General features: G+C 37.1%; 1 protein-coding gene and 1 long non-coding RNA gene across 3 annotated transcripts; one reads left to right on the top strand and one right to left on the bottom strand.

The window, feature by feature from the left end:
- Positions 1-63,119: 63,119 nt before the first annotated feature.
- On the bottom strand, positions 63,120-105,271 carry LOC306661965. 2 transcript variants are annotated; one of them, XR_013764018.1, is made up of 3 exons: positions 105,202-105,271; positions 64,528-64,695; positions 63,120-63,852 (listed from the first exon to the last, which is right to left on the bottom strand). It is a non-coding gene; the product is annotated as an uncharacterized lncRNA (long non-coding RNA). The 2 variants fall into 2 exon arrangements; XR_013764019.1 differs by having other exon boundaries at positions 64,629-64,695.
- A 293-nt stretch (positions 105,272-105,564) lies between these two features.
- On the top strand, positions 105,565-141,644 carry TSPAN8 (tetraspanin 8). Its single transcript, XM_079141331.1, has 8 exons — positions 105,565-106,003; positions 116,695-116,757; positions 120,543-120,680; positions 128,879-128,953; positions 129,051-129,158; positions 133,129-133,260; positions 136,732-136,815; positions 141,124-141,644. The coding sequence occupies exons 1-8, from the start codon at positions 105,944-105,946 to the stop codon at positions 141,175-141,177; spliced, it is 714 nt and encodes a 237-aa protein (XP_078997457.1). The 5' UTR covers positions 105,565-105,943; the 3' UTR covers positions 141,178-141,644.
- Positions 141,645-144,179: the final 2,535 nt, after the last annotated feature.

Below are 144,179 nucleotides of genomic sequence, written 5' to 3'. Positions count from 1 at the left end.
GCTCCTGAGTCCCACAAAGATCAGGTCTCTGGACATTCCATGCCAGGAAACTCAGAGCACACAGGAAACCTCTCTGGGTACAGCGTGACTGGTCAAGTCATCCTAAAGGATGCTTAACTGGAAACCCACCCAGAATATTCTTATTACACCCAAGTTAGTAGCAGCTGCTTGAGTTTCCATGTGAGAGCGGCAGTCACTTTGAAGCAGAGAAGCTCAGAACTTGTAAAGCTTTTAAAAAGAAGTGAACATTATTTGCATATTCAAATACTGTTTCAGAAACTACCATGAATGCAAAATATCAGTGATAAAAATTTTAAAAATTTATTATATAAAAATCCTAGATTGTGTACTCTCCAATGTTTAAAAGGAATATTGTAGTCTGTATAATTTACAGATGTCCAAAAAGACCCTCATAACACTATTCCCTTTAAAATAGTGCATATTAATATATATATGTCTATATACATGAATATACGTATACATATTTACATACATACATATTGTCCAGGCTGGTGCTGACTCGCCAGGTACTGTTCATGAACTAGGATGTGATGATAGGTGTGGTGAAGAATCTCCTTGCTCTCTTGGAGCTCATGTGTTAGTAGTTTTAGGATTTGATTAGAGTATAATTTAGGGAATTTGGCAATCTAGTCATTTCACATTCATAAATGGTGGATCTTCCTAGTATGAGAATATATGAGGGACAACTCACTGAGGACAAGGAACAAAAAGAAATGTCCAGAGTTAGTGAGGGAGTTGGCTGTGTGTTTTGCTACAAGATAATATGGAAACTCTATGACAGCATATGAGAACATGTAGGGGAAGTAACTTCGAATGATGAGCATTAATCAGATTTCACAAGCAGTTTTGATAACAAGCTAATAGACATGTTTCAGAAAACAGCACAACACTGGACCAGACTAAGACTTCCAGGGCTAAGAATCACAGAGAAATCCAGGGGTAAGGACAGGAGAGTTCAGGACATCTGACATAGGAGAAGAAGCTTAGATACCAGCTGAGAACTTCTTCCCTGTGGCTCAGGGAAGGCAGGTCATCTAAGGGACATAAAACCTTTCCAAACTAACAAAATAGAAGATTTGGCTCATAACTCCAGAAGCTCTTCTTTCTGTTTGAGCTTTGTATCATTGCAAAACAAAGAACAACTGGTAAGTAATTTGAATTCTTACTAAAAGCAAACATTATCAATGACAGAAATGATCAATGAAAGAAATCTCTTACAATGAAAAGTTTATTTTATGTGAAAATTATCCAAAATTGATAGGACTTGGAGGGATCATATGTGATTCCTTTTCCAATTCCCATTTAAGAAAAGGAAGTCTTTAGTCAAGTTGAATGGAATCAGAATAGGGCATGTAAACTCTATTTGGCTCCAGAAAAACTCAATTTAGTTGTAATAGTAATAGTCTTTCAAGTATGAGGATGAAGCCAATGAACCACCATTAGGAGGAATATTTTGAGGGTTTCCCCAATGCACCCTCAAGGGTGAGATAATTGGATTGATGCTCTCCTCTCAATTGTTGCTAAATATCTAACAGTGTGGTCTACCAGATACAAGAAGTATCTTGGCTCTAGAAACATAAAAAAGAGTCACATGATGTCAGGCTGTGGATGTGGCTCAGTTGGTAGAGGGCTTGCTTGCATGCACAAGGCCCTGGGTTCAATCCCCAGCACCACACACACAAAAATCATATTATGTGGTATATGGCCCCAAATTTTGTACAACTTACAGTCTTGGAAGAAGGGCACAAGAAAAAGCAGTACTAGTTAGAATACCATCAAGGCACAGGCTGACGACTTGGATCAGAGATTAGGTATGACACTCATGCAAACTCAGAATTTTCATAGCATGTATGAGCACCAGAGGCCAGATGTCTCTCCACAGGGAATCAGGATGATTCACTGAAAATCTCTTCCCAAAAGTTTAATTTGTCAATATTGATTAGTTATGGAAGATTTTCTTCAAGATTTTATTTCTCTATAGCCGTTTCACCTCTGCCATCTTAACTTAGGATTTTTTGGTTCAATTTTGTTGGATACTAATATCGTGCATGTTTTATAATTCAGATGCCTAGCATTCCTCAAATGCTTAATGCTTCATTTGTAAATGGTTGGTCTTTTTCTTAAAATCCTGTATATAACTTCTATCTTTATATGCTAGTGTTTCCCTGACTCTTCTGCTCTCCAACAATTGCAACAATGTTTCCTGTAATCTTAGGATATCAATCTGACATTTTCCTCTCTGTGGCTTTTGGGTGGGTTTGCCATGTGGTAAGATGACTTTAAATAATTGAACTTTTAGGAAATTAATTCACAGAAGTTCAAATCAACCTAGACCCTCCAAACCACCTCTTAATGATCTATTCCTTTAATTGAAGTCTTTGAATCTCTAAAGTATCAGAAACCTTATATTCTGACATATAATAATTTTCCATCATCTTTTCTTCCAGAATTGATGATAACATTTTTTAAAAAGCTTACCTTTTAATCTTCTTGGGAAAAAAGACTTAGATTTAGCATAGTTTGAATGCTGAATTGGTATCAAGAACTTAGATTCCAGTATCAAACTACCTAAGTAAATTCCTTATTGGCTTAATGCTCAAGTGCTTATTTCTATAAAATAGAAATGAAATAGCAGTTTATACCTTCCCTGTACATAACAGAAAAGGAACTTGAGTTGATAAAATAACTACTATGATCATTTAGGTAACAAAGAGGAGATTAATTAAGTCTCATTGGAAATAGTTGTCAATCTAGTATGTTTACCTAGCATCTCTGCTCAAGAAATGGTGGTATATTCTATGGGAAATTAAAAAGGTGGCCAAGGTACCATTCTGAGTACCAAAGACCAACCATTTTTGTCAGGTGAATATAATAAACAAACAAACAAAAAGCTATCATAGAGAGTAGTACACTAAATGCCAGAAGATAAAAGAAAATAAAATACATTGTTGGTTTAAAAAGATAAATTAACATTGGAGGCAAGGCTAGAAGACTGAAAAGGTTTGGAAAGATGGATAATAGGAAGAATTTTGTGAGAGGAACTGCTTAATTGAGGGCCTGGAGTTAAGAAACCATAGTACCCATTCTTAAACAGGAGTTTATGGAATGAATAGGAGGACAGAGGGGGGAATTATCTGAAGTAATACTGTGCAGAAGTCCTACTGCATTTGATAGTGACCCAAGGCTAAAAATTTTAAAATGGAGATGTGAGAGAGGAAATTCAAGTAAATAGTTAACCTGGCAGTGTTTGGGATCACTCTGAGTGGTAGATATGAGACTGAAGGTACAGTCTGAGATCAGAGGAGTTTCAGTGTTAGAAGGCAGAAACTTGATAAGTAGTCAGAACCTGTTACCATCTTCCCAGCATTAGTCATGAGTCTAGTGACTATAGTCACAGACAAGCAGGCGGGCAGGACAGAGGGCACGGTCCTCATCAGACCACCCTAGGACCCTTGTGATCTGGTTCTTACCCTCTTCTCTCATCATTTCCCCAGACTCTTTTCTACAGCCACGTGGAACCATGTGTATCAATCCAATCCTTCCACAGAAGTCTTATTTTCTCTGTTTTGTCTTTTGCCTGGAGCATGTTGTCCATCTTCTCTTTTGCCTAGTTGTATTCTACTTATCTTCTCTTTCCACTCCCTCCTTCCCCCACTCTCCTTTTGCACTGTTTTGGGGTTTTACTTTTATAATTTCATACCCTTTTGTCGATTCTATGTTGTAGCTACCTATGGTCTTTCCACCTCCCTCCCCGCCCACCAGACTACAATACAAACGGTTGGAAACTAGGACTGCTTGATTGATCTTTATAGCCAACAGCTAGCACAGCAAGGGACTCTGAGTAGGGATTAATATATGTTTGCTGAGTGGGTAAGTGACCAGTTCAATACAATACCACAAGTATTTATTTGTGAATGATTGGATTTTAGCATTTGAATAAATGGTAAATGAGATGCAAAAGAAGAACAAACCCTTTAGCTGACAAACCAAAATGACCATCTGCGCACACACCCATCTAGCAATATTTTACAGCAAGTATGCAGTGGCATGTTCTATGTTTTAGATGTAAACGTTAAAGGCTTTCAAGGCAGAAAGATGTTTTGTGGTGGCATTAGTCGGGGAAAGTTTCACATCATCTGAAACAATTCAGGAGAAGGGAAATAAATACTTGAAAAAAGAGAACTAAGAAAGAATAAAGTCAACCACAGGCAAAGAATACTATTTAAAGTGTTTATCTGTTTGGAGGCTATGAGGGTTTATTTTCCTTAAAGTCCTTCTTCATATCTCTAGAGGTCAACATAAAGAACAGGGAAGCCAAAGTGAAAAAGGGAAAACCTATTTGAAGCCATGAAATACAGACACACAGAACTGTTTCAGCAATGTTTTGTTGACAGAAAAAGATTCAAAAGATAAATCAATGTGGGCTGCCTGCAGATTATGCTATGGGGATTTTGATTATCAAATAACTAAGAATTACTCCAAGAAGCATATTTGTAGTCTGTCCTTGCTAGAGATGAAAGAGGGTGATGTAAGTCTCAAGAATAAAGTAATGTGTGATATATTTTGGAAGAAATAACTGGAAAAAATAACAAGAATCTCTGGCTTGATGTTCCAGAAATACAGTTAAGCTGGCCAAGATTTTATTAGAAGAAAAAAGTACATATTAGAGAAATGAGAAGACAATGTTGCATGGGTAAAGAGACACTGTGATGTTTTAAGCTGGCTGAATAAAATAGAATATGGCAATGGAAATGTGAATAAGAAGCATAGAAAAGGAGCTAGGGAAAAAAAAAAAACAGATATAGGAAATTCTTTTCTGGGAGCAAATAGAAGTTAATGCTGATAAATGAAGCCACCGAGAACCTGCCCTTGTAAGCAAATTTGTGAATGTTGAGGAATTGGTTGACTGGGGCATGGTTAGAATATTAGGAAAAATTATATTTAATACAGGGATAAAAATCTTAATCTTTAGGAGGAATGTAATTATTCTAGGCTTCCAATGTATTTAAATACAAAATATAAGATAAAGAGAAGATGGAAAAATCATATGTAGCCAAATTTGATTCTGCCTATATTTTGCAGAAACAGATAAAAAAATGTATTTTTAAAAAATTAATTACAGAGAGAACAATTACTTAGAGTGACTGGAGAACAAAAGGTATGGAACAAATTTCTGGGTATAATACATCAACTCATCTTATTTTGTAACCACTAACTTGCCAGGAAGTACTATCTATCGTAACATGATTTTTAAATTTAATTTTAGTTATTAGAATAACTAAAAGGACATGATATAATTAAATTCTGCTGGCAATATTATGTTGGGACATGGATTTCAAGACTTTTATTATAGCAAGGGCAAGATTTCATAAAAATAAGATAGGAAAGAAAGGAGAAATAGCTAATGAAAACAGATACCATAACCATGTTTGGAAGAGGACAACAGAAGGTAAATTGGGCATTGGGGGATGTTCTCTGGCTTGGGTCCAAAGTTTCAGAGAAAGACTTTAGAAACCTGGAAGAATGAAATGAAATGATGGGTCAAGTTCTCTCTCATATCCTAATGTGTATTGGTCCAGTGAGTTGTAGAAATTTCAAGCATCTTTGTATTTAGATTTTTCTATTTTTAATAGTAGAAAACCATTTTCTAGGGCCAAATTAGCATGAAATAACTATCCAAATAGGCAAGTTTTTTTTTTTTTTTTTACTTTCTTTCCTTAAGTTTTTGTCTTATTTTTACTTCCATATAACACAAAAGTAAAATATGTCTTTGGTGTGTTCAAATTAACATGTTAATTGTACTTGTCATATTAGCTAAAGTGTATTGAGTATGCTTTGTGTGCCACGGACCAGAGAGAGGTATACACTAGCTGATCCTCATAATAACTCTATAAGCGTAGTTCTAAAACATTCATCAGTTTAGAGTGAGAAAATGAGAAAACAGGGCAAAAAGTAATTTACTCAAGTCACCCAGATGGTAAGTGATGGAGTCAAGATTTAGATTCAGACAATTTCATTTAGAACTTATGGTCTAAAGCTGCGTTGAAGCCATATCATTGCTTTTTAAAATGTCAATCTTTACTGTATTGAATGCCCTGAAAAATTCTTTCCTAATAACAAAGAAATATTGCTCTATTAGGTCACATAAGCAAAAGATTTGCTCATGTTTTTAATCCTTTGGTCTGTTCATGTTGAAACAGCAGTAGGTCAGTAGAGGACAAGTAGGAACTACTCTGGGTAGAGCTAGCTCAATCAATTAATTGGAATCCAGATAAAATAAAAAACACATTTATGGCAAGAGAAATCAGAACAGTGGCTCCTCATAAAGGATAAGGGTGGCCTGGAAAGTGGCATAAAAGAACTTTCTGGGGTGAAGGAAATGTTCTGCATATTATGAATGTGGTTATGTGGTTGTAGAGATTTGCCAAAATTCATCAAATCTCACCCTCAAATTTTATGAATTTTACTGTATGCAAATTATGCCCAATAAAAATATATAAAACATCTATAGAACGTTTATTTTTGTCATTAAAAATCTGTGAAAGAGTAGTTATAGAGGTAGTTGTGGAAATTCTCGATAACTCTCATACCGAAGGTTTCCTTGTCAATATGGACACCGATCTTGAGGTGAAAGCAGTATGGGCCAAGGTACCCTGTAGCATTCTGTCTTAGAACTGGCTTTGTGTTGTAAACTCTTCCCACTTAGCTCTTCCATAGTTTTGGTTGGTGTCTTTCCCAGGATAGACATATAAAAAGATTAGTGACATGAACCTCAGTATTACCTTTGAAGGCAGTCTCAGAGTCACTAATGTTCTCTTGCTCTGACATCCATTCTAGATTCCTCTTTCCCTAGCTCAGATTTTGGAGGACCATAATTTGTTAACCCCTGCTCTATACCCTTGGAACCTAGAGTTCTGGTTACAAAGCCTAGATTCCTCAAGTACTTTCCTGAGACTAATGGTAATAGAACTATACATTTCACCCTGTGATTCGGAGACACCTAAATTCTGTCTAACAAGGACGGAGACCATGTAATTGTTATTGGTTTAGGACTTTCCATACTTGCAGGAAATTATCTTCAAGTTCTTGGCTTTGCTATGCCTTTGAAAGATGATTCTACATATCTGTCAGGCTGCCTGTAGATTTCCATATGTGATCAGATAAGAGGATTCCATGATCATGTGCCCACAACCTAATTTCTTTTGCTTTTCAGTGGGTGCTTTTGTCTCCTGTGATATTATTTGGGATCTCAAGTTGATAGGCCAAATATTCCATGAACTGTTGGAAATAGTGCTGATTGAGAACCTGCAATTAAGAAAGGCAAACTCATTTTGGGAATATGTGTTGGTTGCAGTTAAGGTAAATTGCTGAATTTTCAAAGGTGAAAGGATTGTAACATAATCCCACTGCCATCAACTTCGTTTCTTTGAGAACTGGTGCTATACTGGGGGCTCAGCATTGTTCTCTGTTGCTGTAGGTTTGATCATTAGGCAGAAGCGATATCTAGCTCAGCTTTGATGAATGGGATTCCATGTGGTCATGCTCATGTCTCTGTTGTGCCACCACAGCTTCTTACTCATGTGCACATTGTGTTCACACTGGAGTATCCAAAGGCAGAGGCTTACTTCTTTTGATAATTATCTTCTTTGTGGTAGTTGCTCTTGATGAGTAACATGCAATATTTGCAATTGTGACCACTCCCATGAGCCCATCCACATACCTCTTCTGAGACTTCCTTGCCGTCAGTCTTTTTATTTATTCTTTATGTCATGTTAATTCTTCTTTCAGCTCCTTCCCCTTCCATATGAGGTGATGGACCAGATGGAGTACCCAAAACCCTGGCCATTGGAGAGACTTCCCTCACCACTGTTTTTCTGGGCCACCCTGCAAAGGGATATAGAATTGCAGTCATTCAATTTTTATTACATTCACATACTGAGATCATTGCTCTGTGAATCAGACTTGGTCATTTTTCTCCTCATTGGATGGTCATAATGGACCCATCATGGAGCTATAGGTGTGAGCTGAGGGAGGGGTGTTTCCATGATAGTTGTGGGTAACTTGAGCTTCACAGCATCTATTGATCCCAGTATGACTCTTTGTATATACCTTGCTAAGCAATGCTACTAGGTCCACCCAACCTTGTGACTTGGTGGATCTGATGGAACTCAGTTTGTGATGGCCCTACAAGTTCTGTGAATCTCTCACATATTTTTTTGTAAGAGGAGGATCTTTTAATTCATTTAAGTTACTGTATAGTTGGGTCTATGTTATTAGTGACTAAATACGATTTCTGGAGCACATTTCTGGAGCAGAGAGGGAAGAAAAGACACATAGGGGAAGAAAAAGAGAAAGGGAGTGGAGAAGAAAGAGGGAAACAAGGGGTGAGGGAGAGAGGGATGGAGAAAGGAGGACAGGGAACTGCCTAATCTCTTACTTACTCCTCATCTTTGGTAGATCTGCTCTTGTATTTCTTTCCCTTGCCTAATTGTCTATACCCTCAACTATACTCAATGTTTTTTCCATTGTTTTCTTCAAATATTCACTTTCACATAATTAGTAAATGAAATGCCCTCAGTTTAGCTGTATTCTTAAGAAGAGAAGAATGCTTTAGTAAGATAATTAAAATCAAATCAGAAAATCAAACTGGGGGATCAAGTCAGTCTTAACTAAGTTGTGGGCTTGTTCATAATAACCTTTTTTTTTATCTCCTTCATTCTTTAGTTTTGGCAACCAACTTGTTACTGAAAAAGGTGGTGAGTAAAGACCTACTTCATTTGGGTGAGTCTTTCCTTAATTATTTAGGCCCGTCAACTTACAACTGTGATTCAACCTCATGTGTAGGAAGTGACTCACATGGAATTTGCCCTTTGCTGGACTTCCCCAAGAGTTTTCTTCCTGCCATATTGCTTGGTAAACATTCTTCTCTGACTTCCCTTGTTTAAGGTTTTGTCTTTCTCCTCCTTCCCTACCTGTGTTCTCTGTTGAATGTGAGCAAAGCTCCCACCTGTCTACACACCAGTCAGGTTGTCCTCTTCAGTAGAGGAAGGAGAGGAGTCTGACTTTTTAAAAGATGAAAGCCTTTTCCATAATGTAGTGGAAATAGAATGTTTTACTACCTAAGTATAAGTAGAGGTGTCTGGAGAAAACCAGCAATTGAAAGTTTTTTTTTTTTGTTTGTTTGTTTTGCATGAAGTCGGGCAGGATCAAGTGTACTCAAAACAATCAACTGTGTTATCAGAGACAAACTTATAAAATTGGATGTTTACAGCTAGAGGTCTTTAGAAAATTATTTGCTACTATGATCTCTTTTACTTCACAGATAAAACAGCTCAAGGAGAGTTTAAATGCATTGGTGTGGATCTAAAAAAATACACTCTCATATGCAGGATATCTAATATATGAAAGTTTGCATATTGATAAATGTTTCAACTTACTGATATATTTGACAGGGTACTTTTGCCAGCATCATGCCAATGAATTAATATTTTCTTTCCCTCAGGTGTTTTATCTATGAAGTAAGAAAGTAACTTTTAGTTCCTATGCTACGTATAGTAGTACATGCCTAATCCCAGTGACTCAGGAGGCTGAGGCAGGAGAATCACAGGTTTGAAGCCAGCCTCAGCAAGTTAGCAAGACTGTAAGCAACCTAGTGAGACTCTGTCTCAAAAAAAGAAAAAAAAAAGGGGCGTTGGGGGGCTAACTGGGGATGTGGCTCAGTGGTTAAGCATCCCTGTGTGGGTTCAATCCCTGGTGCCAAAAAAATACAAAAAACAAAAAAACAACAACAACCCAAAAAACAAAAACCAAGAAGGTACCTTTTAGTTGAAAATACGTAACTTGCCAAGACTTGTTGTCTTAGATACAATTTAAAATTATATTTATGTCAAAAAGAATGTGTAAGTTTACGCTAATCTTTTCAGGAATGCACTGACAGTAATGAAGCAGGACTAGACCAAATGTGGAAGATAAGTTGCAGGATTAAAAAAGGGAACTATGATGGAAATAAACAGAAGAGAGGAAGGAAATGGAGAATAAAGAGAGAAGAAAAAAGAAAGACTGCAGAAAGTAATCAGGAAACAGCATGATGTGTGCTTTTGTATCTGTTTTTCTAATAGTGGATCTGGAATCCATGTATTCTATTAATGAAATATGATGATTTAAGTCATTAGAAATAGAGAGTGGAAAAATTTTATATTTTCTCAGCCAAACTAAATCCACCCGTTAACTGTTATTCTCTGAGGTTGGCCCCCTATAGTCATTGCTTTTGCCAACTGCTAGTGTGACAGAAATCACCAAAACCTCAGGTAAAACAAAAAGGGAAGGAGGGATAGAAGAAGGGAGATGGAGAGAGAGACAGAGAGCAAGCTAGATTTTAAAGCAAGTTTGAATTTGAAACTAACAAATAACTATTACATGGGTTCACACTACTTGTATTTTCAATCTTTCTTTTACCATAGAAATTTAGGTTAATAGTATCATAATATTTACTGAACAAAATAAAATCTCCGTAAATGCTAGAAAGATTGATCAAAGTAAAATATCCTAAGATAAAAATTAGAAAATAAGCATATCCATTCATTTAATTTTGGGACTCAAAAGACCTTAGCAAGAGGTAGAAATAAGATCTGAGATATTTGTTCATGCCTGGCTCAGAAAATCTCAATGTAAGATTCTTCTGCATGAAGTTTTTAAAGAATAGGAATATTCATAAAATGGCTTATAAAAGTACTGTATAACTGATCCATGAACAATTTAGTTCCACTCAGGCATTTAGAAGGTAAATGTTATCCATTTCCATATATTTAAAGTTTTCAGCCAAAAATATTTTAACCATATAACTTTATAGCATACAGAAAAAATACACATAAAAGTGAAAAATGTGTTTTTCAATGAATCTGCCATTGATTTGATATGAGTGTGCAATTAAATGGGCCATGCTGGAAAGAGGAAAGATTGGCTACTGGGCAGCTGCCAGTGATGTCCTTTGACACTTCCCGGTCTCATATGTTACTGATCAGGCAGACAGGGCTCTGGCAAATCTGAGTCAGGAACACAGAAAACAGAACAGATCTTTCAATTGTGGGGTTCAGAGGGAATGGGACAAAGAACACACACTTGTTCTGTTGTCAGATATTTCATTTCAAAGCAGAACACTAAATTATAGCATAGAATTAGATTACTTTCAAAGAACTTTTCTTCTTATTTGCTATCTGAACTTTATAGGAACATTTTATGATCGTACAAGGGGTATTGAATGAAATACAAAAAATATGACCAGGTATGGATAGCTGTATGGCCAGGGGATGGTCACTCAACTACTCTAGGTGTCTGTTTCTGTGTCTAGAAAACGAAATGATTGATCTAGAAGATTAGAAGATTATAGGTTGTACAGTGTGACCCTTTGAATAAATCTGTCTTGTAGGTGTATTTTTGGCCTTTTCAGCATTATGTTTTAACTACTAACCAACTTGAAAAAGTAGAATATTTCACTAGAATATAAATTTCTGGCATCTCTTGAAAAATTGGAATGCCTGGCAACTGAAGGCCCAGAGTCCTGCAAAGCAACAATATACTGGTGTAGATTATAGGGGACCCCGTGAGGTCTAACTTGGAGTGTTCTCTTTAGGTTGTCCTGTTGTCAGCCATAGATCTCACCCAATTTGCTACATTTATTTACCTTATCTAAATAACTTTTAGATATTTAATTTTTCCACCTGTCCTCTAGAGCAGTGATTTCTATTAATTAGAGGAACTTCCTGGGAAATAAGAGACTATGGATAGAGGCCAGAATCTAGCTATTTACCAATATCCCTTCTGCAAAGAGTTCAGTTTTTGTTTGTTTTCTATATTAGGATCTAAAATGATCTCTGGGGCATGGACTTACGTTATCTTCTAAAATTTTCTTTCTTCCAGAATAATTGTACTGTAACAAGGCAATGACTGTTTGGAATAAACATTACAACTGCCAGCCTCCTTTGTGTATAGCTATGAGTTAAAAGTAGAAGTGATGTATGCAATAGTGAGGGTGTGCCTGACTTAGGAACAAGGTGATGAACAGTCTTGGATCATGTGAATAAAACTATCAGACTAGTGATGACTGAGCAATATAGTAGGATCCTGAGTCCCCGATGACCTCATGGAGCAGAGTATACCTATTAACAATGTTTGCCTACTTCTGCAGTGTTGCATGAGAGGAAACTTAACTTCCATCTTGCTTCAGCCAATATCAATTTGGATCTTTATTGTACACATCTAAGACTGTATCTGATTCTTTATTGTGCATATCTAAAACCATATCTGAATTAGGACAGCTTCCGGGGTGGGGCGGGGAATAGGAAAGACCATAGAATTAATTGGGCATAACTTTCCCAGCCTTGTATTTGAATACACGGTACTCTGCATCGTGTACAACAAGAAGAATAGGATCCTGATTAAAATAAGTTTTGCTCCATGTATGTATAATATGCCAAAATACATTCTATTATCATGTGTAACTAAAAACAACAACAACAACAAAAAGACAGCTTGTTAGGTTCTTTCAAATCCAAAGATTATTTGATTTTGAATTTGAGTGTTTTTAAATGATTTTGACTGAAAAAAGAAAAATCATTGTTTTAAACTATTTGAATTATTTCCTTGAATGCTTTTTTACTGAGTGAAACGTAAATTTATTTTCAGTCACGCACATGACTATGTTTTTATGAAGTCACCATACAAAAATGCCAGTGTTTATTGAACAGGGAGTGTATGTCATGTTTCCTTCTAAATGATCAAGTGTTACAGACACCCATTGCAATTCCATTTCATTCAGAGAATGAATATGCCCCAAGAGGTGGAGTCAAATGTGCAAAAGAAATGATGTGAGGCTTTTCTGCTAAACTATGTAGATGCTTAAGTAGAGAAGGTAAAGTTACTAAGCCACCCAAGAGAAGTCTTTGAGGTAGGCTGTTTCAAGCTTAATTAAAAATCCGATGATGATGGTCCCTAAGGCTTGGGCTGCTATAAATGTTGTTATAAATAAACAAAATTTCATTTTTCTAAGTCTGGGAAAACAGCAACTTTTATGGCAATACATTTTATTTTGTTTTACAAAAGTAAATGTATCTATCTCAGTGAAGATTACTGGTGTAGCTTATCATTTTGAATATATGTAGCTGCTAACAAAATTAATGGATTATTTAAGATAATAAAAAAATCCAAGACAAGTAAATCTTGGACATTATTCAAGGGATGTCTTAAAAATGTTTTTAGTGAGTTTAACATCCACTGCCTTCCTTCCCTAAAACATTATATAATATTTACAAGATCCTGGGAAATTTTCAATTCCCAAAGTCTGGAAACAAGAGCAGTCATCAGCAGAAATTACGAAGTTAGACTTGCTTCTGATGAGACTCTTAGGTTAGAACAGTCTTTGGTCTTTGGAAACTATAATTCTCCATATTATATGTATGATGTATTTGATACAATATAGACATCCATTGCTCCTCGAGCAGAAACAAGTTACTTTAGACCTATAGACCATCAGAAAGTAAATCATGGCTATTTTGCATTAATAATTCAGTTTTCAAATATTATCTATTTCTTGCTTCAAACACTGGCTCAATAAAGGGTCATTCTTGAAATGGTTGGACAGAACAAAACATGTATTTTAAAGATGCAAATTATCCACAAACACGTCATTGCATGTACAGAATTAAATAGAGGAAACAGTTTTCCATGAGTCAGGTGCTTCTATTTACCCCTTCCTCCCTTTCTCCCTCCTTCCTTCACAAGGGTTAAGCCCACATCTCTGAGCACTCTCCAAGCCTTTTCTGGCTCCTTCATTTTCTCTCACAGGTGTTTCCTCCATTAAATCTCTTGCACAACCAATCTCATCTTGATGTCTGCTTTTATATGGTCGGTGCCTTTGAAATTGAATTGTGAGATTTTCCTATGGTTTTGTAATTTGGTAGTTAAATTTCCTATCAATCTGTAATATTCATTTACTTGGGTAAAAGCAATAACCTATTTTATACCATCTAACAACACAGACACTTCCAGCTATGAATTTTTTTCTGTATGAATAATAGCAATGGTTTGTAAGAAACACATTTGATGCTTTTTATGATACTGACTATTCCAAAAGAACTTGCGTTAGTGTCCTCTTAGGACTCATAAAGATAACTTGCAAACAAAGGAAATATGCATACATTGCATGCATGGTTTCAATCATTGTGACTATGCCTTTCTTTAGTTCCTCCCAAAACACCTATCAAAACATCAAAGGCAAAGTCAATGGAAAGTATTTTTATTTCTTTATAACCAAAGTGAAATGATTAGACCAGCTCACTTAAACAAAGCAAAATGGAAATTTAAGGATAATTCAGGCACGAACTCTGTCTTCACACAATTATCTGAATAATTGTGACTGCTGGTTAAACAAAAATATTTTCAACCCTTTTTCCTACTTATAATTTTCATATACTTAATCACACTCTACTTAAAAAAAATTATTTCTTATTTTTTCTTATAAGCATATTTTCTTTTGCCTCTTAATCATCTTCATAAAAAACCATATAATAACCAGAGGACACATTATGTCTTTGCTAGTCTAGTCTACTGAATATTTAGGTGACTTCTATTTTTTTAATGCTGAAAATTGTTTCCTTGTGCAATTTAATAAATTTCCCATGTCTAGAGTTATTTGTTTAGGGTGAGTTCCTAAGGCTATAATCATTGAGATTGCACTAATTTGTTTTAAAAATATTTGGATCAATCTGCACTTCCACAGAAATAGTAAGAGTGTTCCTTTCAACACACCCTTGTAAGCTTCTAGCATTGGGGTTTGTTAGAAAACAAAATGAAAATCTCTAAGTTACTTTTCATGGAGAAGAATTTATTTGGCAAAGATGGGACCAAAATGTTGTCCATGTGCTATTAGTGAACCCTATCTCCACTTTTACGATCTACTTTTCTTTGTACATTTATCTATTGGATATTTTCCTTATTTATATGGGCCATTAAATAAGAAGGATCTACTATTAGTGCATTGTAGTGGCATCAAATCTATCCTACCAAGAAAAATCAGATTTTCCCTCTTTTAAACTTTTATTATTATTATTATTATTATTAGGTCTTATTCATTCATTCAACTAGCATCTGTAGGACTCTTAGTTTTCTCAAGCTTAGGACTGAGAGCTCAAGATATAGTTTTGAACAATGAAAATCTCAGCTTTCTTGCAGCTTCTATGGTGATGTGCAGAATCAAAACATGAAATAAGCAGTTGTAAAAAACCTGTGATATGTGTCCGGCATGGTGGTGCATGCCTGTAATCTCAGTTACTCAAGACACTGATGCTGGAAGTTCATAAGTCGGAGGTCAACCTGGGAAGCATAGTGGGACCCTGTCTCAAAATAAAAAAATAGAAAGGATGGTGGAGATAGCTCAGTGGTAGAGTACCCCTGGGTTCAATCTCTAGTACCACAGAACACAAAACCAAAACCAAAAACATATGATATGTGCTAGGTTAAGAAACTAGGTTTGAGAAGGTGGTGGTGTTATTTTAACTTTTAAAAATTTTAATGTAGTAAGACTTTTAACATGAGATCTACCTCCTTAATAAAATCTTAAGAGTACAGTAAATTATTGTTAACTATAGGTGCAATACTATACAACAGAACTTAGGAGCATTTTCAACTTGCTTAATTGAAACTGTGTGCCTGTTGATTAGTAAGTCCTTACTTCCCCTTCTTTCTCTCTCTTATTTACCTCATTCTATTTGATTCTAAGAATCCAATTATTTTGGATACATCACATAAGTGGAATAATGCACTATTCATCTTCTTGTGACTGGCTTACTTTAAATAAATACTACAGTATTTATCCATACTGTGGATATTTTGAAGAATTTTCTTCTTTTTTTGTGGCTGGATAATTAACAGTGCATATATATATATATATGAATTATACTTGTTTTATATATATATACACACACACACACATATATATACACATACACACATATGTATGTATATATATGTGTACATACATGTGTGTGTCTGTATATATATATATATATATCTTGAATATTTTCTTGATTCATTCATCTGTCGATGAATATTTAGTCATTTCCTCATTTTGGCTATGGTTAATAATGTTATTGTGAACAAGGAGTGCTAAAATCTCATCAAGATCCTGATTTCATTATTTTTGGAAAAATGCCCAAAAGTATAATTTCTGGTTCACATGGTAGTTCTATTTTTAAGTTTTGAGGAATATAAAACTATTTTTCACAGCATGTGCCCATTTGGCCTTCCACTTTATGCCATGAGGCTCTCATCAGAAGCCAAGCAGATGCTGGTTCCATGCTCTTGAACTTCCAGCACTATGAGTAAAAATAAAGATCTTTTCTTTATAAGTTATCCAGTCTCAGGTATTCTGTTACAGCAATAGAAAATGAACTAAGACACTGGTTTTACCAGTATCATTTGTTGAAGAGGATATCATTTCCCATTGCGTATTCTTGGCATCCTTGTTGAATATCATTTGACTATTGGTGTGTGAATGTATTTATGGGCACTCTATTTATTTCATTGATTTATATGACTGTTTTTGTGCCAGTGCCATACTGTTTTAATTACTACTATGACTTTGTACTATATTTCAAAATCAAAAAATATGATTCCTCTAGCTTTTTTCTTTTTCTTTTTTAAATGAAGTTTGCTTTGGCTATTTATAGTTTTTTTGTGGTTCCATATGAATTTTAGAATTTGTATCCACTTCTTCAAAAATTGCCATTGTTATTTTTGATAGAGATTCTATCGAATCTATAGATTATCATGGGCAATATGGACATCGATAAATCCATGAACATCAGATGTCTTTCTATAGTTTTGTATCTTGTTTTATTTCTTTGATCAATATTTTATAATTTTCAGTATACAAGTTTCTCACCTCCTTTTTAAATTTTAAATTAAAATAAGAAATGGGCTACACCAGTCCCAAGCATGCAGTGGCTTGGTTGGGGAGAGGAAGGTCCCCTCCAGTGAGTTGAAAGAAAAAAAATCTTGGCAATTTCAAATAGTGCAAACTCTACTATTAGGTAAATACACAATCTGAGAAGAAAGGAGGCCTGAATTCTGCATAGCAAGTCAGCACAGGGGAGAAGAGCTTCCCTGAAGTTCTCTGCTGATTCATTGAAAGCAGAGAAGGGAAGCCATATTAAAAGGAACTGTGATATCTAGGTTTTCTGTGTGGGGAATCAGAAATTCCTAATTTTTTTCTTCCTGTTCCTAAGGTCTAATGGCCACTCCCCCCCCCACACACCTTTTAACTAAGTTAGTGGGTAACCATCCTTAAACGCATTCAGGGCTCAAGAGTGAGACTGTGGCATAACCTTTTAGGAACCTCTGTGTGGTAGGAGGCAAGACTGCCTGTCTGCAAAGCAGAGGAATGTGGAACCTGAATCCTTTCACAATTGGCACTCTGAGCTTTGTGGTAGGCTGGCTGGGCTATGGGATGAAGTTGGGAATGGTAGTGCTATGACTGGGTCTGGTGGAAAGCATGATGCCCTCAACACTTCACCTCAGCTCAGGCCTTGCAGGCCACTCACCTCTGACAAGCTCAGAGGCATATGGAAGGTTCAGTGCCATGATTTGCACACTAGCCACATGCCCTTGGCAGATGAACTGAGGCTCTCAGAAGGTGGGGTGCAGTCCAATCTGGATCAATCTGCAGGCTCTGTGGCTGAGAGGCTTAACTGGTGGCTCCTACTATAACCTCACTCTCATTTTCCAGTACAAAAATTGGAACTATTTAGGGTGAATTTATCCCTGCAGTGGACAAAGTTTCCTCAGCACTTGCTGATGGGAAAGGAGGAGCAGAGCACGGCATATGAACACACCTAGGGGTTTTGGACTGTTCCAGTTAGAAATGAGAAGGAACACACTGAACTCTATGTCCAGTAAACCTCCCCATAGCTGGTGCATTCTAAAACTGAAGGCCTGGAAGTAGCCTCTTAATTGCATCATCATTACATTAATTTTAATTACATCATCAAGGAGACATTTTAATCTTTTTTTTGTTTTTGTGTTTATTCCCCCGAGCTATTTTGATATGTTTTCCCTCATTAGCTGTTTTGTTAATATTTCTATCAATTTTTTGTTTTTTTTTCAATTGATTGGATGTTTCTCAATATCTTTTCTTCTTTCTCATTTTTATTCCATTCACTTCTTTTTTCTGTCTCTCTTCATTTCTTCTGTCTTTCCTCTCCCATTTTTCCCTTTTTAAAAACATACTTTAGTATTAAGTATAGTAACATGGATGCCTAATTTTCTAGCCTATTCTACATTATTATTCACCTTTTTTTCTTTATGGTTAGTGGAGTTGTAAAAATGTATATAATACATTTTTATTATACATTGATATATAATTTACTCTTAAATTACTCCTGTTACTGATGCTGATTCTCTACTCTCAGAGAAGTGCTTTTGGCTGAATCAAGCACTTAGATCATGCTGAGTGGGCACTTGAATGCTTAGCTATACCACTGGCCTAACACACTGAATGCAATGACTGCTTACTAAAAAGACCTTCACATAATAGTGGAAGAAAAATCTATCCTGATGAATCCAAAAACCTCAACATAGAATCACAAAGAACATGAAAAAAGAAGCCAATAAGCTTCAAAACTTCAAAACTCCCCCAAAACTGAATCCATAGCTATTGAAGTGAATGAAATGCAGGACAAACCATTAAAAAAATTGATTGTTAAAATGATTAATGAATTCAAAGATACAAAAGATACAAATAAGCAACTGAATGAACTAATGAGGACAATACAGAATAAGAATGAGAAATGCAATAAACACAGTGATTCTGAAAAAGAACCAAAAAGAACTCTTCAAAATGAAAAGTTCAGGGGCTGGGGAGATAGCTCAGCTGGTAGAGTGCTTGCCTTGCAAGCACAAGGCCCTGAGTTCGATCCCCAGTACTGAAAAAAAAAAAAAAAAAAAAAAAAAAAAATTACACAAAATGAAAAGTTCAATAAGTCAAATTAAAAAACTGAGTTGAAAGTCTCATGAAGATCAAGCACAAGAAAAATATTCAGTGCTTTAAGACAGGGTGGATGAACTAGAACATTCAGAAAGTAATAAAGAAAAAATGTAAGGAACTAGGAACGGAATATATAAGAACTCTCGGACAACATTAAGAGAACTAGTTTAAGATTCAGGCCTTGAGGAAGAAAAAAGAAAGTCTAATAGCCGGTAATTTATTCAATGGAATGATTGAAGAAAATTCCCCAAACCTTGGAAATGAGAGGGATATTCAGGTACTAGAGGTACTTAGAACCCCAAATAGAGATGACCATAAAAGAACCACTCAACAATATATTATATTTAAAATGCTAAAATTTCAGAATAAAGAAAGAATTTTAAAATCTGCAAGAGAGAGAAGCCAAGTCAATTATGAAGGTCAATCCATCAAAATAATAGCAATTTCTCAATTTCTCAGATTTCTCAGTTCCAGGCCAGGAGGGCATAGACCAAAAGAAAATAATTGCCAACTTAGATTGCTATATCCAGCAAAGCTATCCTTCAGAATCTAAGAAGAAATAAATACCTTCCATGATAAACCTAAACTAAAGGAATTCATGACCACTCAGGTAGCATTGCAGAAGATACTTAAAGAAATACTCCCTACAGAAGATAAAAACAGCCAAGAGGACATGTGAAATAATGTATTTCATTAAAAGAGTAGATAAGCAAAAAAAAATTGAAACAAATTAACATTAGACATAAATAAAAATGACACAAAGTAATATATACCTCTCTGTAATAACACTGAGTGTACGTAATCTTAATGTTCCAATTAAGAGACAGAGACTGGCAGGTTGTGGTAAAACCAGGACCCCACTATATGTTGTCTGCAGGAACAACACCAATAAATCTATTCATAGACTGAAAGTGAAAGGATAAAAAATGATATTTCATGAAAATGGAATGTGAAAGCAAAGCATGAGTAGCTATTCTCATGTCTAATAAAATGTGCTTCAAACCAAAATTAGAAGAAACAAAGAAGATCACTACTTACTGATTTGCAATCCAATAAGAAGATATACCAATTATAAATGTTTATGCCCTGGACATTGGTGCCTCAATTTCATAAAAAAAAAATGTTATGACAAAGGCTCAGATAGTTCCAAGAACAATAATAGTGATGATTTTATTTGTTATTTATGTGTTTTTAGTTTTTAAGTGCATTATAATTATACATTCAGTGGGGTTCATTTTGACATATTTGTAAATGCATGTAGCACAGTTTGCTTCATTTCAATCACCAGTACTTCCTGTTTCCCTGCCCCTTCCCTCTCCCATTCCCTTTCCTCTATTTGTATTCCTTCTATTTATTTATTTATTTTTTTTAAATTGGTGCATTATGGTTACATATAAAAGTAAACTTCATTGTGATATATTTATACATACACAGCAAAATTGGGCCAACTTCATTCCCCATTTTTTATCCTTTCCCTTTTCTCCTCCCTCTCCATTGATCCACTGCCTCTCTCTCTATATATATGCAATATATATATATATATATATATGATAGGATATAGGTTTTTTTTCTTCTATATGTGGATATCTAGTTTTCCCAGCACCATTTGTTATGAAGACTATTCTTTCTCCAACATGTTTTTGGCACCTTTGTCAAGTATCAGATAATTGTAAATATGTGGGTTTGTCTCTGGGTCTTCTGTTCTGCTGATTTTCATATCTATTTTGATGCCAACACTATGCTTTTTTTGTTATTATATCTCTGTAGTATAATTTGAGATCAAGTATTGTTATACAAGTGGGTGATTTTAATACACTACTATCACTAATAGATAGGTCATCCAGACAAAAAAAATTAACAAAGATAATGGCAGAGTTGAACTACATTTTAGATCAGATAGACTTGACAGCTACAGAATAATTCATCCAACAAAAACTGAATACATTTTTCCCATCTTCTCATGGAATTGTCTTTAAAATTGATCATATGTCAGACCAGAAAATATGTCTTAGCAAATATATGAATATTTAAAATAATTTCTTGCATCATAATAGAATGAAACTAGAAATCAACAGCAAGAAAAACCACAGAAACTATACAAGCATATGGAGACTGAAAAACATACATTTACATGATGAGCGGGTCATCAAGGAAATCAAAGAAGAAATTAAAAAATTCTTAGACTCAAATGAAAAAAGAAACACAACATATCCAAATCAGTGAGATTCAATGAAGGCAGTCCTAAGAAGAAAGTTTATGAGTGCCTGTATAAGATACATTAAAAAGATCAGATACTCTAAAATCAAGTTGGTCGCATTCCAGGGATGCAAAGATGGCTTACCATTAACAAATCAACAAAGATAATATACCACATAAATGGAATCAAGGACAAAAATCACAAAATTACTTCGATAGATACAGAAAATAACTTTGATAAAATTCAACATTCCTTTATGGTTAAACTTTCAAGCAACTAGGTATAGAAGGAAATTTCTTCAACATAAAAGTCATGTATGGCAAACCCAAAGTTAGCATCATATGGGACGGGGAAAAACTGTAAACAAACATTTCCTCTAAAATCAGGAATAAGATGAGGATGTCCAATCTTGCCACTCCTATTTAATATAGTACTTGAAATTTTAGCCAGAACAATTAGGCAAGAGAAAGACATAAAAATGATGTAAATAGGAAAAGAAGAAATCAAATTATTCCTATTTTCAGATGAGATTATCCTATACTTAGAAGACCCAACACTCTGAAGGCCCCACCAGAAGACTTCTTGAGCTGATAAACAAATTCAACAAAGTAGCAGGATATAAAACCAACATATAAAACTCAGTATCTTTTCTATGTACCAATAATGAACCCTCTGAGAAAGAAATCAGGAAAATAATTTCATTCACAATAGCTTAAGAAAATACCTGGGAGTAAATCTAACCAAGGCGATGAAAGACTTCTACAAGGACAGTTTGAAAACACTGAAAAAAGAATTCAAAGAAGACACTAGAAGGTGTTCCTGGATTGGCAGAATTAATATTATTAAAATGGTTATATTACCAAAAGTAATCTACAGATTCACTGCCCCATCAAAATACCAATGATATTTTTTCAAAGAACTAGAAAAAAATTTCTAAAATTCATATTGAAAAACAAAAGACCTAGAATAGTCAAAGCAATCACGAGCTAAAGAGCATTGCTGAAGACATCACAAATACCCACTTTTCAAATCATACCACAGAGCCATAATAACAAAAATACCCCGATACTGGCATAAAGTCAGACTGTAGACCAATTACCTGAAATAGAAGACACAGAAACAAACCCACACAGATATAGTCATCTGATTTTTGAAAGAAGTACCAAAAACAAACACTAGAAAAAAGAATGTCTTCAACAAATATTGCTGAAAAAAAAAATGGATTCACATAGATCCTGATCTTTCACCCTGTACAAAAGTCAACTGGAAGTGGATAAAAGACCTATTTATAAGACCAGAAACTTAGCAATGACTAGAAGAAAACACAGGCGAAACACTTAAACATTTAGGCATAGGCAACTACTTCCTGAATAGAATTCCCGGAGCTTGGGAAGTGATAGCAAGAGTTGTTCAATTGGATAGCATCAAAATATAAAGCTTCTGCAGGGTGAAAGAAATAATTAACAGTATGAAGAGACAGACAGCTTACTGATTGGGAGAAAATCTTTACCAGCTACTCTTCTGACAGGGTTAATATCTAGAATATACGAAGAACTCAAAAAACTCAACACCATAAAAACAAAACCAAACACAACCAACCAACCAAATCACCCAATAGATAAATGGGCAGATGAATGGAATAGACACTTCTCAAAAGGAGAAGTATAAATGGTTAACAATTATATGAAAAAAATATTCAGCATCTTTAGCCATAGGGAACATGTAAATCAGGACTACATTTAGATTATATCTCATCAAAGTAAGAATGTCAATCATCAAGAATACAAAAAACAATATATATATGTGTGTGTACATGTATGTATATATACATATGGGCATAGAAGTCAGGTAAAAAGGTACTCTTATGCACTGTTGGCAGGAATGTTAAATGTACAGTCATTATGGAAATAAGTATCGAAGTTATTCAAATAAAACTACAATATGGTCCACCAATACTATTCCCTTTTATTTATCCAAAAGAATTAAAGTCAGCGTACTTTAGAAATACATGCATCCTCATGTTTATTGTAGTGCAATTCACAATGGCTAAATTATTAAATAAGCCTAGGTGTCCATCTATAGATAAATAATAAAGGAATTGTGGTATATATTTATTCAAACATAAAGAAGAATGAAATTATGTCATTTTCAGAAAAATGGAGAGAACTGGAGGGCACCATGGTAAGTGAAATACACCAGACACTGGAAGACAGGTATCATATGCTTCTTCTCATATATGGAAGCTAGAGGCAGGGAAATGAGAAAAATAAAGACATCATGAAAGTAGAAGCAAGAACCATTAGAATCGGTAGAGGAGGGGAGCTAGGGGGATGGAAGTGGGGAGGGTAAGGGGAGTTATTTGAGAGTGAAATTGATCAAATTGTTATATGCATGTACAAATAGGTCACAATGAAACCCACTATTCTACATGATTATTATGAATCCATAAAAATTGCAATAGGAAAAAAAGATACTTGTTATGATTTCAGTCTTAGATTTGTCAGGAGTTTGTGACCTATCATGTGATCTGTCCAGGAGGTATATCTGTGTTTACTTGAGAAGAATGTGCTCTTTTTGGGCATACTATTCTGTATATGTGTGTTAGGTTCATTTGATCTATATTGTTATTAAGGTCTGTTTCCTTATTGACCTTCTGTCTGGATGTTCTGTCCATTATTTAAAGTGGAATATTGAAGTCTTCTACTATTGTAATACTGCTTCTATTTCTCCCTTTAACTAAGTCAGTGTTTTCTTCATACACTTCGGTGCTCTGATGTTGGGTGCATATGTAATTATTACATCTTCTTGATGAATTGACTCTTCTATAATTATATCATTACATGGTGACCTTATTTGTCTCTTTTGACCATTTTTTAGTTAAAGTCTATTTTGTCTGATGTAAGTATATTCATTCACCTCTGTTCTCATTTAGTTATCATTTGTATAAGATATCTCTTTGTATTCCTTCACCTTGACCCTAGATCTGCCTTTAAATCTAAAATGTATTTTTGATAAATTTTTTATAGTTGGAATTTTAAAACATTCATTCATGTTTTTTGATTGGGGTATATAATATATTTATGTTTAAAGTAATTATTGATCAGGAAAGATTTATTAAAACCATTTTGCTAGTTGTTTTCTGTTAGTTTTATGGTTCTTCTTTGGCTTTTCCTTTGTTGCTGTTTTCCTTTGTGTTTTATTATTTTTTTTAATTTGATATGCTTTGATTCCTTTCTATTCCTTTGTGTAACTTTTATAAATATTGTGTGTGTGTCTGGTTATCATGAGACTTACATTATTTTATGGTGTTATAGTCTATTTTAAGTTGATAACAACTTACATTCAAATACATTCAAAATTACAAACTTCCACTTCTCTAAGTTATTGTTATGATTTAAATCTATTCATATTGGGTGTATTTTAAGTTTTTACTTATGGTGTTAATCAGCCTCCTGGTTATGGGATGAAACACCTAAGAGAACTTAAAAAAGGAAAGCTTTAAGCTCACAGTTTCAGAGTTTCAGTCCATGGTCAACCAGCTAGCTCCATTGCTTTGTGACTGAGACGGTGTAGAGCACTGTGGAAGGACCCGGAAAGGAGAGTTTCTCGTTTTATGGGCCTGGAGAGAGAGGGAGAGAGAGGAAGATGGGGGTGGCGGGGGGAGGGGAGGAGAGGAGAGGAAAGAGGAGGAAGGAGCTGGGGGCATGCCCCCAGTGACCTAATTCCTCCAACTAAGACTCACTTCTACAATTTCTACCACCTTACAACAGTTTATTCAATTATGAACAAATATGGAGATCAGAGCCCAATCACTTCCAATAAGCCCCACTTCTGAACATTACTGCACTGGGGAGCAAGCCTTCAACACATAAGCCTTTGAGGGACATTTTAGATCCAAACTATATCATTTATACTCACTGTGATATTTTGATATTATATTAAAAAATATATTTCGGTCTCTGTTCCTGGTTCATAGCTGATAGCTCCTAAAATTCTTGTAATTTTCTAAGTTATTAGAGTGATATTAACACCTTTTAAACTATTTGAATTCCAATGTCTTAGAGTTTCAGTTCCTGAAATTGCTCCAGAATGATAAAGGTAAAAGCAGTATCTTTTGTGCTTCATAATAAGCCCTTTAAACCACACTAAATTTATGTTAGTTAGGTTGTTTTTGGTCCTGGTTACCAGAGGAAGCAGGCTTGTCATTAAAGGATAGTAATTTTCACCCTTATCTCTGTTGAGGGGAGAAGTGATGGAGATTGATTTGATCACCTGTGGCCACTGATTTAATTAATCATGCCTATGTATTGAAACTTCATTATAAACTGGAAGGATGAGCTTCAGAAAGTTTCCAGGTTGGTAAGCATGAATATGTCCATGTGGCAGCAGGATGGTGCACCCTAAAATGCCACAGGAACAGAAGCTTCTGGAACCCTCTAAACGTTGCCCCATGTACCTTCTCACTTGGATGTTTGTATTCTTTTTAAAAAGTTTTTTTATTTGTTCTAATTTGTTTTACATGACAGTAGAATGCATTTTTACATTTTGATAGATCATACATAAATGGAGTGTAATTTCTCATTTTTCTGATTATACATATTGTCAGATAGTTCTTTAATATATTATTTATAGTATTAGTAATCCAGTAAGGAAACAGTTTTCCCTGAGTTCTGTGAACTGTTTTTAGCAAATGATCAGACATGAGGGAAGTCATGGAACCCTCTGATTCGTGGGTAAGTCAGACAGAAGTAGTGGATAACCTGGGACCACCACTTCTGATTTCCATTGGAAATGATTGGGTTGGTAGACAGTCTTGTGGGGCTAAACCCCTAACCTGTGGGTCTGTACTAACTGCAGTCAATTAGTGTCAGAATTATTGGTTCTGGAAACCCGCATCTGGTGTCAGGATTGTCCTGTGAGTAGCACAGAGAAGAAACAGGAGTTACCTCTTCAGTTATTTTTTAAAAAAATACTTTTGTCTTTTAACTCTACACTAAAAGCAACTTACTTATCACCATTACAGTGATAGTGTTCTGTATTTGTTTACACACACACACATACACACACTATCTTTACCAGTGAGTTTTGTACTATCATTTGCTTTTATGTTGTTCAATAGTCTTTTGTTTCCAATCAGAAAACTCTTTTTAGCACTTCTTATAAGGTATATATGGTGGTGATGAATTCTTTTAACTTCAGTTTGTCTAGAAAAGACTTTATTTATCCTTTATTTCTGAAGGACAGATTTTTTTTGGATATAATATTCTTGGTTAGCAGGCTTTTTCTTTTCAGCATTAGAAATACATCATTGTAATGGTTAATTTGAATTATCAACTTGATAGGATTAAAAGATGCTACTGATTAAGAGGTTTCTGTGTGTGTTTTGAGGGCCAGTCTAGGGATGACTGGAATGGGATAGGAACTGAAGTGGAGCCCCTCCCTAAGCATGGGCAGCACCACCTAATAGGATGGAATAAAAGTTGGAAGAACAAGGAAGCAGATGTAGATGCAAGCTCGACTCTTCTTGAACAGGTTCTTGATTGCTGCTTCAATTGTCTGAGGATATTGGACTCTCGCTTCTTCGCTTTTCCAAAGTGGACTCTGCCAGTGATTCTCCAAGTGGTTTCTAGAAGCCTTGGTCTCATATTAGAGTAGCACTGTTGATCCTTCTTGTTCTGGGACTTCCGCCTCTTGGACTGCACAGCTACTGGTTCTTCCAGCTCTCTAGCCTGCAGACAGCCATTGTGGACTATCCAGCTTCTGGTTGTGTAAGCCAATCTAATAATTCCCTTTTTGTAATCATACTTCCTATTGATTCTGTTCCTCTAGAGAACTAATACAATCACCTTACTTATGGCCTTCAATGTTTCTGGTGAAAATCCACTGATATTCTTATGAGAGTTCCTTTGTATGTGACAAGTCATTTTCTCTGACTGCTTTCAAAACCTGATTTTTGATAATTATAATGTGTCTGTGAATTTTGGTTTCATCTTAAAAAGACAGTAATTACTGTCTTTCTGGTTTCTTGGACCTAGATGTTCATTTCCTTTCACAGATTTGGCATTATTTCTTTGAACAAGCTTTCTCTTTTCTTCTTGAGATCTTTTTCCTTTTCTTTTCTCCTTCCTTCCTTTCTTCCTTCTTTTTCTTTTCTATTTCTTTCCAGTGCTGTAGATTGAGCCTAGGGTCTCATGTACGCTACTGCTACCACTGAGCTATATCCTAGCCCTCTCTTTCTTGAACACATAATGCATATATTGAACTGCTTGACAGTGTCTCATAAGTTAAGTTTTCTTCACTCTCTTTTATTCTTTTTATTCCTCCAACTTAATTATTTCTAATGCTCTTCAAGTTTATTGATACTCATATCTGTTTGATGTAGTCTGTTGTATCCATGTAGTAAATTTTTTTCAGTTGTTAGTGTTTTAGTTCCATGATCTCTGTCTTATACTTTAAAATCTTTATATATCTCTGTCAAAATTCTCAATTTTTCTTCATGTATTTTTATCTTCACTCAGTGAGCATTTTTATGAGTTATTTTAAATTATCTGAGGCAAATAATGTAATCACCTTTCATTAGAATTGTTTTTGGAGATTTGTTTCTTTGTTTGGAATTCCTGCCTGATTCTTTATTTCTTTGACTCTTTGTTTTGATGTCTATTCATTAAACAAACAGGGTACCTCTTTTGGTGTTTATGGACTGATTTGATACAGGAGAAGATGCTCACCAGTTAGCTTGGTCAGAGATTCTTGGAACTTATACCAAATACTTTTCTCCCCAGAAACATGCAGGTGAGAATTTTGTCTACTTATCAGCCTGAGCCAGGACAGACAGCTCTGGCATATGTCAGTCTAAACTGCTATCTTTTTTCTCCTCTGGGTGTCCAGACTGTATCAAACCCATTGGTGCTTCAAGTCAGGCAAGTCAAATGACAGTTCTGTGGGTAATCTTGAATAAAGTGGGGTGTTGGAAAACACATGTCAACTTCCTCTCCAGGGAGAAGCTGAGAGATTGTGTGTGTGTATTTGTGTGTGTGTGTGTGCATGTGTGTGTATGTGTGTGTAAACTCTGCTGAGCAGCATGTGGGGAGAGAATATATAGTGTCTCCCAGCTCAACCTGAAGTCTACATTTTCCCCTCAGTGCCTAGACTGTGCCAGACTCAAAAGAGAATCAAGACTCTGGCAAGTCAGTTGGGAAAATCCCTCTAAAATGTTGGAGTTTTGGATGTTTGAGCCAGTACCTCTCTCCCCTGGATGAAACTTTAATTTAGAGGGTCTCTTCCTGATCATTTGGTTCTATATTGGGGGAGGTCAGTAACTAGCAAGAAGGTGTCCCAAGTCTTCCAGTTGGCTTTAGTGAGTTTGTTTTTGCATTTTTATAGGTTATAGGAATCTTAGAATTCGTTTCTAAGCTTCTTATATAGGGAAATTTCCATGAGTTATTACTGAATCAGTGCATTTATAGGGGGAAGGAGAGCATAGGGCTTCCTACTCTGACATGTTGATGTTATCGCAGTTACAGTCCATCTAACCTGGTGTGGAGAGACTAAGGAGACCATTTGGATGAAAAAGTAGAAGGGGAAAAATTGAGCCAAGAGATGAAGTTGAAGGGGGTGGAAGGAGAGAGGGTTGAAGAGAGTTAGCCATATTTAGCAATTTGACTTTCATAACAAAGACTATCGGAGGTCATTTAAGGTTTTTCATGTTTAATAGGAGAGATGTTATAAGACTTTTTTTGAAAAATTATTCTGGCTGATTTGTGGAGAATAGCTATAGCAGTATTAAACCTAGAGGCAGAGGAGTAATGTAGGGGAGAGTCAATGACGGCCTGGATGCATATTGTGTTAGTGGACATAATGCAGAAGTATTTAGGGCTTAGAATGCATAGGACCTAGAGAAGGGATATGGACAACAAAGTGAGATGGCAGATTTCCAGTCTTCTGATTCAAGTAATTGGAACAAGGGTGCTTTTTCTGAAACAGTGAATAGAGAAGCATGTGGTAGTTGGCAGGAAGGTGTTAGGTCCAAATTTTTAAAGGCAGCTTTGTATGTAATAACATTCTGAAAAATTTGTTTTGTAAAACTAGTTAATTCTTTGTCATCTTCAAGTAAAAATTTTTGAAATTCTCTTGGCCTTAGTTACATGATGATTTGTGATTAAGAAGGGACTTTCCAGTCACTCTAAACAACAAATAATTAACAGTGTCCACTGGGATTCCCCAGACAGAGGGGCAAACATTGGATCAAATTACAAAGTTCTAACAATCTTAAGTGATGTCAAGATTTAATTTACAATAATGACAAAAATGTTTCAAAAGATTTGGCATGAATAAATGATTCAGAGATGACTTAAAATGTTGCCAGTTTGAAACATCCTTGTTTTCTTTTATACATAGTGACTTCCAGTAGGTAAATGAGTTTATGGTATATTTTTTTACTTCCTTAGAGTTAGGCGAAAGGGAATATATGGATGCATGAGATATTAGCCTCTTTCCTGGAAAGGGGAAAATAAACACACAAAGCAAAGAGCCTGAATAATCTCCAAAATTATGATTAATAAAATGTGATATAAATGACCTTGGCAAAACTTTATTATAATTATATACTAGGGTCTTTTGGGTTACCTATAAGTAGTAAAATTTTTGCTTGCTAAACAGTAGTTGGGAACATTTCTTTTTTAAAAATTTTTATTGGGAACATTTCTTTACAAATTTCTTAGTGAATCATTTGAAAACCAAAGAAATTGCTATTAAGAGTATCATGTTCTAAGTCTTCTAGATTCTTGTTCATGGTGTGTGCTTCTGAAAGGATATATAACCATCTTAAACCCAAATCATATTAAAATAGTGTGTTTCTCTCTCTCTCTCTCTCTTTCTCTCTCTCTCTCTCTCTCTCTCTCTCTCTCTCTCTCTCTCTCTCTCTCTCTCTCTCTCTCTCTCCAGGGTGTGTGTTGGGGGGAGTATGCAGTTGTATATTCTTATAGCATATCCATTTGGTTTAATTTTGTGTCTTGCAAACTTCTACACCAAACAATATTATAATATCCCTTGGGTTTAATAGCTACTTTGTGTGTTTGTAAAAAGCAAACAAATGGCTTTGAAAAGTGCATAGAGCACAAAAGTGAGTATAGGTGAAAGACAGGATCCTTATTGTCCAAGCAGATCACACATATCTAAACAACAAGAACAACAACAAAGAAACAATTATTTGACCTATTCTGTCAAGACTGGAAAAGTCTCACATAGAGAGCATATATTTTCCATCAGGAGGATGCTCAAAATGGCCAGACGGCTAAAATAGTTACATGACTTGTACATCCAGTTTGAAGGCTACTTGATCAAACCAGAAATCATCATGTCTCGAAGATAGGAAATTCAGAGTTGTATTTGATATTCTGAATTCTTATATTCATCTTAGTTCAAAGAGCCCTGAATTCAGAAAATTATCTGACATATATCTCACACAGCAAGAATGGATTTTCTCAATTTTTTTTTCAGTTCAGCTAAAATTAATAGGCAAAAAGCCATAGGCAAGGCATCCTGCAGGATTTAGTGGGATCATCTCATGTGGTTAAAAGTGGGCTTTTGATTTTTAGAAGAAAAAAAGTTTGTATTTAGATATTCCCTGGCATTAAGGCAAAACCCCAAATGATTTATTCAGTTATGCTTCAGAGGTGGGGATTGGGTGGGATAGTGGTACAATTGGCTTCTGTTAAATTAATTTGCAATTCAGCAATGCAGCTGATTTTAATCTTTCTTGGAATTTTGCAACTTTATTTTGCAACTTCAGAGTTGAAACTCAAAATATCACACTACTTTGGTAAACTTTTGGAAGGTGACAGAAAATTCATGGTGGAGCCCAGTCTCACCAAGTTTGGAGTTAGATATTTATTAGTAGAATCCTAATAGTTGCCACTGAAGGACTGAAGTTTCTAAATTTAAGTATGTACATCTAAACAACTAGTGTTTCTAGTCTCCATCTGTATAATTGCATAATCCTGTGAGCTGTAAATCCTGTGGAAAAGAAACTTTTTTGAATTTAAGGTAGTTTAGATAGGGAATAGGCATATAGTTGAGAAATAAAAGTTCAAGATGGTTGATTGATTTCTTGTCAGCTTACTCAACAAAGTCAGGCAAGACAATTTTTTCTTTTTTAAAAGAATACCAATCAGAGTTCTGGGTTCTAGGAGAAAGGGGTATGTGAAGAAGGACAAAAAAGTTTTCCTATTTTGGGATTAACAAAGCAAAATTTTGAAACACATTGTTTAATTTTGGTATTGCCTCACGTTGTTTTTTATACTTCTCTCCTGCCATCAGGCCTCAATCCTTAGACTATGATGTTGCCTTAACGTGTTATTAATATTTGATGCCCATGACTCCACATGTCACTATTACCTGCTTTCCCTAATCCAGTCGAAACTCCCAGTACTATTTGCATTTCACCTCAAACAGCACCAAGTGGAAAATGACCGAGTCAAACAAGTCATACCAATATATAATTATCAAACAGCCACACACCTCCAAAAATGGCAACTACATTTTAGAAAGAAGATTCTTTTTTGACCTAAATAAATCTAAGATTAATGTCATCCTGGTCAGAAAAACAGGGTCAGTTGCCCCAAGCTGTTTTTATTTTCCAAAGATTTTTTTCCCTCTCCACTTTTGACCTCTAAGTTATTTAAAAGCACCATATCTTTCTCATAATGACTCCCAAAGCAATAGGAGAGGGGTGATTCTGATTTAGAAGGGAGGCTTTTGTTGGATAGTCATTTTTAAGTGTTGGTAGATATATTTTTAAGTGTGTGGTAGGTCTTTGAAAGTATGAAAACTGATTATAATGAGCAGAAGGGAAAGTGATTTATCTAATCAGAAAATTCCACCAAGTATTTAAACGTATTGAATTATTACATAAGTTGTTTGTTTACTACAGTATGAATGATTTATATGAATGAGACTCAGACATAAAACTTGGCTCTTTGAAATTGCTTGAGTCATTCGTCATGTGTCAGTGGAAAGAAAAGATGCTAGGATTCCCTCTTTCCTGTACCTTTGTTTCTACTGTTGTAAACTGAACACATATTTAAAACTTTCCTTGGTTACTTTGGATGACCCAGACAGCATGTCACAACACTTCACAAGAGTCCCAAGTCAGTAAATATTACCTTATGATCAAAGAATTACTTACTTGACAAAGAATTTAGTTTACTGTCCCAACATTGTGTCCATAACCTGGGTTATAAGGAGAGAGGCTGGTGGCAGGTGGTTAATAGAAGATTTGGATAGGTACTATGTTTCTTTTCAAAACTTTCCACAATGTACCGACTTTTCTTGACTTGGAGGACACCTTGCATGCAGTAGCATCTAGTAATTTTTGATAATGATAATGGGAAAATCATGGGAGTATTTAAGATTACTGAAACCTTTTATGATTACTAATAATTTTTACCCTAAGATAAAAACTACATTTAAAAAATCATTTAGAATAAATGCACATAGAGTCTCATGTGTATTAGCTTCATTCAAGAGTAGTGTAGTAAGTTAAATGTTTTTCATCAAAGCATTTCTCTCTGTTTCTTTGGGGCCTGTAAAAATTTAGAATTTGGAGGTCAGCTTTCTGTCTGTTGTCTTCTTTAAAAGACAAATGCATTTAAGTGGAAAAATTATGAAGCATCATGCCTGTAAGAATCACATCTTCATTCATTCATTCATTCATTCATTCATTCATTCATTCACTCACTCAGCCTAAAGCTCTTCTATTAATACCTATTTTGTGTCAAGTACCTCCCTGACACTGAAGATAGAAAAATAAACTAGGTGGGGGTCCTGCCCTCAAGACACTTACTGTCTTTTAGTCCACAGCATTAGCGCACTCAGATCTATCTTCAGTTGTTAGAGATATGCATTTTCTTTGATGGTCTCTTAATCTCTTTGGCTCAGTATAGCCATGATAAAACATATCCTCTTTTCTTACAATTTTGCCTTACTTTCCAAATGTATCAGTTCCATCAATGGGATTAGCATTTTTCCAGGCAACAGAGCTCTTCCTAACAACTCGATTCCACATTGATCTTTCCCTTCTCAAAACTCCACCAAATTGAGGTCAAGGACACAGAAATTAGCACTCAATTGTTATTTAATTATTCAATGTGTGATCAGTTTTCTTCTTAGCTATATTATAAGGCACTTAATGGCAAAGATCCTGTTTGACTTGCTTAGCCTCTAGACCAGAGTTTCATCAAGTGTATGCTCCTAATAAACTTCACCCTAGACAAATCCTGTAAGATAAAGCTTGAGGTCTGGTATTGTGATACTTCCTGCTTCACACATCCTGCTCAGGATTGTTTTGGCTATTTGAGGTCTCTTATTCTTCCAGATGAAGTTCATAATTGCTTTTTCTATTTCTATGAGGAATGTCATTGGAATTTTAATTGGAATTTCATTGAATCTGTATAGTACCTTTGGTAGTATGACCATTTTGACAATATAAATTCTGCCTATCCAAGAACATGGGAGATCTTTCCATCTTCTAAGGTTTTCTTCAATTTCTTTCTTTAGTGTTCTGTAGTTTTCATTGTAAAGGTCTTTCACCTCTTTTGTTAGATTGATTCCCAAGTATTTTATTTTATTTTATTTTATTTTTTGAGGCTATTGTGAAAGGAGTAGTTTTCCTAATTTCTCTTTCAGAGAATTCATAGCTTATGAGTAGAAATGCATTAGATTTATGCATATTGATTTTATATCCTGGTACTTTGTTGAATTCATTTATTAGTTCTAGAAGTTTTCTAGTGGAGTTTTTGGATCCTCTAAATATAGAATCATGTCATCGGCAAATAGTGACAGCTTGAGTGCTTCTTTTCCTATTTGTATCCCTTTAATTTCTTTGGTCTGTCTAACTGCTTTGCAGGAGGTATCAGAATACCAGACCTTAAACTATACTACAGAGCAATAGTAACAAAAACGACATGGTATTGGCACCAAAATAGACAGGCAGACCAATGGTACAGAATAGAAGAACCAGAGACAAACCCACATAAATACAGTTACCTCATACTAGACAAAGGAGCCAAAAGCATACAATGGAAAAAAAATAGCTTGTTCAACAAATGGTACTGGGAAAACTGGATATCCATATGTAGTAAAATGAAATTAAACCTGTATCTCTCACCCTGCACAAAATGCAACTCAAAATAGATCAAGGACTTAGGAATTAACCAGAGACCTTGCACCAAATAGAAGACAAAGTAGGTCCAAATCTTCATCATGTTGGCTTAGGATCAGAATTCCTCAACAAGATTCCCATAGCACAAGAAATCAAAGAATCAATAAATGGGATCGACTCTAACTAAAAAGCTTTCTCTCAGCAGAGGATACAATCAATAAAGTGAAGAGAGAGCCTACAGAGTGGGAGGAAATCTTTTCCACACGCACTTCAAATAGAGCACTTATCTCCAAAATTTATAAAGAACTTACAAAATTTACACCAAAAATACAAAGAACCCAATCAATAAATGGGCCAAGGAACTAGACAGACTACTTTACAGAAGAAGATATACAGGCAATTAATAAATATATGAAAAAGTGGTCAACATCGCTAGTAATTAGAGAAATGCAAATTAAAACAACTCTAAGATTTCATCTTACTCCAATTAGAATGGCTATTATCAAGAATACAAACAATAATAGATGTTGGCATGGATGTGGGGAAAAAAGCACACTTCTACATTGCTGGTGGAGTTGCAAATTGGTGCAGCCACTCTGGAAAGCAATGTGAAGAATCCTCAGAAAACTTGGAATGGAGCCACCTTTTGACCCAGTTATCCCACTCCTTGGTTTATACCCAAAGGACTTAAAATCTCCTCTGTAACTGACGGTCATTTTCACATCTAGAATATAAGCCCCGATGGTGCCCGAGTCCGTGAATGAATAAAGGTTTCTCTGAATCCGTTGAGGTCTGCATCCCATCCTTTTGCACTTACAATCAGTGTCCTAGGCCTGATGGGTTCTATATTAAACTATGACATTGTTTCTCGGCTGTTTGAGAACTACACTTTGTTAGCACAAAACTGTCATGCCTGGTACATGGCGCACCCACTAAGCAATCAAAAGCAATTAAATGAATGGTTTGAACAAAGTCAGTTTTTACATAATCTATGCATATTGAAAAACAAGTTCAAATAAACCTCAAACAAGACTTAAATTTAATAGCCAATGGGTTTTATAGTTCATGAGACTCTTAAGTATAGACAAGTAACACCTACAGCATGTTACCCTACATCTGTTTCAAAGTTGAAACAAGTAGTTACTTAAATGATGCACCTTTGCCAAGAGTCATAAATGTTATAACCTGCTTTGAATTGATGGCGAAAACAATGCTTTTATTACTTTTTTTTAATCACAAAAAGGAGAAAAGGACAAAAGTAACATGGTTTCCCTTTAGTGACTCAGATTTATGGAAGCCTCTCCAACAATTTCACCTCTAACTTCAGTGGAACTTGTTCACAAGGGCACAGATGGACATTGAGTTCAGGAACCAGCTGTATAATTCAAAGAAAAAGAAAAAATGGACTAATTTATACCCCAGATTGAACAAGAATTGAATACTTCCCAAGGATTTAGAGCATCTGGAAAATCTTTTTAATGTTGTTCATTCTTTTGGTTCTATCTGTTCACTTATTTTTGTCCAAGATGGGAAGAAAAGGAAAAGGCTGAAATGTCATAAGAAAGTTATATTCAGCTGAAGTTTATGTAAAAAGAGTCAGTGCTTTTTCTTCCTGCTTCACTTCCATTCCAGTGTTGCATATTTAAGGGCTGGTCTTCCTAGGGTGCCAGCATTCCCTTGAACCAAAATAAGCAAACATCCAAGTGCTTTGAATTCTCTTCCACAAAATTATATTTCATTATTCTGGGATCTTGACAGAAAAAAAAGAACACTGCTAAATTATAAAACGTTTTTACATTTATTTGGCTATGCAGTAATATAGAGGAACTTAGCCGTTGGATTTACCTTTCCATTCGAATCCTGCCCTGCAGGATTTCTGACAAATCCCAATTCTCATCTGTGAAGAGAAGAAGCAATCCAAAGTCATGTTCTTTTTATTGTCCCAGAATCTCCCCCTCCATAGTTTAGTTCAGGAGCTTACAAAGCTTAATCAAGGGAGTTCTGCTACAATAATACATTGCCGCATGAACATTGTCACATTGTTGGAAACTACTTTGAATGAAGGCATCGAAATCTCTGAAAACACAAATTTTACTGCTATTGTATGTGAGAGATCACAAATGTCTTAAGACCAGAGAATTTTTCACTGTGGCTTTTGCAAATTCTTGTCCTTCTACCCTTACCCCACAGCTGTGTTCCCCCATCCCTTCTTACATATGACAGTAGCCCTTAATTTTTTCCTATTCTCCTATTTCAATAATATCCAGATTGACCAAACAATGGCTCTTATTCTACAAGAACAATCCTTCTATTCCCATTTCTGAAATTAGCTCTACTCTTTCAGTCCTCCTCCCACTAAGTCTAGCTAAACTGGCCAACTCATCCTGCTAAAATCATGCACATTTTTTGATCATCTTTCTCTACGTTAGACTGCTTCTTTGGAGCCCTCCTTCCAAGCCTTATTCTAGTGGTATCCTGCTTAATTTTGTCCCATAGTTTTGCTGAGATTCAGTCAAGACTGGCTACTCTGAGGTATTGCAGTTTCTCCCCTATAGGCTTATAGTGACCCTATAGGTTTCGAAAACCTTTTCTTTAAGGGGGAGATCAATATTAGCAGTGCCCAGTACAGACAATATGCAACCCTAAACCAAATAGCCCCTGTGAAGATGCTAATAATATTGTCATAATAAACAGAATGAGTTCGATTATTATCTAGAGTATAACAAATAGATTTGCAATGAGGTCTGCAGTTTCTAATGGAGGACAAAGAGGATGGGGAGGGGTGTAGGATGTAGGTGTTAATGGGATAAGAAAAGAGTATATAGAAGTTCTAGATTGTAGAAAGAGTGAAAGTGTAATCAAAAGAAGTTGGTTATTAGAATGAGAAAAGGGAGAAAGAGACTCTGAGGAAACAGGTAAACAAAAGGAAAATAGAGCAAGAAAAGTAAAGAAATAAAAACTTAAAAATTTTCAAAAAGGAGAAAAAAAAAAAGAAAGAAGGAAAAAAATCTACATTATAAGTCATATAGTGTTCAAATCTCCCAGTCTTCAGTAGCCTGATGTATGAGAGGTACCTGACAATGAGCTTCCAGTCTCCAGCAGGTGACTCGGGATGAGATTTGCCCCACCTAAAGATGGGGACTCTAGGCCCTATAAAGAAGTGTGAGTTCTTCCTGGACCAAACCAGTGCCTGGCTCTCTTGACCTTGAAGCATCACCTAAGCCTTTCTTCTTCTTTATTGCCTTTGGTATACATTTCTTGGTTTGATTTGTTCTTTTAAGGTTAAGGTGGGACTATGGTGCCAAGGAAAGTTCCTTAGTTTGTAAGGTCATTTGAATATAGTTTTAATATTATAAAACTAGTAGCACTAAATATTGTAGCACTAAATATTGTACTCTCTGGTAGAATTTTATTAAGGACAATTTAAAACTTCAGTAGTCACCTGAGGAATTTGGGAAATGGATAAGAATATCCATTTGTATGCCACCTTAGGATCAAAGGATTCCCAAGATTTGAAATAATCAAATGATCAACGTTTTTAATTGGGATGAATAGTCTTATGTTTATGAATATACATAAAACTTTTAAAAAGACAACAAAACTATAAAATTATTTCTCTTAAATTTTCCTTAGAAAAAGCTAATAGAAATGTGGAGGATCTCAGATCCAAATTTTCTTCCTCCTCCTCTTTCTTCTCCTCCCCCTTCCCTTCTTTGAATTGGCTTCCCTCTGGTTCCCTGTGTCCTAACTCCTTCTTTATATTTTTTTCTCATTCCTTTTCCCTATATTCCATTGCTCCTCCCTACATGCAGACCTCTCATCAGAGAAAATCCCTTCTAATATGTTTTAATGTAGATGCAAGTAGTCTTACAATCCTAAATATTAGCCAACATTTCCATAATGAAGCTAAGGACTTCAATCCCCATAAAGAAATAAAGAGTTTAAGCATTATGTTAGGAATTTATAGTCTGGGATGCCCTGATTTCTATCAATTGGTGTTTCTCTTTGTGGGAACCACAGATGTTAGATCTTGGTTCAAAACGTAGTATGGCTTGGATACCAAAATGATATAAAAGTGGAACAAAATTTAACTATATATGACTATAAAAAGTGCAAAAATAAGACAAGATCTCTTAGCAACTATTCCTAAGTTCTTCCATATCAAATTGATTTGTCAAAAGAAAAAAAAATTCCAGGTATGCAAGGGGGCAAAAAAGGACCCATCCCTGGTTTGAGAGACAGCTTAAATACCTTTTCCAGAAATATCTTCACAGTCAGGGTGAAGGTATCACAACAGCCCTAAATACCTCTGGTGATGGTCTTAGACATGAGGTGACAAATTTGCTTAGAAAACAGGACATAGGTTAGAAAACTGCCACCAGTCCAAATTACAAGAGCCCAGTGAGCACTCTGAAGATACTTTAGCTCAGAAAAAAATGAATTACAGACTAAATCCATAGTTTTTCAGATCAAGCTATGAGATAAATTCAAGAGTAACAGCATTTCTATAGCTAATCTTCATAGATACTTGTGAACATTACAAGGAAGAGAAACACAAGGAAAACATGTGCTCTATCTTAACTTGAAAGACAGAATCCAGAACAGAATGTGTAACAGGATGAGTCCCCTGATTTGTTCACAGTTGTTCTTAAACAAAAGGGATGATTTTAAGCAATTGAAAACTAATGAATAAAAACCACAGAAAACAAACAAACAAACAAAAAAAAACCCAAACAACAACAAAACCCCAAAACCTAAGATGTGCTTTTTTTCAGTTGATACAGGGATTGCAAAGATTACTATAAACACCTCTCATTCTTTCTTTCATTGGAGTAATGAGAACATTTCAGTGATAGAAATCTCAAACATTCCTCTCATTAGTCAACATATTTTCCCATGTAGTATAGTGATCCCACTCTGGATCTGTTGGAGTGAGATCTTCTTTTTAAAGGGGTTGTCATTCTTACATGTGCACTGGAGAGCCTCTCTCTGGAACTCCATGGAAGAGAATTCTTTGACCTTGGTGCAGACTGATTTTCTAGTACCTAAGCCCTTTCCTGGGACAGACTCAACAAAACCTCCTGTAACTTAAAAAAATGCCCACCAAAAGCTCCTATGCCTAAACTCCTCAATGACCATAGATGTTTCTTTCTATTTATCTGAAAGATCCAGACAAGATTTGGGAGTTCCAACTTAGCACAATGCATATTGGACACCCAACACTTAGAATAACCTCTTGCTTTACCACATAGCAAAAGCCTGCCATCTTTGTAGTGGCAACAACAGCAAAGCCAACTGATTTAGTCTTAAGCTTTCCATTTACCCTTCTGATCCCTCATGCTATTCAGACCTTCTTGTTAGCTGAGAACACCCAGTGGCCCCTAAATCACCTTTCTTCCTTCCCAGAGGAGGGAGAACTCCATGACTGTCATGCATATACTCAGGAATTTTCCTTTCTTCATTTACATCTCTTTGGAACTCTTACAGAAAGTCCAGATTTAGAGCTGTTTATGGATGGAGCCTATTTGAGTCTGAACAAGGAGGCTATCAAACTTGTTATGTGATCAAAGTCCATTCAAAATTACTTGAGCATTATCTTTTCTCAGGCAAAATCTGTACAAGTTGCTGAAATTTCAGCAGTTACTACATCCTGCAGGTTTGGTAGTGATAAGAAAGCAAATACCTATACAGGCAGCAAATATGGTTTTGGAGGTGGCTCCTGGATTTTGATATGTCTTGGAAGCAGTGTGGTTTTCTTAACTGCTTCTGGTATTTCAATCAAACATGGCATAGAAGTACAATTAGATGCCTTGTTTCTTCCAAAGGAATTGGTTATACTAAGGTGCATAGTAAAAAACAGACTCAGGAAAACGAAGGGCAATGCTTTAGCAGATAACTATAATAAATGAGTTGCTTTGATACCTCCAGGTTGTCCAACAAATCCTAGTCAATGCCAAAATTAAATACTGACTATTGGCATCTGGTCTTGATTTAACTCCAGTATCAAACACTTGATTTTGAAAAAGTATATTGGAAAATATCGAATTCTTTTCCCATCATAGATAGGGCTGTGTGGCACCAGATAGTCTGTTGGTCTGCCCCAAGATATTGAAATGCTCCTCTCAATAACTGTTACATGCTGTTACGCACCATGGAAGCAAAAATTAAAAACTACCATAAACAATCTTGGTAGGGACACTTGAGTAGGATTGTACAGAATATTTCTGATGTACTTTCTTTGGGTCAAACCTACCATTTATGGGAAAATTGTAAAGCTGAGACATATATGCAAAAAAAAAAAAAAAAAGTAGGCCCCTTTGAACATACATCTACAAATGGATTTCATTTAGTTACTCACTTTATGTCATTGTGAATATGTTCTTAATATTCTGTCTCTGTTTCCTTGTTGGCTAGAAGCCTTTCACTCTCATAAAACCATTTCTTTGATAGTAACAAAGAAAGCTATATGCTTTGTGTTTTTCACTTGGCAATACCTACCAATTTGTTTAGTGATAAAGGTACCAAGAGAAACTTGCAAATCTGCCTGAGGAATTTCAGCTGCTGTGACCAAAGTCTTTGCCATTAGTTTCATGGCCCTTAGGTGCACTCTAACAGGTGCTCATAGACTATCCACTTATTAATTGGTGAGGATGCTCAATGTACCTAAGGATCTCACCCCAAATCCTTGAATGCTATTTTATAGTCCAATATTGGAAACTATTGTAAGGGATTAAGACAGTATGTTCAAGTTTATAACTAAAATATTGCTGGAATATTTTTCCAGCAATAAACCACAGGAATTCCTCCATGACCTTCAGCTTCAAATCTTGGTTTACAGAAATTGATAACATAAAACTCTTATCAAACCTTATAGGACCAGAACAGTTATTGTTGACACACAAACACTGAAATAAAACTCAAGGGAAAAACCCTTAAATCCCTGTCTCCCAGTTAAAAAAAAAATAGCACACATCTACTTCTAGAATTTCTACATCAACTGAAGATTTAAAATGGAAAATTCCTTGGAATCCTCCAGAAGATAACATCATGAAGGTGATAGTTTTCCCAAAATCTCTGGATCAAGCAGCAGGCGGTTAAATCTTGATAACTTCTGTCCAAGATCTTTAGCTCAGGACACATAAACCCTGAGCCACTGACTACCATATCCCTCTTTGTCTCTTTCTTCTCACTTTGATAGCCATAATTGAGATGAATTTTCTCTCCATAGTTTTGTTTCTCTGGTGAATCAGGAGGATGAACAAATATTGCTGAAACCTATTGACATCAAACTTCTCTTCCCTACGACTTGAGATGGAGATGGGCTTTGTTTTCTGGGATAATCCCAATAAAGCAGAGTTTGGGCCAAGAGGCATTGTTCAAAGTATTCTGATTATTCTCATATCAATGCTTGTCTTACAGTCAATAACTCTATTATCTCTAAAATTTTAAATGATCCTGTATAGTTAGTTGACAAATGATTAAAAATCATTTGCAAGGGTAAAACTGATTGGAAAATATCAAATTCTTTTCTCATCATAGATCACTGTGGTGACTTCAGATAGTCTTTGAAATAGAGCCTTCATTTTCATATCTTTTGAAGCCCTGTTGGCAGTTATCACCAGAGAATTTGAAACTGAACAAATCTTGAGTACTATAGATCTAGAGAAATATGGCCTTCATATGTGTGAGGGAGGGAGGGAGGGAGAGAAAGAGAGAGAGAGAGAGAGAGAGAGAGAGAGAGAGAGAGAGAGAGAGAGAGAGAGAGAGAGAGAGAGAGACTTCCTTTGTGACCCTATTAGCATTCTGTCCATTGTGACCCTATTAGCATTCTGTCCAAATGTGTGTGTTTTTGCGTGCATGTGTGTGTGAGAATGTGTGCTTACCTAGGCTGGGGAGAGAGGGAGGAGGAGGGATAAAAGCACAGATAAACCCACAATGGACATTTTCTGTTTTCCCCACAACTCTACTTCCCATTCTTCCTGCATGGTGCTCCGGGGGTGACCCATATGGAATGCATCAACAATTCCTTTGCCTTCTATCCTTCTGTTGGGTTTGGCCAGTAGAAAGCATTGGCGAGAGACGTGGAGAGCAGAAGGAAAGTAAGGTCAGGATATTTATCCCTCAGCCTTCCCAGCCACAGCTCCTCTGAGATGGCCCTCTCTCACAGTTCACTTTCTTGGTTCTTGTAACCACTTCCTCCCCTCATCCATTCAGGTTGGGATATAGGGTGGTGATTTTTCTCCATCTTATTCCTTGTAGCTTTTCCTATACTCTCCCTACATATTTGTCAACAGTTGCTTTATGAAATCTCCTTCAATGACCCAATTTGAAAGTACCATTTGATTTCTGCCAGGATCCTTGCTGATCCATTTCTGAAAAGTTGAATCCTGAGCCCTGCTTCCAGAATTGAAGATCCATGAAAGAAGTAAGCCCCAGAGATAGAGATGGTCTTGTAGAATTTCCATCTACAAGAGTAGCTCAGTCACATCATATTTTACCAGGAGAAGGGGAGAAAGGGTGTACTGTAGAGGTCAGAGCACAGAATCTATTATCAGAAAGCCTGAATTGGAATCTTTGCTCTCCTCTCGTTAGTGGAAGGAGGGCAAATGCTTTTACCTCTGTGCCTCACTTTCTTCTTCTATAAAGTGGATAATAATAGTACCTATCTCATAAAATTGTCAGGATTAAATGAAATATACATGTAAAACATAATAGTTGTTGGGACTTTGTAATTGATCCCTAAATGTAACCATAATAATAATTATCATTGAAGACCAAGGATCAGACAAAATGCTGTTTCCTTCAAAGGATTTCCATGTAGACAAATATACTTATAATGAAGAGTCCGATTCCATATTTTGATATTCAATTGCTCACAGTTTTTAAACTCTGCCTCCCCTTCTCCCCCTTGTGCTGTACATCTGGACCAACTGATCAGAAAGTCTCATACTTTCTGTTTCACCACCAAACCACAATCCCCCTCTTACAGGAATTTTCATCCCCAGCCCCGCCCCTCACCACAGTAAAACCCAGGCCAGTTTCCTTTCCTTGCTCTTTCATTTCAGATTTGTTTGAGAGTCCTACCCTGCCCTCCCCAAATATCTCAATTATATAAGTGATAAACCTTGCATAAGCTTTCAGTGTATATGTGTGTGCATGTGTGCATCATAAGTACTTACTTCCAAACTGTACTTTAGGTGGGGGTCCATCTGCCTCTGTAGGTGACGTGACAGTCTTCCACTTAAAACATTTAGCACTAAGACCATGTCTATACCACCTTATTTCAGCTCCATTCTGGGGCAAAAAAAGAAAAACCTTGGATTGATTAAATTCATTTTTCTCCCTATGGAAAATGAGGAAAATAGAAAATAAATGGAATCACAGAAAATGTTGCTCTATTTCTTTCCCATCTTGAATTGTAGATTGCGATTCATACCTGCTCATTAGCTTGCCTGATGATTTAGTCATATACTGACCTGTGATGTGGACATACCCTTTATGGTGTGGTTTAGCTCAGGAATGTTTGCAAACCTCCATGAATAGACATTAGAATTACTGAATGAACTTTTTAAAAATTACAGAGGCTAAGAACCTAGCTCAGACCTGTGAGGTGAAAGCTTGCTAGCCAGGATCAGATGGCGTAGGAAGGGAGGTTAGAAAACTGCTTAAAATAAGTTTCCCAGTGGATTCTAGTGATTAGTCAGGTATAAAAAATATTGAGCAGATTAATTTTGGGAAACTGGATTTTTTTCAGCTTCTAAAATATCTTGACCCAGGAATATTTGACCAAGAATATTCTGATTTCACTATTTGCTCTTTGCTCTGCTTTCAGCATAAGTGATTGGTTACAAAACACACAAATTGGATATATGTTGAAGAATTAGGTCATTGATACAGAGAACTTTCAGATGACAGAATACCTTGATATAGCTGAAGGGAACTGCTCACAGAAGTCTCATGAATTGGGTAATGATGAAAAAGAAAAAAAGAAAAACTGTTAGTTTTTTATCCAATTCATGGTAAATATTATTGGTAAGAATGGTCAGCACAAAAGAAACTGACAATAGCTAAAACTGCACATGCTATAATTTGTTAAGATGAAAATTTACTGAAGAATTGAAACATGCAAATACTGAATAGGGGAAGAATTAGACTTGGCAGAAGTAATCAACACCAAATAAAACTGCCAACAGCTACATTGGCAGAGGCAAAAATTTATTATGCCTAAAAATTGACAGAAGAATCCAATTTTTTTGCTAAGTTTAGTGTGAATAATTTGACCTGAGACAATTGGATTTGTTACAAATAATGACCATAAAAGAAAATTTGCAATTACTGAAACTATAATCAGTAAAACTTTGATATAAACAACAGCAAAAAAAAAAAAAAAAGTCCACATGGAATAATATTTTCATTTAAACCTCATGCACAAAATAATAGACTCTAGTCAAAAGAACTTTGTAAATTATAAATGAAAATGAAAAAATATTAGAAATGTCTTAATGCCTTGAAATAAAACTTTTATCAAGAAATTAACATAATTTAATAAAAATTAGTCCCCAAATACTTTAAAAATTCCATAATTATCTAGGTAAGTGTAATTCTGGCATAAATGTTTCTACTTCTAAAAATTGGGGTCAACAGATTCTTAGGGTCTAATGTCCACAAGATCAAAATGACTGGTAAAAACTTTCTGTACTTGGGGCTGGGGTTGCGGTTCAGTGGTGGAGCACTTGCCTGGCATATGTGAGGCACTGGGTTCGATTATCAGCATTACACACAAATAAATAAATAAAAAGCTTCATCGACAACTAATAAAAATATTTTTTAAAAACACTTTCAGTACTCAATTATTTATTGTGGAGTGTCAAGGGAAGAATGATCAGGATGAGTTTGGAACTTGGGGTGAAACCAAGGAGAGCAAGCATCATGTGGATTTGTTATGGTTTGGATGTGAGGTATCACCCAAAAGCTCACATGTGAGACAATGCAGGAAGTTTCAGAGGAGAAATGATTGCGTTGTAAGAGTCTTAACTCAATCAGTGAATTAATCCCTGGTGGAATTAATTGAAGTGGTAGGGTGTGACTGGAGGAGATTGGAATTGGGGTGTGGCTATGGGGTATATGTTTTGTATCTGGAGAGTGGAGACTCTCTCTCTCTCTCTCCTTTCTGATCACCACGATGTGAGCTGCTTCCCTTGTCCACACTCTTCAATTGTGATGTTCATCCTCACTTAAAGCCCCAAGGAATGGAGCCAGCCTTCTATGGACTAAGACCTCTGAAACTGTAAGCCCTCAAATAAACCTTTGCTTCTCTATGCTGGTCACATCATTTAGTCACAGCAGCAAAATAACCAACTAAAACAGGATTACCACAGCTTCACATGCCTGGGTACCAGGTAGCCACTCAAGGCAGTGTGCCCCTGAGAAAAAAAGCACAAACTTCATTCTTTTAATTTTTTTTCCCATACCTACCTCTCCTTATCTTGTTTAGTACAGTGGTAACTGAACCAAAATTCTAAGCCTTGATGTTGGCAGAAATACAGTCATCTTTCAAAATGAGAACTTCAGTATAATAATTTTCAAAAAGAAGTCAGGTGTGGTGGTGCATGCCTGTAATCCCAGCAGCTCCGGAGGCTGAGGCAGGAGGATGGAGAGTTCAAAGCCAGTCTCAGCAACTTGTGAGGCCCTAAGCAACTCAGTAAGACCCTGTCTCTAAATAAAATAAAAAATAGGGCTGGGGATATGACTCAGTGGTTGAGTGCCCCTGAGCTCAATCTCTGGTACCCACCCTCCCCCAATAATAATAATTTTAAAAAAGAGAGAAAATAACAAATTTTGGCAAGAATATGGAGAAATTGAAGTACTTATGTGTGGGTGGTGGGACTGTAGAATGGTTAAGCCACTTGTTCACAAATGTTCCTAGCAGCATCATTAATAATAGCCAAAAATAATAATAATAATAATAATAATAATAATAAGGAAAATGGTCTAAAAGTCACCTGATGAATGGGTAAACAAGATGTGGAATATGATTGGATAATAACAAGAAATAAAGTGCTGAGACATGCTATAATAATGAACTTTGTAAAATATTATGCTAAGAAGACAGTCATAAAATACCATAAGCTGAGTGACTCTATTGATAGTAAATGTTCAGAATAGGGAAATCTATGGAGACAGAAGATAGATTATTATTATTATTAACAAGCAAAATACTAAGTAACATTAAAATGGAGACCCTTATACCTACCATCCCAACCCATTGTTCAGTAGTCCTGGGGATTGAAGCCAGAGCACCTGACTAAAGCTACAACCCCAATCCTTATTTTATTGGTTTCATCTTTTCTTACTTTCTTATGCCTTTATTTTAAAGTGCTGCTGAGGCTTGAACCCAATGTCTCACACATGCCAGGCAAATGATCCACCATTGAGCCATCACCCCAGCCCTTATTGAGACAGTCTTGCTGAGTTGCCAAGACTGATCTCGAACTTGAGGTCCTCACATATGCACCCCATTAGAAGTTTATAAGAGGCATTTTTTGTGATTCTGGATAACAAACTCGGAGTCCCAAGCCTGCAGGTCAGCCCTCTACCTGAGCCACCTCCTCAGCTCAAGAAACATCTAGTGTGATGTTCATAAATAACCCCTGACTACCCAACTGCCACTGGACTTCAGGCAATAAAATCAGCAGTTCTTAGGTGGAAGGCACAGAAAAGAGGACAACACTGTTAGAATAATGAATCCTGATGTCGTGGGCAGGTCTGATGTCCTTTACCAACTGCATCAACTCCCTCCGAACCATGTCCAATTTCTCAGATTTGACTTCACTTGCTTTCAATGATTTTTCGATGAGGTCTCGGATCTCCTCAGGGGCAGGGTACTCCCCTTCTGTCAGCTGTGTCAGTCTGGCTGTGTGGCACAGCAGGTTCTTTAGGGCACAGGGGGAGATGTGGTTCCCACGGAAGCGGAAGGTTCTGAGCTGGGAACAGTGACCCAGAGCTGGCAAGATGGCATTCAGCTGGGAGTCTGTGATCTTACAATACTCCAAGTCCAGGGTCTCGAGGGTGTCTGCCACCTTCTGTAGCAGATCCCGGAGGGGCTCGGGACTCATCTCTTTCAATGAAAAAGAGCAGAGTTCCAGGTGCTTCAGTTGGTCAGTGCTTGGACACAGACAAGTGCTTTAAATCTGACTCTTTAAACGGACTGAATGTCAGCGAGAGCTTCTCTAAAGGGGTCTGGCTCAGGAGGATTTTATGAAGCTTTCCCTGGAGGAGGAAGACAACGTTCACACAGAATTCTCGGAGCTTGTCCATCTTTCTCAGCTGCCAACTCTATTTATGGGAAAACCACCTATTTAGGGAGCGGCAGGTAAGGACGCTTGGACTCATGTTGGAGAAGCGGAACACGCGGAGGTTCCTCATCCTGTGCAGGTAAAAAAATAACTTCTCAAGTTCGTCCTGACGCTAGCGACTGTCCACCTCCAGCTCCTGGACATAGTCTAATGGCAGAGCGTTCATGACTTTGTAGTAGACAAAATAGCGGATCTTCAGCTTCTCGAAGTACATGCGGACCACGTCCTTCCTCCCCAGCACCCACGACGTGAGTCTGAAAACGAATTCCGCTGCCAGGTTTTCCTCCATCTGGAGATCTATGAATATCTTCAAGCGCTGCTTTGCTCTCCTTTGGCGGCGTTTCCTTCTGTTCTTTGGACATCCTGCTTCTTGCAAGCAGGCGCCTGGTTGGGCTCTGGACGCCAAGAACGGAGATTCCTGATTCTCATTCCGAAAATCCAGTGCTTGTAGTTTCCACTGGCTGGGATGAATATTCTCATCAAGCAGCCTATCCAGTCCATCCAACATGGTTATCAAGGCATTTGTATTTCCAGTCTTCTTCAGGTACCCCATAGGGAGGCAGGCCAAGGCGCAGGACAGCACCATCTTCATTACCATCTCCACATGACCCCCCATTAGCCCCTCCTTGTACAACTGTAGAATGAGCACCCTGTTCAGGATCTCCAGATTGGGAATGGGCAAGGTCTCATAGCTCAGCACGCTCTGTATCGCCAAGTCCTGGAGTGTGGGTACAGTCTGGATGCTCATCCTGTTGAATCTGTAATCCCAGCAGCTTGGGACACTGAGTCCAAGGCCAACCTCAGCAATTTAGCAAGACTCAAGGTCGCCGGGAGAAAGACCCTGGAGGTCTGGCAGGCAGGCAGGCACTCCTGGCTCCGGGACTCCTGAAGATAGATTATTGTTTGCTTAGGGCTTGAAGGTGGTGGAGGAAATGGGGGAAGTGCTAATGGGGTGATGAAAATGTTTTACATTGATCATGGTGATGATCTCACAACTCTGAACATACTAAACCGCACTGAATCATACACTTTAAGTCAGTGAACTGTGTCATATGTGAATTATATCTCAATAGAGCCTGTGTTAAAATTGCAAATTCTCATGAATAAAGTCGCATTCTAAACTGGTTGGAAGTCAGTCCATCTTTCTGGGTGCCAGTCTCTTCTGTGTAATGCTCATATAATGAGTGATAACAATGCCTCATAAGGATGTTGAAAGAATAAGTGAAGCAGTGAATGTGGGATGTTTATGCAGCATATACTATCTGTGCACAATTCACAGTCCAGTAAACCCTTGCCTTTCCTTCTATGGATTGAAATTGTTGCAGGGAAACAGTTACCCAGGCAGGGACTATATTTCCCACGGTTCTTTGTATCCAGTTGTGCTATTATCTAGTTTTGACCATTGGTACAGAAGTTATGTGTGTGATCCAGAAAGTGAGGCATCTGTTAGATGTATTTCACCTTTTCTTTTCACCCAGATTCTGAACAGCTGATAAGGAGAGAGATCCATAAGATGGAAGATGCTTGGGTCCTTACATCCTTATGTGGGAAAACTTGCCTGACAACCGGGTACATTACATGGGGCTCAGATGTTAGAAATAAGTTTCTACGTGGTTAAAATGTTTTGTTAAAGCAGCTCATGTTAAATTCATTAATACAAACATTTCAGTGGGCACTCAATGCATTTCAGGGGGTAGCTGGTATTAAATGCAGGGCCTTTGGACCACTGAGCCACATCCCCAGCCCATTTTTGTATTTTATTTAGAGACAGGATCTCACTGAATTGCTTAGTGCCTTGCTTTTTCTGAGACTGGCTTTGAACTCTCAATTCCTCTTGCCTTAGCCTCCCAAGCCACTGGGATTACAGGTATGTACTACTGTGCCTGGCACTGAATACATTTTTGACAACAAAAACATAAAAGACATCTTTGTAATTTGTTAGTACCTTTGGAATTTTAAAATAAAAGCCAATGGAGACTCAGTGGCTCAGGAGGCTGAGGCAGGGGGATTGTGAGTTCAAAGTCAGCCTCAGCAAAAGCAAGGTGCAAGTTTTAAGTAAGATGGTCAGGGGATGTGTCACAGAGAAGGTGCATTGCAGCAAAGATCCCAAAACTGCAAGGAAGCAAGCCATGACTTCCATAGAGGGACTGATAGAACATAAGATTTGATATAAGAGCATGCCAGCTGTGCCCAAGAAATGGTGGGAAAGCTGCATGGTCAAGGCAGGGTAGGCAAGGGAAGGGGTGACTGGGAAGATTCAGAGAGGTGAGAGGGTGGGCCTAGATTGAGTGGGGGCTGGGGACTGAAGGGAGAGCACAGTGGGCTATCCGGGAGTTCAAGATCAGAGGATCGGCTGCTGTTATTGGCTTTAGCAGTAAAGGCCAGAACAATGCTACAAAAGACAGACAGGTCCAGTTTCACTTTATCAGAAATCAGTTCAGCTGTCTCAAAGCAGGGAAAAACCAGAACTCAGCTGACGACTGGAATCCAAGCTGCATCTCAACCCTTGTCACCATGAAGTCATATTAGTGCCCATATACACCAAGATGACATATTTGGTAGGGGAGAGAGAGAGAGAGAGAGAGAGAGAGAGAGAGAGAGAGAGAGAGAGAGAGAGAGAGAGGGAGGGAGGGAGGGAGAGAACAACTTTAAAAGCCTGAGCACTTACTAGACAGAGATTGTTTAATTTGGAACAGATTGAGTTTTCAGAGGTAAGGAAACATTTGTCACTGTTAAGGTAGGACATCTCAACATCTGACCTAGTTTTCTGGGGGAAAAAAAATGCTCTAAACACTCTGCATCAAATTTCAGTCTTAATACGCTATAAAGTCAAACAAATATTTACCTTATAGTAAGTCAGAGAACAATAAACAATGGTTTATGACTTGAGTGACTTCAGCACATTATGAAAGAAAGTGATTCAAAAGACTCATGCGCTTTAGAAAATAAATTTGTGAGTTCTTTGTCTTATGTAAGTAGGATGAACTTATTGTTGAAATTTAGTGTTTTAAAGAAATAAACAGATAAATATTATGTACCATAATGTACATATCCCAGTTCATTTTTTCAGATTTTAAAAAATATCCAATTATGTGAATTTACAGAGAACAATCATACCTAATCATCATTTTAAGCTATTATTTTAAAATATTTTTAACAGGAGTTGACAACTGCTTCTATAATAAACCAGCAAGAGTTTTCTTGCTCTGTTCTTACATTGTGAAACCAGTACAAGTGTTCCAACTATCAAGAGACAGAGATCAACAAGTGAAGAAGTGAAAATCTCATCCCTGAGTAGTGATATTCCCACTGGTAAAAGTAGAAAGGCTTATGAAATTTTGCTCACTAACGTTTAGTGAGAATATGACAAGAAATGGAATATATTTTCATAGAACCTCAATTTAAGTTATATGTGTTCATTTGTTATGGTTGGATCTGGAACGTTCCCCAAAGACTCTTGTGTTGAAGGCTTGGTTCTCCAATGCAGCAATGTTCAGAGGTGGGACTTTTAGGAACTTTGAATCATGAAATACTAAATTTGTCAGTGGATTAATCCATTTGGTAGATTAATAATTTGAATGGATTGTTGGAAGTTGTTGGAAACTATAGGAGATAAATCCTAGTTGGAGGAAGTAGGACACTGGGTGTGTGCCCTAGAAGGATATGTTTTGTCCTTAACTCCTTCTTTCTTCTCTCTTCTCTTCTTTCTCTCTCTCTTCCCTCCCTCCCCCTACTCCCTGCTTCTATGAGCTGAGTAACTTTCCTCCACCATGCCTTTCTACCAAGATGTACTGCCTTGCCTCAGGTCCAAAGCAATGGAGTCAGTCAACCATGAACTGAAATCTCTGAAACAATAAGTGAAAATAAAATTTTCCTCCTTTAAGTGGTTCATGTCAGATATTTTGGTCACAGCAGAGAAAAGCTGACTAACACATCTTTCAAAGCCCATACAGTTGGTAAAGTCATTTTTTGAGCTCTATCTGCTGCTTTTATCATTTATTTAGCATCAAAATATTGCACAAGGATATTAGTCTTTATTGGGAGACTTACTGTGAATGGGTTATAAAGGTGAAAGAGAATCCAACTCTATTCATGAGGGATTTATCATTTAAGAGGGAGAAAGAGAAGTAAATCCACAATTACACTTAGCGTTATGAGGTCTATGACAAAATTAAAGCTCTTGTGTTCATTCATATAGATTGAGCACTGTGTGACCAAATGCAGCATCCCTAGTGTGTGCAAATTACTGTGGTGCACAGAAAACAAAGGATTTTGCTTGAAGGAGTCAAGAAGACGTATAAATAACTGTTATTTAGGTGGATCTTGAAGAATGAAGAGCAATCCAGAAACTGAGAGAAGGGTGAGGGAGCCTGAAGAACATATAAACGTTTGGCAGAAAATGGGGTTAGTAGGAGGGAGGTGTCATTGAAAGTCTATGGATGAAGTAAACTACCGATGGCTGAGCTTGTAATACCATGAGGTAAGGATTTTGTGAGAAGTGAAGACCTATACGAGACACTTAGAAAGAAGAAAGGATCAGGCTGGTGTTTTATATAAATAATTCAGGCAGGGAAGATGGATTAATCTTTGTCTTTATTTTACAGGACTTTTCAACCGTATTTGGTATTATTGACTATTCCATCTTTGAAGAATTTGTATTTCTTGGCTTCTTTGGCACCACACTTGGTTTTTCTTCTTTGTCTCTGGATATTCCTTTGGGGATTGCCTTCCATGTTAATACCTCTCAGAATTCTGACATGGGTTCTTTGGCTCTTCTGTTCTATACATTTGCCTTCTTATTATTTCAGTTAGGTGTCAGTGACTTCCAGCTCCACATCTCTGGTCCAGATTGTTCTCCTAAGTACTAGGTTTGTGTGTACTTGAATGCCTAACTAAAGCTTATGAAGTCAAAACATTCTAAATGGATTCATGACTTTGCAAAATGTGTTTAGAAGGCAGGACACTTTCACAGAGGCAGGCATCATTCATTCTGTGCTGGGAACAAAAAGGGTAAGTGCTCTAACTTTATTGGTTGCATTTATTCATTTGCCTAACAATTTTTCTTGGAGATCTACTCCTGGGAAAGATCTATGTGAATATAAAGATGCTTAAAACAAGATTACTGCCTTCCTAGAGTTGATTATTAAGTATGAAAGGAAAGGAATTCAAGCTATTTATATGAAGTTTAAGGTGTGTCAGGAACTATTGGATGTTACATCACTTATTTCTCACAATTCTTTGGATGGGAATTATTGTTATATATGTTCAAGTGAGGACATGAGGCTCAAAGATGATTCCAGCATCACACAGTGAGCAGTGGCAGAATACAACTGAACCCAGACAACTCATTTCAGATGATTTATTCCAATACTAAAATCCAAGTTCTTTCTTCTATACCATATAATCTGAATTTAGGAATTCCCAAGGATAGGCATTCCAATCTCCTTCAATATCTAATTCATAGGATATCCATTTGTCTCCACCAGACACTTTTTAATCTCACCCTACTCTATCCTAGAATCTGGATCCCACTTTCAACTCTTCTTAGCATCTATTGAAAGTAACCATGAAAACATTTTATTTTTATTTTTTAAATTTTTAATTTGTTCTTTTTAGGTATACAGAACAGTAGGATATATTTTGACATATTTATAAAAACATGGAGTACAACTTATTCTAATTAGGATCCCAGTCTTGTGGTTGTGCATGATGTGGATATTCACTATGGTGTATTCATATGTACATAGGAAAAAAAAATTATTTGGTATCAGTGGACTGAATTTTATTTGTTGAAATATCTTTTGTATTAATCAAGGTTTTCCAGAGCAACAGAACCAATAGGGTATGTGTGTGTTTGTGTGTGCATGTCTTTGTGTGTGTATGAACATACAATGAATAAAAGTATGTATGCATATATATGTGTATATATATATATTTTTATATTCTATATAGAATGAAATATAAAGAAATGACTCACATAACTATGGAGTTTGGTAGGGAAAGTCAGCAAATGGAGATCTAGGAGAGTCAACAAGTTAGTTCCAGCCCAAGTATGATGGCCAAAGGACAAGAAGAGTGCATGGTGCAGTTCCAGCTTAAAATCCAACAGGAGCGAGATCCAGGAAGACTCAATGTTTCAGGTGGAGTCCAAAGGAAAAAAGCCAGTGCTCCCATTCAAAGACCAGAAAACAGGAAGATTTTTTTTTTCATTTGCAGAAGGACTAGCCTTTTTTTCTATTTTTTTTTTTATTATAAACAAATGGGATACATGTTGTTTCTCTGTTTGTACATGGCGTAGAGGCATTCCATTTGTGCAATCATAAATTTACATAGAGTAATGTTGTTTGATTCATTCTGTTATTTTTTCCCTTCCCCCACCCCTCCCACCCCTCTTTACCCTCTATACAGTAGTTCCTTCCTCCATACTTGCCCCCCTCCCTAACCCTAACCCTTCCCTCCCCCCCATTATGTGTCATCCTCCACTTATTAGCGATATCATTCGTCCTTTGGCTTTTTGAGATTGGCTTATCTCACTTAGCATGAGATTTCATCCATTTGCCTGCAAATGCCATAATTTTATCATTCTTTATGGCTGAGTAATATTCCATTGTATATATATACCACAGTTTCTTTATCCACTCATCAATTGAAGGGCATCTAGGTTGGTTCCATAGTCTGGATATTGTGAATTGAGCAGCTATGAACATTGATGTGGCTGTGTCTCTGTAGTATGCTGATTTTAAGTCCTTTGGGTATAGGCCAAGGAGTGGGATAGCTGGGTCAAATGGAGGATCCATTCCAAGTTTTCTAAGGAATCTCCACACTGCTTTCCAGAGTGGCTGCACTAATTTGCAGCCCCACCAGCAATGTATGAGTGTACCTTTCTCCCCACATCCTCGCCAACACCTGTTGTTGCTCGTATTCTTGATAATCGCCATTCTAATTGGGGTGAGATGGAATCTTAGGGTGGTTTTGATTTGCATTTCTCTTATTACTAGAGATGTTGAACATTTTTCCATATGTTTGTTGATTGCTTGTAGATCTTCTTCTGTGAAGTGTCTATTCATTTCCTTAGCCCATTTGTCGACTGGATTATTTGAATTCTTGGAGTAGAGTTTTTTGAGTTCTTTATAGATTCTGGAGATTAGTGCTCTATCTGAAGTATGATTGGCAAAGATATTCTCCCACTCTGTAGGCTCTTTCTTCGCATTGCTGATAGTTTCCTTTGCTGAGAGAAAGCTTTTTAGTTTGAATCTATCCCACTGGTTGATTCTAGCTTTTATTTCTTGTGCTATGGGAGTCCTGTTAAGGAAGTCTGATCCTAGACCAACAAGGTGAAGATTTGGACCTACTTTTTCTTCTATAATCTGCAGGGTCTCTGGTCTGATTCCGAGGTCCTTAATCCATTTTGAGTTTAGTTTTGTGCATGGTGAGAGATATGGGTTTAGTTTCATTCTGTTGCATATGGATTTCCAATTCTCCCAGCACCATTTGTTGAAGAGGCTATCTTTTCTCCATTGCATATTTTTGGCCCCTTTGTCTAGTATGAGAAAATTGTATTTATTTGGGTTTGTGTCCGTGTCCTCTATTCTGTACCATTGATCTACCTTTCTATTTTGGTACCAATACCATGTCGTTTTTGTTACTATTGCTTTGTAGTAGAGTTGAAGATCTGGTATTGCTATACCCCCTGTTTCACTCTTCCTGCCAAGGATTGCTTTAGCTATTCTGGGTTTCTTATTCTTCCAGATGAATTTCATAATTGCTTGCTCTATTTCTGTAAGGTACGTCATTGGGATTTTAATTGGAATTGCATTGAATTTGTATAGCACTTTAGGTAGTATGGCCATTTTGACAATATTAATTCTTCCTATCCAAGAACATGGAAGATCTTTCCATCTTCTAAGGTGTTCTTTAATTTCTTTCTTTAGTGTTGTATAGTTCTCATTGTAGAGGTCTTTCACCTCTTTTGTGAGATTGATTCCCAAGTATTTTATTTTTTTCGAGGCTATTGTGAATGGGGTAGTTTTCCTAATTTCTCTTTCTGAAGATTCATCACTTATGTATAAAAATGCGTTGGATTTATGGGCATTGATCTTGTAACCTGCTACTTTACTGAATTCACTTATGAGTTCTAAGAGTTTTCTGGTGGAATTTCCAGGTTCCTCTAAATATATAATCATGTCATCAGCGAACAGGGATAGTTTGAGTTCTTCTTTTCCAATTCGTATCCCTTTAATTTCTTTGGTTTGTCTAATTGCTCTGGCCAGAGTCTCAAGAACGATGTTGAATAGAAGTGGTGAAAGAGGGCATCCCTGCCTTGTTCCAGTTTTTAGGGGGAATGCTTTCAGTTTTTCACCATTTAGAATGATATTAGCCATGGGCTTAGCATAAATGGCCTTTACAATGTTAAGGAATGTTCCCACTATCCCTATTTTTTCTAGTGTTTTGAGCATGAAGGGGTGCTGTATTTTATCAAATGCTTTTTCTGCATCTATTGAAATAATCATGTGATTCTTGACTTTAAGTCTATTAATATGGTGAATTACGATTATTGATTTCCTGATGTTGAACCAACCTTGCATCCCTGGGATGAAACCCACTTGGTCATGGTGCACTATCTTTTTAATATGTTTTTGTATGCGATTTGCTAAAATTTTGTTGAGAATTTTTGCATCGATGTTCATTAAGGATATTGGTCTGAAATTTTCTTTCCTTGATGAGTCTCTGTCTGGTTTAGGTATCAGTGTGATATTGGCTTCATAGAATGAGTTTGGGAGGGTTCCCTCCTCTTCTATTTTATGGAATACTTTGAGAAGTATTGGAATGAGTTCTTCTTTAAAGGTTTTGTAGAACTCGGCTGAGAACCCATCTGGTCCCGGACTTTTCTTTGTTGGTAGGCTTTTGATGACTTCTTCTATTTCAGTACTTGAAATTGGTCTATTTAAATTGTGTATGTCCTCGTCGTTCAGTTTAGGTAATTCATATGTCTCTAGAAATCTGTTGATGTCTTCAAAATTTTCTATTTTGTTGAAGTATAGATTTTCAAAATAGCTTCTAAGTATGTTTTGTATTTTAATCGTGTCTGTTGTGATATTTCCTTGTTCATTCCGAATTTTAGTGATTTGGGTTTTCTCACGTCTTCTCTTTGTTAGTGTGGCTAAAGGTTTATCAATTTTGTTTATTTTTTCAAAGAACCAACTATTTATTTTGTCAATTTTTTGTATTGTTTCTTTTGTTTCAATTTCATTGATTTCAGCTCTGAGTTTAACTATTTCCTGTCTTCTACTACTTTTGGTGCTGTTCTGTTCTTCTTTTTCTAAGGCTTTGAGCTGTAGTGTTAGGTCATTTATCTGTTGAGTTTTACTTCTTTTATTAAATGCGCTCCATGAAATAAATTTCCCTCTAAGTACTGCTTTCATAGTGTCCCAGAGATTTTGATATGATGTTTCTTTGTTCTCATTTACCTCTAAGAATTTTTTAATTTCCTTCCTAATATCTTCTGTTATCCATTCATCATATAATAGCATATTGTTTAATCTCCAGATGTTGGAATAGTTTCTGTGTTTTACTCTTTCATTTATTATTAATTTCAATCCATTATGATCTGATAGAATACATGGTAGTGTCTCTATCTTCTTGTATTTGCTAACATTAGCTTTGTGGCATAATATATGGTCTGTTTTAGAGAAGGATCCATGTGCTGCTGAGAAGAAAGTGTATTCGCTCTTGGTTGGATGGTATATTCTATAAATGTCCATTAAGTATAAATTATTGATTGTGTTATTGAGATCTATGTTTTCGTTGTTCAATTTTTGTTTGGAAGATCTTTCCAGTGGTGAGAGAAGAGTGTTAAAACCACCTAGTATTATTGTGTTGTGGTCTATTTGGTTTCTGAAATTGAGAAGGATTTGTTTGACATACATGGATGAGCCACTGTTTGGGGCATAGATGTTTATGATTGTTATATCTTGCTGATTTATGCTTCCCTTAAGTAGTATGAAATGACCTTCTTTATCCCTTCTGACTAATTTTGGCTTGAAGTCCACATTATCTGAAATGAGGATGGATACTCCAGCTTTTTTGCTGAGTCCATGTGCATGGTATGTTTTTCCCCATCCTTTCACCTTTAGTCTATGGGTATCTCTTTCTATGAGGTGAGTCTCTTGCAGGCAACATATTGTTGGATCTTTCTTTTTAATCCAATCTCCCAGTCTATGTCTTTTGATTGATGAATTCAGGCCATTAACATTCAGGGTTATTATAGAGATATGATTTGGTTTCCCGGTCATTTGGTTCATTTTTTAAATTTTATTTATTTATTTGTTTGACACAACTTGTTTCCTCCTTTATTTGACAATTCCTTTAGGATAATTCCTCCCTTTGCTGATTTGCTTCTTTGTTTTTCATCTCTTCCTCATGGAATATTTTGCTGAGAATGTTCTGTAATGCTGGCTTTCTTTTTGTAAATTCTTTTAGCTTTTATTTATCATGGAAGGATTTTATTTCATCGTCAAATTTGAAGGTAAGTTTTGCTGGGTATAAGATTCTTGGTTGGCATCCATTTTCTTTCAGGGCTTGAAAAATGTTGTTCCAGGCCCTTCTAGCTTTTAGGGTCTGGACTGAAAAATCTGCTGATATCCATATTGGTTTCCCCCTGAATGTAATTTGGTTCTTTTCTCTCACAGCCTTTAAAACTCTGTCTTTATTTTGTATGTTAGGTATTTTCATTATAATGTGCCTTGGTGTGGGTCTGTTGTAATTTTGTGTATTTGGAGTCCTAAAAGCCTCTTGAACTTGATTTTCCATTTCATTCTTCAGATTTGGGAAATTTTCTGATAATATTTCATTGAATAAATTGTTCATTCCTTTGGCTTGTTTCTCTAGGCCTTCCTCAATCCCAATAATTCTTAAATTTGGCCTTTTCATGATATCCCATAGTTCTTGTAGATTCTGTTCATGATTTCTTACCATCTTCTCTGTTTGTTCAACTTTGTTTTCAAGGTTAAATATTTTGTCTTCAATGTCTGAGGTTCTGTCTTCCAGGTGTTCTATCCTATTGGATATGCTTTCTATGGAGTTCTTAATTTGGTTTATTGTTTCCTTCATGTCAAGGATTTCTGTTTGGTTTTTTTTCAATATCTCTAACTCTTTATTGAAATGATCTTTTGCTTCCTGTATCTGCTCTTTTAATTGTCGATTGGTGCGATCATTCAATGCTTGCATTTGCTCTTTCATCTCATCGTTTGCTTCTCTGATCATTTTAATTATGTACATTCTGAACTCCTTTTCTGTCATTTCTTCTGCCATGCTGTCATTGGGTTTTATTGATGTAACATGTAGATTTGTTTGCAGCATTTTCTTTCCCTGTTTTCTCATATTGTTCAGGTATCAGTGGACCGCTGAGATATTGCAGATTTCCTCTATTGACTAACAATGTCCCTGAAGATTTCTATATATATCCCCCCTTAGCCTTCAGTAGGCTGAAGTCTTGGAGGAAGTTGATACTGCGGTGCTCCACAAGGAAACTGCCTCTCTAGGAGTGGTGGCCTTCAGGTGGGGTATAATCCCTGCTAGTGGGCAGAGGTGCCTCCACTTGTTAACCAATGGTCATCCAAAGGGGACCTAGGCTGCGGGCTGAGGCAAGGCCTATTTGGGCCTGAGTCTCTGGTTTTACCGTCCTTGTGGGGAAACCTCACCCAGCAGGGAAGACTCACCCGGTGGGGAGGTCTCGCTGGTCAGTTCCCTCCTAGAGGTTCCCCTCAATTTACAGCTACCGCCTGGGCTGGGCTGCCTTCCTCTGCAAAGTTCCCAGGGGCCTGGCCCTACCTCCTGGGCCTGGGAGCCTCACCCTTCGCAGATGAATCTCCTTAGGCTGCCCCTCCTCAGAGAATCTGCCCGCAGGTCTGGAACTTTCGCTCCGCCCTAAGCCTGTCTCTGTGCGGCTCTTCCACCCAGAAGCCTCCTAGATCCTGGGACCCTGCTCTGCACCTAATCGCCTGGCTATGTGGCCCCTCCTCTGAGCAGCCACCTGGGGCCCCGTACAATCGCTCTGAGTCCCAGAGACCCGCCACACGCCTCTTCCTCCAGACAGCCACCCAGTATTCCGGTGCGGTCACTAGGAGTCCAAGAAACTCACTGCGTCCCTCCTCCTCCCACCAACCACCCGTAGCCCTGGGCAATCAATCACTCTGAGTCGAAGTGACCCTCCCTGTTCCTCCTCCTTCTCCAGATAACCCCCCCGGGTGTTCAGGAGCGGTCGCTCTGAGTGGTTCTGAATCCACGTGACCCGCTGCACGGGTCCTCTGGGCAACCGCCCGGAGCTCTGGTGCGGCCACTCAAGACCAAGCGACCCACCACGCTTCCCCTCCAGGCAGCCCCCCTGTGTTCAGGAGCTGTCACTGTAAGTCCAAACAACTCACCACTTGCCTTCTCCTCTGAGCAGCTGCCTGGAGCGCTAATGCAGTCACTGCAAGTCCAAACAACCCGCCGCGCTCCTCCTCCTCCTCCTCCTAGTCCTCCGGGCAGGCCCCGGTGTTCAGAAGTGGTCTGAGTCCGAACAGCTCACCACGCAGCCCCTCCTCTGGCAACCGCCTGTAGCTCTGGTGTAGTCACTCTGAATCCAAGCGGCCGCTTCCCTCCTCCTCTTCATCCTCAGGGCAGGCCCCAGTGTTCAGATGCAGTCGTTCTGAGTCCAAACAGCTCGCGGCGGAGCTTCTCCTCTGGCAACCGCCTGTAGCTCTGGTGCAGTCACTCCGAACCCAAGTGGCCACGTTCCTCCTCCTCCTCCTCAGGGCAGGCCCCGGTGTTCTGAGTCCACACAGCTCTCCTCGCCACTCCTCCCCTGGGCAGCTGCCGGAGCCCCAGTGGTGGCTCCGAGTCCCAGCGCTGTGCTGAGCGGCCTCCTTTACGGCACTCCCAGTTGTCCGAGTTCACTGCTCCAGCGGGGGGGAGGGGCATCTCGCCGGCAGCTCTACTTCACAAAGTTCCCTGCGTTCCGGGACCACCGTCCCATCCAAGACGCCTTCCCAATGGGTGAGAGTCACCCGGCTGCTTTGAGTTGGTCCCAAGTGTCTCAATATCTCCTCTTTTGAATCCTGAGTCCTGGAGCAACATGAAATGCAGCCACCCTCTAGGCCGCCATCTTGAAACCGCCCTTTTTTTTTTTCTATTTGGATGAAACTTATCTATATTATAGAGGTTGTTCTTCTTTCCTCAGCCTACTAATTTATATGTTTAGCTCATCCCAAAGCACTCTCAAAGAAACATTCAGAATAATATTTGACCAAATATCTGGGTAACCAGTGGCCCAGGCAAGTTGATGCATAAAATTAGCTATCACCTTTATGATACAGAAATCATTTCTGAGGATAACTTCATCTTGGTCCCTTTAGAGAAGATTGACAGACCTAGTGACTGTAACTCCTCAATGTGTTACTTAAATATCTCTTGAATATGCTGAGTACATTATGATCTTGGCCTTGAATTGAAAGGTCACTTTACAGTTTTGGTGATGATGATGATGAAGTGCAAGTCACTTAAATTCTTGACAGTCGTATTTATAGACCGAGACATTTCCTTTAATGTTATTTTATGGGCAAGAGGGAAAATCTGCAAACATATTTTGGATAACATACAAGTTTGTCAGGGTCTTGAGCTACTCCATACTCAGAATACAGGAGTATCTTATGTTAACATCAAACATTTATACTTTTTACAAGCAGGACTTAGGGAAGTTTCAAAATATCTGGAAAACAGACTGTGTATAAAAATATTCATAGGGGAATGATGAGTATATCAGTTTCCCCAGGGAATAGGTTAGTAGACAAGGCTTATTCTGAGGCTGCCTTTGACATAATGAAAAGTCTTTAAACTTTGCAATCTGTTGCTGCAGGAGTATGGGGCAGTAAAATTGAGGGTGGGCAGCATCTCCTTCTCTTACTGGCTTGCTGAAAACCCCAGCAGTCCTTTCAGTGCCAGACCAGGGAATAAAGCCAAGACTTGAAGGTGCAGCTGAGAATAGTAGCACTGTTCAATTTTGCTTTAAGGGAAGTTGCTCACCTGGAGCATAAAACACCTGGGAACTTTCTCTTGGGTCACCTTGCTTGGCAAATGGAGGATCAGGTGCTTGTGACAGTAGTCCTTTGGCAGCCCCCACTCCAATCCAAGTCACAGAATCACATCTTACAGTCAGAAGCTCATCTGGAAATTGACTGGTTTGTCTTTCTCTTACAATTCAGAATATGGGAGTTCATCAGGTCTGACTGGGTCACATAGCTCACCATGGTAGAATATTTTGTTTTAGTTGTAGGTGGACACAATACCTTTATTTTATTTTTATGTGGTGCTGGGGCTTCACACATGCTAGGTGAGCGCTCAACCACTGAGCCACAACCCCAGCCCCAGTAGAACCAATTTTAAGAGGTTGAAGTTTACCTCTTCAGGGATGTTTCTATTATTATTATTATTATTATATTTTTATTTTTATTATTATTTGAGTAGAGCAAGACTGAGTTTTTTTCAACCACATATATGCCATTGAAAGAAATGATTTCGTTTTCTTCTTCACAATAGCAACTTAAAAATGTAGGTGGTTCTCTTATTTGATTTACTTTATTTAAATATTTGTTGATATCTAAGCACTGTGACTGGTATTGGAGGTAAAAGGTGATAAACAGGCAAAGGCTCCTTTTCTCATGGAGTTTACAGTAACTTTATTATTTTTATAATCATTTTATTATTTAGATCTTTTATATAATTTGCCAGCATGAAGAAAAAACTAACCATAGAAATCACAAATTTCCTCTCTGCTATCCTATTTTGACTACTTCCATTTAAAAAAATCCCTTTCATACCATTATCTTATACATGTCTTTTTCTTTAGTGTTAATTAGGTATACATTTTGCATTCAATTGTTTTCTTTGTAAATGATCTTTGCAAACTCTTCTCCATGAATTGTTACATCACAAACATTTTCCCTTTTGCTATGCTCAAAATCACAATCTTTATAAATACAGGTAGCTAGCTATGTGTAACTATAAAGTTCTAATACAAAGGAAAAAATAAATACCGGTAGATTATAAAACTTGTTAAATTATTCTTTTACTTGGGAGCATTTAGTTGAATATAATTATACAATGAAAATCATCAAAGGTAGTTTCTATTTTTCTTGCACTTTCAGAAACTAAAAAAATTAAATTCTGTAAGTTGGAGTTTTGAGATGCTTTTCTTCTGTGTTGAGCAAGATGAGGAATGAACTGACATATTTTGAGGTCACTCAGATTTTTCTAGAATCCTGGCTGATTTTAGAAAAAAACAGTATGAAGCACAAAAGCAAACCAAACCTGATGCATAGTACAAAGATATTTTCCTTGTCCTTTATTAAAAATATGAAAGAAAAGAGAGGGAAATATTTAGACATACACACATCCACGGGACAACATGCACATGAAAAAAGATATTTGGAAACCTTTGACAGGGTTTTAAAATGTGTTTTTCCAAGTTTAGGTTATGCTTACATTGTCACATTTTTAGGTTGGCCTAGTGGAATGCTAAAATGTGGGGTCATCATTAAAATGATCACAATATTTTGTAAAACAGAATTATCTTTGCCCAATTTTGTGATAGTTCTGTTGTTGATTAGTAGGCCCTCCTTTGCCAACGATTGTCTTCTTCCATCTTGTGAAAATAGGTATGCCTTCGAGGATGAAAATGTCTGTGCCGTTTTACTGCTATTGGGCTGCTTCTCCAAAGCCTACAGATGGGAAGTGGTGGTGGTTATTCCTGCTGAGGTTCCTCAGTAGTTATCATGGCAATGCCTCTAATGAAAAATAAGCAAGATTTAATGAAGAGCAGGATACAGTAAAGCAGTGCAGTGGAGCTGTGGATGTGTCTTCTGGATCTCAGTGATTCTGGGCGGCCCACTAGACTGAATCACCAGCAGCTGTTCACTTGCTCACTTTCTTGTCTGCCACAGCTGCCAGCAGCTGTTCCTTCTTACCCCACATCCAGATGCAAACAGCTGTTCTTTCTTTCTTCGCAATTGTCAGCAGTGGCTCAATTTCGTCCTAAATGCTTGGACACCTGCAGCAATAGGAATTTTATTTTTTAGTCACGAGGAAATACTGGAAAGCTTCAGAAAGATCGAATAGGGAAAGGGGAAGAGGGAATGGAAGGTGATGAGATGTAGAAAGAGCCTGTGGTGGCAGGTAGGGAGGTGCTTGGGATTCTTCCAGTTGGTTTTCAGGGGCTGCATAAGTTTGTAACAACAGATATCTCTACTTCTTCCTTCCTGACATTCACCTTGGAAAGTAAAGAATCATCACCAACAAATCCCAGAAACCTGAGCAATTGGGAAGAAATCATGATGGTGTGCTCTTAGGACTTGGTTTGCACTCCTATGTTTAAGAAGTATGTATGGATACTCACCATTTTCTAGGCACTATTATAGACATAAAAAGGTGCTCAATAAATGAGTCTGCATTTATGAATGTTTTCAAATGAATGTCCACAATTTTTATCAGACCCATATCTGCTAATGATGGCAAAAGATAACAGTTTAATTGTACTTTCTGTGTTGAATTCAGTCTTTTCTCCCTTTGAGATTGGAGGCCTTTGAATTATTGCCTAGAACATGAAATATTTCTGGTTCTCATGTCTCTGTTTTTCAGGGACTAGAGAGAAGGTGGAAAAGGAAAGAAGAAAACTTACATTTACCTAGCACTTACTATATCTTTGGTACTATGCATTGTTCTTTACCTGGGTTATCTTATTTCAGTTTCATAAGAAACAGGAAATAGTCCTTGCCATTCTCATCTAGCTGATGAGGCAACTGGAGTTGGAGGTGTGAAACTGCTTACCTATGGTTACATAGTCAGAATTCTCCAGCTCACCACTGAAATTTGTAGACTTGAAACTCTTTGGTCTCTGAAAAACAGCACAAGAGAAGAAAAAGAGAAATTACTTCCATGTTATTTATTGTTGAGTTGCATACAATTAAATGCCCCAAATAAAAGGATAATTAAACAAACTCTATGGCAAGCTACCTGTATTTTTAAAATGATGATTTTGAAGATAGGAATAGGGAAAATGTCAGACTCAGACCCCCCCCACTCCAAAGTACAAACTCTTTTCACCACAATCTGCCTCTGTATGTGCTTTCTCTTCCCATTCTTCAGGCAGCAGAGAATGCTAACAGTGATAACTGGGTTTAACTGTGATTGTGGAGGCAGATGTACAATTGGTTTAAAACCTTTGCCTTCAATTGGAAATTCGTCCAAACTTCACTTCATCAGATCCAGGGTACTGCCATAAAAGGTGAAATAGAAGACCAGACCCTGAGGGCTCAGAGCTAAATCGTTATCACAAATAAAATCTTTACACTGCTCCTCTTGCCCCCTGGCTCCTCTCTGTTAAAAGAAGGTCTGAAAGAGTATTGACTGAAGTGGCGGAGGACTTGATACCCTCCTGCCACACCTGGACTCCATCCATTGGTGTCCAAACGATGTTAGTGGTTGTCCTTTGTAATAATGAGTGGGAAAGAACTGGCTGAGGCTCTAAGAAAACTTTCGATGGTTTAGGGAGCCATTAAGAAAAAGCTCCTTATTCTTGTAAAAATTTCCCAAGCTTTCAGGACCAGGTTTCTGTGACTGGCCAAGAGTCAGCCTCAGTTAGAATCCTGCCAAATTGAGCATCAACAGCTCATTTGGCTAGGGAGAAAAAGAAATGAGAAACAACTGACATTTGTATACTTGAAATTATGAGCTGTTTCTCTAACAAAGAGGCCAAACACTTTCGGCTTGTTTTACAGTAAACATACACATTGAACAATCTAGTTGGCTGGCAGCTGGCTGTGCATATGTAGGGCATATGTGAACACATATGGATGCATAAAATTCACATATGTTCACTTAAAAGGACACTGTCAAGTCATTTTATGGCTTTGTTTGTTCTCTGGGCTCCATTGTTTATAAAATCTTCTTAGAAGCTTAAAAATACAATTTCTTTCCCTACTGATTTTTGTTCTTTCTCTCTCTCTCTCTCTCTCTCTCTCTTTTCATATGAGTATTTTGAATGGCACTCAGATACCAGGGACTGGTTCTTTTTAAAACCTAATTCTACTTAAACATATACAACAAAGCACGTTGCCCAATTGGAAATAAAGCACTCTCCAAGATAGTTCTTATGAAGAGAAAAAATAACCACATTCTGCCTTTAGAATAGACATTTCAGAATGAAATGAATGAAAGTTGAAAGATTATATTGCTTTTAGTGATTCTAGTTTGTGTTAGATACTACATATAGAAGTTTCCGACTATGATAAATCTTATTTTTCTACTTTCTAAAATGTGTTTAGCAATATTCTTCTAGCTTCTTCACTGAGTAAAAATTCTTTACTAAAAAAGAATCTTTGCTTTGGGGAGAAAACCACAAAGGACCAAATCAAAATGGCCAAAGAGTCTGAAAAGATGGTAAAATAACACAGTCAGGAAAACAAAAAGCAAAATAATGATGAATGCTCATTTTTCACCATCAGACTGGCAAAAAGCAAAAATGCAAAACCATGCATAGCCAGTAAAGATATGAGAAAAGAGGCACTTCCATACCACACAGTGAAGAGGAGCAGTATCAATTGACGTAAAAGAATTACCAGTCAGTGATTTTGAGAGTCAGAAGCAAGATGAAAAGAAGAGAAAATAATGTGAGCTCATTTTTACAAATCCATGACCAAAAATAATTTCAATATGTATTCATTTGTTTCTTTATAATTCATTTATCATCATCATCACCATCATCATCATCATCATAATCTGTATAAGGCCATATGGAAAAAAATATGGATGGGTGCATACTAGGTTGATAAAATTAATTTTGTGAAAGGGGCAGGAGATAACTCAGGCAGTGTTCAGGTGAGAAATCTAAACAAAAAGGGAAGAAACTAACAGAAAAAAAATCTGGTATGAAAGCTATGCTCACATGTATGCAAAATGATATGTGTGTATATTTAAAGGGATTTTTGTAATAATTATCACATTAAACATTCTCATCCTCTGGTTTTCAGAACCTCTATAGATAGGGGAAGATGTGAAAGCTGTAGAAGAAGTCATATGGAGAAAGCAAAATGTGGGAATTGACTGAAGATCTTCAGGAGTTTTCGGCCGAAGACCAAGAGATATCAAGTTACATTCAAGCAGTTCAAGATACTGGTGCCACCAAGTGGTGTCTGGAGCGATTGTTGGTGGCATTTTGTTACCCCACTGGTGACAGAACCTCTTGGCTTGTCTGTGCCTCCCCGTGGTAACAAGCAGAATGTGGAAGGCTCCAGTTCTTTCTGGGAAGAAGCACATGCTGTGATCCTATCACTCATTTGAACAGGAAATACGAAAGATGGGTAGAGAGCAAACAGCTTTTGCCCTGGAATTTGAGCAACCCTTGTTTTTCCCTGCTACCAGGTGCTCTACTGTGTCTGACCTTTCCTATCAAAGTCTTAAGAGGGGTACAATACTTTCTAACTACTTGGACTAGTTTTATGACTTGTATGACATAACTGCCTCATCTCTCATATGGGTTTTCTGTTTTTCCTGCCACCATCGTAACCTGGTCTGTCATTATTTCTTTCCTGGTGCCCTAAGAACACTCTCAGGCTTTTGGGGACTCAGTCACCCTCTGTTCTAGTCCAGCCATAATCTACTTCTATACTAAGCTTCCTGAAGTTCTGGTGATGTAATACTCAAAAGTCTTCAATTGTTTCTCCCTGCCCACTGGCAAAGTCTGAGCTTGGAACACAGGCTTTTGATGGGGGTGACTTCAATATCTCCATATTCCCAGGATGACTCCAGTTTACTTTGGTTGTCCCAGTGTAATTAATGTGACTTTATTAACCCTTGAAAGTGCCTTGTTTGAATAGTACCTTATATGGTTACCCAACCCCTAACCTACTTTGTTCTCCTGCCACTAATACATGTGATAAGCAAGCTAGGAGATGAATGTATAAAGTTTGTGGTGGGTGTTGGAATTGGTCCCATGTGGGAAGGACCCTTGTCTGAATGTGTGTCTATCCTTTTTCTCTGATCATGCAAAAACTAAATATAAATTATTTGGGATTTATTACTCCACTTAAATCTTATTTTCTTCTGCCATTTAAATAAGAGGAGTCTTGAATTCTAGTAAGGAAATCTTTTTGTTGTTGTTGTTTTGTTTTTGTTTTTGTTTTTTTTTTTTGTTTTTTGGTACTGGTGTTTGAATGCCGGGGTGCTTAACCATTGAGCCACATCCTGAGGCTGTTTCTTTTTAATTTTTTTATTTGAAATTTTTGAAACAGGGTCTAAGTTGCTTAGGGCCTTGCTAAGTTGCTAAGGGTGGCTTTGAACTTGTGATCCTCCTGCTTCAGTCACTCCAGCCTCTGGGATTATAAGCATGGGCCGCCATGCCCAACCTAAAGAGTTTTTCACAGAAAAGAAAAATTCTCTGTGGGACCTAATGAATACCTAGTTCAGAATTTCTTACAAACTACAAAGAAAATATTCAAATAAATACTGATATAAAGTTGCTAAAAATTTTGTGAGCTCCTGCAGAACAAAATATCACATTTTTTATACCAATTAGTGCATACTGGAGCAGTTTCTTCCAGCTGGTAGAACTGAAATTTCAGTACTGCATTCTGGCTTAAGAATTTTCCATTTCTGCTTGCTACATTTGGTGTTAACCTGTTAAAAATTGAATGTGTACTATTTAAGGAAATGCTTAGTCCTTAGCCCCCTGTTAGCAGGAATGCACTGAGAATTTGAGCTCAGCCACCCGTTTTTTTCCCCTTTCATAACTAGTCAAATACATCTTCGAGACCATCATAGTCTGTGTTCTTGGAAAGGAGTCTGTGTAGAACTAGTTGACCTGTACAGACTTAGAGTTGTGACCTCATTCACATCAGGTGCTCACCAATGACTAGTCATTTAATGGCTGCATTCCTCAGATCACCATAAGCAGCTCTCTTTTCCTTCTTTTATGGTCTAGACTTGAGCCAACCTAAAGCTACTCTTTAACTAGTTCAGAGTAATTCATTCATCATCATCCATTTATCTCCTGGATGTTCATCCCTCCAGATGCTGGGTAGACAATGAAGAACTGGCAGGACTTCCTAGAGGGGAATTTTCTGGCAGATAACATGCATCCACACACTCAATCGCATACAAAAACCAACTTTAGCTTGTCATGTTAATGGGCAACAAGTAAACTGCCTTCCTCACCTTTTCTAATATGACTTATTTTATGAAATGTCTCCTGATCATACTAACATCACCAAGGAGTAGAACCAGGCTTCAAACACAATAACACATGGACAGATCCTAGGAACTCTGTTATGCATCTGCTTTCCCTTATATATATTTTCTTTTTTTCCAAAATGTGTGTTCAATGTATGCTGCATAATTTAGATACAAGGTCAAAATGTTTCTGCTTCATGTTTGTAAAGATGCCCGAGACTGCTCATTTTTCCAGGTTAGGAACTGTATATTTTTTAAAGTACAGACTCAAAATTTGAACCTCATTTCTATCACTTACCAGCTTTGTGACCTCTGTGCATTAGATTACTTACATGCAGCATAGGGCTAATTACGCTATCTCTTGCATTATAATTTTATTTCATAATAGCATTATTGAAACAGTTCACATATCATAAATGTTGCCCATTTATAGTATTCATTTTAGTGTTTTCTAATGTATTTATGGATTTGTGCAACCATCCCTAGCAATCTAAATTTATAATATTCTATCACCCCTAAACCCCAAATCATCCTGAACCCTCACCCATCACTCCCCATTCTTGCTCACAGTCTTTTTAAAATGAGGATTAAATGAGTTAACATCTGAAAAGCACTCAGAATACAGTTTTACACCTAGTAAGTACTATGTGTTTTCTATCATTGTTATTTTTATCAACATCATTACTAGTATTTTTGTATCCTCTGTCAGCATAACACGTGATAAGTACTAGGTTCTTGCTGAATAAATTAAAAATGAAAGATAGTGGAAGAAACCATCAGCATTCTTAGTAAATAGAGAAATGTCCTCCATATATACATTGCAAACATAACCCAAGTCACAACAGGATCTGGATTAGAGCATAGTACTTTACTGAAGAAAGATTCTTTAAAATGGGGTCTTATTGCAATGGTTTCATCTGATGGTGCTGTATGTGCCCTGACCAAGGAAAATCAATTCCAAGTTCTGAATGCCAACAAATAACTTATAACTTAAGGAAAATCACAGACTCTGAATTTCCATTCAGTTACCTGTCAAATGAACCTAAACTTCTTCTTCTCTGTAACATCCAAGCTACTGCCCATCAATAAATGTGGTGTGAATTTTATATATTATTTCTATGTTGCAACCTAGGTACAAAACCATGTCACACTCATTTCACAATATTTGTTAGTTTCCAGAGTGCATTGTGTTCCCAAAAAGAATGCAAGTATGGATCATCTCCATCCTTAAATCTACCATTGGCTTCCCTGTGCCTGCAGGATGAAGCCCAAACTCCTTGGCAGAGCAGCCAAGACTCTCCTGGGTCTCATTAGCCTGTGGAGAATCCATGCTCTGTTCTCTGGGGAGCCGTATGACTCTTGTTTCCTTGAAGGAATTACTCAGACCCCCAATTCTGCAGGGCTGGGGGACTGTTATTCAAAATGCCATCTCCTCCCCTGGCCAAGTTAGACCAGTTCTCTGCTGAACATTTCAGTTTCGAGTAGAGAGAAGGAATGAAAATAGTGGTAAGTGCTTTGTTTTGCACGTATGGTGGATTCTGTTCCTGACACAGAATGAAGAATGAACATAGGTCCTCTTAAGAAGATGGCCGATTGGCTCCTGTTACTTAGTTGCTGCCACTGCCCTGGACACTGTCAAAGACAAGCTTAGTCAGTGTTTTCTTTATTTGTATGTGCGTTTTGCATTCTTTCCAAAAACTGCCTCTCCTTTTCCCTCTTCTTTTTAGGTTTAAGTTGGGAAGAATTTGGTTCTCCCATCTACAACTAAACAATACTACCTTAAATTTTTTCATGATCTGAGTCTGACACTAGATCCCATTTTCTCACTTAATTTCCTAAAATATGAGGTGCTTTCTCTTGGCCTCCTGACAAAAAGTTTCCCTCACGAATTCCTGTTCCTCTAACACTAGGCTTTGCGCCTCCTGGGTGAAACTTTTTCAGACACCCTGCCATACAGTTATCAGTCCTTCTGTCCCTAATCTTGTATATAGCAATATTAAGAACCAACTTTTATTATGCACCCCAAACCATTAGAAGCCTTTTATGTACATTAACTAATTTAATTTTTTCTGCTGCCTTATTAGGATAAGTACAATTATTGCCACTCCACTTTACAAATCATGAAACAGAGCAGGAAGGTTAAGTAATGCCCCCAAACCCAGTTAGTAAGTGGCACACCTGCAACCTGAACCTGGCCAGTCAGCCTGTGAACCACTGAGTCACACTGCCTCTCAGATCTTTATGAGCCCTCTCTTCATTTGTTTACATACCTGTCTCCACCTCCAGGCTGAACAATTTTTGCTTTGTTCAATTTTGTAATTCCAGAACACAGTCTGTGCCTGGCACAGGGAAAGACTCAATAAACGAGAGATGATGAACCAATGAACAAATTCCCCCTTGGCCCTTGTGCTGAATCATTTATTTTGTGTATACTGTTACTTCATTTCCTCATTCTAAGATGCACAATTTAAAAGAGTGCTTCTGAAACAAAGCATCTTACTTATAATAATAGAAAATACCTACTAGATATTTTTCTATTACAAATAAAATATCTTGGATGATGTTAATATTTAATAAGGTGGCTCCCTCCCCTTCGCTTCACTCTCCTGAAAGCTGATATGAAAGTGGCGCATCCCAAATTGATGACCTCACAAAATAGAGAGAGTGCGAGGATCATGTTATTTACCACCTATTGCCAAATGGGGTATCCAGACTCCTTCTTGTTGGCTTCTCCCTTTTGAAACATCATCTCTATCAATCTGGCTCCTTCTTAGTGAATTGAGGCATTGTGTCATTTCCCCAAAAGAGCAGGGCTGTGATGGTGAGTGGGTGGGTAATTGTTACTAAGATTGACATGACCTTGGAATAGCCTGGATAGGTTCAGATATGGGAGGAAATCAGTTTGGGGACACTGTGAGTTTGGGGCACTAGTTGGTGAGGGGTCAAGCATTAAAGAGGGGTCCATGCTTTGACTTCCTCCACCTGGCTCAAGATGTGCTCTTAGAATGCCTTGGTACACTGCTTTCTTTTCTCTCCTTTCATCACAGTTCGCCCACCGTTGAATGTGGGTTGCTTTCGGAGAATATACTCCAGAAGCCCATTATTCCTCTTCCTCCTGTGCGTGGAATGAACCGTGGGATTAACAGGTTTTCATCCTCTGCCTGCCCCTTTCCTCTCAATCCTAGCCGATGTGAGCATGACAAATGCACATTGTAGGTTCTGTTTTAAACATCTCTGGGATTTGTCTCAATTTTTCTCTGTCCCAGAAAAACAACCTGTGAGTTTCCGCACTTGCCCTTCACCTCTTGCCACTCTCTAGGCCTGCCTCCATGCCAGGGCTGACTAGTTGCCATGGAGAAACCAAACCAATCCAATCCATTCATTCACTCTCTGAAAATACCTACACTGCCTCTCATTGCATTCCAGATAAAGTCCCTTGCACACAAGTGGATATCCACTTGTTTGAGACTTTTCTGTTTCTGTTGAGACTTTCTGGAACGATTCTATAATTTATATTCTCAATGTTAGAATGTCAGGAACATTGAGTTACCCTACTGATTGAATGCAAACTTTTCAAGTTAAAAAAAAAAATAAGGCTGGTTTGATTTTGTTTTTGAAACATTGATGTTAAAATGCATTAGGAAACCACTATAGTTGGTATGCTGCTAGTAGTTTTCCCAAGTTGAATTCTTCCAGTCTAGCCAGAGGCCCCTTGTAATTGTTGTGAGCTAATGTGCAACCAGAGAAGACTTATCCAGGGGATGGAGCTATATCTATATCTATATCTATATCTATATCTATATCTATCTATATCTATATATCTGTATATAGATATATATCTTCTTTTTCTCAGAGAGTTTGTTATGTGCAGGAAAGAAAAGAAAGCAAAACTTCCTCATTCTGTAGAAAACATTTGTTTACCTCTGTTATATAAGTGTGAGAATGTAGGAAGCATTTTCTGACTGAAGGGCATGATTAGCTCTTTCACGTGTTGACAGATTCAAACCAGAATCCAGGAAATCATCCTTTAGCCTGGGGACAAAGTGGTGTAGGGCGGTGTCTGGGATACTTTATACAGTGAAGGAAAATACCAGTCCTCTGGGAAATGGCCAGAGAGGTCACAGAAAGTGAGACTCTGTGACCTGGGAGAGCTAGGACCTCTTGTTCCACATGGCAGGTGAGGATGGAGGAACTTTTGGGAGGTGGCTCTTGCAGTCCCCTGGTGTCACATCCAAGAAATTCCAAATCCAGAGGGTTCTATTATCAGCAAATTAACAGTTATCTTGGACCTGGAACACTGTTTCAAGTTTCACTTTTGATTAACATATATGGCAAAAGAGAGAGAGAGTTCTAGTCTTAAATAGTGATTTGAGTCAAACACATCATAAGCCCTGTCACCTCCACCTCTCCCCAGTCCTGAAAAACAATCGAATTGAGTTTCTCTAAGGTCAGTCTGTGGTTGCCACTCAGTCTGAATCAGAGCTCACACTCGCAGCGTTCCAAGTCTGTCATGATAAGTTCAGTGCGTGATTTAACTGTCTCAGCTTCCTCTTACCCACAGCTACCTCTTGCCTCAAATAGAACTTTAGAGCCTTTGTAGGAGGGACATTTAATGAAGTTTCCAAGTGCAGGACTCTTTCAATGGGCTGTCTCATGACATACCCAGGATGGATCAACCTCTACCCAGAGCCTGAGTTGAAAGAAGACAGGTGTGAGGACTTCTGCAGAGCTTGCTAATGCTCTCGTCTCTGTTGGTACCATAACTAAGAAAATATCCCAGTGGACTAGATTGTTTTTCTCAGCCTTCAGATTTTAGGAGGAAGGCAAATGAGTACAGTAAAACTTTACTACAGAAGTTTATTTAAAACCAAGAAAATAAGTTTAAAGTTATATATCATATGTGTGTTTCCTCATGTAGGAGGGTGACAAAACCAAGCAATGCCTGATATATGAAAATACTTGATAATGATTTCTTAAGTGAATTTATCTTGCTGGCTTACCTGTACCTTCTCAATTTTATGGCTTCGTTTTATTTTCTAGAGATGCTTTTCATTAATGTACAGAATGTCAGTGCTAATCACACAGTTAACACATGTCACACAGTTAACACATGCTTACATAGAATTATTACTGTCACTAAGCTACAGATATCAATATTTAGGTATATAGATACTGCCACACAATAACCTAAGAATTACTACTACTATTCTGATTTTTAGAGACAGGGATGAGGAAGAGAAAGGGTTTTAAAAAAAACTTGCAAGGTTATTCTGCACCTACTAGAAGAAAAAGTAGACCCAAACCTCCATCATGTCAGTTTAGGAACTGAATTCCTCAATGAGACTCCTAAAGCACAAAAGTAAAATCAAGAATCAATAAATGTGGTTTTATCAAACTAAAAAGCTTTTTCACAGCAAAGGAAATAATCAAGAACATAAAGAAAGCGCCTACAGAATGGGAGAAAATCTTTACTAAATGCACCTCAGATAAAGCATTGATCTACAGGATTTATAAAGAACTCAAAAAACTTAACACCAAAAAGTCAAATAACCCATCAATAAATGGGCAAAGAAACTGAATAGACATTTCACAGAAGAAGAAATATGAATGGTCAACAAATACATGAAAAAATGTTCAACATCTTCAGCAACTAGAGAAATGCAAATTAAAACCGCACTAAGATTTCATCCACTCCAGTCGGAATGGCAATTATCAAGAATACAAGTAACAATAAATGTTGGTGAGGATGCGGGAAAAAGGCACACTCATACATTGCTAGTGGGACTGCAAATTGGTGCAACCACTCTGGAAAGCAGTATGGAGATTCCTCAGAGAACTTGGAATGGAACCAACATTTGACCCAGTTATCTCACTCCTGGGTTTATAGCCACAGGACTTAAAATCAGCATACTACAGTGATGCAGCCACCTCAAAGTTTATAGCAGCTCAATTCACAAAATTAAGCTATGGAATCAACTTTGGTGCCCTTCAACAGATGAATGGATAAAGAAAATGTGGTACATGTACGTAATGGAATATTACTCAGCCATAAGGAAGAATGAGATTATAGCATTTGCCAGTGAATGGATGGAACTAGAGACTATCATGCTAAGTGAAATAAGCCAATCCCAAAAAACCAAAGGCCAAATGTTCTCTCTGATATGCAGATGCTGACTCACAAAAGCCGGGGTGGGGTGGGGGTTAGGAGTGGGAGGAGCTCAGTTCAGGGAACTGGAGGGTAGTTGTGGGAGAGTGGGGGAATGGGAGGAAGGGAGGAAAGATGTGAATGGGAAAGACAGTAGAATGAATCAGACATAACTTCCCTATGTTCATATGAGAATTTAGGAAGCTCTCAAGCAACTTTGACTTTACTAGAGTATAGTTGATCTTTTATCTAATATTAGCTATTAGTAATAAAGAAGGAAAGCCTTAATCTTGGCTCTATCTGTAAGCATTGTGATGGTGAAGAGTCTCATTGTCAGGTAGTGAATTCAGCAAAAGCCCTGTAAATGAATGGCAGGGATGCCTATGGTCTAAATTCTGACACTGGCCCAGTGTGGGTGTGTCTTTCCTTTTGTTGACCTGCTTTTCCTCCTTGAATTCCTGATCACCCTCAACCCCTGCCTGCTATTTCTATTTGCTTTAAGCACCAAGTACAATAACCTGATCAAAATGAACAGTGGTGACTTACTGAGTTATTTCTTTGGGAAGTACTGACAATTTCCAAAGGAGCTGAGAGGGAAGACTGAGCATTTGTGTTAGAATTTTAAACTGTCAACAGTAGGCCAGGGTCTGCATGTCTTGTTAAGCCAGTTTGGGAGGAGATGACCTGATGTATTTAATAAGTTCTGAAAGATGGGAGGGTACTGAATTTCATTTACAAAGTGTGGCATTGCTTTATTGCATTTTGGTTTCTGTCTTTGTCTAGCCTCCAGTCTCATGGTGGGTCTGTGCCAAGCGCAGGATCAGAGATCAGAGTGCCTGCCACAGGATTCAAAGCCCCATGCCGCTTGTCTTTCTCTCAGTGTATTCACTTTGTACATCCTTTGTGGATTCATACATGCAATTTCTGATCCACAGACACAATCACCATACATTACAAAAGGTTATCAGTGCAGAGAACAATTAATACTTACAGAATCTGACACAAACAAAAACCTCACCAAATCAGACATGAGTAGTCTCTATAATACCTTGTCATCTAGGAATGGACAAAATAAGGCCTTGGGCTAAATCCTGGCCAAAGCTTGCTTTTGTATGTCCAAGATCTAAGAATGGTTTTTGCATTTTTAATAGTTAAAAGAAATTAAAAGAAGAATAATATTCCCTGACAAGTAAAAAGTATGTGAAATTCAAATATCAGTGACCATGAATAAAGTTTTATTGAAACACAACTATGCATATTCATTTACATGTGGTCTATGGCTGCTTTTGCACTGAGATGGCAGAGTTGAGTAGCTTACAAAGTTGAAAATATTTCCTATCTCGTCTTTTACGTAAAAAGTTTGCTGAATGCAGATTTAGTGATTCATCTGAAATCAACTAGGAAAGCTGCTGGAAGTCATTGTTAAGCAGATCCCTGCCATTTTCCCCTTGCAGGCATTTGTTTCCCAGGAAGCTCTGACAGCTTGATCAATTGCATCAGTGGATATTAATACTGGACAGTCGAGTTCATGTTTGCCTGTGCTCCTGCCAAGCTGTCTATGCTGCCTCGTTATGGTCGTATGTCACCAGTGCCCTTACGGAAATAATGAAATAGAAATAGAAGGAGATGTAACTGGGATTTGATAACATTATTAGTTTTATAATAGAATTTTTCTATCCCTTATACATTTCAGTAACTTAGTTTAAAAACCATTATGAATAATGCGAGACAGAATAAGCAAGACAGTTCTTATCCATTAGGAAAATGTGAACAAATAAAGACCCAAAGAAGGTGAACAAACTATCTAACATCATAAAGCTACAGAATGAGAAATCCAGGAGTAGAAACCAGGTATTCCAATGCATTCCCTTAGTCTGCTTCTTCTGCTATGGTAATGGGGGTTATGAAGAATATCCTCAGAAATATTCTTCAAACTGGGGCTCTTCTTTATATGAAGGTCCCTAGAAGTGCTATGTAAAGACACTTAGTTAATTAGTGCTAATCTACTCATATTCTTAACTAGTGGGTAGTGAAATGAATGGAAACTTTCTATTTCTTTCATTTGAGAGGATAGTGTTGTTATTAGGGGAATCTTGGAATTAGTATTGAATTGTCCCTGGATTCCCAACCATCATTAGTGGATCACAGATGTGTATACTATCTATGCAGATTTTTGTTTTTTAGATGCAGACTCATTTACAGCATAAGATAGGTAACAGCGACAAAGGGGGTCATGCATTATATTCTCTGTAGTAAGTTGTAAGTGGTTTGTAGTGTAGGTTGGCATCCAGGGCTTCTAACACTGAAGATTTTACACTGTTAGGTTTTTATAAACTATACTTCCTGAAAATCATGAGTTTCTCCTCTTCTGAAAATGTTGCACCAACAAAGAAACCCATATTTGCAAAATTGCATCTTAGGCAACTCCAGAGGAACAATATTGTTTTACTGAACAATGCCCTTAGTATTCCTTAATGGAAACTTACAGGAAAGAAGAGCACCAGATGTGTGAAATTATAGAGAATGAGAGGATTAATGCTATACATGTAAAATGCATGTAGATTTGGTGCCAACATTTCCTTTAATTGATTTCCAGGATTCAGTCTTGGCAGTTTTACTTTATTGGTGGTGTCCTACATGTAATGTATGGATGCAAGTCCAATTGGTTTACTAAAGTGGAGTGAATTTATGTTCATTTTAACAGTTTAAATGTTTTTATTTCATTGATCTTTGACTTTGGTCCACACTTCTTTTGTTCCTTGTGGAAAGGAGTTTGTTGGATTGTAACCAGTTTGAAACAAAGTATAGCAAGGTCACATTATTCAACAATGGCAGCAGGGTGGGAAGGTGGGATGGTGGGTTGCCCTCCCAGTTTGGTGGGTAGGACTCATTGGCCAAATGAGGTCATGAGAGACAATGGGTAAAATTCACCATTCTATTTTATATACTAAAGTCAAGGGCAGGGGGACCAAAGGATACTCCTGCCTCTGCCTTGATTGCTATCCCAGGGTAACCAATTTATGCTAATGACAGTGCAACGTTGATGTTGATGAGCCATGCCAAAAACAGTCACGACAACCAAAAGGACCAGAGCAAATAATCCTTATAAAATATCACAGTTCCCTTTCCTTTGTTTTCTTTCCTCCCTTCCCCTTTCCCTCCATTCTTTCCCTTGTCCCTCCCTTCCACTTTCCTTCCATTCTCCCTGTCTCCTTTTCCCTCTTCCTTCCATTTAATGAATGAGTGGAAAACCTACGCTAATGGTGTTCATCTACCCTTCTACTCATCTGGGGAAACTAACTAGCTACGGACATAGAGGCAGGTGGCTTAGAAGACTTTTTGCAAATATGGTCAATCAAGTTTAGAGTGGAAACAGAACAAAAAAAGAATACTCGGTAGTATCAATGTGAAGGGAGAGACCTGCACTGCAGCTGTTCCCACTAAACTCACTGAAGAGGTTTTAAATGAAACAAACTGTTTGCTTTGATGAAACAGTAACACATGATGTAGCATGAAATGGGGGAAGAGTACAAGCCTCAGAAAGTCACACAAGTGATGAGATTTTTTAATTTGTGTATTTCCCCTGGGTGTGATGGCTTCATATTTGGAATGTTTTGCATAATTACCAATGTGGAACTGTTTTGTATTGTAAAGTCTGCTGTGGGTATAGCTGGCATCTGCGTGCAAATTCATTTTTATTTTTCTTTCACAACAAACTAATCTTAGTTTCTAGAATCTTCCTTATGGAAAGAACAAAGTCTGTTGAAGTAAGCAGAGCTCTCTAAAGATGGTATATACAGCATATTACATACATACTCTATTTTTGATATCCTTAATATACCTAGTTCCTTAGAACAAATTTATAACTCTTGATCACTTTAAAAGAAATGAATAGGGATAAATAGAATTTTTTAGGGTAGTGAAAATGTTCAGTATTATATAAAAATACATGTCATAAACTTGTAGAATGTATACCACCAACAGCGAACCCTGGTGTAAACTATAAATCTTTGAGTGACATGCTCTGTCAATGTAGGGTCGCCATCTGTACTAAAGGTACAGCTCTGGTGGGGGATGCTGATAAGGGGGAGGAAATGCATATGTGGAAGAAGGGGAAATCTCTGCACCTTCTGCTCAAGGTTGCTGTGAACCTAAAACTGCCAAAAATATAAAAGTCTTTTTAATAAAAGAAATGAAATATCCTTTTCTAACTCTTAAGGACATGACATTATTAAAATGGCCCTCGACTATACCAGTCCTTCTGACTGCTCCAACAGAAATAAACATACAAAGACCTTTCCAATAGTCAATTGATAAAATGTAAGAAAAGTAAAAGTCATGGTTCAGGTAGTGGACATTTCTCAGGAAAAATTTTTTTGGGGATGCTCAAGGACAGTTTTCACACTGATTCTACTTTTAAAATAGCTCAAGGTCAGGATAATTTTGTAAGCAAAATTTCCCAAAGGAACCAGGATATTATTTCCTTGTTTATTGTAAGAAAAGGCTATTCTTTGAATATTTCAAGGCAAGAGAACTCATAATATAGTAATATACATATAGTAATATATATATATATATATATATATATATATATATATAGTAATATAGCTGCTTTAGCAGGAAAGAAATGAAGTTGAGGGAAGTGCCTTTGTCTTTTAAAAGGATTAGGCACATTTGTTTGCAGCATCCATATGGGATTGTTAAACCTTGAGCAGTGCAACATAAGCCCTGTGAAGGCATAATCGTATGATCTTATGCTTATGTGCAATGAACATCCTTGGTCTTGTCCTGTATCATAAAAATTAATGAGTTGAATTTTAAACCTATCAATTGTTGCATCTAAAACACACAGGAATTAGGATGCACTTTTTGTGTATCATCACAAAATATTATATATAGGATTTCCTAATGCCATTGTGTTATATATACAATAATATCACTTGTGTTTATCATATAGGAATTAATCATATTCTTAAGTGGGTGTCTGCAAAAGATCTTTTTAAAATTAGTAATAAATACTTACATATCTCTATCACCTCTGAGTCATGTACAAAAAAGCAAAAGAGAGGAAGAATATAGCTACATAATGTTATTCCCCACTATAGAATTCAAAGCTTGGTTTACAAGAGGATTCTATGGCTGCACTTTCTCCAAACTCTCAGGCCTGACCCTCTCAAGGTCATGTCTTTCTGAATCTCAGTTTCCTAGTCTGCAAAATAGGGATAATAATATACAGTTCACAGTATTATTAGATTTGATAAGATAATGTATAAGTAGTTTCTGGCATGTTAACACACACACACACACACACACACTAATATCCAAATAATACAGGAAGAATACTTAAAAGAGAAGGGAGTGTTTATATTACACTTTTACTAGATATCAGAATTGAGGGTATGGCATCAGATACTCAGTACAGTGAAAAGGAGATGGTATCTTTTCCAAGGCCTTTGCCTGGGTTTAATAGTTTGCCACTGGACCACATCAGCTGAGAGGCAATACCACCTGCTACTCGAGGACTCTGGCTAGAGAAAGACCCGTGTTTGCATGCCAGCTAGTCACTTCAAATTCCTCAAAGTGCAATCATACTTACCATACTTATGATTAAGGGTGGCTGTAGGAAGAATGACATAAAGCAATGAATGTTAAAAGCTTAGCACAGGTTCACACACTGTGTAATCTTTATTCATACTAGTTATTTGTGTTTGAAATGTGATCATAAGTGACATAATAACAAGTACATTAACATGAACACAACTGAATTGAAATTTAAACACCACTGAAAAGAGCAGAGATAATTGCTCACATATTGCTCCAGGGCTATGATTTATCATCTGGAGGATGTGACCTTATAGGACGTTGTTGGTGGCATCTCAAATAAAAGTAGCACTAGAAATGTATGGAAAACATACCTTGATAACATATTGAACTTCAGTCCCGAATGTAAGTACAGAGTCTCTAGGAGCTGAGCTGGCAGCTACCACTGGAAATGACTGATTGCTTTAGTCTCCTTGAACCATGCATGTAGACAAATTTATTTTAATTTTAAGAGACTACTAAAGTTCTCTTTGCTGTGCTATCAGAATAGTTTTTACAGAAGGGAAGGTCTCAGGAAGCAGATGCGTATCAATGAGTGACAGAGCTTGTGTATGTGTGAGTTCACATATGTGTATATGAGCAATGCCCACATTTTCTATTGCAAGAGTGACTTGAAGAGGAGCTAGAAAATAAACAATGGGTCAGCGAGTCTATTGACTGCACAAAATTAAAAAAAAAAACAACAACAGTGAAGACTGGTTTTGGTAAGAAGAGAATCTCAAGTGTCTACTGATGATTCACATTCTGCAGTTCTCTGGGTTTGAGGGTTCAGTATTAGAATATTGAGTATTCCCTTTTCCTCCCTGCCAGCACCTCCTCACCTCACTCTGCATATACCACACTGTCCCTTCTTTCTCCACACTCAGAAGAATATGATCCTCCCACCCAAAGTGTGCTCTACAGTCAGTTCTTCCCAACCCAAGAGGGCCAGGAGCTCACTTTCTTCATTTCCTCTCTCATCTGCATTTTATCCCCTCTTGATCTTCTTATTGTTGTTGTAATGCATACTTAAGTGAGCATCTCATCTATACCTTAAAAAACAACAACAACAACGACAACAAAAACAGAACAAAATCAGTAGACACTTGAGAAGTTCCTGTCCTTCTTTATCACTGGTCTTTCCTTCCCTGTCAAATTTATTCAAAAGTATATATTTCCTTTACATGCTTAATCCATTCACTTTTTATAAATTTAGCCTAAATTTTTATCAAAAGTAAAGTTTGATTTAAAAAAAAATCTCATTTTTAAGATTCAAATAGTTCTCAAAGGTTTGTAATAAACACCAGCAGTTTCCCAAGCATTGCCTCTCTGACAGGCCATACATGATAAAGTTTAATTTCCTTGTGTTCTTCATATCTCTACATAACACACTACTCCTTGATTTTTCCATTCTTGGATATCTATTGACTTCAGCTATGAAAGATAAGGATTTGTCTCTTACTAATACCACCCTTTACACAAGTTTCAAAAACTTTCTAAGTTATATGTTAATTTTGATATGAGTATGACTTTTTAATGCAATCATGGGTGGATCATAGAATCATATTACTTTTCTTGCACACCTCTTTGTATACCCTGAGTTAACAGTAATTTTTTTCTCTCATCTGCCTGGTTTTTCTATGTACTTGTTTAACTCCTCTGAATTGTCTAAATGTGCTCCCCTTGTGCTCAAACACACCAGGTTCTATCAATGTCATCTTTTGCAGACATCTTTCCTGGAGTCTTCTGACCTGCCCCAGTTTAGGTGGATTGTTACCCACACCTGGCACACAGTTGTCGTATTGGTATCTCTCTTCATTACTCAGGATGTCCTTGCTTCATTCTTAAAGTGCTTGGATTCTCTGTTTGCATACCCTCATTTTAGTAGAACACTCCTTTCAGTAATTTCCAGAGAAAGATTGCATGTAGTGTGTATGTGTAAATATTTTGGCTCCTTGCATGTTTATCATAATCGTGTGCAGCCTGTAACATCATGTACAGTCTGCTGTCAAACTTAAATTGCTAGTGTGGTAGTATGGTAGTGTTAGTGTGCTTGTATATAGAATTCTGAGCTGGAAATCACTTTCCCTCAGAATCAGGAAACCGCTCTGCTATTACAGTGTTGTTAAAAAATTCAGGTCAATGAGAAGACCTCTAGATCATGTTTTTAGATAGATCTCTAGTTCATGTTTTTCCCCAACAAATAACAACATGACAGTTATCAATAGACAAAAATGCTTTTGTTTGAGCTTTGGGATCCAAGTGAAAGGTTGCAGAAACCCTAGTGAAACCCAAGACTGAGGAGAGCCACTTTGATAAGACATACCTATGTGCCGACTACATACCAAGAGCAGTCCCATTCCGTCATGCAACGGACTTCCAACTGCACTTAGTCATGGTCTTGAGTCTAGCCTGATATAACAAGGGACCTGAAAGGAGCCATGCTCATGATATCTCTAAGAACAGGTATGCTGATGCTGGTCCTGACTGGAGGACCAGGAGATGCACCCTATGACCAGGCTCTAGCCCTGTTCAAACATGGGTCAGTCCTACCTGTCAGGAGAATTGACTGGAGACACATCTATTTCTGCTTACAGCATAAGGCCCCCAGCTTTCCACCCAAAAGCAGCACCTGAAGCAGCCTTGTGACCTGGCTCAATCCCACTCTAATATGGTCCCAGAGTCAATCATACCACAGGTCTTGGCAGGAGACCTCAAACCCATGCCCTCTGACCACAGGCCCACTGTCTTCTGATCTGATTGCAGAATTGAAAGCAGCTTCTGACTTGGCTTTAACTGTCCTCCACTATGGTTCTAGACATAGTCCTGTCTACCTGAGAATGTGGCAGCAACCTAGCCTCTTCACATCCCCCAGTTAACAGATCTGCCAACTAAAACCAACTGTGGACCCAACAGTGCCCAAGCCTGGTTCAACTATGTTCCTGGAGACAGTCTGAGAATCTGGCAGGAAAAGGTTGATACTTTGCCAAAACAATCACAAAAAATAGAAAGAGATATTTGCTCCTTAAAATGTAGAGACAGTAATGCAAGTCTAGACAGATGTTGAAGGATCAGGCTTACATGACATTGCCAAAGGAAACTAGTAGATCTCCAGTAACTAGCCCCAAAGAAATAAATATCTATGAATCATCAGATGAAGAATTCAGAGTAATTATTTTAAGGAGGCTCAGCATGCTCCAAAAGAATACAGACAGATAGTTTCATGAAATCAAGAAAATAATACATGAATAAAGTGAACTGCTCATCAAAGAGATAGAAATCATTAAAAGAACCAGAAAGAAACCTGGAGTGGAAGAATATAATGAATAAAATGAAAGAGAGAGAAAGAGAGAGAGAGGAAAAGTTTTAATAGGTCCAATTAAGCAGAAGACATTCATGACCACAAAGATAGTTCATATGAAAATGCTTACTAGAGGAATAAAAAGAAAAAACATTGGAAAAGACTGAAGAAAGTGATAGTATTTATGGGTGATCATCCATACACATATGCAAAATGCACAAAAAGTGCATTACATGTAACATGAGGAAAATTGGAAAATTCACAAATGTATGGCAATTAAGCACATTGCTGAAAAACCAAAGACTCGAAGAAGAAATCAAAGAGAAATAAAAAATTATCTTGAGACAAATGAAAATGGAAACAAGACACATTAGAACTTATGGAAGGCAGCTAAATACCTACATGAAGAAAAAGAAAGATCTGAAACAAATAACATTAAACCTTAAGAAACTAGAAAGACAACAAACTAACCCCAAAGGCAGCAGAAGGAAGAATGTAGTAGAGATAAGAACAGAAATAGAGAATAGGCAAAAAGAAAGAAAAAAGAAAAATAAATAAAACTAAGCTTTTTTAAAAAAAATAAAATTAATATATACTTAGCTAAACTAACAAGAGAGAAGATTCAAATAAAATCAGAAATAAAAGAGGAGAAATTACAATTGGTGCCTCAGAAACAAAATGATAATAAAGAACTATCATGGACAATTATGCATCAGAAAACTGGATAGTCTAGAAGAAAGGAATAAAATCGGGTATTAGAAACCTGATCAGACTAATAACAATGAGATTCAATAATTAATCAAAAACTTCTCAACAAAGAAAAACCTAAGGCCAGATGACTTCACCAGTTAATTCTACCAAGCATTCAAAGAAAAACGAATACCTTCTTAAGCTAACCCAGAAGAAACGAAAAGGTTACACTTTCAAACTCATAAAGATAGCATTACCTTGATTCCAAAGTCAGACAAAAATACTACAAGAAAACTATGGACCAATATTCCTGATAAAAACGATGATGGGAAAATCCTCCAATAAAATAAGATAACTGAATTCAACAGCACGTTAAAATAAATTTACAGCACAACAAAATGGGATTTCTCCCTGCTATGCAATTACAGTTCAACATATGCAAATTAACAAATGTGATATGCTACATTAAGAAAATGAAAGAAAACCCACATGATCATTTCAATAGATACAGAAAATGCATTTCACAATGTTTAACAACATTCATGATAAAGCTTTCAACAAAATATAGATGAAAATTATCTAAACATGTATGTTTAGATATTTTCATATGTGAATAGACAGCATGATAATCAACAGGGAAAAGCTAAACCCTTTCCTCTAAGTTCTAGTGTAAGGAAAGGATGCCTACTCTTATCACTTCTATTTAAGTAGTAGTGAGTAATTAGAAAAGAAAAATAAATAAAAGACGATTACACTGGAAAAGAAGAAGTAAAATTTTCTCTGCAGATGACATAATTATATATGTAGAAAAGTTTAAAGACTTATCTAAAAACTTTTAGAAATAGATTCAGTAAACTTGTAGGATACAAAATCAACATACAAAAATTAATTGTGTTTTGGTAGATAAATGATGAACTATATTTGAAAAATAAATTAATTCTATTCATGGAAACAACTAAAAGAATAAAGTGCTTAAACAACAAAAAGAATAAAGTGCTTAAGAATAAACTTAACCAAAGAGGTGAAAAACTTATAATCTGAAAATTATGAGTAATGGAGGAAATGAAAGGAGACAAAGATAAATAGATAGATGCCCTGTGTTTATGGATTAGAAGAATTAATATTTTTAAACTGTTCATATTACCCAAAGTAATTTGTAGATTTAATGCAATCCTTATCAAAATCCTAAGTTCATTCTTTCCAGAAAGAGAAAAATCCTAAAATCATATGTAACCCTAAAGGATATAAATAGTTAAATCAATCTAGACAAAAAAGGACAAAGATACAGTAATTAAAACAGTATGTGTATGGCATACACACAGACACATAGACCAAGGGGCCAAAATAAACCCATGCATTGATGGTCAACTAATCTTTGGCAAGGATGCTAAAAATACACAACAGGAAAAGAATAGTCTCTTCAATATTGGTGTTAGAAAAATTGGATAGGCATATATAAAAGAGTGAAAGTGGACCTGATGCCATTACAAAAATCAACTCACAATGGAATAAAGATTTAAATGTCAGACTTGAAACTGTAAAATCCTAGAAGAAAATGTCAGGGAAAAGGTTCTTGATATCTGTCTGTGTTATGGCTTAGATATGAGGTGTCCCCCAGAAGCTCATGTGTAGGACAATGCAAGAAGGTTTAGAGGTAAAATGATCGGGGTATGAGAGCCTTAACCTGATCAGTGTGTTAATCTCCTGATATAGATTAACTGGTGGCTATAAGCTGGGAGGGTGTAGCTGGAGGAGGTGGGTCTCTGGGGCTATATATATGGTGAGCTGATCTTAGGCTTTCTCTCTGCTTCTTGGTACAATGTTCTGTGGCACTTTTCTCTACCATGCTTCTTCCTCACCTCTTGCTCGAAGAAATGGAATCAGTCATCTATGAACTGAGACCTTTGAAATCACGAGCCCCAAGTAAACTTTTCCTCCTTAAAGTTGTTCTTATTAGGTCTTTTGGTCACAGTGGTGAAAAAAAAAACAAAACTGACTGAAACAGTCTGGAAAGTGATTTTCTTTTTCATAATACATCAAAAGTACAAGCAAAGAAAGCAAAAATAAATGAGATTGCATCCATTAAAATGAAATGAAATCCACTAAATGAAAACCTATGAAATAAGAGAATATATTTAGAAACTGTACACTTAGTAAGTGATTACTATTCAAAATATATAATGAATTCAACAACTCAATAGGAAATAATAATGATGGTGGATAATAATAATGATAAACAAAACTTTAAAATGACAAAGAATCTGAAAATACATTTCTTCAGAGAAGACACACAAATGGTCAACAGGTATATCAAAAGGTGCTCAATATCTCTAAATGTTAGGGAAATCCTAATCAAAACCTCAAAGAGATCTTATTTTTGTTAGAATATTATCAAAAAAGACAAAAGATAAGTGTTACTGAGGTGGTTGAGCAAAGGAAACCCTTTTACACTGTTTATGTGAGCATAAATTGGTACAGCCAGTACTGAAAATAGTCTGGAATTTCATTCAAAATTAAAAATATAGTACTGTATGATTTAGCGACCTCACTTCCAGGTATATATCCAAAGAAAATGAAATCAGTATGTTTAAGAGATATCTGTACCCCATGTTCATTGTACCATTATTCACAATATCAGGGTAGGGAATCACCCTAAGTAGTGTCCACTTGTGGATGAATGAATAAAGAAAATATGATGTGTGTGTGTGTGTGTGTGTGTGTGTGTGTATGTGTGTGTGTGTGATGTGTATTAGATATATTGGTCAGCTTCATGGTACTATACTGAATTACCTGAGGCTGTTAACTTGAAAAGAAAAAAGTTTATTTTGGTTCATGGCTTTGTAGATTCCAGTCCAAGACTGGGTGTTTCCATACTTTGGGTACGTGGTGAAGGCAGCACATCATGGTAGGAGTGTGTGGCAGAGCAAACTGTTTATATTATCAACCAAAAAGTAGAAAAGAGAAAGGGGAAAGGGTGGGAGTTCAACAATACTCATTGAGAAGGTACTCCAGTGACTAGGGACCTACCTCTAGGCCTCACCTCCTAAAGACTTGATCACCTTCTAACAGTTCCACTTGAGAACTAAGCCTTAAACACACAAACCTTTAGGGAGAATAACTGTATTCAAACCATTGCAATGGAACATTATTCAGTCTTTTAAAAAAAGGAATTCCGTTATTTGAGACAACAGTAGATGAACCTGGAGGACATTATGGTAAGTGAAATAAGCCAGACACGGAGAGACAAATACTGCATGATCTCACTTTCATGTGGAATCCAAGAAAGTTGAACTCATCAAGACAGAAAATAAAGTGATGGTATCAAGGGCCTGAAGGATGGGTGGGTTAAAAAGGGAGATTGTGGCCAAAGACAGCAAAGATTCATTCACGTGGGATGAATAAATTCTGGTGCTCTAACATACATCATAGCTAATAATACCATATTTACTACAGTTAATAATACCATATTGTATACTTGAAATTCATGGAGAATTGCTCTTAAGTGTCCTCACCACACACACAAAATTATAACTACATAAAATAATGGATATGCTAATTAGTTTGGGTGTAGTACTCATTTCACAATGTATGTGTATATCAAACCATCACTATTTACATCTTAAATATATTCAATTTTTAATTTGTCAAATATATTTCAATAAATCGGAGGGAAAAATCCAAAGCCACTTTACTTTCTTTTATATGTGGCATAAATATACTTATATTTTCATTTTATTTTATTTTTTCTTTGATTGATTTTTAGGACTGTATAGGTCCATAATTTTCTGAATCAGGATATTCTTTGATGTATGTGCATTTTTTATCAATGAATGTTTTCAACATAGGAGATGTTCTTATGTTTGTTAGTGATTTTACCTCCACTTTATTCATTCTTTCTGAAATTTCCATGATTTTACTGTTGGACTCTAATTCTCTAATTTTTTCTCTGTTATTTTTACATTTGACTTTTTCTCTATAGGACAGTTCCTCAATATCTTAACTCCTTTTCTAGAATTTTCATTTCTGCAATATATTTTAATTGTTATAGGTACTCCTATAACAATTAAAATTGTTCCCTTTATTTACTTACTGCTTCTTCTCATATTTCTTTCTGACTGTACTATTGATTTTCACTTCTTTGCATAGTTCATTATTCACTACTTGTTTCATTTTTTGCTTTTTATGTTCAAAGTTTCGTCTGGTTGTCTGGGGGTCCTTGACCATCTGCTCCTGTCGCAGGTTGTAGTACTGAGAAGCTGATGGAAAGCTGTGGAAGAGTGAGATGGTTCTGCTGTGAGGTGTGGGTTTGATTACCGTGATCAGGCTGGGCTGTTTGGATTTGCTCCTTAGGGTTTCCAGATGATAATGTTCTTAGGTCTTTCCCCTAGGCTGGTTATAGTCTCTGATGAAGACTGTTCTAGTCTCCTGTCTGGAAGGCATAATTCTGACTACCAATTTTCTGGGTGCAGAGTTGGGAAAGGGGGCTATATTTTTGATATTTGGAATGAAAACTTCCTTTAAAAAACTCCTGAATTTAGTATGGCACATCGCTAATGACTATGTTAGTATCTTCTAGGGTAAGAACTTTCACTCATTCTCAGTATACCATAAATTTCTGGGCTTCCATAAAGTGGTGAAACCTATCTGCAGGAGAACAAAGGCTGTTGTGGAGTCTGAGAGCTTTTTACACAAACGTTAAATAATCCTCTTTTATATCCTGCCTTCAGTCAGACTTACAGTGACATTAGCATCTGGTGCTGCTCCTTCCACATTATGTGGGTGCAGGATCTGGGGTACCAGTGGGTGGCCTCAGTTAACCTTACCCAGTTATTCGCACTCACTTTTTAAGTAACTTTTCCAACTATGGTTCCACACTGCTGAAAAACTGCTCTAGTGAGAGAATAGGTGACTTGGGCCTTGGTAGGACTTGTCTTATGTGTGGTTTGAAATTGACCATTTCTTTCATCCTTGAAAACTGCTCTTGCCCATTGCATTTATACCTTACTCATTCCTGAATCCCCTACTTCTCTTTCTTCCTGTGACTTCATGGGTCCTCTTTCTTGATCTGCTTTTATTATTCATATGCCCCTAACATTCTTTTCCCTCTCTTTTCTCTTCTGGCTTTTCTGCATAACCAGGATAATTTCATGCCGTCTCATGGTTTCAACTGTCCATTGTGGTGCAAGATTCATGAATCTTCATCACTGTTCAGACTTTTCCTGTGAGTGCCAGTCTACGGTATCCAACTTTCCTCTAGATATTTTCACTTCAAATTCAACATGTCCATAACTAAGCTCATCATTCCTCCAAATCTGTTTCTTTTCACTTCTTCCTACTCCAGTGAATGATGTCATACCTCCCCAGTAACTTGTAATAGAAACATTATAAGTCATCTTAACGTCATTGGTCTCTGACTCCCCATATCTGAGTTCTGTCAACTCTACTTCCTACACGGCGTGTGTCTGGGTATGTATGTGTGCATATAGTCATCCTCTGACTCTCCAATAATGTTGCTTTGATTTAGGTCTTCATTGTTTCTTGCCTTCCCTATTTCCACAGTCTCTTAATTATTATCCTAGTCTCATCCAGCCTCTATGTTGCCTTCAAAGAATAAGGACCACAATTCTTTATAAAGAGCTAAACAGATCTTGGCAAAACAGATCACGGCTTTCATCAACTTTGAATGTTTATGCCAGTTCTTCATTCGTCACAGACATGAACATTTTAAAATTTGGCCCCAAAGGTGCTCCATCACGTGGTCCCACTACACCCCTGGTACATTGACTCACTTGATTCTCTTTCCAGAAATCCCCTGCTCCAATCTACAGATGCACCTGAGTCATCTTACACAATTCAGCTCAGTTATCTCCTCACCTTAATCAAAGTAGAATTAAGTCTTCTGTCCTTTGTGGGAAGATTGTATAGTATAGAGACTAGAATAAGGACTCTGGAGTCATACTTAGATCTAGAGTAAAGCTCTACCACTCATGACCTTTGGGCTCTCCTCTCCTCTCCTCTCCTCTCCTGGGCTCTGCTCTCCTGGGCTCTCCTCTCCTCTCCTCTCCTCTCCTCTCCTCTCCTGAGCTTCCCTACCCTCTCCTGGGCTCTCCTCTCCTGGGTTCCCCTCCCCTCTCGTGGGCTCCCCTCCCCTCTCTTCTTCTCCTTTCCCTTTTCTTTCTCTCTCCCTTTTCTTCTTCTTTCCTTCCTTTTCCCCGTCTTCCTTCTTCCCTCCCTCTTCCTCTCTCCCTCTCTCCCTCTTTCTCTTTCTCTCTCCCTCTTCCTCCCTTCCTTCCTTTTGACAGGGTCTCACTATGTTGCCTGGGCTGGTCTAGAACTGATAGACTCAAGTAATCCTCCTGCCTCAGTTTCATGGGTAGCTGGGACTGTAGACATGCCTCACTGAACCTGGCTTTGTGGATACATTTCTTTAATTCTTTTGTGCCTCAGTTTCCTAACCTGAAAAATGGGGTTAGTAATGGTATTTACCTTATGGAGCCAAGAGGTTTAAAGGGAACTATCATGTAAAAAGCACTAGAACAAGTATAGGCACAAAAACACTTACTGAAAAGTCACTCATTATTTCTGCCCTCAATGTGTTCTGTATAAACCATTATTATAACCTCTCTGGAACTTTTTGCCCTCATTTTTTTGCCCATATGTCTCTTCCTGTGATATTTTAGGTTTTCTGAGGAAAAGGAATATGGTGTGATTCTTTTTTGGGTCCCCAGAGACTAGTCTTCTGGAATACAGGAGTATTTCAACATATGTTTAGGGGTAAATAGTTTGAGGATGATATGCTATGCATATGCCCCATTTGCTACAGGACAAAATTTGTGCTTCAGTGAAAAACTCTGCCTTATGAGAATTATCTGATTTTGATTTCAAAAAGACTCTAGACTATCATTGCCTTTGAGCTACTTTACAACTCTGAAAATTAGAGATAACTGAGAGCAAAGAAAAATAATTATTTTTTGGACATGTAAATAGATTCAGCCCAACAGAGATTCAACTGACTTCTCTTCCCACTATGGAAATAGGGAGAGTTGTGCCTCTGTTTGATCATTTATTTTAATATTGTTGACTACCAATTGTCTTTGAATTCTTGTTTCATTCACTTGTTTGTAGTTCCTTACCAATTCTCTCACTAACTTACTTAGTATCTGCATGAGAATACAAGAATCACGTCATTATTTTCTTCTTTTTTTTTTAATTATCCCTTTAACATTGCCCAAAACTTGTCTAATGATGATCTTGGGCATTTTAAAATATTTTGTAAGATGGTCTGAAAAGGACACATTGTAGCAATGATCTGAAACCGTCCTTCCTATGTGACATCAAGATTATCATTTGTGATTAATACTGTGTATCATTCATTCAAGGCAAATTTGGGACATTTTGTCTAAGGGGAGGCCTGGCTTCTGGGTGTCTGAACTAAAACTTGCATACACATCTTCTAATGACTCATCTCCTCCCATGAGGCAGAGAACAAAGACATTTTTTTTTTTTAAAGTATTTAGAGAGTCATATGGGGCCCTTATGGGTCTCTAGCATATGGAATCAGAGATGTGAAAATAGTCTTGAGGATTACAGAAAGGAAGGTTTGGCAGAATAATAAAGGAAGGAAAATTACATCTTGAACACCCTTTCAATCTTTATCAAATTATAAATATTACAAAGGTCATTTAACCATAAAAGAGTCTACCTTAACTACCTTCTGGAAAATGACAAAGTATAAATTATCAAAAGCTTCTAAAGGGAACAGGTCAACTTCAAACTGACCATATAGAAAAGTCTGATTTGGACTAACTGAAGAGAAAAATCAGTCTAAATTAGCAGCATAATGTACTTAGAGCAAACTTGATGTTAAGAAATACAAGTCAACAAAGGTCGTGTTACAGAGTAAGACTTTATTTGCCTTGCTTTAATGAGGAAATTCAAGTCATTTGTAATCAACACATTAATTATATGCAAATGTGTGGTTAAAGTTCTCAGAAGCAACAGATTTTCCTTAATTAAATTAAAAATTCTGCCTCCTTACATTTTGATTACATTATTCACTTGCATCACAGATTGAATTAGTAAGGTTTTGCCATAACACAGAAATCCAGATGAGAAATTTATCAAAGAAAAAAGAGGGAAAGAGGCTGAGTTTCTTATGAGATTTTCTCTATGTTTAGTAAAATGTCCTGTATCCTTCCCTCTTCTTTAGAGATGTAACTGCTGGTGCTTATTATGTATCTGTTAGGGTATAAAAGATTGTTTAGGATCCTAAGCTTTTATAGGTTGGCTACAAGTTTTTATAGGTCAACAGCCATAACAATAAGAATAATAATTACTTGCTAAGTAAAAAGTGTTGGCCCTGTGCCAAATACTTTATACGTAAACCTTTATATGTGCACCCATTTTATGGATGAGGTAAAATATCTTTACTCTCCCTGGTTAATTTATCTCCCCCAGCCTCTTTGTATGAGAGACTTTTTGTTTTTCATATCAAGTAAGACATTACTCCTAATAGGATACCTTCTAGACCAGGAGATCAAAGAAGGTTCTTACAACCACTTACTTTCTTGACATTCCGTGTTTTTCTTACATAGCACTTATCATAGTTTTAAGTGTAAATTGATCTGTTGGCTTATTTGTTTTTTATTCTATGCCCTACTAGACTGTAATATCTATAAAGGCCGAGATTATATTTGCTTTATTGTCTATTATATACCAGCACTTAGCAGGGACTTAAAAATATTTGTTGAACAGACAAAAGAACAAAGTTCTTTGTAAAAAGCAGATTCTTATTTTCAAACCCAGAACTTTCTGAAGACAGAGCCTAAGGTTTGTACTTCTCTGGGTAGCTCACTGCCTCCTCCATTGGAAACTTTATCTCATGGTTTCTCTGATGGAGCTCGATTGTCTTCCCCGCTAGCGGAGCTGCCTGGCATGTCACTGTTACAGGAAAAAGCTGAGCCTTCCAGTCCTGAAAACATGGTGTTATTCTGATTTCAGTGGACAATGTTTTCACCCTGCTGTCTGTTAGCTTAATTAGAACCTGCCCTCCTCTTGGGAGGGCTGCTCCGTGCAAGGTGACTTCATGATGAACAATGCTAACATGAAAGCATTCAAAGGATGTCAAATGGTTAGGAAAGCTGGAGAAGGATGTTAGTAGAGATAAAAGGGATAAGAAAGAGGGATGCTGACAAGTTAGAATGCAGTTTTTGGTTTTGCTTTGCTACTTTCATGTTAGGTTACGATATTACAGCAGGTTTAATAAAAGGAAGCACTGGATTTTGTGCCAAAATACCTAGAAAGTCTAAAAAATATGGTAATGATACAAAAAAGTTGGTGAACTGGGGAACAGTAGTTTTGTTAAAAGCTTGTTTTTCAAAATTATACTTTCTTATCTCTTCAGAAATTCCTTAGAAAAATACGAAATCACATTTTTCTTTTATTCATTATTTGCTAGAGATATTTCTTGATATGAGATACAAAGTTAAAGAAATGCAGTCCCTTGTTGACTTCATCCTGGAAGAGAAAATAGAAATAGGTACCAAATGTAATAGAGAGTGCTTAAATTAAACTGTGGGGATGTTATGGTTTGGATCTTAAAAATCCCCCAAAGAAGATGTATTGAAGGCTTGGTCCCCAGCCTGGAGAGTTATGTGCAATCCGGTACTTGTGTTCCTTGGTATTTGCCTAAATAGGTTAATAAAAACTGTGTCCATAGAAAAACTTTAACATGAATGTTTATAGCAGCTTTATTCATACTTGACAACACTTGAAAACAATCAATCTGGCTGTAAACGTGTGAACAGAGGAAGAAATTGTGTCATATTTATACAATGAAATACTATTCAGCATTTTAAAAAATGATCCACTAAGCCATTCTTAATGCAGCGATCTGAGTCTTGAGTTCCAGGCCTGCACTGCCCTCAGGCACCGTCTTGTACACCATTATGGGCGTGTACTTCAGTGCATGTTTCTAAGTGAAAGAAGCCAATCCGAAACGGTATATACTCTATAATTCCAACTGTATGACGGTCTGGAAAAGGCAAAACTATGGATAGATAAAAGATCATTGGTTGCTGGAGTGGGAGGAAGAAAGGCTTATGCAGTGGATCACTGGGGATTTTTAGGGTAATGAAACTACTATGAATGATACTGTAATGGTGAGTACACATTATTGTACATTTTTCAATGTCCACAAACAAAGACTAAACTCTCAGGTAAACTATGGACTTTGATAGTAATGTACCAATACTAGCTCATCGGCTGTAATAAATGTACCACGTCAACATGAGATGCAATGGGAGAATATGGTGGGTGTTGGAGTAGACAGCTTAAGAGACTTTTCTACTTTCCATTTGATTTTTTTCTGTAAATCTACCACTATTCTAAAAAATTAAGTCTATTAATGAAAAAAGATAACAGATGATTGTTGGTTGTTTGGAAGAACAAATTAGTTTACTCTGATGATGTCTTGAGTTGGAGGTCCTGCGAAATGTAAAGATACATATATGGCATATAAATGGATTTACTATTAGGGGGAAAAAAGGATCCACTAGGAAAACTTCCCTGTGACCCCCACCAAAAAAAAATTTTGGACACAATAGCATCAAAATAGAGAACAGTTGGAGCTGGGGTTCTGGCTCGGTGGTAGAGCACTTGACTAGCATGCGTGAGGCCCTGAGTTTGATCCTCAGAGCCACATAAAAAAAAAATAAAATAGTTATAAAATATTTTTAAAAATTAGAGAACAGTAATCAAAGTTGGCAGGACTCTCAGGACTGTTCACACTTGAAATATTTCTTTTATCTGGTGGTCGTACCTTGGGAAAAACACAATAGAAGCGGGGCTTTGACACTGGGGATCCTGTGAGGAACCAGCCTCTTCCCTTGCTCTTATCATTAACTTTCAGCGTTAGCAGAATCCATGTTTTTGTTTTTGTTTTTTTTCCCTTCTGGAAAAGAGTCTAACATGTTCCAAATTGGTCTTTCTACCAATTGAAAAATGAAACAATTGTAAAATGAAAACACAGCAAAGAACCTCATCTTAGAATGGATACTCATAGAACATTGTTTTCATATGTATCTAGCTGGTATGACATCCATGAAAATTGTGCTCAATTTCCCTTATCTAAAAATTCACCTAAATGTTTGATTGGGATCCTGGTCACTGACTCCCCCTTTACATATTTAGCATCTGCTTCCACTCCTTTAAGCTGGCCTAAGCTGCTAATGTCATCTATCCAAGCCTTCTCCTCCTCCACTCTTTCTGGAACATAGCATAACGTAACTTTTTAAAGTCTCACCATAGTTTCACCTTGATTTCTCACCCCATACTTTTGATATTTGATTAGATTTATTAATTCAGTTGACATATGTTATTTCTTATTTATAACCTACATAACTTTTCTGTTAAGATATGGATTCAAGTTGACATGACTATAGCCATCTTGAGTCATAATTGCTCTATAGTAACCCTAATTGGTTTTTCCTACATCATTTCCCAGAAAACCAGAAATAAACAAAACCATTAAAATGGTATGCAGAGCATTACAATGGGACCCTGGTGCCAGAAATGTGCCTGACTCTTTACTATAACTTAAGACAAACCAGATATTCAATCTCAAATGAAGTTTGTTCTGACCCATCTATATGCTCCTCCTCCTGGTTAAAATTGTGCGGATCCACTTGGCATTGCTACTGCCCAGTAAAGTAAATGCTTCTGTCATTAAGTTCCTCAATAAATTGTACTCTTTGTGATCCTGAATCTGTTTTCTTGGGTCTCACAACAACTTGGGGTTGGTTCTAATACACCAGGACCTGGTTGTTTCAGGACATAAACAATTCCTAGTTACGGTGGCATTTGAGAGAGATTTATGTGTATGTCAATAAAAGAAGTTATTATCTAAGAAACTCTGTTGTTTTAATTGGCTTTTTTTTTTTTTTTTTTTTTTTTGCCACTGCGACAAAATGACCGACCAGCACAATTGTAGAGGAGGAAAAGTTTATTCAAGGGCTCATGGTTGCAGAGGTCTCCATCCATAGACAGCCAGCTCCATTCCTTGAGACTTGAGTGAGGCAGAACATCATGGCCACAGAGTGTGGCACAGGAAAGTGGCTCACATGTTGATCAGAAAGCAGAGAGAGAAAGACTCCACTTTCTAGATACAAATGTGTACCCCAAAGCCACACCCCAAAGCCACACCCCAATTCCCACCTCCAGCCATACCCTACCACTTCAGTTACCATTCAGTTAATCCCTATAAGGGGATTAAATCTCTTTGGGTTAAGACTCTTACAACCAAATCATTTCTTCTCTGAACATTCTTGCATTGTTTCACACATGAGCTTTTGGGGGACACCTCACATCCAAACAACATCTATTATTTATATTTTTCTACCTTGTACTAAAATCTAAACTGTGAGCTGCATTTATGATTTCTTACAGGCTTTCTTCTTTCAATGAAAAGTTTAAATTTATGATACATCATAATATTAATTGTTCATATGGTAAGAAAATTTCCCATTCATTTTATATGGGAAAAATATTCACTTCTTTTTGAAATTCCCAGTGTACTGTGGTACTATATAAACCAATATTATCCCAGATGTCATTTATTTGGTGTCTCCCTTTGCAGCAATGATTGTTTCAATGATTTCACTTTGTACTTCTCATTCCTTCTTTGAGCCTTTCCATTTAGGCTCTTTCCCCACTATGTGGCTAAAACTGGCCTCTCAAACACAGCAGTAATCTCCATTCTGCCCCGACAGGTGTCATCTTACCAGATTTCTTTCTCTACAGCTGGGCAGTTGCGCATCTTTCCTCAAGACACTTTCCTTGGGACTTGGCAACTGCCCATTTTTCCTTAAGACATTGTCTATTTCTTGCTTTTTGGATACCATGCTGCTGGTTTTCCTCTTAATTCACTGTTAACTGCTTTTCAATTCTATGTATTTAATCTTCCTCCTTTTGACAACTTTAAATATTGGTTCGCTGAAGGGAAAAGTCAGAGTTCTGTTGTCATTTATCCAGGCCTTCTCCTTGGATAATTTTAGCCAATATTTTGCTTCTAAATATTAACCATATGGGTTGGATTCCCAAGTCTACATCTCTAATCCTGAAATTTTCTCTGAATTTTGTATTTATATATTGAACAGGCCACTTGCCATCAGCACTTGGACATCCAATGGACTTCTCAAATCTATGATGTTTAAAACAGAACCTCTGCTCCTTCCCCAGTTTTCTATCTTGGAGGCATCCCTATCAACCAAGTGATTCAAGTTAAAATCTGAATGGTACCCATGTTCCCCACTTTCCCTCACTGTCAATGCTGATTTCACCTCTAAAGTATATTCTAAATCTATTCCTTCCTCTATGCTACTCTCATCACAAACAACCATTGTCATCTCCTTCCTGAAGAAGGAGTCAGTGGGTCAGGTCACTTCATTGCTTCAGATCTGCATGCCTGTCCAATAATTCTTCTGTAAACCTCATTCTTTTTTCTCTGGCTTACAACTCTGCAGGATCTGGACTGAAGAGTTTCCTCTCTAAACCCATCTCATACCAATTCCTAGTCTACACTGACACTGACCATCTTTCTCCAGCATGACCTTTGTGATCACCTTAGAGCCTTTGTGCTGTAATGCCCTAGGTCCAGGCATGGCTTGTGTCTTCTTTATCAGGCAGATTCAGGTTAAATGCCAACTCCTAGAGGTTCCCTGTGATGGGAAGGAGTTTCTGCACTTACCTTGTAACACAGGATCTTGCTATTACATGGTAATTCCTTGTGTAATTATTTGTGTGTTATTTGTTTGCTTTCCCAAGTGCATAGAATGTAAGGTCCATCAGTGTTTGTAGGTTTCACCTTTCTTTTGCAATGCAGAAGCACATAGTGGTGATTCTAATCTGCCAGTTACTATGCTAGGCAGTAGGAAGACAGTGGTGAACACAATTAGATGCTCTATTATTATTATTATTATTAAAAATGTATTCATGTATTTAGATAATTTGCTATTCATCTGCTCATGGAAGAAATATTTGTTAAGTGCCAATTATATTCCAGGCCCTGAAGACGTGGCAGTGAACAACAGAAGAAATAACCCGACCTAAGGTTTGAATTCTAGAAAGGAAACCAAAAAGAAAACAACAGGTAAACAAATATGTAATCTAACAAATGCAGAGGATGAAACATCTGGCTCTGCATGAGAGGGAGAAGAAGCAGTGGGAGAGCCCTGAGTGAGGAATACATTTGGGAAGTCAAGGAGTCCACTGGGGCTAGAGCAGCATGAGCGGGAGGAAACAGGAGTGAGCACAGTGGGCGAGGCAGAAAGGGCCCATTATATGTGGCTTTGGATTTTATTCTAACAGTGATGGGAATCCATTAGAGAGTTCAAAGCTGGGGAGTGACATGATCTTTCACAGCAAAGAGGATTGCTTTATGAACTGTTTTCTTCTCAAAAAGCTCCCAGGGAATTGGCTGCAAACACAGTGATTCTCGGGAAACTTGACATTTCTGGCTGATAATTCTTATGCATCAGGTCCTATGCGACCAGCACAGAAATCCTGGAATAGGTTCCCATATAAGCACATTCCTTTTGGAGGGCCTTGGTCAGGCCAGTCTATCTGGCTTACCAATCCCCCTTTACACTCATGAACAAAGAGAAGGGAGAGCAGAGTACTCAGAGGAATTTCCTGGCTCTGAAGCCTCAAGTAAGAACATGGCACGGATAAATTAGTATTCAGAAAGAGTTTGAGTCCTTTCTACAATGCGAAAAAACAAGACAAAACAAAGCAAAATCAGGAAGTTCTCCTTTGGAATATTTTCTCAAGGTTTAATGATTCATATAGGCCAAATTAGAGATCGATGTGACTCTGTAAAGCAAAACTATTCCTGGGATTTATTTTACCCTTAGGCATTCAAAAGACTCCCAAGAGAGCTTATTTATTAAAAAAAAAAAAAAAAAAAAAAAAAAAAAAAAAAAAAAAAAAAAAAGGTTCTGACTTCCTCACGTGGTTGACTTAGGAGAAGCACTTTCTGAATCAACCAGGGTGTTAATAAGTAAGAGAATTACTGAGAAGGTCTGGGAAGGAAGCATTAATGTCTGACCATAAATGGAGAAAGAAACTGAGAGTGTTCTGGGAGAAATGGTGCTTTCACTACTGATTTCTAAAAAGATTGTTTTTGGAGATTGTGTTCTTAAAGACATGCACTTTGATTTAATATGACTGAAATTGGGGTGGTGCATTCACAGGGGGTGAAGGTAAGGCAAACGCAGCCAGGCCATTGTCCTCTTTCCTCAGAAACAGTTAAGCACTCAGTCATGAGTTTTCTGGTACATCTTTTGTCTTCTCACAAATCTTCCAAGTACTCAAGAAAAACTTAAAATAGGACGTTTTGTGGTTTGAAAAAAAATATATATTCATTTAAACCAGAGCATGAGTTTTTTTTTCTACCCGAGCTTATTTGAAATATATTTTGTTCTTTCTTATAAAGGTGTAAATGCAGGTTTGGGATTTCCTTATAAGTGACCTTTACAATGACTTCCTGTTATTTTATTGTTCCTTGGGAACCAGAATAGCTGTGTAACACATTTCCACCATATGAGGCTGAATAAATCTTTCTAATTTGGAATTCATCACTTGTGAATCCTAATTTGTGTTATGAGTACAATGTCTATGTTTATTTCTGACCAGTCATGATGCAAACCTGTATTATAGTCAATGTAACATTTTGTTGAGTTTCTTCAGTTTGAGAAGTTGGTGTCTGATACAAGCATTAAATATCCCCATCTTACTGTATTATTATTATTATTGTTATTATTATTTTACTTTTAAATTCTGTGTTGGTGGTCTCTACTTATACCCCTACCTCTGAATCACTGTTAGCTCAGAACTTAATCACGTCCAGCAGTTAATGTGTACCTTGTGAACTTGCTAAACAAAGGACCAATTCAGACAGCTCATGGAAAAGCAAGTTGGCATTTAAACTTACAAAGCAAATACCCAGGCAAAAATCTGGCACAAAAAAGGTCTATTCAAGACTCCTGGGCTGTTGATCACAAGGCCCTGTTTTGTACTCTTTATTCTCTTATTGGGTGTTATAGTCACTAGGTACAGGTCCTAATTTGAAGAGAAGGAAAATAAAAATGACCTCTGAGAAATCAGCTAGCAAAATCGTAGAGCAGGATGAAGAAATCAAACATGAGTAAGTGAAGAATTTTAGAAGTATCTAAAATGCAATGAAAAGGTTATCTTGGAAGGAGGACTGAATTGCAATTACAGCTTGGTAAATGAAAACCTTTTAAGTTATCATGCATCCTTGTCTGGGGATAGACTGCGATCATGGAGAGGCAGAGCTAAGTGGAGTATAGAGAAGGTGACCTTGAGAAGGAAGACTTGCTGGGGGGGAGTGTCTCAGCAAAATGCCCTGGGATGATGCTAAGACCACTGAGACCTTCATCAGGAGGATCTGGCTTTCGGATCCTGGGACTTTCTAGACACATCAGCCTATCCAGTCTCGGCAAAACATCTACTGACTCCTGAAATGAATTTATCTCCAGACACTACTTGTGCATGTTCTGGTTTCTGTGACACTGTTTTATAGGGGAGAAGATTCTCTGAACAGCCACTGTCTTATGCTAGATGGGTTTTTGGATATATTTTTTCATGAAAAACTAAGAAATTGGCATTCTGGCTCTAGAAGAGCATTTAACGTGAAACTTTTCAAACAAGTAGATCATTCCTGGAAAGGGTGTCTAAGCTAAGCTTCAGGAACTGTCAAAACAAGGACCTAACTCCAGGCCTCAACCAGCATCTGACTTTCTTTCTCCTCAACTTTCCAGAACTACTATAAATATAAAAGGAGCATAAGTATGGTAGTGAGGCATCTCTAATTCTTTATGGTCTAAAACTGCATTTTTAATCACTGAACTATTTTGCCTCAATTTTTACTTACAAATGCCAACAGATTTTGGTGATCTAGAATTTGCTTCCTAAATACACATCTTTCTTTATGTGATCTAGATGTAGGCACAAATCATGAATATTAGAATAAAAATATCCATAGGAGAGAAAGAATGTTGGTTATTGGATAGTGGATACCACAACTCTAAATCACACTTTATTTCTGAGCTGGAATTAATATTAGGGGTACAGTTTGTTGATTTCTAATGTCCTGAACAAGAAGGAGGGGGACCGTTCTCACACCAGATGCTTCCCATGCTGAGTGGGAATGTATGGAGAGTTTTTATGAGCCAGTCTGTGAAGCACACTGGGTAGTTCATGCAGAACAGTGAGCTCACGGGAAAGCAGAGCGCTGATCTTGAGGAGGCTGGAATCAGATTAGAAGACAGCAGAAGCCAAGGCTGTGCTCCCACAAGAGGACCACAAAGCCCAGAAGTGGGCAACTTTCACTTTCTGGAAATAAAAAAAAAGGGATTCCCAAAATAAGAAACACTAAAAGAGAACCAGAATTTTCTCTTCACTCTAATTGTTTAGAGCACATGACCTGATGCTCTTATATACATACCCTTAAGTGCGGTCATAAGGAAATTTCAACATCATTTTCTTCCTCCTGTTACCAACCTTTAAGAAAATGAATTGATGTCACAATGCCATTAAAAACATATAGTATAAAGTGACAGTTACAAAGGGAAGATACATAACAAGAGAGAAAGGTCTGTAAAACACATTATCTGCTTTTTAACTCCTTATTCTGTTGAAAAGTAGGCTACTAGATTTTGGAAACAAAACCACAAAGAGAATATTATCTTCTCACAGTAAGCATCGTGAGAGCATTGATTTTTTTTTTTTTTATCTTGTTTCGTAAACTTCTGTGTCTCTGCACCTAGTATAGCATTTGAAATATTTGTTGAATGAAGTTTTTGAGTTTATCTTACAGAGGGGAAAATAATATCATGAGGAAAGTATGAATCACCTATCTTTGCTTGTTTATGGGATCAAATTCTGTCTTACTTGGTTTTGTGCTGCTATAACAAAATACCTGAGACTTGGATAATTTATAAAGGATAGATATATTTCTGGAGGCTGGAAAATTCAAGTTAAGGGGCCCACATCTGATAAGGGCCTTCCTGATGCATCATTCCACAGTGGATGGCAGATGGGTAAAAGAGTGTGTGTGTGTGTGTGTGTGTGTGTGTGTGTGTGTGTGTGTGTGTGTGTGCAGAGGAGGGTATGGGGAGGAAGAAGCAATAGGGTGAGAGAAGGCCGAACTCCCTTTTCTTACAAATCCACTCCCACAGTAGTGCTGACAAAGCCTTCAAGACCTAGTCACCACTTAAAGGTCCACCTCTCAACCCTGTTGCATTAGGGATTAAGTTTCCAACACATGAACTTTGGGGGTGGATTCAAACAAGTCCCAAATGTAAGTCTAGTTTGCCTGGTGACCTCGGGAAAGCACCATAATTTTATAAGGCATTCGATGGTCCTCCTCAGATTGTCTCCTCTACCCTGAGCATACAGGATTTTTCTCTTTTCTCTGCCAGAGTCCCCATGCTGCTAGCTAAACCTAGTTTAATAATGATTACCTCCCTTAATAACTACCAGCTAGTGAGGGGAATCACTAGCTGAACTTCCTGGGGTGCTAGGCACTGTTACACACCTTTTTATTTTCAGTTTCTGTGACTTCAGATCCTTTTAGGCATAAAGGATCAACTAGGAGAGAGACACAAATATAGGATGGCAACTGCAGAGTAAAGGTTTGTTCTAGTCATATTGGGTGTGAGGACTGAGAGGCAAGAGCGAGGCAGCATATGAGGAAGGAAAGCCTCTGCAGGCAAAGAGCTGAGCACCAAAGGGTGTTTGTGACAATTCTCCAAGGTAGAGATGGTACGAAAGGGTATTCCAGGAAAAAGGAACAGCATGACACAAAGGCATAGAAAGCCATAATATGCTACAGGCCACTGAACTAATTCTGTGTTTCTAGAGGCTGGGAGTAGAGGCAGCAAGAGAGAGTTCTACTAGGTGGGTACCATGTGCTTCAAGTGCATCCTAAGGAGTCTGAAATTTATCCCATAAGTAATAAGAAACCATCCTTAGGTTGGCTTTTAATAAGAGGAATTCTGGAGTGCTAGGGCAGATGGGACAAAGTGGCTGTCAGGGAAACCAATTATGATTTCACTGAAGGGACAAGAGAAGATGTTCAGGGCTGGATAATGGTGATGGTCAAAGGGTGAGATGCAGCAAACAGATGAAGGAAATTTAGGAGCTTAACAGACCATGGGGAATTACTGATGTGAGGTAAGAAAGAAAGAGGAATACAAAATGATCCTACAGTATTTAGCTTGGGCAAGTACTGTGCGATTTGAACATTCACTGAGCAGGAAAGTGAGAGGAATGAACAGTGCCATATTGGTTTTGAATTGGGCTGTTCTATTCCACAGAGTCATTTTCCCGTAATAGCATATCCATTGATTGCATTTCAGCATTCAAGAATGATTTAACTACAGACTGTATTCTTTTAAAGGAGATTTTCTTCATTCACCAGAAAATCTAAACTGAAAATAAGTAGGTACTCAGATTTTTGTCAACAAAACAATATTTAAATATATTTTACTTTTGATTTTATCTTTGTGTGATATCTAATTGTTTTGGGACTACAAATTCATTTTGTTTTTCAGTTGAATACACTTTCTTTTTTCAGATTCTTATATGAATTCTTATATGAATTTTATGGATTCTTATATGCACTAGCATCTCAGTAGAAGTGTGAAATTATTTCCATTTACTAGGAGGAAGCAGCACAGAACATGGGCAACGTTAGTGATGATTTAAATCTTAAGTCATTGTTATTTTTGGAACTAATTCTAAATTTGACCTTCAACCCTAAATATTATTGTCAATAATACATTGAAATACATTACTTATTTTTAGGAAATAGGATTGTATATTAGTGAAAATTAGAAAAATATTTTTCTTTTGGAAGAAGTCCCTGCTTGCTTATTGTATAGAATTTATAAAGAGTTTAAGGATTATTTCCCCAACAATCTTGTGAAGTATAAGGTTCTTTTATTTAGGGAACTCCTTTTGAGAGGCGATGTGGAAACTTGCATGACCTGCGTTGTTTATGCAAAGCAGTCTACACCTCCCTGATTAGGTCAGATAACTTTTGCCTTGATCTGGGTACAGTTGCCTTATGTTAGCACTAGAAACAAACTACAGAATATATAATCAGAGATCCCTGACCACCTTCCTATTTAATGCTTTTTGGGGGGGGTTGGGGGTTCCAAGAGAATCCAGAATCCAGAAACTCAGTTGATAGAATGGAGTTGTTGCTACACATAATCTATCAGAAGAAAGAAAGCACAGTATCCCCTTAAAAACACACCAAGCTACCAAGACTGGCTACACATTATAACAAGAGCACAATGGGGCAGTCAGAGAGTAGCTCCTGGGAATTTATTTTGCATTGTAAAGAAATAAAGATAAAAACAGAGTAATCTTACATTATAGGCAAGGCCGCCTCTCCCTCTGTACCCCCACCACTGTAGTGCATTTAAAGCAGCTCCCTTGGTACTGTTTTGAAAGCAAAGTTAGAAGCTTCAGAAGGCAGATACATGTATTGGTTATTTCACAATTCTGAGGTTAATGATAAAAGGTTTCTGTACCTAAGCTTGAAGTTTTAGGAAATTTTTAAGTGCATTTTACTGTATCTGGAAAAAAAAATTAATATTCTTGACAAAATGCAATGCAGAAATGAGTCGAGACATAATCCCTTTACCTGAGAGCAAAATGACTTATTTTCCTATGGTTCAACAGAAGGCAGGAAAATAAGGCTGTGGTTTCTGAAGTCTAACCACCTACACTCTCACTGTGCCATTCTCCCCTCTGATCCAGCGCCACTCCCTTAACTTGATATCTGTTTACTTTAGAGGGGGCAGTTTTTGAGAAAGGATAATAAATATGCTGGCCCAGTGCCTCAGGAGCCATGACAAGCAAAAGCTCAAACTTGCCTGGAGATAGCCGTAGTGATATTTAAATGTGTGGGTTAATTTCTTATCCATTTTAATAACTGAATTTCTCTTCCTTTGTCCCCCCTGCCCCCCTTCTACTTCTTTGCTTTCTATTTCTGCTCTGAGGCCCTGGACACAGGACTGTCTACAGGCAATAGCTCTAGAGCATATTGAAGGACACTCTGAGAACGAATAGTTAGTTTCCTGGCATCTGGATTCCTGCTTCTTTTTGGAAATGGCACGTGTGAATGTCTTTATAAAATATTCTATGTTTATCTTCAACTTCGTGTTCTGGGTAAGTGTTTTTCTTTTAATTATCAATATTATGCAAAGAAGGGGATTCTGATATAAATATCATAAAAAAGAACAGACTCTATACTAGAGAAATAGGATGAGGAAGAAAATGTATTTTCCATTACTCGTTTGGATTATTTGTTCTTTCTTTGGTTACTTCGGCAATTAAAAATACGTCAATTAGTCAAAAAAGTGCACTTCAGGATCTGTAAGTATAAACACTGCATAAATGTTTTGATATTGTTGCAAAAACAATCAAAGGAAAAACTACCCCTTAATTAAAGGAAAATTATTTTTAGTTGTGTATCAATCAGGGCTCCTCTGTTTAAGGACTCTATGGGAAAAACAGGGTCCAATTCATCCAGAGCCTGTATCCTGATTCCCCCTTTTACATTTGGGTTTGAAACAGGTAGCTAACTGGTTGTGGGATGAGAAAGACATGAGAAGAGGGTTATTTTCAGACTCCCAAAGGGGGAAAAAAAAAATGAGTCATGAAAAACTTGAAGGGAAAACAATAAAATTATTTAATCATAAGGTTAGGCTAGTGGATATGTATAGAGATTATAAAAATCAGAATTTTGATGTGTCATCAACCTACCTTTTAAGTGGCAGGGTTTGTATTTAGCAAATTATATTTCTCTTGAAAGCCTATTGACATAGACTAGCAAGGAAGTTTTAAGTAGCATCTAACATTGGAAATGGAAAAACAAGGTGTGAAAAGGGCAGGCTGGGATGTTGGAAAGTGACCTTATCATTTTTAGCATATATAATTCAGCTTTTTTTTGTCCAAAAGTAAATTAGTGGAATAGTGCTTAAATAAGAAAAATCATGTTGTATGCTGGATTGAAAAATAGATTACATGGTACAAAGAGAATAGAATTCTGTTTTTGCTTTTGCATTTGGTTGCCTTCAGTAAGCAGCCAGCCAGTATCTATATGTTGGTAAATTTATATACTATTAAAATAATGATGAACTTTATTAAACTTAACTACATGAGTACAGCTTTATTGCATAGAATGACTTTCCATTTAATGGTCAGTAGCCCGTATGAATACAGATGACATACTGGTAAATTAAATAAAGGAGTATACGAATAAATAAAATAAAAAGAAGGTTTGTTCTTTGTACTTTCTTCTTTCCCTCAAAAAATGAACTGCTTCTGAAAATATTAAATGAAGCTCATGCACATATGTGCTTTCTAACATTGGTTCTGATAAATTTCTTCCCTTGAAATATTTAAAACATTGGGAGTAGAATATAAAGAAAGAAATGCTTATGTTCTTTGGCTTGGTTTTGTTTTTAGCTGATTATTATGGAGACCTGCCAACATTCACAAAAGATAAAATAAGCTAACTGACCCCATCACCCAATCCCAACAGCCTTGAATCCACAGCCAATCTTTCTTTATTCATGCTCATTCATTTCCCCGTCCCCTGCTATTTTGAAGCAATCTAAAATATGCCATTTCATTTATCAATATTTTGATATATATACTTGAAAGAAAATACTTCTTTAAAAAGTGTAGCCACAATATAATTATCATACTTTAAAAACTTTATAAGAATTTCCTAATCAATTATGAAATATCCATCTAGGGCTCCAATTTCCAGGTGCCTCAGAAATATTTCTGTTAGGATTCAGATCCAAGTAAGGTCCACACATTGTGACTGATTGATATGTTTCTATGTCATTTTTAGTCAATCTGTAGATTCTCCCTCCAACTCATCTTTTTTCTCCCCCCTCAAATTTTATATAGTGGTATGTGCTATTTGGCTTATTACATTTTTCTATGGTCTGAGTTTTCCTATTTGTGTACTCAAAGTGTAATTTAATATGTCTCTCTGTACTATCTGAAAGTTAATAGTTACATGAGATAGTTTCATAAGCCTTAGGTTTGGTATTTTTCTTTGCACAACTACATCATAAGTGGTAGTGTGTTCTTTCATCAGGAGGCAAACCATGTGTCACATTTCTGTAATGATGCTCAAGTGCTCCATTTTTAATTCATTGAGAGGTGAAAATTGCTGATATTCTAGTTCTATGAACTTTTCTGCATATATTAGCTGGAATACTTTCCATAAGGAGAATATTCTCATTTACTAAGAATATTTAGATTGCCAGTGGTACCCAGTATATATGTATGTATGTATGTGTGTGTGTGTGTGTGTGTGTGTGTGTGTGTGTATCAATCATACATAAGTAAATAAAAAGCAGCATAAGTACTTCTTTCTTACTCTTCATTTACCAGTTTTCAAACAATGAGTTGGCTTACTAGTATCATTCAGCAATGATGTTTGTCTTTCTTTAAGTATCCTTATGAAATGATAAGTTCCATTACAGTTCTTATCCTTTTTAATGTGTCATTTTTCCATGTTTGACCATTAGGAGCTTCTTCAAGTTGGCTTCTGAGTCTTGTTGATATGATCCTAATAACTTTGATAATTTCTTCCTTATGTGGTATATCAAGATGCTCCAAGATCATTTGCATTTTCCTGCCCTGACTTGTAATCAGTTATTTCTCCAGGAAATCCTAAGAACTGCAGTCACTGTCTTCTTTCTATGATATAGAATATATGTGGTCCTTTTAAACAAACCAACTATCAATATATTAATAACTTTATACTAATAAATTGATGGCTCCAATTTTAGTAAGATATCCCAAAGCACCCAAACCAATAACAATCTTAAATTAGAAAACAATAAAAAATATATCTTTCTTGCATAAAAGCAAGTTGGTAACTGTTGTTAATCCCCCTCCCCCCCACACACCTTATTATTAGATAATTAATTGGGAACTTGGAATAGATCTGAATTTTAAACCCAAATGATAAAGACAATCTAAGAAAGGAGTATGTCATAGGTCTGGGGTTATTTATTTAAGATTGAGGTTCAAGGTCAGTTGTAGAAGTCTGTACCATGTTGTACCCAGACACTGTCATGGCTTTTCTGGGGAGCTCTGACGATTTTATGATTACCATTATCTGTTTCTCTGATAACACAAAATATTTCTGATGCTGTAGATTTCAGTTAGATAGTTCTAACTTCCTTCAGGATCTCTTCCTGGCAGCCTGCATCTTGGATTTTATAATCTTTGTGTAAGAAATCCTGAAATGGAATCCTTCAGAAAGAAAAACTAGAGCAATGGTTTTAAAGATCATTGGTTATTCCTTAGCCAACATGTGACATCAGTATTTTAAAATCAAAATCTGAGTGTCTGAGTAGGCTGGGTATCTGAGATTAGGGAATGTTTCTATTTCTACTCTTCCCTCTACCCCCAACCCATAGCTTGCTGTTAGGATTTTATGGTCCTTCATAGGAAATTAGCAATTTGTCACATTCTTAATGTTTACTTAAGCAAAAATTTTAACAGTCCCACTGATGTGGTTTTCTTGTAGATGCCCATGGCCTTATGTTTTCAAATGCATTCTTTCTGGGGTAACTTTCAAAACTAAGTTTTTGTAAAGTGGGGCCAGATGTTGAAATATCTTTAAGATATGCATTTGGTCATTTAAACTAAACATACCAGTTTCTTTTGGGGGAGAACTTGAAATAGGTCACATAAATATGCAGGAATTTCAATTTGTTAGAATTACTAATTGAGGAGAAATATGCAAATACAAAAATCATTTCTAACCATTCATTCTAGAGTTTGCTGCAAATTAGAGAGTTTGAGGTGCTACAGATGATAGAGAAGTTATAGGTGCAAAACCTCTTTAAGTCTTTAATTAAAAACTCATGATTGGGCTGTGGAGATAGCTCAGCTGATAGAGTGCTTGCCTCATAAGCACAAGGCCCTGAGTTCGATCCCCAGTACTAAAAAAAAAAAAAGTGAAAAAAACTGATGAAATGCCCTCATTTCTTTTGCTCCTCTCAGAAAGTTCAGACCTGAGAGTACAGTAGATAATTAGACTTTCTTAGAGATTTGGGTAAACATGGAAAATGGGGCTTTCCAATGGAAAATGCAGTATAATAATGACTGGAGACAGAGAGATATGGACAGGAAAACTCTAAATGAGGCAAAATAGAGTGAGGTAGGATTACCAATCCCAAGGAGGCAAGAAGAGAAGGAGCCAAGCTGTGAAGGCAAAGGTGTTAGCAACTGAAGGAAGCCGATGCATGAGGAGACTTGGACAGAGCAGAAGACTCTGCTTGTGGCGTGAACCCAGGAACCAGCATTTCAGTGTCTATTGTGTTTTTTGTTGTGCCTGGGCCTCTAGATTGGATGTGCTGAGAATGATTAAAAATCTGGAAGCAAAGCAAACATAACTGAGATAGGGGTATATTAAAAATAATCAGACACAATTATATTTTATTCTGTCCATAGATGATGCCCCAAGACAAAGACTTAAAAGTGGCTGAAATGTGTGAACTTGGTAAAAACAGAAGTTGCCTGACATTATACATTTAGTGTTGGTTGATAACAAAAGGCATTAGAGCCCAGTGTCTGAGTACTTGACCTGAATATCACCAGATGTGCTTCTGTCCTGCTTTGTTACCTGAAATATGTTCAATGACTTTTCTATGCCCTCGTCTCTGCATTTGAAAATAAAAGATGATAATTTTTCCAGGAAGATGATAATTTTTCTTTTACAAAGAATTAGCTAAGACACAGTATGAAAGCCTAAAACCAAGATCTGACGTACAACAGTAGTTCAAAATACATTTTTTTCTGATTCCAATCGTCATATTGCTTTTTAACTTGAGAGTATTAGAATCAGGTGTGATAGTATTTTATACATAATGAGCTTTTAAAATTAAATGTGATTTTAACCCACCTCACAGGGACAGGAATCTGTAGGGATAGAGAAAATATGCCCACTCTGAGACTCCACTTTGGGTACCTGGGACCCCATATTTCCCTGCTCAAATGGCTTCAAACCTGCTACCAGGGACTGCACAAGCTACTTTCTAGGAGAGATTATGGTCTTGAAATTAACTTGCCTTTGTAGACTGAAGTATCCACATTCACTTGTGTTGGGTCCCTTGGAGCTCAAAACAGAGGAAGGAGTGTGGGTGGGAAAAGGTGTTGACTCTCCCACAACATCCAAGAAATCTGAGAATTTTAAATCAAACCTCATCCTCCAGGTCATTAAGCATACACATTTGTTAAAGTAGGAAGATAAAACACATTTTTTTCTGTGCTTACTATCTTGAGTTATAGCTTCTCCACATAGAGACCTGTGGTTTATGGACTAGTATTTGTATTCTCGCCCTAGGATCTCCAAATACATGTACAGGTCTCCATCTGTTACTTAAATGGAAGTTGTAATTTGGAAACAATGTGATAAGAACATTTCTGAATTTGCATCATTTTAAACAAAAGTTTTTCGTACCAGAGATTGACCCTCGGGGTGCTTTACCACTGACTCACTCCCCAGCTCTTTTTATTTTTTATTTTGAGACAGTGCCTCCCTAAATTGCTTAGAGTCTTGCTAAATTGCTGAGGCTTGCCTTGAACTTGTGATCTTCCTGCCTCAGCCTCCTGAGCCACTAGGATTACAGGTGTGTGCCACCACACTTGGCTGAGTTTTCATCATTTTATGTTTTGTAAAACATTTGAAAGCAAATAAAATGCTGAACATTCATATCTCTTCACATATTTTGAAGTTATAGGAATTTTAGTGATTTAGTGTTTACCCAGGACTTATTTGTTTCAGAAAGAAGGGTGGTTTATTTCTTTGCCCTAAATCTAGAGCTATTTAAAATTAGAGTTTGCAGTAGTTGTACTGATACTTTTTTTACTTAACGGATGTAGAAACTATGCATGAATGCACCCAAAATATCATGTATACTCTGTACATGACACTCATTGACACAAAAAATGTCATTCATTTAGGGCAGAAGATAAAAAAAAAAAACAAAAACATGATTGTAGAATCTGCTTGAAGATTTAAACCTCAGCGATTTAAAGGACTGGAAAGTCAGATATTATGTAAAGGATAGAAGACTATCTTAGTTCATCAGAACCACATTAGGCCACACCCGTATGTAGCAACCATTCCTCCAGCAGGAGGTCTGAGAAGAATCATAACTCATATGATTAGAAAGTGAGGCGAAGCACCTATCCTGTTCTCAATGAATAATATATCGGAATAGGGCCCATCTTCTTCAGCAAGAATAAAGAAAAATTTAGCATAAGGACTCATAAAAAATACTGTTGACATTTTTATCAGATAATGTTACCCTGAAGACTTAGAGGACAGACACACATCTCTGAAAGAAACACTTCACAGTTCTGAAGTCAATATCTGGAAATTGGTATCTACAATGTGATGTCAGAAAATAACTGCCACCCCCACCCATTAAACAGTGGTCAGAGGCCAGAAGATAAGATAAAGTTAAGTGGAAAACCAGAGGACAAGTTGAAAAAATAAATAGAAACTTTGAATAAATTAGAAACTTAATAGTAAAATAAAAATTCAATGTGGATGCCACATTAAACAAAAACAGTGATGTAGAACCTAAAATTGAGATGTTCTCAAGGGGAAAATAAAAAGGAAAGTGATAGACACACACACACACACACAAAAAAAACAGAATGGAAACCCCACACAAGTTGTTTGCCTGAAAAAGAGGACATAATAAATGGAACAAAAACAATAACCAAATTAATATATGGAAATATGTAGAATTAAAAATATACCTCATCTATAGCTGGAAAATGCCTTTTTGCCCCAATGAGAGAAGACATCTACACCTAGATAAATATCAAAAAAATGATTTGATCTAAAGGTAAAATTATTACAAAGGTCTAGATATAAAGGAAGAAGGAGGAAGAAGGGGATAAGGATAGGAGGAGGAGAAAGAAGCAGCAAACAATACATGAACAAAAGCAAAGCTTACCATAGACTTCTCTTTTGCAACACTGAATGTCAGAAGACAGTGGGGCGAGCAATGCCTGCTTAATACGTAAAGACTTTTGCATGTGAAGGAGAGACAAAGATGTCTTCAGATATTTGTATTGTAAAACTTACTAAAACATATCCCAAATGATTAAGGTATGAACTAAAAGTAGGTAAACATGGGAAAATCATGCTAACAATGGTCTTTTCTAAATAGCAGTATTTTTATTATGGAGTGTAAATTTAGAAAATAGTTTTCAAAGGGAAGAGATATCATCGGAAAAAAAATAACAATTTAGTGACAACTACTGAAGCTTAACCCAAGGACAAATATAGCACTTACTAGGTTCTGTGGAGTAAATACTGTTAGACATACCTAGTAGTAAGCACAAACACTCTTAATCTAATTTTATACATTTCTCAGTGTTTGATGGCTCAAGAAGGAAAAGAAAAACAGGGATACAGAATATATAAAGGATATAATGAACAAGGTATATTTAATAGATTTCTAAAAGTGTTTATGCCCTCTTGAAACTTTATTATCTTTTCTAGTATTTTTGGATATTTAGAAATTGGTGGAGAAAATGCAAAAACTTTTCACAAGTAGCAATTTTACATTCTGAATTCTACCACCAGAATGCAGTTGAACTAGACTTTTAAATAATAGATGTTCAGTAAAAGAAGGAAACTAAAAATTAATAACCATAGTAATAGCATCAGCAGCAGCAGCAGCAGCACTGTCCTAATATAGTAGAGCAGTCAGGATCCTTGCTTCCTAGAGTCATGGAGTCACTTTAGTGTTTTGAAGTTATCGTACATACAAATCTCATAGTTATCCAGTTGGATATTATAGGAAGAGTCATCTTATGCTTATCATTTGGTTCCTTTCAGACCAATAATGATATAGCTCACGATCCACTCCTTTGCATGGCATATAGCACTATATATTTTCTTCCATTTTTAGCATCCTCCAAACACACTTTGATAAACACTCAAATCAAAAGATAGAAGTGGGAGGGATGATTGGAGGACACATTATGAGAGAAGAGGATGAATCCGCATTCTACAATTTGTCCTTAGCGGTGTTAGTGGAGAGCAAGACCCATCCCTCATATTAGGCCACAATTCTATTGGATTAAGATTCCATTTTTATAACCTCATATAATCTTAGTTATCCTCTAAAACTCCTATCTCCAAATGCAGTCTCCCTAAAATTTAGGGCTTCAACGTAAGAACTTTGAGGGATACAAATCAGTCCATTGCATATCCATAATAAACACCAAAGTTGCCTAACTTCTTAGGATGTTGATTCAGACCAACTATATTCTAATTACATAAAGAGCAACATGTCCTGTGAGAGCTGAGTGAAATCCACAAGGATTCTCCTCATAGAGAAACCTGAAGCAGGACAAAAGGTAGGCTGATTTAGTGCTACAGAGTCACTGATGGCAGACCAGAGTCCAAAGTATTAACCCCCTTCCTTTCACAATCTACCAATAGAAAGTAGGATACAGCTAGATACTTCTTTCTTAATTCATACTTTAAGTTGTTTAAATCAGTATGAAAAACCAAGGGACAAACCCTGAAGGCCAAACTATGGAAAGGACTCAAAGAACCATTATGATGCTCAATCTTCAAAGAGGAAAATGAAATAATTTACTATTAATCATGATTCTAGAATGATCACATTTGATAAAAAAATTAATTTTAAAGTCAATCAAAACATTTGTGAATAATTTTGTGGCATTTAGACTGTGATCTTTATATGTGAATTTCTCCAAATCAGATGAGAATGATGTATTTCTTTTTATTTTAAAAATAAAGTTTGAAAGAGAGAGAGAGAGGGATATAAATGAAAGTTTATCCAATTTCAAAATCTCAAAGAATTTTGTTTAATTGTGAAGATTGAAGTTGGGCAAAATATTCGAGACTTCTGAAATCATTTGATATTCCTTCTTTTCCATATTGATGTCACAGACAATGTTCAGTGACTGAGAAGACTAAACGTTGTTACTTGATTGGCATATTTGGTTGATTTAATAAGATTTATGTATAGTTTAATTTCTAACTACTTCACCAAAGGGAAGTAAATAGTAACACAAACAAAAAGAGTGGGTATTTTAAAAAACCTACTCTGTAAGGTTCTTAAAGTTTCCTCTTTGACACCTTAGTAAATACCAGTAAGCATTCTGATCACAATTAGCTGTTAGGATAATTAATATTAATTTTAGTCAAAGCTAAGAGCTAGAGAGACTATCAGGGCAATCCATGTAAGTCTACTTGTGAAAGAAGAAAAATATCAGTTAGCAAATCAAATAAAAGAAACAAATCCACTGGTTTAAAATTACTGAAAATCTCAGAGGGTTTCATTATCTTTTGACAAAATTTTCGCACAGATTTATTAGCAAAGAACTGCTAAAAAAGATAATGAGCACTTATCTCCATTTGCAAATGAAATTAGAATTTTGTGGAAGGTGGTTGGGCATGAAGAAGTAAGGGAGATTTTTTTAAGCTCCAAAGCTATTTTTGTTTTTCAATTGTTTGTACTTTAGTGTGTGTATAAAATAATTACATTGCGTAGGTTATTTGGTGAATGATAAAGAACTTTGCCTTTCAATCTCATTGGAATGATTGCAATTATTTTATAGGAGTTGAAGCATGCAGTAGGGGTGAATTGGTTAAGACTTGCATTGAAGTTTTATGATGTGATTGTTATCTCTCAGGATTTCAGTTTCTTTAACCAAAATGAAGAATTTGGATGATTTTCGAGGTCTTTTAGGGAGCACAGATTCCATGACTATTCAGCTGCTCATTGCACTTCTACTTGGTAACAAGGCCTCTGACTTCACTTCCATTGCAAACTTAATGAGAAACCATTAATAGTGCTGCTGAGTGTTCCAGGCATATGGCTCACTCATGCATAAAAACAAGGATGCTCCAAGGTCAATGCATTTTGGAGAACTCAGATGTTTCTTTGTCAGAGCTCAGAAAGGTTGGAAAGTCTAGAAAGTCCTCCAAGTCTGGTATGTTACCAGGCTACTCTCAACATATCTATCTAATAATAAATCTTTGGGTTTTTTGAAGCCACTATGTGTATGCGTGTGTGTGTGTGTGTGTGTGTGTGTGTGTTTTAAAACCCTGAAAGACAAGGGTTTTCCGTAACACTAAAATAAAATGTGTTTCCCATTTTATGTGTTGGCTTTTCTCCAAATTAAATAATCTGGTAAAGTCATTAAAGGAATTTAAGACTTTAAGTACTGTTCTCCATTGTTCCTTCTCTCTGGGTAAGCTTATTTTTTAAAAGTTTATTTAGGTTCAAAAAGTATTGGTTGATATACAACCTTGTTACTTAACTGAACGTTTTGTCAAATGTTCTACTGTTTCCTTTTGATTCCAACTTCAACCTCCCTCTTGAATCTTGAATGAATATTTGGTAATTGGTTATTCCTTCTTCCTTGATCTAAGATAGCTTCTCAGTGACAAACCCAAGGGCACAATAAGGATCTTTTACATTCAAACTGTTGTGACTTACCCTTTTGTGTGCAATTATCTAACAAAAATACATTATTAGAATAAAATCATAGAAAATACTTTTTCTCCTGTTAGTAGAGATGACTTCTTGTCTATAGATTATAAATGGACTATGAATAAGAAGCAGAGGTATTCTTGTCAAACTTGTGAATTATAATACTTTAGCAATTACCTATGCATGAATATGCCTTAGTTGTGTCTGTCAGACTGTAATGTACAGTTAATGACAAACTATTGCAACCAGAAGGATGGGGTGTATGGAAATAGTATTTCGTTTTATCTTAATTGTTCTCTAACATTCTTTGTTTCTTTTCTGCAGCTATGTGGTATGCTGATCCTGGCAGTAGCAATATGGATACGAGTAAGCAAAGCTAATAAAGAGGTAAACATAAAATAATCTACTCTGCCCTGCAGTTTCTCTTATAATGATGAAAGCAATGACAATTTTTATAATAATAAATATTTCTGAAGTCTTTTCTTAACTGCCTCATGTAATCATACCGATAATTTAAGTTTGTAATTCAATCAAAATCACTTACTATGTGCATGGGACACAGTAAGTAATCACTGTGCATAGAACAACCTTCTGGAGAGTGGAAGAGGTATTATCCCACAACTAGGAAGAGTTCAATGGAACTGAAGGTAGGAAGGGGCCAATGTGGAAATTTGATTCCTTCTCTGTTGTTTAAGGCTGGTCTGACACAGCTTGAGGATATAGACCATGTTTCCTGCCCACCCAGAAGAACAATTTTTATGGCACCAGGTACCGACAATAATTTAGCTGATCCCAAGGTGCTTGGCCCCAAAGGAAAGAACATGAGATGTTCCTCAGAGAAGAATGTGCATCAGTGTCGTAAAGGTAGTAGACCTGTCGCAACTAGCATTGAGGGCAACCCCTTATGACAACAGGGAGCTGATCATGCTAGTGCAACTCAGCAGGTAGCTGGGAGGAAGCCCACCTTCTTGCTATCTACACAAGATCAAAATGACCCCTTCCCACCACTGCAAGCCTTTCCATCCCTGGGACAAAGCTCTTACTAACATTTCCACAGGTTTGAAGGAAGTTTAGTTCTGAGTATTGATTCTGGCTCCAGTCTTTGGACTCCACATGAGTTATTTCTGCTTCATACCATAGAGTCACAATGTGGAAGGAGGAGGCAGGGACTCAGTGTGTGGGCAGGTGGTTTATCAATATAATGCTTATAACCCCCCCTCCCATGTAGTGCTTATAATGCTACCCTGGCACTATCTCCAGGTTCCTCTGCTTCCATTATTTTCTTTCCCTTCTCTTGTCAGGAGTAACCTTTTTCCTCAAATTATTATTCTTACTCCATGCAGAGCAGTTGAATTGTTCTTGTTTTTTTATGCTCTTGTCACTATTCAGGATTGCATTGTCTTTTCAAAAGTCTTCCTTTTAAGAGGAAATTTGATGTCTATTTGATAACTACAAAGGTAGTATGAAGCCAGTAATGAAGACAATGCATTTTCTATTAGAATTTACTACAGTGGGGCAGCTGAATGTCTTTGGCCACAGCCTGGTGGAGAAAAGATTTAAAAGCAAATGAACATCTGTTTTGCTTCCTTTCCTAAAGTGGTTGGCTTTCTGGAAATTTATTTATTTTTTTCCTCTTTCTCTTTTTCTTTTGTAATTTTCTTTCTACCCCTAGAGAATCTAGAGAATCATCACGGCAATTAGCTGCTTGCACATTCTGGGCCTTGCCCTGGTAAAGAAACTGGACTGGGGGCAGGGCAGCAAGTAGTTAGTAACTCCCTAATTTATCAGTTTCATTTATTATTTATTCAGATAAATGCGACTCTGACTGCCTAATGGCCTGGGGATCTGATGTTTGGGTCCAAAGAGAGTGCTAGAAAGTGTGTAGAACCTGTCTGACTTCGGAGCTCATAATTGGGCACAGAGACTAAAAGCCACAGCTTCGAGGGTGCTTTTGGTATTTTAAAGATGTGTGTGCAGTCTGCATTCTATTGTATTTCATTTTCTTATTTCTGGTTGATAGTCGATTTCTCCCAAGTGTTTCTGGTAAACAAACGTGGTGTTTAGTCTGTTAAGGAATGGCACACATTGAACATATTAAAGGAGCACTGTTGTCCTTGAGAGGGTGTGACTCCACATCTGGGGATGAGAATGAACTAATGGGGCTTGACAGCATCTTTAGTTACATTTTGACTCTTATGCTGTCAGCCTCTTATCCTGAAGGAAAGTCTCAATCTGCCAGGACAACGTTAACCAGCCTGACATGTGAAACTGTTGATTTGCATTTATATGAAGTCAGTGACAACCAATCAGGACTGAGAGAAGAGTTGATTTATTACTAGAAAAACAGAGGTAGCATTTTAAGAAAACATGGGCGTAAAATGAAAAAGGAGGTTGTCATGGAGGTGACATCTCTTTCTGCTAAAGTGTCTCAGAGTGACCCTGTTTTCTCAGGATAAATTTTGCACCTTGAGGCAAAGCCTGTGGGCAGCCATCTTGTCCCAGCAGATACTTTCTAGTCCACAGAGGACATCCAAATCCTTCTCTTTCAGGCCCAGCCATCCTACTTCCTGTAGAAAGTCTCCCCTTGTCTTAAGATACATATAGACTCAGTGTTCATCCAAGACAGCTTTTAAAACCCTGCTGTGTCTCTGCGGGAGCAAACATCTGAACTTGTTTCTATTTCATTCTTCCTAACAATAGCCACTTGTTGGGCTGGACTTGGAACAGGGACTTCTAGGCAGTCAACACACTGGTTTCTGCTCAATCCCTAGCTGTGGGTCACTGGGCTTGGTCTGTCTCACAGAATGCCCAGTACAGGTGCTGGCTGCACTGCCCAGGCTCCTGTGTAGGTATTTGGTCTATTCTTTCTAAGTCTGGGCTATGTATCCTAAGTTCTAATGACCCAGTTAGGAAGTCTCCAGCCCTCCGGGTACCTTAGATTTGCCTGTACTGGTGCAATGTTCTGGTGAGCAATATTTGATGGTGAACTGATGGAGCTTTTTTTTTCCTCCTTATGATTGCTTTTTTGTACCATCTATTTTGACCCAGATGTCATGCCTGTTTATTAACAATAATGATTTCCTAGCTACAATTATAAAAATAAAACGAACAGAAAACCCCCCAAACAGAAATCTTTAGGACATAACCAAACTTTCAAAATATGTAAATTGAAACATTATCTGTAAGCATAGACTTTTGGAGACAGGAGTCTTTGGAAATTACAGACCTGACCCACTTCCCTTTTATAAATGGAAAACTGGGCCCAATGGGTTAATCGGCTATCCTAGCTAGGATTACAAACTTAGTTACTTAACTAACAAGTAATACAAGACAAGAATACAGATCTTCACTGTGCTGCTGGGTGAACTGAATTATGGCAGATGGGTATCCCACCTATCTTGAAGGGCCCTCGGATCTTTTCCTCTCATCTGATGACTTAACAGTACATAAAATAGTGTTTCTGGAATATGCCTTCTGGGAACAAGATAGAATTGATATGGATATTAGGAACTGTTCTTATTTTTTATCAAGATGCAAAGCATTTTTATTAACCTGTAAAATGTCCCTCATCTCCCCTTCAGTCAATTCCTGTCTCCTTACTTCTTTGCTCAAAGGAATACACTGTTCTGATTTTTATTGCCATGGTTTTGCTTGGTTTTGAACTCTGTATATATGGAATCAAACAGTATTTACTCATATTACAGGTTTTTTTCCTGCTCAACATAATGAGTCTGAGATTCATTCCTATTGTGTATATCAGTGATTTGAAGAACTTGGTCTTTTTTAATTAAAATAATTAAATTCCCATAAACACATGCTTTATATTCCACTTTATGTATAAATGCAAAATATGTGAATTAAAGATCAAATCAAGAAGAGTGAAAGCTGTTCTTCTGAACTTTTAAAAACGGTTTTTAAACAGTCTTACATTTCTTCCACCCGACTTTTAACATGTATTAGAAAAAGATAAGGTTGGAAACATTATTCAGGGAAAGTGGCAGCTTAATAAAACATAGGAGGGCTGATTTTTGTTAGTTTAGATCATGGAAGTGTATCAAGGTCCCCCAAACAGGGTCTTGTACAGAGTTGGTACTCAATGGATATTTACTGAATGAGCACAAACACTGAGGAAGGGAATTTCTGTCGCTAATATCTCTTTTTTAAATTTCCAGATTGTCAATTCTGGGGACACTGAGGTTAGCTCCAATGCTTCTGTGAATATCTTGATTGCTGTAGGTGCCATCATCATGATTCTGGGTTTCCTGGGATGTTATGGTGCCATAAAAGAGAATCGCTGCATGCTTCTTTCGGTGAGTTCTCCAGACAAATCCCATTCCAACCCCCAGATTCTTGAGGTTGATCTCCTGTCCCCATTCTCTGTCAAAAAGACTTGCCAAGATTGATGCAACTTTAACTTCTGTTTTGAGGATTTGATTGTAGACAAGAATGCTGTTTAGATTTGGTTTAGCCTGGTTTAGATTAGAGGATGTTCTGAGAGGGTCATATTTTAATTATCCATCTGTTCATTCATTCACTGTTTATTCATGTAACATGATTGCATAGCTCTATGTGCCAGATAATGTGCTAAATGATACATAAGATCTAAGGATAATTAAAACCCACCAGGGAAGATTAGTAAGTAAACAAATAGCTCTAGTGGGAGTGGCCCCAGAGGAGAAGGGCCAGGATAGAAGAGGGAGCTTTCTGGCCAGGGGCAGAGGTGAATTAGGTGTCTGTATGGTGAGAGGGTAATGATGTCTCTGGGAAGTCAGCCTGGCAGTCTAGGGCTGGCATGTTTGGGTAACTGAAAGGCTTTGGGTGTGGCTGGGGAGTAACAGAGGCTATTTTCAGTCAAAAATAGGAGAGTATGAGTGTGGAGTGTGGCCAAATCTTGAAGTGTCCACATGCCATGCTAAGAAAATCTTGAGGGAATCAACTTTGCCACTTAGAAAATTCCAAGGAAGGTAGACTGCGTTGTGATAACCCGTAGGCAGTCACTTTTGTGTGTGTGTGTGTGTGTGTGTGTGTGTGTACTTAGGGTTGAACCCAGGGATGCTTGCTATCTCACTCAGCCACCTCTCCAACCGTTTATATATATATTTTTTATTTTGAGACAGGGTCTTGCTAAATTTCTGAGGCTGACCTCAAACTTGCCATCCCCTGCATCAGCCTCCCAAGTCACTGTGATCATAGGCATGTGCCACCACACCTGGCTAAGCATTCACTTTAAACACATACAGTAGAAAATAATAAATGGGTATGGTAAAAAATTTAGAAGAAATCAATTGATTTTCAGATATAAATGTGATATAAGCATTTATCAGAGCTAATTTAAAGTTGTTTCTCGGGACTCCCCCAAGCAGCCCAGCCCCCTCCGGCGGAAAGCGCCGCTCTAAGCTAGCTTCCCGGGGCAGACCGCCCAGTGAGAGCCTCTCGACGCAGAGCCAGCCACAAGTCCCCAAGCCAGTGGAGACATTCGACACGCAAGCAGCTTCTGGGACCAGGGCTGGGCAGCCAGAGACCTCTCCAGGCAGCACTGTCCCCCTCCAGCTGCAGGCTTTTTCCATGGGGCGATCCAAGATGGTGGACTACAGGGTGACTGCATCTCCAGTCACCCCAGAACCCAGGATTCAAGAAGGGGAGGCATTGAGAGACTCGGACTAAGATAGAACCACGGGAGCCAGCCACAAGTCCCCAAGCCAGCGGAGACATTCAACACGTAAGCGGCTTCTGGGACCAGGGCTGGGCAGCCAGAGACCTCTCCAGGCAGCATTGTCCCCCTCCAGCTGCAGGCTTTTTCCACGGGGCGATCCAAGATGGCGGACTAGAGGGTGACTGCATCTCCAGTCGCCCCAGAACCCAGGATTCAAGAAGGGGAGGCATTGAGAGACTCGGACTAAGATAGAACCACGGGGTGAGTCTCCCCCACCCAGCGAAGCTCAGCTGGGCGGCAGGCCCGGATTCGAGTGGCTTATTAGAGTGGGACAGGGCGATAGCGTCTCCCCCAGGCAGCTCTGTGCAATCTGGCAGTGGGCTCCTCCCACAGGGACAGATCCTCCAGCCTCTCGAAACAGGCCCCCCAGTGAGAGCCCTTCTGCACAGAAGCAGCGCGGCCAGCTCCAGCTCGCCCCGGCCAGCTCTGGCCCGCCCCGCTGCCAGCTCCGGCCTGCCCGCAGGTTGCTTCAGTGACCAGCACAGGGCGCCAGGGACTGCCCCAAGTAGCCCAGCCCCACTCCGGCGGGAAGTGCCTCTCTAGGCTAGCTTCTCGGGGCAAACCGCCCAGTGAGAGCCTGTCTACACAGAGCCAGCCACAAGTAACCAAGCCAGTGGAGACCTCCGACCTACAACCAGACTCTGGGACCAGGGCTGGGCAACAAGAGACCTCTCCAGGTCTCTCTCCCTGAAACCAGTAGCGGGCTAGGGGCAGTGTTCTTCGGAAGCACTGCGTTATCAAATTAATCCAAGACTTCTGGCTACTGAAGGCTGGTAGGTGATACGCTGGAAATCTACAGGGTCACTATAAGCCAATAGAGGAAATCTACAATATCACAGAGTCCCATTGACATCTGACCAATATGAGAAAACAAGGGAAGAAAATGTCCGAAACTAACCTAGATACTATATCAATAAAACCCAATGACAGCACAGCAGAAAAAATGTCAGAAAGGGAGTTCAGAATGTACATAATTAAAACAATCAGGGAAGCAAACGAGGAGATGAAAAACAAATGCAGGCATTAAATGAACGCACTAATCAACAGTTAAAAGAGCAAATAAGGGAAGCAAAAGAGCATTTCAATAAGGAGCTAGAGATACTGAAAAAAAACCAAATGGAAATCCTTGAAATGAAGGAAACAATAAACCAAGTTAAAAACGCCATAGAAAGCATAAACAATAGGATAGATCACCTGGAAGACAGAACCTCAGATATTGAACAAAATATTTAATCTTGAAAACAAGGTTGACCAAACAGAGAAGATGGTAAGAAATCATGAACAGAATCTACAAGAATTATGGGATATCATGAAGAGGCCAAATTTAAGAATTATTGAGGTTGAGGAAGGCTTAGAGAAACAAACCAAAGGAATGAACAATCTATTCAATGAAATAATATCAGAAAATTTCCCAAATCTGAAGAATGAAATGGAAAACCAAGTACAAGAAGCTTATAGGACTCCAAATATGCAAAATTACAACAGACCTACACCAAGGCACATTATTATGAAAATACCTAACATTCAAAATAAAGACAGAATTTTAAAGGCCGCGAGAGAAAAGAATCAGATTACATTCAGGGGGAAAACAATAAGAATATCAGCAGATTTTTCAGTCCAGACCCTAAAAAGCTAGAAGGACCTGGAACAACATTTACCAAGCCCTGAAAGAAAATGGATGCCAACCAAGAATTTTATACCCAGCAAAACTTACCTTCAGATTTGACGATGAGATAAAATCCTTCCATGATAAACAAAAGCTAAAGGAATTTACTAAAAGCAAGCCGGCATTACAGAACATTCTCAGCAAAATATTCCATGAGGAAGAGATGAAAAACAACGATGTAAATCAGCAACGGGAGGAACTAGCCTAAAGGAATAGCCAAATAAAGGAGAAACCAAATCATCTCAAAAAACAAAAATGAGTCCAATGACTAGGAATACAAATCATATCACAATAATAACTGTGAATGTTAATGGCCTGAACTCATCAATCAAAAGACATAGACTGGCAGATTGGATTAAAAAGAAAAATCCAACAATGTGCTGCCTGCAAGAGACCCATCTCATAGAAAGAGATACCCATAAACTAAAGGTGAAAGGATGGGAAAAAACATACCATGCACAAGGACACAGCAAAAAAGCTGGAGTATCCATCCTCATTTCAGATAATGTGGACTTCAAGCCAAAACTAGTCAGAAGGGATAAAGAAGGACATTACATACTGCTTAAGGGAAGCATAAATCAGCAAGACATAACAATCATAAATATCTATGCCCTGAACATTGGCTCATCCATGTACGTCAAACAAATCCTTCTCAATTCCAGAAATCAAATAGACCACAACACAATAATACTAGGTGATTTTAACACACCCCTCTCACCACTGAATAGATGGTCCAAACAAAAATTGAATAAAGAAACCATAGATCTCAATAACACAATCAACAATTTAGACTTAACCGACTTATATAGAATATACCATCCAACAAAGAACGAATACACTTTCTTCTCAGCAGCACATGGATCCTTCTCTAAAATAGACCGTGTTTTATGCCACAAAGCAACTGTTAGCAAATACAAGAAGACAGAGATACTACCTTGTACTCTATCAGATCATAATGGATTGAAATTAGAAATAAATGACAGAATAAAAAACAGAAACTTCTCCAATACTTGGAGATTAAATAATACACTATTATACGATGAATGGATAACAGAAGACATCAGGAGGGAAATTAAAAAATTCTTAGAAATAAATGAGAACAAAGACACATCATATCAAAATCTCTGGGACACTATGAAAGCAGTACTGAGAGGAAGATATATTTCATGGGGCGCATTCAACAAAAGAAGTAGAAATCAACAAATAAACGACTTAACACTACAGCTCAAAGCCCTAGAAAAAGAAGAGCAGACCAACACCAAAAGTAGTAGAAGACAGGAAATAGTTAAAATCAGAGCTGAAATCAATAAAATTGAAACAAAAGAAACAATCGGAAAAATTAACAAAATAAATAGTTGGTTCTTTGAAAAAATAAACAAAATTGATAAACCCTTAGCCACGCTAACAAAGAGAAAGAGGGAGAAAACTCAAATTACTAAAATTCGGAATGAACAAGGAAATATCACAACAGACACAAGTGAAATACAAAACATAATGAGAAGCTATTTTGAAAATCTATACTCCAACAAAACAGAAAACCTCGAAGACATCAACAAGTTTCTAGAGACATATGAATTACCTAAACTGAACGAGGAAGACATACACAACTTAAATAAATCAATTTCAAGCAATGAAATAGAAGAGGTTATCAAAAGCCTACCAACAAAGAAAAGTCCGGGGCCAGATGGGTTCTCAGCCGAGTTCTACAAAACCTTTAAAGAAGAGCTCATTCCAATTCTTCTCAAAGTATTCCATAAAATAGAAGAGGAGGGAACCCTCCCAAACTCATTCTATGAAGCCAATATCACCCTGATACCTAAGCCAGACAGAGATACATCAAGGAAAGAAAATTTCAGACCAATATCCTTAATGAACATTGATGCAAAAATTCTCAACAAAATTTTAGCAAATCGCATACAAATTATATATTAAAAAGATAGTGCACCACGATCAAGTGGGTTTTATTCCAGGGATGCAAGGTTGGTTCAACATCCGGAAATCAATAAATGTCATTCACCATGTCAACAGACTAAAAGTTAAGAATCACATGATTATTTCAATCGATGCAGAAAAAGCATTCGATAAAATACAGCATCCCTTCATGCTCAAAACACTAGAAAAAACTGGGGTAGTGGGATCATTCCTTAACATTGTGAAGGCCATCTATGCTAAGCCCATGGCCAATATCATTCTAAATTGTGAAAAACTGAAAGCATTCCCCCTAAAAACTGGAACAAGGCAGGGATGCCCTCTTTCACCACTTCTATTCAACATTGTTCTTGAGACTCTAGCCAGAGCAATTAGACAGACCAATGAAATTAAAGGGATACGAATTGGAAAAGAGGAACTCAAACTATCCCTGTTCGCTGATGACATGATTATATATTTAGAGGAACCTGGAAATCCACCAGAAAACTCTTAGAACTCATAGGTGAATTCAGTAAAGTAGCAGGTTACAAGATCAATGCTCATAAATCCAATGCATTTTTATACATAAGTGATGCATCTTTAGAAAGAGAAATTAGGAAAACTACCCCATTCACAATAGCATAAAAAAAAATAAAATACTTGGGAATCAATCTCACAAAATAGGTGAAAGACCTCTACAATGAGAACTACAGAACACTAAAGAAAGAAATTAAAGAAAACCTTAGAAGATGGAAAGATCTCCCATGTTCATAGATAGGAAGAATTAATATTGTCAAAATGGCCATACCACCAAAAGTGCTATATAGATTCAATGCAATTCCAATTAAAATCCCAATGATGTACCTTACAGAAATATAGCAAGCAATTATGAAATTTATCTGGAAGAATAAGAAACCCAGAATAGCTAAAGCAATCCTCAGTAGAAAAAGCGAAGCAGGGGGTATCGCAATACCAGATCTTCAACTCTATTACAAAGCAATAGTAACAAAAACGGCATGGTATTGGTACCAAAATAGACAGGTAGATCAATGGTACAGAATAGAGGACATGGACACAAACCCAAATAAATACAATTTTCTCATACTAGACAAAGGTGCCAAAAACATGCAATGGAGAAAAGATAGCCTCTTCAACAAATGGTGCTGGGAAAACTGGAAAACCATATGCAATAGAATGAAATTAAACCCCTATCTCTCACCCTGCACAAAACTCACCTCAAAATGGATCAAGGACCTCGGAATCAGACCAGAGACCCTGCATCTTATAGAAGAGAAAGTTGGTCCAAACCTTCAACTTGTTGGCTTAGGGGCAGACTTCCTTAACAGGACTCCCATAGCCCAAGAAATAAAAGCAAAAATCAACAACTGGGATAGATTCAAACTAAAAAGCTTTCTCTCAGCAAAGGAAACTATCAGTAATGTGAAGAGAGAGCCTACAGAGTGGGAGAATATCTTTGCCACTCATACTTCAGATAGAGTGATAATTTCCAGAATCTATAAAGAACTCAAAAAACTCTACACCAAGAATACAAATAATCCAATCAACAAATGGGCTAAGGAAATGAACAGACACTTCACAGAAGATGTACAAGCAATCAACAGATATATGAAAAAATGTTCAACATCTCTAGTAATAAGAGAAATGCAAATCAAAACTACCCTAAGATTTCATCTCACCCCAATTAGAATGGCGATTATCAAGAACATAAGCAACAACAGGTTTTGGCGAGGATGTGGGGAAAAAGGTACACTCATACATTGCTGGTGGGGTTGCAAATTAGTGCAGCCACTCTGGAAAGCAGTATGGAGATTCCTCAGAAAGCTTGGAATGGAACCACCATTTGACCCAGCTATCCCACTCCTTGGCCTATACCCAAAGGACTTAAAATCAGCATACTACAGAGATACAGCCACATCAATGTTCATAGCTGCTCAATTCACTATAGCCAGATTGTGGAACCAACCCAGATGCCCTTCAGTTGATGAATGGATAAAGAAACTGTGGCATATATATACAATGGAATATTACTCCGCCATGAGGAATGACAAAATCATGGCATTCGCAGGCAAATGGATGAAATTGGAGGATATCATGCTAAGTGAGATAAGCCAATCTCAAAAAACTAAAGGACGAATGATCTCGCTGATAAGCGGATGAGGACGTATGGGGGGGCGGTAGGAGGGGTTAGTGTTAGGGTTAGGGTTAGGTTTAGGGTTAGGGATAAGGAGGGTGGTAAGAATGGAGGAAGAAAGGAATGTATAGAGGGAAAAGAGGGGTGGGAGGGGAGGGGGGAAGGGAAAAAAATAACAAAATGAATCAAACAACATTGCCCTATGTAAATATATGATTTTTAATTAAAATTAAAAAAAAAAAAAAAAAAAAGGAGTTCACCAAAGGGTACACCTCTGCCTTAGAAATGGCTCAGACACGCCCATGGTTCATTCATGGCTTCCCACAACAGACATTGCTATTTTATCTATAAGCAGTTTCTGCTAAACCTTGCCAATTCTTGAAAAAAAAAAATAAAGTTGTTTCTCTAATAAAATATTATGTCAGTCCTTGAAAACACACTTTTAACTGTTTATTGTGAGGAGAAATGGAGGCAGAGTTTAATAGGACTCTAAGAACACCCCAGTGTTGTTTTAATCAAAACACAATAAGGCATCATTTGAAATTTGGGGAATTTAATGACTCGAGATGCTTGTTTAAGAAAAAACAAAAACAAAACATTAATTTGGGAGCTTCATCTTTCAAAATTATGATTCAGCAGATCTGAGGCAGATGTCAGGACTCTACAAGATGTCATGTGATTGTGATGGTGGTGGCGCTATTGTTTTGAAGCCAGCACTGAGTTTTCATGTGTTTGTATTTGATGAAGAAAGGGAAGGAGAAATAATAGTCCAACAAATTCACTTACGCTTTCAAGCTTTCCTCCCGTTAATATCAGACTTATACCAACAATCCTATAAATTAAGTTTTGTTTGAACCACTTTCTTTGATCAGCCTTTGAAACAAATGTTTCTGAGTAGTAATGGACCCCAAATTTGGAGTTTGACCCATAGGGTGGAGGAAATGAAGATTGTGGCTAATACTTCAACTGCTATCTGATTCAGGTTGTCAAGAGAGTGTCATGCTGAAATGTCCCAGATGTTACTGGATACCCTGAGGGTAACAGATCTTCCTTTTTTTTCCCCCTCCAGTTTTTCATAGGCTTGTTCCTGATCCTGCTTCTGCAGGTGGCATCAGGTATCCGGGAAGCTTCTTCCAAATCTAAGGTGTGTACACAGAGGATGTTTGATAATTTTGGAGAATCTAAAAATTTGAAATACAATCTCTGACATGAATAATGTAACAATACTTTTTGATTTTCAGTCTGAGAGCCGTTTGAATGAGACTCTTCATGAAAATGCAAAACTCTTGAGTGAAACAAGTGAAAGAGGAAAAGAATTCCGGAAAATCATGGCTGAATTTCAAACAGAGGTAATTAGAATTCACAGGTCCTTTGGGGAGCTGGACATAGCTATTCGATGTTGGTTTAATTTTTTTAATAGGCATATTCCTTAAAGATTGAAAAATATCTCCTTTTGCAGATTTTAACCAATTATTCTTGTCACCTGGCAATAAGAAAAATTCAAACATATTTGTATTTTTTCAAACTTCTCCTGAAAAGTTTGCATTTTTCATAACTTCTTATGAAGTTATGAAGCAGTTTAGGACACAGATTAGGAAGATATGTTCATGACAGATTAAGACTTGATTGGGTGAAACTAATAATTGTTTTATTATCTACTATTTAAAACAGTAGTGTAATTGGGGTATTTCTCTCTTCCTCCATAAAATGATAGTAGCTAACATTCACTGCTACTTACTTTGTATCAGATTTTATATTTAGTAGCAAACTTAATACAACAGCCCTAGGAGATGGTGTTTTAGTCTGTTTTGTGATGCTTAACAAAATACCTGAGACTGAACACCGTATTAAAAAAAAAAAAAGAAGAAGATGTATTTAGCTCATAGTTCTGAGGATTCAAAAGTATGTCGCCATCATCTTCTCAGCTCAGGTGAGGGCCTCATGGAGGTTGGTACCACACTGGTAGGAGCATGTGCAGAAGAATCACATGGTTAGATAGGAAGCTGGAGACCAGCAGGTTCAGTCTTGCTTTTTTTATAGCAACTCATTCTCCTGAGAACTCTCACTCCTGTGAAACCCATCCATTCCTCAAGACCAGCAATAATCCATTCATGATGGTGGAGGCCTGTGACCTCCCTCAAGGTCTCATCTCTTGAAAGTACTTCAATACTATTACACTGGGGACCAACTTTCCAGCACATGGAACTTTTGGGAACACACTGAAACCATATCCAAGCCATGACAGATAGAAATAAGGATCACCATTAAAGTCCAGCCAGGTTTGTCTACTCACAGTCCCTTGAGTGACTCTGTCTTCCTGCCCTCATATCATTCCCTGATCCTAGCAATGTACGTGTTGCTCTTCTTTCTTTCCAAATATGTGTACTTTAAAGCTTGACTAAAATGTGATTTTTCTCTGTAAAAGTCCTCCTCACCACACCTTTTTAATTCAGAATTCCCATAATATTAAGTACATGTGGCATTCACTCCAGGCATGTCATAAAAATTCTCAGAAACTTAAAGAAGGGCTATGTCCTATAGGTATTTAACCTGACTTTTCATTGATTAAAGTATTTTAAATTTATGGTCATCTACTAATTAAATACTGAAGAACTGAAAGTTGGTCAGTTTTAGCCCATCCCTCTTTTATACAAGACTGATGATAAGTATGTTCCTTCCCAACTTGAAACAAATACTCGCCTCCCTAGAATTTACATCATTTAGTCCTAATTGTTCTGGAGGTTCAAAGGTGGGAAAAAAGTCTATGGGTCCTTTTATACATGACAGCTTTGTCTTTGAATATGTCTATTGCTTGACATATTTTTTTTTCCAGAGCATTTACCAGTCCCTATTTGGATAGACTCTAGCTTATAAAAATTCTGTTACCACTGTTTCCAAGAATGGAAAACTGGCATAGGTCAGTCCCTTTTAACCTTCTCTGTTGTGCTTTTTTTCCCCACCTTTTTCATAGCTACATCCTTTGTCTTCCCTCTTGGGTCATTCCCATTCTAGAACACAGACTAATTTAGGCTTACAGCAGGAGTATTTGGCCAGCCTTGGTCCTTTCACTGGGTGGGGCTGAGCATTCTTGACTCTCCCTTGGACAAAATGAAATAGAGGTATCTGCTAGGCTTCTGGGTTAGGTCCTGAGTCATATTTGCTGCATACTGTTCCTGGAATTTAAGGTCTCAATGCCAGTTGTGAGTTTCTAAACATTCTATATTCTTCTGATGTGCTACCATTCTTGTGTAGAAATCCTGTGCCCGAAGCTCCTTGTGTTCATAATTCTAGATTTCTTTTTTATTATCCATTCTGTTTTTCTTCTCTATGTTCTTATCTACTTTGCCTTTCTGTTTTTAGTTACTCTTCTTTGGGAAAAGGGTCCTACCCTGAACATTGACTGACTGATTTGGGGTTCCCTTACACATGGACAGAAGTTGCCGAGACTGAGTGACTTTCTCTTTGGATTTCAGGAATTCCCCCAAATACCCTGTTAACATTGTATGGAATGTGCCCTTCTTGGGTTCTTGGGGATGACTATTCATCTACAGGTGTTCTACCATTCACTGCATAATGCCTTTTTTGTTCAGCTGTTATATTACTTTCAACAAGTTCTGACCAATTTCTTCCCTAAGTGCTTCCACTGCTAATGTAGAGACCAGATATCAAGACAAGCTTTAGCCTTCCTACCTCTTACCTGGTCTCCTCTATTTCTCTATGCCACCCCAAGGACTCCTGAAGTATACTGTACTCCAAATATGGATTGACCTGTGAGTGTATTTAGGAGATTTATATTCTATTTGATATGTAATGTCTGTATCAATACTATTCAAGATCATGAAATCCGAAAGAGTAAGCAATTAGTCATGCCTACCATGGGAAGAGGAAAGGGTTTTTTCTCAAGAATATCCTTCTTGCTAATATTGACCTTAGAACCACCTAAAATTGCTAACTCTTTGTCATAGGAACGTCTAAATCATGTATTTGTACAATTCGGTCTTTGGGACAAAGTATAAGACTTTATATTTGCCTTAGTTGAACTTGTTAGTTTAAATCCATTGTTTGAATTATCTTTGAAACTTGATTCTGTCTTCCACCATATTAATCATCACTCCCAATGCTATATCAACTATTGTGTTGAACGAATACTTTCTATGTCTTTATCCAAATCTTTGATAAGAATGTTGAACAGATCATGTTTATGCGAGAGCATAACAGAAACAACAACAGATGACAAAAATAAAATTATAGCAGCTAGTCCATATTGTTAAGTGCTTTCTGTAAGTCAGGCTCTGAGCTTAGCACTTCATATGGATTTTCTCAAATCTATGAATAAGATGTTATTTAAGAATTGTTATTATCTGGATTTTTCAAATGAAGAAACTATGACACAGAGAGGTTTAAGCAACATGAGTAACATGATCACCTACCCATTAAATGACAATTCTTTCAATAATATGGCACTTCAATGCATTAAAGCCCAGAAGATCAGCCAAGGCAGGTTCTAGTTTCTTTAGTAATTTTTTTTTCCTTGCCCTTTCTGCATGAAGAGTCTTCACCCTAATAGATCAGTTAGGAGCAAGATGAAGGATAAGTTATCTTTTTCATTTAGTAATTTTATAACTTCCAATGAGTTATTGGGCTTATCACTTCCTTTCTTCCTTCCTCAAACTTGATCACACATCCTCTTTGTGCTTCCCCATCTTTGGTGTTTTGCCATGTTTCTGTCTATGTTGGGTCTTAAGCTTACTGACATTATCCCAAGAGCTCCAGCTTGCATTTGTTAAAGATGTCTGTGCAAAGTGTATCTCAGGGAGGGCCCCTGGAGTATGCTCATTGGTCTTTGAAACATCTCTTGTCCTTTTCCTCCTCTTTACCAAAAGTGATCAGAAATCATGGGATAAAAATCGTATTTTTAACACTTCTTGTCTCTTTTGATCAACAGTTCTTTAATGAGACCTTAATACTCTTGTGAAAACTTGGAAACTTCCTTGCTAAAATCTAGAATAACTAGACCTAACTCTGCTCTCTCTTCTGTCATTAAAACTAGAAGGCAAGGTTTCTCTTTTTTAAAATCAATTTTCCAAGTTCCTCAGACTTTTGCATCTTGGCTCAAATTTTCCTGTTATTATTTAGTTAATAACTATTAAGACCAAAATAAGAGATTCCTTTATTTTTGCTTCTATGTTCAGAGAAATGAGTGAATTGACTTACATTTTAGCATGATAATGTTTATAATGATATTCAGAAGAATATAATTCAATGTATTAAAGTGTTTTTAATCTTCAATGACTTTTTATTCTACTTTTCATTGAACAGAATAAATGCTGTGGTTTGTTCAATGGAGCTGATGATTGGGGAACTAATTTTGAACAAGTTTATGAGTCATGTAAGTGTTCAAATCCACCAGATTCTTGTACATCTTATGCTGGAAAAAACATTCATAAACAGGTGAGAACTAAATCAAACTTCTCACAATAAGTGGTTCTGTTATTTTCTTTACCCAATGATAGTCTCTACAAAAATTTGGAATGCAGCAAGTAATGGAAATCATGATATGAAAATCTCATATTAGGTGAAGGGGGAGGGAAGGAAAGGGAAGGGGGTCTGGGGGTAGGAAGGATGGTAGAGTGAAACTGACGTTATTATCTCATGTACATATAATGACTCCATGATTGATGTGATCTACAATATGTATAGTCAGAAAAATAAGAAACTATACTCCATTTATGTAGGATATATCAAAGTGCATAAATGTATTCTACTGTCATGTACAACTAATTAGAACTAATAAAAAATGAAAAAATAAATGGCAAATAAAATTATAAAAAAAATCTCAGGAATTACTCAAATAAAAAGGAAATCTTTACTAAAAGATAAAAAATAGAGCTGGGCTCTATGGTGCACACCTGTAATCCCAGTGGCTCAGGAAGCTGAGACAGGAGGACATCAAGTTTAAGGCCAGCCTTAGCTTTACAGTGAGGCCCTAAGCAACTTAGTGAGACCCTGTCTCAAAAAAAAAAAATAAAAAAATTTTTTTTAAATGTCTGGGAATGTGCTCTGTGGTGAAGCACCCCACCCAATCCCCAATACCAAAAAAAAAAAAAAAAAAAAAAAGAAGATAAAAGCGCATATATATATATATATAGCATTTCATATGTATATATATATATATATACATATATGAAATATTTCATTAATTTCTTTGGGTTTGGTATTATTTAAACCCAACTTTAGTAGGTCAAAGTAACATTCTACATGGAAAGGCAAGGTACAAACTAACATAAAAGTTTATTTTGTCCTGTCTTTGGTGACCTTGATCATTATTCTCTTTTTTTTCCCTATTGTAAACTAAGTTCCAGAGATAAATATTTTCACTTCAATTTGTAAAGTTAGGCCTCCTCCTGCCCTCCCAAATCAAAGGTTTCTTTTCTTAAGAAATTGTACATGTGTAAAGAAAAGACTAGGCATTTAAGGGTTTAGGTTCTGAATGTTAATGTACCTACCAGTTTACCTAGTTAGTGTTGCAACTGAGAAGTTGCTTTGCATATTTAAAGTCAGTTTAAAAGATGAGTTTTTAAATGTGTTGAAGATGTCACATCTATGTGACTTGTGGATATCCATATGTATTTGTCATAGTTCTTTTTTTAATCAATTCATCAAATAATTTTGAACTACCTCCTATGAGCCATGCCTTCTGCCAGCCAGTGGAAATCCATTCTTGAACAGGGTACAATGTTGTACACATGGAGGTGATGCTTAAATAGGAAAAGGAGATGTAATCAGGCAACTTCCATCTGATGGACTGTTGGTATTGTTTGGATAGGGACAGATACAGTTATCATGGGACCCATTTAAGTCAACATTTGAAGTTCAGGATATGCTTCAATGGAGGACATGACATCTGTCCCTCACCAAAGGGTTTTTCATAAACTGTTCCTTTTGTCTGGAAGGAATACATAAAAAAGTAACAGTTGATATTAGTGTATCATTTATTTGCTATTATTCTTCACTGCCTATTATGCATCAAATAGACAATTGCTAGGATCAGATGTGCTTCAGGATCCTCTAGCAGGTTGTAATCTTTTGGGGAGAGAGACACATAATTATTTTAATTCACATGAGTTAATTTCTATATTATATGAAGATTATTTTCAGTCTGGTTTTGTTTGGGCTTATTGATAACTCCTGAGATAAATACATTCAAGGAAATGAAGTATCTCAGAAAAATTTCCTCCTTCTGACTACTGATCTGTGTCACTGATTTTATCAGAATTAAAGAGACAGTTCTAAAGAATTTCCATTACTAATATTTAAAAGTAACTGATGGGGGAGAAGTAATTTATCAGACTACAGTATTACTATGTCTTGTCATTGTCAAAGCAATATCACTTATACATTTTATTCTTATTTTTAAAATTATTCCTGTTCCTTTATACCCTACCTAATTTTATAGGCACAATATCTTCAAAGGAGGAATAAATACAGTGTAAATGAATGTAGTTTCCACTTAGGATAATGAGGAAATGGCTAAATTCAATTGCAGATTGCTGACTTCTATTAAAGATTCAACTCAAAGATATTTTGCCTCAAGATAGGTTTTGAAAAGCCCTTAGTATTATCAGGAGAAAAAAGAAAGATAGTCCCTGTAAATTCACACAACATTCATCTGAATGTAGGTTGAGAGCTGCCCCAGGTTCCCAAAGGAAGGTCATAAATTCATAAAATCTCATGCATCTGCCACGTGTCATTTGCAAGAATTCTGGAAAAGTATAAAATCTGGAATGTCCATAATTCACAATTCTTTTTTCCCCTCCCTTTTGCCAAGATAGCCTCCTTATCTTGGGGAAGTGGGAAGGAAAAACCCTCAAGTATGATCAGTGTGACTTAATAGACATTATCATTAATCTCATAGTTAACCCTAAATGACATGATAATCTGCTCAAATGCTTACTGCTTTGGATTAGATGTGAATGGAGAAACCCAGTAAGTTCAGGATGAAGGGGGAAGACCAAAGCTCAATGGAGAACTTATATTTTATAAGTAGTAATATTTTATGAGCTCTTTGTGCACCTATGCCTATCATAGGAGTGATAAATTTTATGGCAATACAGGCAATACCTACACTACATTGTGTAGTATTTCCATTTAAAAATTTATCCTTATGATTTATAATTGTTGGAATTTTTAAGTGTGGTCTGAAATGATTTGAAATTAGAATTGCATGCTAATTTGAATAAGCATCAAAAATATAGCAAAAATCACTTTCTAAATTTCTTATCTAAAGTAATAGCAGACATAATTTTTTTCCTTTTTAAAGGTAAAAGTCATTATGAGAGATATTATTGAAGGATTTAAAAATTTTTTGTTTTAAAAAAGTAAAATTTGTAAAAGTACCTCTTTGCTGCAGATTACAAACCTAAAATATCTATAATTGAGGTAATATCAGCTCTAAAATGAATTATCTGAAGTTAGGATAAATTTATTATTTATGATATTCAACTTTTAAAATTATAATTTTGGGATATGTTGGTGAAAAAACCCAGTGTTTATAATGTCAACTCCTAGATTCAGCAACTCAAAAGTCAAAGCAAAATTTTGCTCCTCATATACTTTATAAATTTAGGAAGATATTAGTATAAAAAATTGTCATTTATAATGAAAGTTCCTAGATACAGTAATTAGGAAGATGAGTAAAATTTTGTTACTCAAATGCTTTTCAGTGGATGAACCAAACCCCAGGGGTTGTAACCTTCCAAAGCAAGGGTGAGAAGGGAGGGAAGAAATAATCCAATTGCTTTTTGTTAAGTGTGATCCTTGGGAGCAATATAAAAAGTCAACTAAATAAATAAAAATCTTAAATATTAACTATTAATTAAGGTCAACATTTTAACTAACGGTAACCTTTTTTTTTTTAAACAGGTATGTTTTCCTTTGATAAGAGACTTAGTTTTAAATCGCAGTCGGATGATTATTGGAACATCATTTGGAGTGGCATTTGTTGAGGTACAGTATAATCTTGCATGATGTACTTTCCAATCTATTGTTTGCTCATTAGTTCTTCTAACAAATATTTATGGTGAGCCAAATTTAAAAAACCAGATGCTTTAGGAAAGCATGGGATACCAAGTGCCCAAGGGTCAGCATCTCCCTCAATCAACCTGAATCTGACAGGGGAAGTTACAGTAGGGCTGAGGCTGCTATTTCTGAATGACCTCTCTATTGAGAGAGAAAAAAAAAAAAAAATAGAATCAATTTTCACAAAATTCTTAGTCCTAGATATCCTTTCCCTTTGAAAACTAACAAAAGGGTTAAAATTTCCTGAAATGAGAAGAAAAACTACCAAGTAAAGTAAAGCACCAACCTTTACAATTTCTGATTTCTCATCATGATTTTGAAACAAAATATAAACTGAACTTGAGCATGGGGAGTTGTTCTCTTATTCCTTTCTAGAGAAACCAATAAGTTCTAAAGACCAGGGGCAATTGCCTCTGATTTTTTTCAGCCTAAGTTCTATAAACTCCCTTGGAGAAGTTTTCAAGGAAGCTTTGACTGGGACCTATGTATTACTCTCAGCAATTTAATTATTGATGTTAAAAAAAGTATTCTGCATAGAATACTTATCTTGATGGGTTTTCTTAGCATGGACTTTTAGAACCTGAGGAACACTTTTTACATGGCCTAAGAATCTTTGCCAACAGGATGAAATAAAACTGTTTCTGAGAAGCATTTTTGGAATTATCCCAGATCTTGGGTAATTTAGATATCAAGTGAGTCAAATTCACTCACAGTCCTATTTCAGAGCATTCCCAAGAATTTAAACAATGTACGGTATCTCAATGTAAAGTTAATGCCTCTGAGGGCCAGCTCCACTAAGTGCTGTTTGTTTCACTCTTAAGGAATACCCTGCAGCATCCCCTTAGGCTTTCTGATACTTTCCATCTCCTACTGGTACCACATTCTGTCAGATAGGAATTTTAGTCGAGATCAAAGAGATTTAGTGTCCTAAATGGTCATTTAGGTTATAGGTGGAATTTCCCAGCCAACTACTAGACAAAGGATAGGGATTATTAGCAGCAAATTGGGCTGTTGACTATTACTTTCTTGCAAAACAAAAGAATAGGTGAAGCATTCTCTATTGTAGGATATGGCTGTCTTGCTTTGTCTGATATGTTACCAAAGTCAAATGGCAATGTGCATTAGGTCTATTTCTTGTGATTCTGCCTTTGGTAACATGTCTTTAGTTTCCTTGCTCTGTATTGTGGGTTTATGTTAATTTAGAAATAAGAGCTAATGTCCATAGTGATGAGTGAAGACACATCGATACTCATATAGACACACAGCAACATGCACAAATATTTTCATAGAGCAGACTTTAAATGAATGATTGGGGCAGAGGGTATTGCTTGGTGGTAGAGCATGTGCCTAACACGTGCCAGGCCCTGGGTTCAATCCCAGCACCAAAAGTAAGTAAATGAATAAACACATGAAGGAATGATTGGGAAAGCAGGCTTGTAATGAGATATTCAATATTGAGTGTTAAATTTCATGTTAGACCCAACTTCAGACAATGGACTATGACTTGCCACAAGTTGCAGATGCTTTTAAGACGCTTCTTGAAAGCAAAGCCAAAAATAAATAAATAAAATAAGACATAATCAATTATGAAGATTGATGTCTATCATATACAAAACAGTGCCAAAACACTAGATGCATCTAGTGGAAAATAAAATTACAAGAGGAAGACAGCATTTCAATATTTTATGAAATTGGTGTAATCCATGTACTTGTTACATGTTTAGATATTTCATGGGTTCTTCTTGTACAGGAAAAATACCTTAATAAAAACCTTCAGTACAGTAATTTATAGGTATAGAGTTTGTTTTAGTCAGCTTTTTTACTGCTGTGACTAAAAGGACCCAACCAGAACAATGTGGAATAGGAAAAGCTTATTTGGGGGCTCACAGTTTCAGAGGTCTCAATCCATGGACAGTAGACTCCATTCCTTGGGGCACAAGGTGAGGCTGAACATCATGGCAGAAGAGTGTGGCAGAGGGAGGCAGCTCACATGGTGATCAGAAAGCAGAGAGACTTCACTATCAGATACAAATATATACCCCAAAGCCACATCCCCTGCTCACTTCCTGCAGTTACCACTCAGTTAATCACATTAGGGGATCAATTCACTGATTGGGTTAAGGCTCTCACAACCCAATCAATTCTTCCCTGAACTTTCTTGCATTCTCACACCTGAACTTCTGGGGGACACCTCACATTCAAACCATAACAGAGTTTATATATGGTGCTGTCATGAAATGTAACCATTTATTTACTTTTAGTTAGCTCAGTTAAATTAAGTATGATTTCTAGACTATCTATAAATATGGCAAATGTTTGGTTCAAGAACTATTTGAAACTTTTTTGCTGTTGTTCTTTTGTATAATTCCTCAATCTAAAGCCTGCCTTCCCTCTTTTGTTTTAAAGAAAATAAAAAAATTTGATATACTTTCTCCATTTCTTTCAAAAAGGATCTTTAAAATTAGCCTTTTGTTATCCAGTCTAAAAAACATGTACCCTAAAATGTTCTGTGTTCTCAGTCATCAGGACTAGTTGCCTAACACTTAGGCCCAACCCCCTCTCTCAAATTCAAATTTCTCAAATTCAAATTCAAAAATACATAAAGAAAAAATTTCTTTCTTTTAAGGAAACAAGTGATTATCTCCCTGCAGAAAATATATTCAGACCATTTCCATAGAGAAATATCATATGGGGACAAACAACCAAAACCTTCCCACATTTAGACCTCTGCATTGGATGGGTCCTATGGGGTGGACCCAGGATTATAAGACTTGCTCAGACTATATACCTGAGGAGTTCTCCTCAGATTGGATGCTAGGAATCTATACAGAATGCTTTATTATGTGAAAAAGAAAAATTATTACCAGACATTTGTTTTGAATTTTTCATTAGACTTAAATAACTAGATTATCTCTCTTCTTAAATGAATACAGCAATTTATAAGCCCAGAAAAAAAGATCAGCACTTTTTCTCCTTGCTTTCATATAAAAAATAAACAGCCATTGAAACTGTCAGTCATCACTTTGAAAGTCATCCTGACAAGAGGTCCAAAAGAACAGAGTGCTTAAAAGAAAAATGATGATTTTATCACAGTTTTTAGCATGGGAACCTGTGCATAGCACTTGGGAAATCTGTCAGGAGTCTGAGCATACAGTATAATATGATGAATCTCATTTATTTGCTATTTTCCGGAAAGATCATAAAAGTTCTTTACTCAAGAAACATCCTTGTCCTCCAGACTTAAAGTCTGGGATCAAGGTAAAAGAACTTACTTAGTCCTGGATTTTATAATATTCTCACTGAAAATCATCACTTCAGAGAATTTATGTCTGTTTTCTTTTTAAGAAGGAAGAAATACCAGCAGCAGTTCTCCTTTGAATTACATTCCCACCAAGGTGTTAGTTAGCAAAAAGTCAACACAGTACGAGTGTTTGAGATGACTCAGCATAAAGGGCACCTTGCCCTCCATCCTTCTGCTTCCCTTCAAAGGGAACTGGTGGGAAGAAAATTTGTGATTTGCAATGCACATAGGTCCTTTCTGTCATTTCTACATCAAAGTCACCACATGCAAGTCACTGACAGTAAAGGCAATTAGAGCAAGTTTTGGGGTCCCTTACTCTTGGGAGAGATAATGAGATGGAAATTACGTCTCAGATTTTCAACTGTGTTTTGGCACTTCAAAGGAAATTCCTGAATTAAGCTATTCTCCATACTTAAGTTTTTTTTTTTTTTTTAGTTTCTTCATTTTTTTTTCTTTTCTCTAGGCAATGCCTAAAACTGTGGCAAGAGAAATTCTAGACTCCCTGATTTTTATGCAGATGATCTAAACCAGATGACCACAGCTTTTTTCTTTCTTTCTTTCTTTTTTTTTTAAGGGTAAGAAATAGGTATATTTAACCCCCAGAAGCCTGAGGTCCCAGAGTTCCAGAAGAGATGCCCTCCTGAAAGATGTGCATGTTGGAGAAAGGGGAAGGGGTCCTCTGGTGGTAGTTCCTACTGCACAACTAAATAGGGCTGTTAAAGACTGGTGAAAAATCCTGATTAAAATATACAGACAGAAAAAAAACCTCAGAACTTTCTTAGTGGCCTCCTGTCCCACTGGAGTCTAATTTCCCCAATGGGACAGGAGGTTCAGTAGACAGAATCTTCTCAAATATAATGTTCTTTCTGTTACTTAATAATGTCTCTAGTGTTTTGCCTTAAAATTCCATGTCAATCTTTTCTTTTATTCTCTAGGTACTTGGTTTAGTGTTTTCTATGATCCTGTATTGCCAGATCGGGAAAAAATGAATTCATGGACATGTCAAGTTACCAACAGTCAGACCCTTTAAAATCTTACTTTGGCTTTGTGACTTGAAATATACAAGTGCTGTATCTGTCAGAAGCAGCTGTCTTACTGAAATGTCTCCTTTAATAAGACTATAGATACCTTCTTTGGTGGTTTTTTTTTTTTGGACGTCTGATCATGGTGTTCAGGTGGTTCTGTGCTTATAATGTTCATCTGGAGCCACCCAGTGGAATCATCCTCATTTCCAAGTGACAGGGGCCATAGAAACAAGACTCTTGTGAGCTATAGTAGTCATTGGTGACAAAATTGAATTAAGTCTGAAGTTAAAAAAATCGAAAGTGATCTGGCTGAGTTGCTACCGCTTTTCTGCTGTGTCACCACTGCTAATGGTGCCTCTCTTTTGCCTCCTACCTTGTGGTGGGGACAAGATCTAAGAGCTCCCCTCACAGCCACTGGGTCTCTGGTACCAGGATCTTCCTCTCGTGAACATCGGTTTTAAATACATTCACCATCTCAGACACTTAAAACTTACTTGTTATTAACGTACAGTACACATATAGTAAAATAAATGAATCTTAAGTGTGTAGCTCTGTGAATGGGTATATGCCTGTGTGCTCCTCCATGCCACATCTGGGCAGTGTGCTGAAGCTGGCTCATGCCAATTTTCCAGAGCAGACTGTACACATAGGCGTCTCAAGTCTGAATAAGTCTGTGTCCAGTGACATCATCTTGTTAACTTGTAACCTACCATAATGGGAGTATTTTCACCAAGGAAATTGGCAAATACTATCAAATTTAGGCTCTTATTATTTTAAGAACTGGTTGGTAAACATATCTATATACTCCCCCTCTCAGAAGCAGGGCAACCATGGCAACCATGACTACGGATTCATATTGCCTGGTCTTAAACCTTCTCTAAAGGGAATAATAAATTATACACTCTGGCTTGTTTTGCACAGCATTTTGTCTGTGAGAATCATCTATGTTATTGCATGTAGCTGTAGTTCATTCTCATTGCTATGTAATATTCCACTGTATATGAATATATCACAATGTATGTATTTATCCATTCTGTTGATGGGCATTTGGTTCTCTATTATGAATAAAGCTGCTATAAACATTCTTTTACATGTCCTCTGATATGTATATGCATTCCTGGATATATGTGCATGAGTAGAACTGTTCTGTGTACGTGTTTAGCTTTAATAAATTCTGCCAAGAAATTGTCTAATGTGATTTATGCTTATACTAGAAAGATGTCATGGACTCACCTCTTCTGAGGAGTAAATGTTAAGGAAGGGGGTTATTGTCAACCACAAATAGAGTGATGGCCAAGAACTAGGTAACTTGGGGGAGACCTGCTGAGTTAGAACACCTCTTCTGTGCTTCTTTATTAATCCTAAAAGATAATAATGCTTCCATGAGCACAGTCTACCTTCCAGGAACTAGACCAGAAACTGTGTTTTTATGGTCTCATTTCTTTTCATCATATCCTTATGACATAGGTACTATTATTACCCCCATTTAAAAAAAAATATTTTTTAGTTGTAGATGGACACAATACCTTTATTTTATTTATTAATTTTTATGTGGTGCTGAGGATACAACTCAGGGCCTCACATGTGCTAGGCAAGCACTCTACCACTGAGCTACCCCCATTTTGCAGGTGAGAACACTGAGACTTAGAGAAGTTAGGTAACTTACCCAGACTCAGTAACTGGCTGAAATGGCATTCAAACCTACGAAAGGCCTTCCAAATCTTGGCTGCTGATTATGTTGTCTTTCCCATAAAGTACATCAATAAAATTGCCATATTTTGTTATATTTACCAGTTCATGTGTTTGCCTCTAATATAATGAAACTCCTTGGTGATGTTAATGGTTACTTATTTGTGTTTATATCCTCAGTGCACACCACTTGACACATAATTGGCACTCGGTAAATTGGAGTTAAAAATAACATTTAGATTTACAGAGAGCTTACTATATGCTTTAAAAGTAGTCTAAGAACTTAGAATAATTCATTTAGTCTAGAATAACCCTCTTACATTAGTGCTATTACTAGACCCATTTTAGGAAACCAAGGCCAGAGAGATGCATTTTTCTTAGGTCCTTCAGTCAGTAAGGGAAGGAGTTATGATTCAGTGATTCAAAACCTGTGATACTTATGTCCTATCATTTTGTCTGCCTTATAATGTTGTTGAGAGAACTAAGAAGAAATTTTAAAAAATGTCTTCTGCACGATGTCAGACCTATTCGAAGCTCAATAAATATGACATGGTATCAATGGTATAAAGAACTTTGCTGGTCGGGATTGGCAAGAAACAAGAAACCCTCTAGCCATTTCAAACAGTGAAACCATTATGCAAGGTCCTGTCAGATGGAGCTGCTAGAACAAAGTAACATTTGACTGAGTGGCTTAAACAACAGACATTTTTTTCTCTCAGAATTTTGGAGACTAAAAATTTGAAGATCAAGGTGCAGGCAAATTTGATCAAGGTGCAGGCAAATTCAGTTCCTGGTGAAGGCTTTTTTCTTTTTCTTTCTTTTCTTTCTTCTTCTTCTTCTTTTTTTTTTTTTTTTTTTTTTTTTTTTTTCCTGTTTCACAGACAACTCCTTGCATCCCCACATGGGGCAGGAAGAGAGACTGCATACTCTAGGGTGTCCTCTTATATGGATAATAATCCTATCAGCTCAAGGTTCCACCCTTATGACCTTATTTAAAATTAATTACTTCTTTATTACAAATTCCTCTACAGTAGGGGTAGGCTTCAACCTGTGGATTTTAGGGGACCACAACTCATTCTATAGCAAGTTCTTACACAGGTGATGGAAAATGTGAGAAACCCAATGGGTTGGTGAGGTAAACCAGAGATAGCACACAGTAGGAAGTCGCTACCACCCTAAAGGACCTAGAGAATCAGAGAAGCTATCAGAGGCCAGGATCCAGAGCCACCTAGTGGAAGACCGGGCCATGGCAGGGACCCCACATGAAGGACTTGCCT

Source organism: Sciurus vulgaris (assembly GCF_902686455.1).
Source record: "Sciurus vulgaris genome assembly, chromosome: 5".
Taxonomy (NCBI): domain Eukaryota; kingdom Metazoa; phylum Chordata; class Mammalia; order Rodentia; family Sciuridae; genus Sciurus; species Sciurus vulgaris.
This window is presented reverse-complemented; position numbering and strand designations above follow the sequence as displayed.

Excerpts from the sequence above, each read along its gene's own strand:
- TSPAN8 (XM_079141331.1), top strand. The coding sequence starts at position 105,944 with ATGGCACGTGTGAATGTCTTTATAAAATATTCTATGTTTATCTTCAAC. Across the intron at positions 120,681-128,878 it reads ATCGCTGCATGCTTCTTTCG|TTTTTCATAGGCTTGTTCCT; the intron begins GTGAGTTCTCCA and ends TTCCCCCTCCAG. Across the intron at positions 133,261-136,731 it reads GAAAAAACATTCATAAACAG|GTATGTTTTCCTTTGATAAG; the intron begins GTGAGAACTAAA and ends TTTTTTAAACAG.